The sequence below is a fragment of the Pempheris klunzingeri genome, chromosome 7 (assembly GCF_042242105.1).
Source record: "Pempheris klunzingeri isolate RE-2024b chromosome 7, fPemKlu1.hap1, whole genome shotgun sequence".
In the NCBI taxonomy this organism is placed as follows: Eukaryota; Metazoa; Chordata; class Actinopteri; order Acropomatiformes; family Pempheridae; genus Pempheris; species Pempheris klunzingeri.
Window position 1 is genome coordinate 3,769,815 of NC_092018.1, and position 126,165 is coordinate 3,895,979.

Genomic DNA, 126,165 nt, shown 5'->3' on the forward strand with positions numbered 1-126,165 from the left:
CCAAACTGCAATCGAAAAAAATACACTACTGACAAATTATTATTAGATTATTGACACTGGAATCAAAAATGTTTGTGATTTTTTTTAAATGTATTTATTTGGATCCTCACTAGTTGTCGCTAAGGTAGCAGCTACTCCTCCCAGGGTCCACACACATGGAGAAACATGCAAAAGAAGACATATAACACCTGTAAAAAATCTGAATAAGAATATGTTAGAAACAAGAACAAGTCCAGGAAAAAGAAAGACAGAAACATGTCAGATTGTGCTGCATCGTCGTGATAAAAGTTTTATATCTTTTTACGTCACCCCCATGAGACTCAGCTCAACAAGAAGAAAATAGACAGAATCAGCAAACACAACTTTTGGACTTCTGTTAATTACAATTTTAATCACAAATTAATTTTACTTGTAATAAAACTTAATTTTTTGATTTGCAGTGTGAAAAGTTTTCCTCTCAAATGTTAATATGATAACATAATAATATGGAAGTGATCCAAATGTAGATGATGTGTTGAAAATGCAAGTTAAGTGGAAAAAAAGTCGAGGGATAAAAATGGATGATGACACACTGGAGAGATGCCTCATCATTTTCCTCACAGTCACTCTTCACTGACGACACCAAATTTCCATTTATCATTTAAGGGAAGTGGCCTTGAGGTGGAGGGCATAGAATAACTGAAAGAAATGGAAGTGACTGTTCTGACTGTCAGCTGGACTGTTTACATCACTTCACCCCCCCACTGCTTTGATCAAATCAGCTTTAATTAAATTAATCAAATCACTTGATTGTTTTTCACTTCACATGCATTTTCACCACCTCCTTTTTTTTTTTTTTTAATAAAGTAATTGTTGTTGCTTCCACCATCCCTCATAAATAATTCAGTGCAATAAATCAGTACCGAATAAGCAACTTTAAATATTCCAACATGAAATAATATCAAGAAAAAGCTGCTATTTGTAGTTTTTAATAATAAGCCACAGACATGAGCAGCCCTCGGACACTGGCCTGTGAAGGGACCCCTCCTTGTTACCGAGGTGGACGACCAGCAGACTGAAAAAGACCTAAAACGACGGAAACTCACAGACGGATGTTATTGAGCCTTCTGTTAGGGAGGATAACGTATATTTTAAAGGCTGAACAGCAAGTGTAAAAATAACCTTTTGTTAAAAAGAGGAGCAGCAATCTGATACTGATGTTTTCTAGATTAGATAAAAATAAAATGCTGCATTTTATGTGGTTGGAAACTCAATGAAAATATTGTGGATTAATAAAAAAAAAAAAAAAAGAAGAAGGAGAAAAGACTCCTTCGCTTGTGGTCATTTTTCTGAGTAGCTCCGGTCACTCAGAGCCACATGGTGAACGACACAAGTCCAGTCAGAGCTCAGAGGGAGACAACAGCTGCCACATAACAAAAGAACGTTAAATAAATATGTAAATAATTATTTCTGGGGCCTTAATCGTGAAAACGATACTGACGAAAGTCTCGATACTGGAGACACTTGGCTGTTTCTATTGTTTTTAAAGCTGGTTGTGTGTGTAGTAATAAAACTAAGAATATATGTTACTGGCAAACATTGATTGTGCCCAGCAGATGTTACATCTTTATCTTAGTCCGGTCCTGCTGAAGCCAAATACTGTGTGTGTGTGTGTGTGTGTGTGTGTGTGCGTGTGTGTGTGTGTACACATATCTGCTTCTGAACAGCCTGCCTGAGGAGGTGAAGCTCGCAGAGTCACTGACTTCTTTTGAATCACTTCTTAAAACCCATTTTTGCAGACCGGCTTTTACGTGATGTCTTTTTTATGTCATTTTACTCAGTGCCAGTCTCTTTTAGTCACTTATTCATTCACTTATTTATTTATTTCATTTTGCTTTGTATTGTATTTATTATTGCTCTTATCCTGACATGTAGGTTTGTATATTCTGCACTTTTTAATGCTTCTGTCTCCTATTTCCTGTTTCCCTCTTGTTCTAAATGTATTGTAATCCTTGAAGCTTCTCACTCTGCAGCTCTCTGATGTTCTTGTGTCCTCGTCTGTCAAAACACTTTGCAATCTCTCTTTTTAAAGGTGCAATACAAATACAGCTATTGTTGTTATTGTATTATTGTTGTTATATAATGTTATGATCCTCACCCTTAAAGTGTAAAAGTTCTTCCAAACACACTCAGCACTGTTTACAAGCACACACTCAGGAAGTGTTTTGTGAGCTCCTCTGGGAGTGAAACAGGAAGTGTGTGTGGATCCCGTCACGTGTTTATCTTTCACTTCGTTTCACATTGTTTCAGTCAGCTGATCTCTCACAGAGTCACTGCAGACTGCTCTCTCTCAGGTCCTCAAATTACACTGACGTCATCTTGTCTTCTTTTCTTCTTCTTCACAAGCATGTAAACAGCCCACGGACACACCCAATTTACACACTTTATACATCCGGTGTGTTTTATATGTTCTTATATATTCAAATATACTTATTTCACTACTTTATATACTCATATATATATATATATACTCATGTATATATATATATATATATTCTTTTCTGTATTGCTGTACTACACTATATGGTGTGTTATACTTTATCAGTTTTACATAATGCAATACATAATATGCTATACTGTGTTTGTGTTATATTTCTATATTAATACAGATAAACTAAACATATAATTACTTCATAACATTATATATTTTAGGGCTGTTTGCAGTTATTGTAAATGCCACCTCGTATTATTCCTCCATAGTCCCATTTTTTACATATTTTGAGCTTAAAGTCACTGGTAGGTACAAAATGTTTTGACACTGGTCCATTAAATCACTTATTTAAGTTATTATATATTTGATTATATAGAAGACGTGTCTATATATTGTCATATGGTGTCATTTGTTCTCTTATAACTTTTCAATATTTGACATTTCATTTTCCTTGCTGCTTCTTTTTATCTCTTTCATCTGTTTTCCTCAATTTCCCCGACTTTAAATGTCAGACAGAGGTTACACTCGATGTTACTTCTGCCGACTACACAGTAAATAAAATATAACGGAGCACACCGGCCGAGCTGCTGTGAAGCTGATGTCTGCCTCCATCTGGTGCGTCTGGGACACTGCAGCCTGTATAATCTCTCTCTGTTCTGTCTGTTTCAGGACCACTGTCACTATCAGGGCTATGTTCAGGACATGGAGGGGTCTTCTGTTGCTATGAGCATCTGCAACGGCCTCAGGTGACACACACACACACACACACACACACACACACACACACACAAACTGTTTCCATCACTTCAGAGCAGGTGTGGAAGAAGTATTCAGAAAAGTGGTAATATAACAGTCTAGAAATACTCTTGAAAGTCCCAGCCTGACAATTTTACCTCAGTAAAAGTAGAGTCAGACTCAGAATTAAGACAATATTGTATCTAATCATTGATGCATTAATGTCTGGCTCACTTTAAAGGTATAATATCTAACATTTCAGCACAGAAATGTCTAAAAATGACTAGACCTTGTTATCATATAAATTGTTCCTTTGTGTATTTACTTCATCCCAAAACTTTCCAAGAACATTAAGACCCAGAGAAAGTTTATTCAAGGTTACAGTGTGTCTGTCAGTGGAGTCACATCCACATTACCCCCATGTAGCCGCACAGAAAACACCAGAAATTAAGTCAGAGAGTGAGGAAGGAAGTCGATGAGCTGGCCAATCTATCCTCTCTGTGTTTTTTGGTGCTTTTATTTTTTTAATTTTGTTGTTTGTGATCAGTCACGTGTCCCATTTGCTGCGTGTTCTGTCCCCATGAAGTGCAAACGCACAGGTGAAATATGACTGAATGTATTGTGAGTAAACCTTTTAATACATTACGTCGCCGTCATTTCTGTCCTGAGTGACGTCAGGTTGATTTTCACTGGCAGTTGTAGTGGTGAAAGACAACAACTCCCATGATCCCACGCTACCTTCAAACTACATCCTGTGTTACGGTGTTGATCAGGAGACGCCCAGCAGCAGAAATGACATGCTGTGCGTTTAGTGTTGCAGCTGGTCAAGGTGGAGCTCATTTTAATTACTTTATCTGCTGGGTGTGAATTTCCCCTCAGGGATCTTAATCCATCACACTTTTCAATGTGTTTATTGGTTATAAACAAGGCAGCTCTGATAGATATATGTATATTCTATTATTATACATATTTTAATTAATATTCACTATTTTTAACTTTATAATAATAATCGTTTATATTAATTCTCTGGTTCATAGATTTATAGTTTCATAGTGTCGACTTTAGAGAGAACTGACTGTAACATTCAGTCTGCTCTACCTCTGAAAACACACACACACACACAAACACACACTTTATACACACGGCACACACTCCCTTTTATCTCAAGGTCAAAGTTAGTTTCCTATTTATATTCTCCTCACAGATGGCTCACTGTGTGTATCTGTGTGTGTGTGTGTGTGTGTGTGTGTATCAGTGTGTGTGTGATGTCCACCCTGCTGTTTCAGTCTGTGTGATTCCTCAGTAATTACTGTGGTGGACTTGACACACACACGCAAACACACACACACACGCACACGCACACACACCCATGTGTGTACAAGCTCAGGCTTAATTAATAGTTTGATTTTAAAGTGCTTCTCCCAAATTACAAAGAGAACTCATCACTTATCCTTCGCCTCGTTTTTTGTCCCTCATGTATTCTCATCACATTCAGTCCCACGTGAACATCAGTTTTTCCGAAAGATAAATTGCTGCATCTTTGTTTAAAAACCCTTTAAAGGTCACTTTAAAACACCTCCTTTAATCCCTCTAACCAGCTGGATAAGAAAAATAGTCTGTGTGCTGCAGCATAGAAAAGGTTTTTAACCTGAGTCTTACATTGCACTGGTTTCTGTTTTCTAATCCTGTCGGCTGGAAATGACGTCAAATCAAAAGTGAATTCATTGGTCACATCTGCACAGATGTGGACAGCACAAACTTGGATAATATCAGAACCTTTAACACCTCATATGAGGAGTATAATCCAGACCATGATGTGCATGTAAATGTCTTAATGACATAATCCAGGTTTCTGAAACCAGGATGTTGTGTTGACATGTACAGCGCAGAAACATCCGAGCTCTCATCCAGGGTCGGGTCACATTGGCCTCTAGACCGCTCCCCCCCCCGTGTTCAAAGCATCAATCAAAACTCACCTCTTCAGAACTGCCTTTAATGTGTCATTAATGTTGCCTGTTCTATGTTTTTAATGGGTGTTTTTAACCTTTTGTAAAGCGCCCTATAAATAAGATATAACATCACTATTAACAGCTCTGTGTGGACTGTTTTGACCGTTACCGCCTGCTCCCGCTGACCCACATCAATGTAAAATCACATCATCCTCTGAATTTAATCCACAGATACTCTAATAGCCATATCCAAACACTTTGATCTGGTTTGTGTTGATCATTTGGCTAAACATTTATCAATTATTGGTCATTATGAGCCACCTTGTGTGTATGTGTATCCACGGCAACACCAGTGAACGTGTTCAGGTTCAGTCGGTCTCGTTCACAGTCTTGTAAGAGGACTTGTCCGATGTTCGCATCTTATTTTTCACAGACAGTCAGTCAAACGATGGGTCCGTCTCCAGATGGAGATCTCTAGTCCAGGCATCTTTTCCAGCTCCCCCTGTGGGATACTGAGGTCAGATGAGACATCTCACCCCCCCACTGTCTTCTGGCGTCCAGGAGGATCCTGGTCAGGTGTTGAACCACCGAGGCGCGCTGACGCCTGAATGTTTGTGGTGACACATAACCAGGATGCTCCAAAGATCTGATCAGAACAAGATGTTAACCTCCGTGTGGACACACTCACTGTTTCTGCAAAGAGTTTTTAAATAAGAGCAGCAGAAGTCTCAGGGACAAGTGGTTGAGACAAAACAAAAACGTTTCAAATTCAGAGAGACTGAAGAGAGGAAATAAAAAGATAGTGATTTTCAACCTTAACAGACACTTTGAAGCACTCACGCACACACTAACACACACTAACAAACACCGATGGAGGCGGAGCTGCCGGCATGTGGACAGGAGGAGCCGGGGATCGATCCACCAAATCCTCAGATTGATGGACGACCTGCTCTACATCCTCAGCCACGGCCAAAAAAAGCCGTCAAGCCAAAACGCCATAAAGCCGTGAAGTTTTAGAGTCTTAAACCTGCAGGTCGAACATGTGACCTGTGATGTTCAATGCGGTTGAAGATGTGATGTCTCACTCTGACTGGAAAAACAAAAACAATTTTAATGTATGATCGTTTTTCTCTCTTTGTTCAGAGGCGTGTTGCATCTCGCTGACGACAGTTACGGCATCGAGCCGTTTGACCCCGACCCCGACCAGCACCTAGTGTACCGCCTCCAGGATGTGACATCACAGCCCCGGGGGTGTGGAACGCCGCACGATGATGAGCATCACCACAGCAACGCCACGGAGCATGCTCAGTACAGAGAAGCAGAGGAAATCCATCACAGGCAGCACAACAGGGTGCGTCCTCACACACACACACACACACACACACACACACACACACACACACACACATTTTCACTATTGAATATAATCCGATGTTCTGAGGTTTCATGATTCACTGAATTTGTCCATAAAATCATGTTTTTTATGTGTTTCAGATGAAGCGAGCTATTCTCCATCAGACTTACTACGTGGAGCTGCTGCTCGTGGTCGACAACGACAGGGTAACACACACACACACACACACACAAGCACACACACTTCTCTGGTTTAATTCCTGTGTGTAGTCGGCTGCTGTAGGTCAGTATTTTCTTTAGGGAAGTAAGAAATGAAGAAATGTTATTATAGTATTTTTCTGGCCGTGGCCTTCAGTCTGGTCAACAAAGAACTCACATGTTAACTACTTCTAAAACCACAACTGCTAGTTACCGTATTGTTGTTAGCATAGAATAAAAAACTAGCTTTTGAGTTGTTTTAGGGTTTTTTTTTTTCTCTTTTGAAGCAGCTGGGCTAGCACTGTCACCCTGTGCTAAACTAGGCTAAACACATCCTGGATCTACATGTGTCACACAGATGAAACCGATTACTGCACTAAAGATGTCACAAAATTTTGGACTGTTCCTTTAATAACATAATCAATATTTGATGTTTGGTCTGAGGATTTTCTTTCTGTCTTTCTTTCTTTCTGTCTGCAGTATAATTATATGAACAGGAATGAGACAGCAGTGAGGGAGGAGATGGTTCATCTGGCAAACTTCATAGACAGCGTGAGTTAAAACACACACACACACACACACAGATTCAGATCCTTTACTTATCTAAAAGTACTAATACCACATTTTAAAAATACTCTGTCACAAGTAAGGGTGTTGTGTTAAACACTACTCAAGAAAAATAAATAGAAACATCATCAGGAAAATGTACTTTAAGTATTAAAGTATTAACAGTAAAAGTATCCCCTGTTGTACTTTTATATATTCTTAATACATGAGAAGAAGTCTTTTCAGTAGAAAGTATATTAATGTGTGTGTGTGTGTGTGTGTGTGTGTGTTGTGTGTGTGTTCAGATCTACATTCAGCTGAACGTTCGGGTGGTTCTGGTCGGTCTGGAGATCTGGACTCAGCAGAACCTGATCAGCACCGACGGAGGGGCCGGAGAGGTGCTGAGTCGCTTCACCCAGTGGAGGGAGAAAGAGCTGATTTCCCGACGCCGGCACGACTCGGCACAGCTCATCCTGTCAGTACACACACACACACACACACACACACACACACACTGAAACACACACACACTGAAACACACACACACACTGAAACAAACACAGCAAACCACTCAGCATAACTCATTTGTCAGTATGCACACACACACACACAGACATCTGCACACACATATGGTCAATAATGATGATGATGATGATGACAATGACGATGATGATGACGATGGCGTCGTTGCAGGAAGAAGAGTTTCGGGGGAACAGCAGGAATGGCCTTCGTCTCCACAGTCTGCTCCAGGAGCCACGGGGGCGGGATCAACGCGGTACGCTGCTCACTGCTCCTTCCTTATTGGCTGACTCACCTGTCCGTCTCTCCACAAACTAAAGCTGCATTCAAATCATATATTTAAAAATCGGTCAGTTTAAAAGGGGCCACTTTCTAAAAGCGCTGTTATTTATAAAAGGCCTTAAAAAGTATTAAACAGGCCTAAATTCTGTTGGTTAAAGTCTTATCTTTTCTTATCAACAGAAGTCGACTTCAGTTCGGCTACATTGAACACGTCTGTGACTCTCACTGTAAAACAACTGCACTGATTAATTAACATCATGAGGGACCAATGTATTTTCACATTAATAGACGTGTTGCAACAAATGTTCTTCATCTGAACCAGTTATTATCATTAAACATATTCTGAAATGACGGCATATGTATGCGTACGGCTATATTTTCACTTTTAATTTATCTTTATTGCAAAATTGGCCTTAAATTTTATTAAAAAGTGGATTAAAAAGTCATAAATTCAACTTGCTGACATATGTAGACACTCACTGTGCATCTTCTCTTTCCACTTCCTGTCCTCCACATAACATTTTGTTTAGACTGTATTTTTTATATCACTGTCACTAAAAGTATGCCGAATTAGCTATTAGCCTTTGCTGTTTGCAGTATACTCATGGACGTACAGACAACTATCACCAATTACTTTGATACTGAAGAAAACTTTAAAAATATGACAATTCTCAGGCAAGTTCTGCAAATATATGGAGCGTCTTTTTTTTGTGGACGTGTATTGAATAACCTTTATTAACACACACTCTGAATCTCCAGTTCACCAACAACAATATTCCCTCGTTCGCCTCCATCGTGGCTCATGAGCTCGGTCACAACCTCGGGATGAACCACGACGACGGGCGCTCCTGCACCTGCCCAGTCCTGGCCTGCATCATGAACTCTGGAGCCACGTAAGACACACACACACACACACACACACACACACACACACACACACACACACTCTCACACACACACACTCACACACTCACACTCACACACACAGACACACACACACACACTCTCACACACACACACTCTCTCACACACACACAGACACACACACAGGAGTAACAGGAGGGTTTTATTCACTCTCCCCCTCCTCATCTTCATCTGCTTCTTATCCTCCTTCACTTATTGCTTCCTCTCCTCTTCTTCTCCTCTTTCCTCACCTCCTCCTCTCTCCTTGTCTCTTCGTACCATCTCCTCTCCTCTCCTCTCCTCTCCTCCTTTACACTCCTTCACCTATCATCTCCTCTCCTCTTCTCCTCCTCTTCCTCTGCTTCCCTTGTCCCCTCTCCTCTCCTCTCCTCCTTTACACTCCTTCACCTATCATCTCCTCTCCTCTTCTCCTCTTTCTTCGCCTCCTCCCCTCCTCTCCCCTTGCCTCCTTTTATCCTCCTCTCTCTCTCCTCCTGTCTTCCTCCTCCTCTGCTTCCCTTGTCTCCTCTCATCTTCCTCTCCTCCTTATCCTCCTCCACCTTTCACCTCCTCTCCTCTTTCCTCTTGTCCTCCTCTCCCCTGTCTCCTCTTATCCTCTCTCTCTTTCCTCCTCTCCTCTCCTCCTCCTCTAATCCCCTTGTCTCCTCTTGTCCCCTCTCTCTCTCTCTTCCTCTTCTCCTTCTCTATTCTACTCTCCTTGTCTCTCCTCTCCTTGTTCCCTCTACTCTCCTCCTCTTTCTCTCTCCTCCTCTCTGCAGAGGATCCAGAAACTTCAGCAGCTGTAGTGCCGATGACTTTGAGAAGATGATTCTGCTGACGGGGGGGACGTGCCTGCTGAACGTCCCTCGGCCTGACGAGGCCTACAGCGCCCCCTACTGTGGAAACAGACTGGTGGATGTCGGAGAGGAGTGTGACTGTGGATCACAGAAGGTCTGTGCTGTGAAATTAAACTCAACCCTTTTACAGCCACAAAAGACCCAAGAAATAGCTTCCCATAATGCACTGGGAGATGTAAACAGGAAGTATAATATTGCTGTAAATAGCTGTAAGTTGAATCAAAGTTTTTTGCCAATATTTGTTCACTTTTTTCCCCCAAACTCTCCATTAAAAGTTGAGTTAGCTATTAGCTGTTCCTGTTAGCATTGATGTACAGACAGCAGCGAGTTCTGAGGCAAAAGAGAGCCTAAATGAAATGAAAGTAGATTTATGGACACTTATTTTAGGTAATCATATCATTGGAAAGTGTAAGTTTTAAAATATCTATATATGTGTATTATGTCTGCGTGTTCAGATTTGATTGAGTTATGACTGTGTATATAATAGAACCTGTACATAGTAATTACATATTTATTCCAGCTTCTTGTCACTCTGCATCATTGCAGATTATTATCTTTTCACACTCTTTGTCAAAGTTTTTTACACCTGTATTTACAGGCTTGCTCTCGTCTCCCTTTTTATCTGATTATGTGTCGGTACAGGGGAGCAGAGGAAAAGCCAAAGTCAGAATCCTTGTATGTGTTCACATACTTGGACAATAAAAGCTGATTCTGATTCTGATTATAAAATAGTTCCTATTTAAAACTCAAAATGTTCTCCACCAAACTGTAGTAGTGTGAGAAAAGATCAAATAAGAGCAGTGTTGGAAGCTCAGATACTCATTAAAAAGCTGTGTGTGTGTTTTATAGGAGTGTGAGGAGGACCCCTGCTGTGAGTACCAGACGTGTAAACTGAAGGCTGGAGCTCAGTGTGCTTATGGAGAGTGCTGCTCCAAGTGTCAGGTAAACACAACCAGATCTAAAGGCCTGAGAACAACAGACTTGGTGAAGTGGTGACTGCTCTTAAGGCTAGCTGGTGAACTACTCTCTCCTAACTGTGTCTCTGTCTCAGACTTTGAAAGAGGAGCTTCATTAAAACTGGATGTTAGCAACAAAGCTAATAAGCTACGATAGCCTCCTCCATGTTGGTCAGCGTGTTATTAGTCAACAAATTCACAAGTTAATTAAAGTGAAATTTGATCATTTTAAATGGTGGCATGACAAAATGGCAAAATGAGCTTAATGAAACCCTGTCAGATTAAAGGAATCACCCACCAAAACTGAACACCTTGACCTGTATGTGTCTGCAGGTAAGACCAGAGTAGAATTATTTTAAATGCTTGGTTTAGACAAACAACAGTGATGATCTGAGTCTGACACAGGCAACATTTCCAGCAGCAATAACTCAAAATTTGATCGCTTTTCCTGCACCTCAGGTAGCGCAGTTCATTAATTTCCCCTCCACTCAGCTGGAAGCATGGAAGAATTACGCTACACAGATCTATTATGGGCTGTAAGACAGACAAGGTTACCTGTGCGGCACCGTAATTCAGTTCAAAGTGCTTTACATGTGACAAAAAAGGGCATTTAGACAAGAGAAGAAGAGTTACTTATACTGTAGGATTTCTGTAATGATGACTGTAATACTGGATATTTGTTTGTGGGCTGAATAGTTGAAATTAAAACATGCAAATATGTTAATGAGTCTGTACAGATATTATAATGTCAGCAGCAGATGGAAATTATAACACTTACACAGAATGTACCAGGGATTAAACTAACAACAGAAACAGGAAATAAGAAGCAACTGAAGAAATAAAAACAATCAAAGATCATAGAAATGCTGACGATTCTGCTTATAATTCCATTTTACTGCTCTTCTACTTTGTAAATACGTCTCTGTAGAGTCCACTATGAAAAATGTATGTTAGAGATTTATAGATATAAGAATATATGTTATATCTCTAAATCTAAAAATATAAGAATATTAGAGATTTTAGTTATCTGTTCATTTTATCACTATATTTTGCACTTTGAGTACTGGCCAATGACGTGTGTGTGTGTGTGTGTGTGTGTGTGTGTGTGTGTGTGTGTGTGTGTGTGTGTGTGTGTGTGTGTGTGTGTGTGTGTGTGTGTGTGTGTGTGTGTGTGTGTGTGTGTGTGTGTGTGTGTGTGTAGTACCTACCAGGTGGAACGGTGTGTCGGTCCAGTACAGATCAGTGTGATCTACCAGAGTACTGCAACGGCTCCTCGTCCTTCTGTCAGAGCGACGTCTTCGTCCAGGTGAGACTTTTACCTGAGCCAGACCTGTCTCTCTGTCTGTCTATCAGTCGTCTTCCTGTCTGTCTGTCTGTCTGTCTGTCTGTCTGTCTATCAGTCGTCTTCCTGTCTGTCTGTCTGTCTCTCTGTCTGTCTATCAGTCGTCTTCCTGTCTGTCTGTCTGTCTCTCTGTCTGTCTATCAGTCGTCTTCCTGTCTGTCTGTCTGTCTGTCTCTGTCTGTCTATCAGTCGTCTTCCTGTCTGTCTGTCTGTCTGTCTGAACCCTGTGTTCCAGACCTCGTACCTTTTCTTGTTGCTGTAGTACGAACTGCAGCTGCCGTCACAAAGTTTGTACATCTGGATGCAGTTTGCAGACAGAACTACGTCGTCATAACACCTCACCTTGAACTTTGACCCTCTCAGCATCGGCCATCATTCATTCCTATGAAGCCAAAAAAGACTTCCCAGGGCATAAAAGTGTCCAGATCTCCCTCACTGTTGGACCCAGAGAGCGTGGCGTACTAGCGTGTCGGGCCTGTTGACTGGGATACTGGCTGTCAGAAGTCCACAAGTCACCACCCGATGCATCCTGGGTAAAATGGGCAGAACAAGAACACATCCTGGCATTTGGACCGTACTTGACTCGATGCGGACTTTGAATTGGAACAGTACTTGGACTGCGAATGATGGCGTTTCACAAGTCCACAAGAACACGAGTACGGACAAGCACGCAGACTGAGAAAGGCCCGAAATGACAGATCTTCAGAGGATTGTGGGTCAGAACGGCCAGAGCAGCGAGCTGAGCAGTGTTGTGTGTGTTGGAAGACATATTTAGCTCTTTTACTAAACTCTTTCTCTGTGTGTTTCAGAACGGGCAGCCCTGCAGGAACCAGCAGGCCTACTGTTACAACGGGAAGTGTCAGCACTACGACGGACAGTGTCAGGCCATATTTGGATCCAGTACGTCCCTCTGCCTGTTTATACTGTGAACTGTGTGGCTGTGAAGAGTGGAGGCTGAAATCTGTGTGTGTCTGAGTGTGATGCTGGACGCTGGTCACACTAATAATCTTTAAGTCTTTGATCAGATAGTTCCTGATTTAAATCATCATTTCTCCAGTTTTAAGTATCTTATTTAGACAGAGTTCTTCTACACCCTGTTGTTTTTAGCCATTTGACAACCGTGCCTTCTTTTGCTGATTTCTGGAAAGAGAGACAGCTGTTGGGTTTTTCAAATGTATATTTTTGCCGATCAGCTCCGTCGTATTTGAGAAAAAGGCAGAAACCTGCACAGATATTTCTGCACTCAATGATCTAGAGGAATAAATAGCACGAGAGGTAAGAGGAAAAACTGATCTTAGATCTTAATTTCGGGGTGAATGGTCCCTTTAAATGATTAAAGGTACAGTTCTCAAAGTGAGCTATCAGAAAAATCATTTTGACATCAGAGCTGAAACTCAGCTGCTCTGACAGTCGGAGTTTGTTAGTAGTTTGTCAGTTTGCTGCATTCCTGAAGCCTCTAAACTGTTTGTTCAGTATCACTTCATTTTTCTTCTTCTCCTCTTCGTCACGTGTCCTCTCTCCTCCTCCTCCTCTTCCTCAGAGGCGAAGGCGGCTCCTGAAATCTGTTTCAAAGATGTCAACAGTAAAGGAGATCGCTTCGGCAACTGTGGCTACCACAACTACGGCTACAAGAAGTGTGAGAGCAGGTAACACACACACACACACACACACATCCATGTTTTTATTTTAACAGTTTATCAGATATTTATCACATTTCAATACAAATCAATTAATATATGTAAATGTTTTTATGGTCATGTGACGCTCTATGTTGCCATAGAAACGCTATGTGCGGGAAGCTGCAGTGCTCCAACGTTCAGGCGGTGACGGTGTTCGGCATCGAACCGTCGATCATCAGCACGCCGATCGCCGGAGCCAAATGTTACGGAGTCGACTTCATGCTGGGATCAGACGTCCCGGATCCAGGCATGGTGAACGAAGGGACCAAGTGTGGAGACAACAAGGTGAGGAGGAGGGAGGAGGAGGAGGAGGAGGAGGGAGGAGGAGGAGGGAGGAGGAGGAGGGGAGGTTGATGTTTGTTTCTTCTTCTGTGGTGTTCAGGTCTGCATGAACTTTGAGTGTCGCAGCGCCGACATCCTGAACTACGACTGTGACGTGGAGAAGAAATGTCACGGACACGGGGTGAGACACCTTCACCTGTCTGTCTATCTACCTGTCTGCCCACCTGTCAGGTGTATCAGTCCCTCCCACACTAACCCGTCTGTCTGTCTGTCTGTCTGTCTGTCTGTCTGTCTGTCTATCAGGTGTGTAACAGCAACAAAAACTGTCACTGTGACAACGGCTGGGATGCTCCTTTCTGTGAGGTCAAAGGTTACGGCGGCAGCGTGGACAGCGGACCCACCTGGAACGGTACCTTCACCCCTCATCAATCGAATGTTAATGCTGACATATTGATGCTAACATATCGATGTAGCAACAGTATTAAGTCATTGTTGGCTGCATACTGAGTACTTGAAGCTGCATCTTTAGGCCCTTTTCCTTTTGTAGTTCACCTCTTTAGTTTGTTATTTCGGAATCTAAAGTTACCTGCGACGGATCGGTGCTCTGAATAACTTTATTTAACCAAATCCAACTGGTTTTATGTTGCTTCCTTTTCCCTTCCCTGATTTCAGTACTTGAACTTTAGATAACAAATTTAATACTTTCGTTTTAAATGTTCCAGTTGCAGATTTTCAGCATAAGACTCAACCATTTTCTTTTGTAGTTTCTAAAGTTTTAAAGTGTTCGATCATGTTTCCTGATCAGTTCCTGTTTCATTTCCTCTTCAGAAAATCTCAGCACGTAAACCTGTTGTTTTGGTAACTTCAGCACTCGTAGTAGCAGCCATGTCAGACTAAACACTGAAAACACTTTGTCTGGTTAACAGCTTGACTAATTATTTCCAGATGCTTCTACTTCAGCTCCTCCTGCACAAATGCTTCACTTTAAAAGCACTACATTTGGATTGTAGTAGGGAAGTAGGGGAACTGTACTAGGGGAAATTCAGGTAATAAAATAGGTATATATATTTAGAAAATCTTGAATCTCTTGAATCTTATTTGTGTTGGGGTTAATCCAGTCCAGTAGACATTGGTTGTGATGGAAATCTGTCTGTCTGTCGTCCTCAGATAAAGACACGTCTCTCAGAGACGGCCTGCTGGTCTTCTTCTTCCTTGTTCTTCCTCTGGTCGCTCTGGGTGCGTTTGTTTTCCTGCGCAGGAACGAGCTGCTGCGGCGACTCGGGCTGAGCCGCAGGAAGAGGTCGCAGGGATACCAGTGAGTGTGAATCTGTACATACGGCTCTGACCAATCAGCACTGAGAGTATATTAGATTAGCATATTCTCACATATCATAAAGACGGAGATCAGCATCATTTATTTATTTATTTATTTTTTAATCTTTTTTCATTAAATAGACTTATAGTTGGTGTCAGAAATATACAGTGTTAAGAATGAAATATCATCAGTCTGTCCAGTTCAGTAAAAACATAGTTTATGTAAATAATACGTAAATAAAAATTCTGACTGCTATGAGTGGAATATAATTTTAATATTCTGTCTATTTTATGATTTTATATAATGCTACTATTATAATACTATTTTATGTCAGAATTATGTCTGTAGTCGGCAGCAGCTGACGGAGGAGGACGACTCAGCTGCAGTTTTTCTATTAATAATCAGTTTAGAGTGACAGACAGCAGCTACATAACTCTCCTCTGTGCTGCGTTCAGGACACTCGTACTGCTGTGTTAAGAACAATCCTCTGTGCTGCGTTCAGGACACTCGTACTGCTGTGTTAAGAACAATCCTCTGTGCTGCGTTCAGGACACTCGTACTGCTGTGTTAAGAACAATCCTCTGTGCTGCGTTCAGGACACTCGTACTGCTGTGTTAAGAACAATCCTTTGTGCTGCGTTCAAGTAATCTTTGATCATTGCCCTGAAATGGTCCTCTGTGCTGTGTTCAAGGACACTCTAATAGGTGTTCTAAAAATTACTCTCTGCTGCTTTCAGTGACGGCCGACAATTGCTCTAAAATGGTCCTCCCTGCTGTGTTCAATGTCACTCTGACAACTGCTCTAAAATTGTCCTGTTTGTTGCATTCAGTGTCACCCTGACAGCTCCTTTAAAATGGTCCTCTGTGCTGTGTTCAAGGACACTCCGGCAGCTGCTTCGAGGACAGTCCTCTGTGCTGCCTTCTCTCTCTGCCCTCTCTCATATTTTCTTCTTTACACCGTTCCTTTCTGCTGTAAAATTCTTCATCATAACTTCTTCCTCCTGTCAGTGACAGAATCCAATTTAAATTGTGGCCAAAAACTTGGATTAAAATGAGCGTAGTGCTGACATTTGGTCAAAATGTACTTTTCTCTGGTGACTCCACTCACTGAGCTGTTGTCGCTCCCTGTCGTCACTTCCTGTCTTCAGGGCTGATGGCGCCGCTTCGGCCAATCCCAGCAGAGCACCGCCTCCCAGAGCGCAGCCTCCATCTGTTGTCCGGGGCAACACTAACAACATCGTCAGAGACGGGGTGAGTTTACTGCCGTCAGGGTGTAGTGTAGAAGCTGAGTGACGTGTGTGTGTGTGTGTGTGTGTTTCATCACTCGTTCTGATCAGTTAGTAACATCTCCCTAATTAATCACCATAGCAACACCCCCGTTAATTAGAGTGTGCAGTGATGAACCAGGTGCAGCAGCTCAATAAACAGACATAATAAACATGTTAATGTGACCCTGCTGATCAGGAGGCCCCTCGTGAGGATGATGATGATGATGATGTTGCTGCTGTGCTCCCGGTAAGCCTCAGCTTCAGATCAGCCTCGTAGGGCTTCGTCCAATATGTTGCTATGACGACCACAGCATCCCTCCTAATGAAGTTATTGACCCATCTGTAGACTAATTATTCTTTATCTATATATTTAGTCTTATTAGTTTGTAGGCTGGTCCGCTAAGTAAATTATAGTTAATTAGTTAACTGAACACTAGCTGGTTAATAACCAATCACCAATCAATAAACAACAATGTTAATCTGTAGAATAGTTAGTAGACTACATGTCTTAATCAACAGTCATTTATTTGACTCATCAGGCAGTGAAGTCGCTGTTTAGTCGATTGATGTTTTACTTGATTGACTGGTGATTGATTACCACATTGGGTAGTTAGTTGACAGGTGTGTGTGTGTGTGTGTGTGTGTGTGTGCTTGTTACTGACAGCACTAATTAAAATGAATGAGTCCTAACATCCTCTGCTCTCTCTCCATGTGAAGCATCACGCTCAGCTACTGCCACCGCAGGAGGTAAAATACTCTCCTCACTACTCACACTGTAATACTACAAGTGTACTACTATAACTACTACTGTCATCTGTAGTACTACTACTGTCATCTGTAATACTACTACTGTCATCTGTAATTACTACAGCTGTAGTGCTCTTAAGTCTCTGCTGCTGCTGCTGCTGCTGCTTTTAATGAATATTCTAGTTTGTTTTATATTCTGTCAGATATTTCTGGAGGTTTTTTATAACATTGACTCAATGACTTAATGAAGTAGTAATACCACAGTATAAAAATACTGGTTTACAAGTAAAAGGCCTGCAGTTAAGTAAAAGTACAAACGTTTTAGCATCAAAATATACTAGAAGTAAAGGTACTCGTTATGTAGAATGACCCATTACATAATAATAAATATACTGAAGCATTCATTTTAATCTTGCAGCTGGTAAAGCTAGAGCTGATTTAGATGACTGGATAGTTTGTGAATTTCTTCCAGTGACCAATAAAGTTTTATTTGAATATTACATATTATTTAATATTATAATATTACTTCATAATTTATTAGTTTATTGTATTTTGTATTAATACATAATAAAACTAAAGTTCTAAAATAGATGTAGTGGAGTATATAGTAGCAGAAAATGGAAATAATTATACTAGCAAGTGTCCAAGAATTGTACTGAAGTGCAGTGTAGTTCCCCGCTATTATCCATTATTACATAAAGGCCCATAAATGCTAAAAAACAAATGAAACCACTCTCTTTGGACATGAAGCTCGTGTCATCAGAGCTAGTTTAGTTATTACAGTGCGGCACATACACAGAGACACATAAAAAACTACACGGAAAAAGGGAAATACTTGAATTGCACCTCCAACAATTATTAACTGTAGCTACATCTGAATCATGTCATGCTTTATGAATGCAGAGGTTTTAATCACCTTTTTAGGGCCAAAAAGCTCAACAAAATGCAATTTAATACCAATTTTGTTTTTTATACACCCTGGCTTTGAAACAATACATCATGCAGGGTGATTGAATTTCCAGGACAATTAAAAAGGGAACAACAAATTTACACAAATCACAATGTTTTTTTGTTTTTTTCTGTCCCGTGTGTGTGCTCAGGTGGTGGAGACCAGCAGGACAGCGCCCCCCTACTCTCTGAGGCCTCCTCCTCCTCCTCTGTAAGAACAGTAACACTTCTGTATACCTGATTAACATTCGTCAGACAGAGTCTCAACACAAGGCCCTCTAGCTAACTTTTTACAAACATTTTAACTGAATCTTGCTCAGATTCATGTGGTGTAGTGACACCTGAGCAAACTCCATCCACTGATGAACACTGTGAAATGTACTTTAGAGTCCTGGAAAAAGCTAAAAAGTGGACATTGAGTTGAAATTTGTTTTGACAAACTATTTCCAAAGTCAAAAATGAACTGTTTGAAGTTGAAGTTAACTTTAACCTACTTTGACATAGAAGTTTATTAAGCTACCTGGACCTAAAAGTTGAGGCTAACTTTAAACAACTGGACTTAGAAGTTAAAGCTAACTTAAAGCTAACTAAGCTAACTGGACTTAGATAGAAGTTGAGGCAAACTTTAAGCAAATTCCGCCTAGAAACAGAAGCTACCATTAAGCTAACTGTGCCTAAAAGCTGAAGCTAACTTTAAGCTAACTGTGCCTAAAAGGTGAAGCTAACTTTAAGCTAACTGGACCTAAAAGGTGAAGCTACCATTAAGCTAACTGGATCTAAAAGGTGAAGCTAAGTTTAAGCTAACTGTGCCTAAAAGGTGAAGCTAACTTTAAGCTAACTGGGCCTAAGAGGTGAAGCTAACTTTAAGCTAACTGGGCCTAAAAGGTGAAGCTAACTTTAAGATAACTGGGCCTAAAGGTTGAAGCTAACTTTAAGCTAACTGGACCTAAAAGGTGAAGCTAACTTTAAGCTAACTGGGCCTAAAAGGTGAAGCTAACTTTAAGCTAACTGGGCCTAAAAGGTGAAGCTAACTTTAAGCTAACTGGGCCTAAAAGGTGAAGCTAACTTTAAGCTAACTGGGCCTAAAGGTTGAAGCTAGCTTTAAGCTAGTTGGACTCAAAGTTGTTTTTTGTTTCTCTGTCAGAAAACCGAAACCTCCTGCTGTGTCACAGCCTCTGGTGCCTCAAAGACCCGCCCCCGCTCCCCCTGTTTAACCAATCAGGGGGCCTCATCCACCACACCTGGATGAAGATCCCCCTCTGTTCTTCTCCTCCTCCTCTTCTTCCTCTTCACCCTCAGTCCCCGCTCACTCAGTGCTGATTACCTATCAACAGCCAGGAAACGATTCTGGAGCCAAGAGGGCAGACGGCTGCCCCAGATGCCTGTCGCGACTGGACTACGAACTGGACCGCTCCACCAGGAAACTGGAGCCAGTCAGACTGGACTGAGAACTTACCAGAACAAACAGGAACACACCAGGACTGATCTGAAGCAGCTACTGTCTTTCTTTCTTTCTGTCTTTCAAGTGCAGTCTGGAGACAACACTCAGCTCCACCAGGTGGCACATTGTCTGCTCTGTCACCAAACCAGCCAATCATATTACCACAAGCTACCTGTGACATCAAAAAGCCAAGTAGCAGATTACCCACCCAACAATATATTCATCATGTTATATTCCCACTATAACAAGCCGTTTTTTCTCCCTTGACCTCTGTTATCAATAATTTCATGTTAGTTATTGAGCACATTGGTTAGCTAACTACCATCTGCTAGCTAGCCCTAAGTTACAGGGTCATTGCTAATGCTAGTTAGCTGCACTGTCTCCCACATTTCATACAACAGTACTGCTAGCATTACAAAATATCCACTATGTAGTTAGCTAGCCAGTTTGTTAACTAATGTTTGATAGCTAAGTTAAACAAGCCTACATGTTCATGTTAGAAACAAAAAGTGATTCACTCCTAAATGTTTCTTACTAATAAGCCAATGTTAGATAATTAAAACTGGCTAGCTAATTAACTTTTGCTAGCTAACAGCACTAGCAGGGTTTCAAGGTTATGAGCTACTTAGCAACACTGTGGCCCAAAATGTTATACTAGTCTACTGCTAGCATTATAAAATATCCACTATATATTTAGCTTGTCAGTTTGATAATTAATGTTTAATTACACTAGCAAGCTTCAACTTCTGTTGTAAAAAGCAGTTTTAATTTACAACCAACCTTTGATGCTAATAAACTAAAGCAATTAGTGAGCTGGCTTTCTAACTGACATTTGCTTGCTTTGCTAAGTTAGCTAGAGTATGTTCCAAATTTCACCCTACATGCCAACATAATAAACTCTTTGCTATACAGTTAGCCAGCCAGCTTGCTAACAAACGTTTGCTGAATTAGGTTAGCACATGCTAGTACTATAAAGTATACGATCCTTTCATTATAACTATATTGGCAGAAGTCGATCACTAAGACTAAACACATGTAACAGTTATGAATTTCCCACCAATTCTGAAAGAAAGTTTTAGATAATGGGTCCTTGATTGCAGACAGAAGTAGACAAAAGCAGCTTCTTCTTTGTGAACTCACTAACACTGTTTTTGCTGAAATGGCTAGCTAGCTAATTAACATCAACTTAATGGCTGAGTCTGAAATAACCAATTATTTACTACACAGTGTACTATATTTACTGTCAACCATTCTATTTGAGTGTTGAGAATTCAAAGTGTGAAAATGTATCCACTATTAGAAAATTGCCGTTATTCTCTGTAAAACTTGAATTATTTAATTTGAATGTTTCAGACTTATCACATGAAAGTTAAAATCTAAATATTATTGCTAAATAATACATGACATCCTGATGAGATCGGAGAAGTGCAGCTCGTGGAGGAGTACTTCACTCTGATTGGCTGGTTTGAAGACACAGAGGTCACTGGAGGCAGGAGCTCGTACTCGGACACTTGTTCCTTTCTGTCTTGTCTTCTGTCTCTGAATGAAAGCACTGGTGCCGTCTGATTGCACCTCCCCTCTGCTCAGCACTGTCATAGGAATGTAACGCACCCCTGCTGCTGTGTATGTGGGTGCGCTTGGTCTCCAACAACCGGTTTGCCCGGCACTTTCTCTCCGAAATTGTAAAATCACAGTATGCAACACCATGTGAGTGCGGAGCTCCTCTGGATTTTAGTTCCTATCCTTTGGATCTGGATCTAGATCTGGATCTGGATCTGGATCTGGATCTGGATCTGCGTGGTATGTCGATGTTCGTGACCGTGCTGGCTGACGTTTCTGCAGGGAATGTACGACCACCTCATCTCCCCTGAAACACTTCAACACTCTTAAATCTGTGATGTTTGGTATCTGTGGAAAACTAAATGTTCATGAGGAGACGCCCTGATATCTCTCCACTGGCATCTGATCAGTCAGAGAGTTGTTGCTAAGGGGCCTTCTGGGAAATGTAGGCAGTCGCTGTCCACAACAGCAATAAACAGAAAAGTAAATTACAGCAGTTTGTGTTCTGTTAAATCTGCTGAACACCACAGATTAGAAGAGTAACATCGCTGAAGTGTCTGAAGGTGGAAATGAAGGCTTAAACATGTTAATCTCGCCACTGGAACACCTTTAAAGCCCTGAAAGCGTCCAGACTTCCTGTCGTCTTCACCACCAACGTCGCCTGAATGTGAGAAACTGAATGAGACATAATCAGACTCTGCAGACTGATTCTGAACATTTTAAAACATTCAGGACGTTTTCGTTCGTCTCTTGTTGTGTGAACGCTTGGCGGCCAGCATCACATCACTCAGCACTCACAGCTTTCATTCAAACCAGGGATTTTTACACCACCAGTAAACCAAATGTTTCTGTTTCCGTCTGGCTGGCTTCATCTGCTGTTAACAGACTGTTAGCATTGTTAGCCAGTTAGCTGAGCACTGCAATTAATGAACCTGGATGCACTGTGTGAGGAGAACATCGTGTCGGTATTATTATCTGCTTTAGTATATTTTTAATTTGCTGTCTTGAGTGTTTTTGCACAGAAATTGCTGTGAACACAAGGATTAAAATAAGCAACTCATAGGGCTAATTTTGTGCCATTTAATCGTTTTAATGCCAAAAAAAAAAAGATTAAGAGTATTCAGTGGTTCCCACAGAATTTTATTCCTGAGAAAAGAGAGAACAAACTGTTCTGACTGAGGTTATTTAGAGACGTGGGAGCAGCTGGAGCTGAAGCTCACAAGAGCATCAAATTACAGTCAGTAAACTGCTTCTGCTGCCACTGACTGCTGACTTTAAAGAGTGAATAAGTCTGGTGATGTTCCACATTTTTTGTTAAAGTCAACAAATCTCATGCACAGAGTCAAACCAACACTGAATGTATCTACTAGCACGGACTGTGTGCGAATCACAGCCTGATATATCTTCTTCCTCTGAGCCGTAGAGTTCCATTATTGCTCTGAAACTATTTAAAACTCATCAGTGAGCCCCGCTGTTGCTATGGGTGACGTGTTCCTTCATCACTATGAACACACACACTGTAGTTTATTATGACTCAGTCCCAAACACACCGATCTGCTGCCATAAATGCGCACTAGTGAATCAAATGTGGGTTAATCCGCCGCTGAAAATAGTCCCCACCAAATGCACCATTTCCTCCTGTTTCAGATTCGGTTAAGAAATAAACTGAAGTGTCTTTACAGTACAAATAAAACCTGCAGCATTCCCAGTGTGGGAATACTGTGTGTGACTCAATATATTATTGCCAATTCAACATCCATTTCACCAGCCATTTCCTCTAAGGGCTGCATCTTAATGATTACTGATTAACGTAGAACATCAGATAAGATATTAAATATAGAAAAGGAGCAGATCTTCGACAAAGAGACGATGGAACCGGAGAATTTTTGTCATTTCTGCTTTTAAAAAATAACTCTGTCTGAAATAAAACCCTCAGTATGTCACACACAGTCAAGCGTTACCATGACGGCACCATCAGCACTACAAACCAACCAATGACATATCCCATAATATTAATAACATACACTGTCTTATGGACGAGGCTAATATCTTACACTATTCATTCTTTTAGTGTTAAGCAGATGTTGCTACTTTATGTTTGTGTTGAACAGTTGCTAAAAACAAAACATGAGATTATATATATGTTTTTATATGATTCAATTTTCAGTAGGAACCAATGACAGGAAGTGAGACACTATTGAGAGACGCACTGACACGCTGTTGGTTTGAATCTTCACATGAGAATTGTGAGAGAAAATGCATATATATATGTTTTAAAAAGAATTTAAAAAGCCCACCAGACTGGTCCTTTAAATGGTGTTTTCTGATTGAGTAGTTTGGATTTTGTGTGATAAGAGACTCGACCCCAGAACTGATCTGACGTGTCGTCACCCTGAGTTTGGTCTTTCAGGCGGAGAGTCCTCCCAGCCTGAGCAGCGCTGTCGGCCCTCCTGCCCTACCACCTGCTGCTCACTAACTTTAATTCTTAAAGGTCTCATATTTTGGTTTAATGTTCAAAAAAAACACCTTATTGTTCTCTTCATCTGAGAAGAACAAAACATCTGCTGCTTCGCTCTTGTTTCGTCTTGTGTTACTGTGAGCTGGTGTCTGTGAGGAAAACACAATGGCGGACAGCGAGGTGGATCCAGGAGGTTTTCAGTGGGCCTGCTGAGGGGCTGAAGGGAGGTCACGTGATCAACAGATCCCCTTATGACATCATAAAGAGAGCCAAATCTTAGGGCGTGTTTCCATGGATGTATAAACAGACCTGGATACGGCGTCGGAGGCTCTGTTTATTCCTAGGGAAGTTGCTCAGTGGAAAGTACGTGGATCTTCCTGGCGTACTTCAGGCCTACAGAGACTTCCTGTTAGCCCGCTGCTAATTGAATAGGAATAAAATCGTGCAGCTCTTCTAGACTTTCCAAATGTTATCGGACTTGAATGGATCAAATTCGGAGTTATTTCGCAGGTTTTGACTCTCAGAATAAAATGTATCTGTTAATTTACAGACGTCTCTTTCACAATGTGAGTCGGTGGATAAAAGTCTCTTTGGGCCCAATGGGATCATGGGACGGACGCCATTGTTGTAATTACACAGTTTGGCCACCTTTTTAAAATTGGCTTCAAAGCCTGGCTCACCTCCTGAGGGGATGATGTTACACACACATTTACAGAAAGATGGAGCAGGAGAGAAAGAGAGTGACAACGGTCTTTTCTCATAATTTCGGGGACTCTGAACACACTTGGGACACTTATTTATGTTGAAAAGACATCAAAAAGTGTATTTTGCATCATATGGGACCTTTAAAAAGTGACTGCAAGTGTTCGGGGTGTGCTGGCAGCCTGTCAGGTTAAACCTTTCATTCATGCTAAACCTGTGTAAAGGAGGGCAGTGGGATTGGTCGACAGGTGTCACCTGACCTGCCCTGAAAACACTGATATCACCATGGCAACACAGAGAGTTTCATCACCGTTTTCTATTGTAATGAATGATTTTATATAGGATTTTGTTTTGTTTTCTTTTTTTTTTTGCAAATGTAAACCTGTTATCTGTGGTAATGCAACAACTTTCAAATGAGTTTTTATTTCAATATTAAATATTATTAAATATTGCTGTGTCATGTGGAAACCTTCTCAGGCTCATTGAGTTTTATGTTTTAAACACTTGATTTTAATCCCAGAAAAGAAAACTTTGCCTCTGATTTCTGTCCTTTTGGAGCTGAAAGCAAAGATGTTCCACTGTGGACATTTTGCTTTACGTAAGTACTAATTTGAGATACTTGTACATGAAATATCGTACTTTTTACTTCACAACAGCTTTAGTTACCTTAAACATTAAGATTTTAGCACAAAACATATGAAGAGTTTATAAAATAAGATGTTTTGTTATAAGTTAAACTACCAAACAGTTATAAGTACAACTAAAAACAATCACTTGAATGATGAGGAATAATTTAATGATAGAATATATAATAGTACAACAGTCACAGACACATTACTGCTCCAAGTACTTTTGATACTTTAAGTACATTTTGCTTATCAAACTTATAATAAACCACCACAGCCTCTTTTTGATGTGACTCAGATATATTTCAGCTGATGTATAAAAACATTCAGGTATGATATGCAGAAAATGACTCTGCTTGTTTCTGATGAAATTAGTTTTGAGATATTTCCAAAAAAAATATTGTTAATGAAAAGTATATCCAATTAAGTAATAAAATGCAGCAGCAACATTAAAATGACACATAGGTAATAATAACCAAATAACAGGCCTATAACGTTATAACACTGTGTTGGGGCCCTGCTGCATAATGAATACTTTTACTTTTAATACATACATTTATGTTAATTAATTAATTATTAATTTATTTTAGCAAAATGGCTTTCTTATACTTTATGATTAAGTATGTATAAAGTTGGTTTTACTACTTTTCTGAATACTTCTATACTACTATACTATAAACAGTGATAGCTAACTATACTATACTATACTATACTATACTATACTATACTATACTCTAATGATTTATACTGACAGTGTTTGTCTACATTTTGTTCCCTTTTTTCAGTTTAAGACATTTATTCTTGTTTAAATTCATTTTTTAGTAGATTTTTTTCAGCTTAATAAATAAACAAATGAAAATTATACCATAAATTATTATATAAGTTACACATAAAACAATTATTGTTTTTCTCTATATTTTACATTTGACTATTCATTATTATTATTATTATTGATATCCTATATTACATTTTAATCAGTATTATATTTGTTTTGTTAATTTTATTTAAGATAAATAAAGATTCATCTCGAGACCCTGACCCTTCACCCTCCGTGCGTCATGACGTCAGTGCTGAGTACGTCCACACGGGCCTCGCTCTCCGCTCCGCGCCCCGAGCTGTCATCATTCTACCGGGAGAGGCGAAGGGCATCCGGGATACCGGCCGAGAGAGGAGCCGCTGAAACTCGTTTCTCGAGGTCAGTAACTGGTTCTTCTGACTTCAACGACGCCTGAGCGTCTACGGGGACTTTGTCTGATCTCGTCTTGTAATAAAGACAGATCTTAATCTCAGTTTACTGATGACTGAAATCATCCGTCTCGAGGAATTTGAGACAGACAAAACCTGTTAGCATGTTAGCAGCGTGCTAGCTAACACACACACACACACACACATACACTCACACTCACACTCACACTGTCAGGGTAACCAACGTTACCGTGATGGCTAGGTCATCTGTCAAAATACTCGCCGAATCTGTCGATGTGGGTGAAAATTATGGCTCACTTAATAGAAGAAAAGTACCATTATTACTGTTGGAGTTAGCTTTCTAACACACGCTCAAGTTAACTCAGTTAGCACCCGCGTAGCTGCTAGCCAAACGTGCCAATGCCAATTAATAGAGTCGAAAGTAGAAGCTAACCCGGCTAATTACATAACCTGACACGTTAGCTCTCATGCTAATCGTGTTGCAAGTTTGGTAATAACATGCACTCTTTGGCGCTGTGGGTTTTGTTATGAACACGTTTAAACGTTAAATGGAGATAATTTTACAATGTTTTGATGAAGCAAGCAGTAATTTTCGGGAACTCATGACTCGTGAAAGGACAAAGTGATTTACAGATAGCGTAGCCAATAGGAGAGCAGAGAGATCCTCTTTCCGGGCGTGATTTATCGCAGGCAGCCAATCAGGAGGCCGAGGAGGCAGGTGGTGGGCGTGTCCACGGAGGGGTGAGGGAAAGAGAATGGAGGCAGGCAGGGAGTGGAGAGCACCCAACAAGGTCAAAACACAGACCAGGGAACTCCAGCTGAGGGAGCAGATGAAGACAGAGCAGAGGTTCCTCCGGTCGGTCAGACTGCAAATAACAAAAGCTACAAGTTTGTTGTTGTAATTGAAGGTTTGTCTAAACTTTTACTCCCTCTGGCTGCTTGTCATACAGCAGTGGTTGTGGGACACACACCAGGAGCGTAAAGCTGGCAGTACGCTACACACTGAATAACATTTGGCAGGTTCTCAGCCAGCAGGGAACCAGCCAATGTCCACACTGTGACCTCAGGTGTGTGTCTGTCTGTCTGTCTGTCTGTCGGAGTGACAGGTGTCTCAGCGTGTCCCGTTCGGGTCACAAGTGTAACTGCATGGTGGCTGCCTTCATGTGCCGCTGTGCTCCACCTGGGGTCTGCCACCTCCGACCTAATCCACAGTTGTTGGGACAAAGAAGGTCATGAGTGATCGAACAGTAATTCCAGCAGAAGTTGGTATTACCAATGCCAAAATAATACATGTACAGTTTTCTTTTTCCATTTAACAAAATATTCCAATGCAACAATGTTGTTTTATTTGTTAAAATAAGGAACTCTAAATGAGCCAATTCAGCTAAGAGGTTAATAAAAAGCCAAAAAATACAATAAAATAATATGTATAATTTGCCCAAACAGTACACATCCTCACAAAATGAATTGAATCGGCAGTCAAGAACCATCAAGCTTTTTTTTTTCCTTTTTATCAGCAGGTCAAGATATAAACTTTTACAAACAGTCTCGTATCAGAATCACCCAACTACAAAACTAACTGATGGAAATGGAGGACAACTGGACTCATTTCTTTTGGCTGCTCTCAGCTGTTGGTTAAGCTACTTTTGAATCAGACACTGGTACAACCTCCTCTACTGCTGTCCGGTGTGACCGACTGAGCAGCCAATCAGGAGAGAGGATGTCAGAACTCTTCTGTGACCTGGACACACACTTTTAATTTCTCCGACTGTGTGGAAATCAGATGTTTTCATATATATTTCACACAGATGAAGACATTAAAATGCGATTCCTGCAGGCTGTTACAGGATGTGAGGGTTGGGGGGGCAGGTTGCTGCTCTGTAGGTGAGCTAGATAAGAAAAAGCATAACGCAGAAGCACATCACAAATTAAAATAGCAAAGTCGCCCCCCTGAGCACTGAGGGGAAGCAGACTTTGCGGTGTAGCCTGCAAACATGTTTTAACAATTTGTTATTGTCATTTTCACTCTACACATCAGGCACTTTTTTGTCCTCTCTGCCTGTCCTCTTTCGCTCCTGTCCTTGTACATTAATGATGTGAAGCTTTTTCTCAAGTTGAAACATTTTTTACCTGAAGAAAAGTTCATGTCTGTGACGAGCTTGTTTAGTGTCAACATATTGTGAGTTTCATGTTCATGGTGATTTAAAAAGTGAACACACAAACCCTCATTCTCTCTCTCACTTAAACATTGTGTCTCTCTCTCCCTCTCAGTGGACTGACGGACTAGTGGACAGTGGACGCTTCATTCATCCCTCTCTGTTCTTGGACTGACCCCGGTGGAGTGAGTTGTTTTTTTATCCCCCTGAGGTTGAGGACGTTTGCCCATCGGACTGACCACCACCACCGTGTGCGTGTGATACTTTAAGGACTGCTCATGCATCGCTTAAGGACTTGTGCGGCGCGATTGCGTCCGCTCACCGCCTCGCAGGCGGCTCAGACTGTCGGCCAGCAGAGGCCACTCACAGTCACCTCCACAGGTGGCACAAGGACGTTTCAGCCAATCAGGTGCTACACGGCACCTGTGGCCTCGGAGCCGTTCCTGAATGGGACGAGCTCCAACTATGTGGAGGAGATGTACTACGCCTGGCTGGAGGATCCTAAGAGTGTTCACAAGGTAAGAAGGAGTGAAGCGCCTTCCCCCTGCTGGTCTGGAGGGGCAGTGCAAATTTGAAAGAACATAAAAGGGGTCTTTAATGGTGGTTTATGGCTGAAGGTCCAGTGAAACATGAAGGTAGCTAATGTGACTGTAAAGCAGAGGAATAAATGTCTAAATTACCGTTTTAATATCGTTCAAATATGCGATTATGCTGCATCCAACGTCGTCAGTTCTCACAAGACGTTTACCAGCACACGGACGTCAGCAGGGTCTGAATTTGTGTTTTTTCCTCATCTTCCACTACACTGAACATTTCTACCAGCCATTGAGACTTTCTGTCTCCCACTTCTGAACTCTACTGTAGAACGCTTTAGAAATGTCAACACTGAGTCAGTGATACCAGAGAGTAGAAATATGGGATATACCGCCCAACCAGAAGGCTAAAAAGGCTAAGAATTTCTTTTTAAAATCAATGTTTCTTAAAATAATAGGTGACCTGAAACGTTAACCTGCCACAGCCAACATCTACCCTGTTACTGGCAGGTGCTAATTTCATTCCCCGTCTGTCAGAGCAGTGATGAAAAGATTTGTTATTTTTAGACAGGTTAAAGTCCTCAGACTGTCTTTTTATTTTATTTCCTCGGGTAATATTTTCAGCTAGTATGACGTAATGCATGAAGGTGACACACTGCATGGCTGGTGGGAGGTAGCGCCCCCTGAGGGACCGAATGAAGCTGATGGTGTTACATCAACGCATTTTAACCGAGTTAAAGGACAAGCAGGCTAATAATAGCTGCTTGTAGCTCAGTCACATGACGGAGCTGATTTGCTGTCCATAGTGAAGACACAGGAGGCCGGACTGCTGCAAGGAGTCTGTTAGTTATGTCTTAATGAATAGTTCCTACAGGTCTACAGGTTGAGAATGAATATATGTTTACACACAGCTTAAATCCCATGGCTGAGTTGTCAGCTGTGTGTGTCATGTCACAGGTGTTATGTAAAGACTGGACACTGTGACCTTGCTTTTATCAGCTTAGCAAACCAGGTGGAAGCTACACAGCAGGACTGGACACTCTCTGTTATAACAGTGGTGGAAAGTAACACAGTGCATCCCCTCAAACATTAAGTCTGAAGTACTTGTGCTTTAACATCCATACTTTCATTTCCTGTTACTTTATGCTCAGTTATTGTCACTGTTTAAATCTCTAGTTCAGGGTGTGTGTAGACACAGTGTGGAGAGGAGTTCAGAGGCAACGAAAACACATCCGTGCATTCAGAAAGCGAGCAGATGTTACCGCCAACACCAGGGTTATTTCTCCTTCTGTTGTCTTAACAAGATGGCAGACATGCTACCATGTGTCACCATGGCAACCACGGTACCCATATGAGAGAAACAATACAGGGGTTGATTTTTATTGGTGTGGGAGATCCCTGAATGACGCACATCTTCACCAGCATTCAAAAAACCACACTGTAAACAACAAACGGTGAGAGATGAATGCGATCACTGCATGAAACACTTTGTCCTGTGACTTTAAATTTCTTCTTTTAGAAGTAAGGACCACTGCTGTTGTGTTTTGAATATATAGTAGCTAAAAGTGCAAATTAGGCTGAATTATAAACACAAATGTTCACAAAATTGTAGGACTTGGGGATAAAGGGGAAAAAAACTGTGAATATTTTGTTGTGCATATGCATAAAGTCTAAAACATTAAAGGCACGTTTTTTAGGCCTGGAAGAACAAACAACTGAGCAGGAATAATTTCTCTTACAAGACTGTAATTATCATGCTCACAATGTAAATATTTAACACATTATTTAGTCCTATCTGTACCATTTTACCAGCCCACAGATGACAGAGCAAATGTCCTCATATTCACTTAACAAAGGCACAGATTTAAATATCAATCTCAGGGTTTTAAGGATCAATATTGGACATCACAGAAAGCCGTGATTCATCGGAGAAAGCTATTTTTAACTGACTGTGGTTTCTGTGCAGCTCCTCAAAGACACAAACAGGTGAACAGAGTCGGTCTAGACTTTGTGCTGCTCCTTCACAGTAAAAGCCTGAGCTGTCAGTTGTGTTCACTGCTTCAGTTTGTGATCCTGTGACACCGGAGCAGCTGCAGGATGTGATGAGTCTGCATCACCTGTCCTCTCACAACAGAAACACACAGGTGTGCTCGCACCTGTTCTCTGTCTGCCTGTCTGTCTGCTTCCACACCAGTGTAGTCTCACTAAACTGACTGTGATAAGTCTTGTTAAGGCGGTTTGTTTTGACAGATATGTGAAGATAAGTCCAGTTATAACTATTATTATTTTTGATGAATTTTCTAATGCCAGTCACACCTCAGGGGTTCCAAAATCCAAATCGATTCTGAAAACTGGTTGAATCACATCTTTAAAGGAGAAGCTTTCCACACATCTTACAAGATTTGACAATTATATCATCGCTCACTACAGTATATAATTAAGGTTATCACCAGAAGGTTCAGTGGACCACTGCACATGATCTCACCTGATCTGATGGAGAAGCAGGTATAAACAGCAGAGAACTTTTACTGCGAGAACTGGTGGTGAGATTTTAACCTTCAGTTTTGATATTCGTCGACAGTAGTTGGCTAACCATCATTAGCCTGAACAGCTAACATGTGTAATACCGTGAGCTCCTCCTCCCGGTAGACTTGTCTCTCTCTTATTGGCTGCTGTGGTCCGACTGGAAAGAAGTGATGTAATCATCCACGTTTTGAATCCTAATTATCAGACATGTTTGAAATGATTTGGGCAGATCTGGAGGTTTAGTTTTGGATCTGTAAACACCTTTAATTACCAGATAATCTTGGCCAAACATCAGTACAGACCAAGGCAGAACTCTCCTCCAGTCATCGTGACGGGTGAATCATCAGATAAAGCTCCTCCTGAACGTGTGGGGGGACATTTAACAGCTTAAAACAGCAGTCGTGGAGTCTTGCTGTAGATCTTCGTGGGCCCTGCTTGAGTTGTGACGAGAAGGTCAAACAGAGCAGTGTGGTGAATTAATGAGTCAGACACTTCCTCTTTAGTCACTTCCTCTCTTTCTAAAATGTACAGCTCAGTCTGACCGGTGTGTCCGTCCTCCACTGTAATGGTGCGTTGTTGCTTTGTTGCTTGCTTGTTGTTTTTCTTCTTTCTGCATTTCCCTGGTTCAAACTTACACTGAGTTCCCAAAAAGCGTCCTCTGATCTGACAGCCCTACTTTCAAAAAGGGACAGATTAATGATTAAATACAGACCAAACTAGACTTTCTTACCATATCTCATTGTGTCTTTTCCACTTTCAGCTTTTCAACTTTTTTGAAATTTGTTTGCAGGGATGTGAAACATCAGACATCATCATCAGAAAAAACAGACTGGAACATGAGACACATGAAACATGATCAGTGTAAATAATAAGTAATCTACATGTAGTTGTTATTCATTCAAAAAAAGAATTTATTTTGAATAAATTGTCTGTTTCAGAGTTAATAATCTGAAACATTTGCAGAGTTTTTTCCCTTTAACATGAACGCGGCTGTGCAGAGCTGGAATGGTGTCTCACAGGTTTAATATCAGTGTCAGTTTACAGACAGGAGCTGTGTTGTGGTTATTTAACATGGGTGTAATTTTACACAACGCCCAAAACAATACAGCCTGAATAACCTCAGTAACACAGTACAACTACATTGGCCATTGCTTGCAATAGTTACAAATATGCTTCTAATAAAATATAAACTCTTATTTTCTTTGCTCTGATTGCGACAGGTTGAATTACAGTAGTTTAAAGCCTGAGAGCTTTGGTTTCCCTGGCAGGCAAAAGAGATCGAAAAAATCATATTAAAAGTTGTTTTTACATGAACGACAGCACTGACTTCACCACCCAAGAGCGCTAACCTTTATTACAGTCCTGCAACTACAAACCAGACATGAGCAATGAGCTGTTTTTGGACTCAATAAATGAACATGCGTGACTCTTTATGTCTCAGCTGAGAGACGATCGTCATTGTCTCAGTAGAAACGTTTAGATCTCTGATCATTATATCGCTGACTCTTTCCTTTGGCATGTCGTCTGTCGTCTGGCTGGATTTGTCTGGAACCAGTCTGTCTCGTCCCGCCGGTTAATTGAGAATTTTTACCAGAGAAAGGTGAAGGGAGTTTTTCTGGATGAGAAAAATTAGAAATATTACCAGTGCTGGAAGAATCAGAATCAGAATCAACTTTATTAGACAAGTTTGTACGAGCAAACAAGGAATTTGACTCCGGTGAAACTTGTCTCTCTATGTACAGTAAGAAAATTAGAAATAAACTACAACAATGAGAATAAGAACAGAACAATATAAGTACTCATAACAACAGTATGCACAGTGGAGGTAGGTGTGGTGCATTTATGTAGTGCAAAAGTAGTGCAAATATAGTGCAAATGTGCAGTATGGGACTATTGCACTGTGGTTCCTGAGTCTCTGAGACTAGTGAGAGTTCATCGGGGTGGCGGCCTGGGGGAAGAAACTGTCTCTGTGTCTGCTGGTTTTGGCGTACAGAGCTCTGTAGCGCCTACCAGACGGGAGGAGTTTAAAGAGTTTATGTGAGGGGGTCTGCAGAGATGTTACTACAGAGAAGTCCTCAGATCCATTTAATAATATACAAATAGTGTAGTTTAGAGATGTAATTACAGCGTGTAAAAACATTTGGTTATGCTCATATCAGAAAAACACAAAGTACTGAGTTTGTTTTCATGAAAATAAAATGATACTAAAAGTACGCAAGTGGAAAAGTTCTGTTACTTGAGTGAAAGTATAGAAGTAAAGAGTCAAATGTATGATGCCAGTGTTCTAGTATTATATGTTGTATTATTAGATTATGATTACTCACGTAGGAATATAAAGGCAGCATCTTATTGTGAAATCTGGTGGCGGTGGGACGAACTAAAACATTGTTTTTTTCTATATTTGTGTTTATTTCCCTGCATAACAACACGCTGTTGTTTCTAAAGTCATCATAGTTTTTTAAAACTGGTCATTTGAAAAGAAACGTGTCAGACAAATGTAGTTACTCTCACGTAACTTGTACTTGAGTACAGTACTACAGTCGTGGTGCGTTCAGGTGCAGTTTTCTTCTTCTTCTTCTCCGGGACTCTTGTTCATCGCTGCGAGCAGACAGAAATGTTTTAAGTGTATGCAGGGAGGATTTATTGGACTGTTATTGTTCACTTGTGAGACAAACGGGGGGTCAGGGTCGTGTCTGTGAGGGAGGAGTGTGTCAGTTATCACAGCTGTAACGTGACATCCAAGCTGATTCGACCGCCATCGTTTGCTTCAAGGTTGCAGTTTTATTATGAACATTCATTCTAGTCTTTGACCTGTCGGACCTTTTAGTATGAAATTGTTGATATTTGTACTCGAGCACTTCCATTTTATGCAACTTCATACTTCTACTTCAGTAACCTCAGAGGGAATATTTTGCTTTTACTGTGCTGACAGCTTTACTTTCAGATTACAGTTTTTCCTCTCCGATTAATATCACATATTTCCAGATGTTTTGATTTTGACTGTTTGTGATTAACTGAAGGATGAAGAGTTCTTTTCATGTGCTGAGAAACTTTCTCCTCCTCCTGAAGACAAATAAACAACTTAAAACTCGTCACAAAGCTGAAAACAGCCTGTTTTCCTGAAGTCATGAAACTTTTTGGGACTTTGTCGAGATCTGTGTTTCTCACAGGACAGCGATGCTCCAAACACATGACGACCTCGTGTCCCATGATGCACTGCTGCTGATTAAACTAACTTTAAGTAATTAAAATGAGCTCAGTCTTAATCAATAACACTCACACACTTTTACATAAGTAAGGTTTTGAATACAGGGGGTGTTTTCATAATGTGGTATCACTACTGTTACGGAATTAAATGATCAGAGGACTCCTTCCACCACTGCCTCTGGCTCCTGAGGAGGAGTGTGGTGAAGAGCAGGCAGTCACGGGAGGTTGTTGCGAGCAGCCGAGTCGTCAGATGTGTCGCCGTAGAGTGAGACGGCTGTTTTTAGCCAAGTCACAAACAGCCTTTTCTTTGTTGGTTGGTTAGAACCCAAAATACTTCCATGCTCTGCTTGTTAGGTGCCTCGCCGTCGAGATTATCCGATCCGCACGACTTTGCTCGGTACTGTCGTCCTCCATTTTGTGCCGATTACCTTATTTCACTGATGGTATGACAGACAACACTTAGAACAGGTCATTCCTGTTTCTTCCACCCTGTTAGAGATGTTTGTTTCATAGAACTGAGCGATAAATGAAACCAAATGAAACCAATTAACGAGTCCTGTAGGCACTGACTTGACACACTGATATCCAACGTCTGCAGAACAACTTCTTGGTTCCACTTTCAGCGTTGACTTACTGTATGTACTGAAACCATGTGGTATGTTTGCTTGAATATAGTCATAATCTTCCAGTGAATATTGATTTACATGATATTATTGCCTCCAGAGAGGGAAAAGACGTGTTGGTGCTGGACTGCAGTGAGAGCGTAAAATCTGGAGTGAGTTTGTCTTTGGTTGTGATGAGAGCAGAGCGTCTGTGACTCATGAGTCCAGAATGAGTTTTTGTCACCACAGAGCTAAAGGCCGATACTCTAACAGACGGAGAGAAAAGGCTGTACATATTTTCCCCGTGTGCTGGGAGGGCCGCTGCCTTTGAACTGGAACAGAAATGCTGTTTGTTTCTGTGGGGGGGGGACTGTTTTTCTCCTCCAGAGAGAGGTCGGCGTTACCTTCCCTGTTAAAGTCTCCGCTGGTTTTGGGCTAAAGCGTTGGTAGCTGCTCTGAGACTGTATGAAGAAGTGGACGTGGCCATTGTGACGCTTGTGAATGACCGTTTTGTAGCCAGAAGTGATCATAGTTCGGCGCAGGGGTGTAGCTGAGTCACCAGCTGACTAACCTGGTTAGCAAGACACACGTACACTTATCATGTACAAGTTCTTATCTATTATTACTAGATCAGAAAACCTAACACCCATTTCCACTGATTTGCCTTAAAGGGGCTGAAATGTGTGTATATATGTGGCTCATTTTTCTGTATTGTATTTTTCTATCTCTGCTCCCCTGTGAAGCACTTTGTAACTGTATTAAAAAGGTGCTATATTGATCGTTAATGTGATATTAATTGGGATGCTAATTTTGGCAGCTGAAGAAAACAAAATAGAAAAACGTTTTTTTGGCACCCAAGATGTTTCAGTGAACTTAAATGAAGTGAGAACAAACTGATGATAGATATTATTTAAATGTGCACAGTGCCATGAATACACGCAGGTATACTTCTGGCCGTGGTAGCAATTTATCAATCACAGGGTAGTCAGGCCCTAAATCATACCCTGATTTATCGTCTGTTTTTCCTCTAAATGGGATCATAGTTTACTAAACGAACAACCTGCTGTGTTGAAGAAGACTGTAAACTAGTGACTGAGACCACACACTCAAGTGAGAAGTCGGCTCATTTTCTCATTGACTTCCATCCAATCAGACTTCACTGGCTTCTGTTTTACAGGCCACAGATAGAAGTCACAGAGAGGAACGAGTCTGTAAAGGCAGAAGAACAGCTGTGTTCCTCTAATATCTTTTCATTAAAACTTTTCTCATTTTGTTTTCCTCTGTCTCTCTTCCCCCTCATCTCTCACCCCCTTTCTCCTCTTTACCTTCCTCTTCTCTCCCCCTCTTCCTCCTCTCGCCCAGTCGTGGGATGTATTTTTCAGGAACGCCAACGCCGGCGCTCCTCCCGGTGCCGCCTACCAGTCTCCTCTGAGTCTGTCTGCCGTTCCTCAGCTCTCCTCTCTGGTCGGAGCTCAGCCCAACGTGGAGAAGCTGGTGGAGGATCACCTGGCCGTCCAGTCCCTCATCAGGGCCTACCAGGTACGTGCACACACACACACACACGCACACACACACACACACACACACACACACACAAACTGAATTATACCCTCCGTATACAGCTTATTTGTATACCTACTTAAAGCGATCTGCAGGATGTTGATTTCACGTGTTACACATCTCAGACTGCAAATATGTCATAAAGGGTCAGTTCACCAAAATCACAAAAAAAGTTCCTAGTTCCCATAATGCTTTGGGGGATGTAAACAGAATGTATAATGTTGCCATAGAAACCGTGAGTAAGCTGTGAGGCTTCAACATGAGCCCTGTTTTTTTTTTTTTTATATATATTTTTGCTCACATTTTGTCAAAGGGTCCATTAAAAGTGTGCTGAACAGATTATCAGCAGCTCCTGTTTGCAGTAAACAAATGGACGTACAGCCAGCTGTGACTGGATTACTTTGACACTGAAGAAAACTGAAAAACACGGTGATTCTCAGGCAAGTTCTGCAGTTATAAGAGCATCTTTTTTTTCCTGTGACTTCTAAGCAGATTAATGGGCGATTAATGGTAGAATCAGTCAAGTACAGTAAATTCATGTTGTTTTTAGACCGTCTGAATCCGCATGTCCCTTTCACCTCTCATTTATCGTGTCTCTCCCTTCACACCCCCTTGAAATCTCCCTTTGAGAGGCTCCTCAGATTTTAAAACCTCTCCTGTTGTCATATCTGTCCAGGCTGATTGTTTCGGTTTGGATATATCCTGTAGACGTGGCAATTTTGGTGAACTGACCTTTTAAAGGGGACACATTGAAGGACAATATCAGCGTCTTATCATGATTTAGACCTGCAGCTGTAAATCGTGCAGAGCCTGTGGTTCCTACGTAGAAGGAGTTACAAGAGGATTAATAGAGGAGGAATCAGAAAATAACAGAATTATCTCTAATCTGTGCCATTTTCTTTGCGGTTTATTCTAAATGTTTCCTCTTTAGACCTTTTTAAAATACAGAAAATGTCACTCTTCGGTTGAATTGGTCACAACCGGTGATGAAAGTAACAAGTAAACTTTCTTTAGGACCATAAGACAAAACAGAAAGGGAGCCACAGACTCTAGGTTTAATCTAAAAGTGAGTTTGAGTGGCTGCTTCGTCCAATATTTAGGTTTTTGTTTTAAATCAAATAGAATTTTTTTTTTTTACAATGTTGAGTCTCCTAATTATAGACAAATACATAAATAAAAAGTGAAAACATGTTTTATTCTCGTATCTATATTTCTGGATCCGGACTGTCCCCTGATAGATGATCCATGGTTGTATTTTGTCATATTTAACTTGTCTTTTTTCCCCAGAACCTCATCATGTAACATGGAGCTCAGTAGAGCCAACACATACTGTCATTAAATAATTAATTTTAAATGCTTGTTTGTTCTTTTTATGACGTTTTATTGTTATTTGTTAAGGTGGGGTCTTTCAGTCATCATTAAATGGAATTATTATTATTAGAAGTTGTTGTATAGTCATTTCTTTTGATTAATTATTCTATTTAAATCATGATTAAATACAATCCTAGTGTGTGTAAGTCAGTAATAAACCCATAGGATATACTTGATGTAGTTCAGAGTTTCTCAACCTGAGAGCAGAAACTAATGTGAGATTTATGGTTTGTGTTTAGTTAACAGTTTGAAAAGTTAATTGGTTTCCAATTAAATAAAAGTGGAGCTTCTTTCATGAAATTACATTTACTTTGAATCTGAACATGTTTTTGATTGTTTTTTTCTGACTAGAAAAGGTTGAGAAACCCTGATTACTGACGTAGTTACTGGAGGTCTTCACAGGTCCACAATTGTCAGGAAACTTATTCGAACCTGATGTGTATTAATAGATTTTCACTAAAAGAAACCTGGTTTGAAAGGGACCTGAGCGATTGAGACGGACTTCTGGGCTCAGCTCTCAGTTTGGATTTAATTGACGTGAAATCTAATTCAAGCAGAAACCTGACATCAGTGTGTAACTCCAGAAGTGTAAGCAGCAGCTCTGGATCGACTCTGATAAACAACACAGCTCAAACGAACAGCTCTGTATTCATTTATCTGTATCTTTTTATTGTCATTAGCTTCTAAAATCTTAGTAGAGAAGAGAGTCTCTGTCAGATGTTTAATGGCACCAACAGTATGTTGTAGTTCTAAATGTAAACATGCAGGGTTACCAGAGCCGACTTTTTATCAGGCGATTCTGATGCAGCAACTCAGAGCATCTGCTACCTAAATATAGTCTTAATACCTCACTACACACCCTCCTCAAACACACACATGTTGTTATGAGCATTTTCAATATAAAAGAATAAAAAACAGAATGGAAATGCTGGATATAAATCACCAAAAAATACTTTTTGGTTTGTTATTGAGCAAAGTGTGAAGGGAACAGATTCAGTGACTTAAACATTCAAAGAAGAAATGAAACCACAGGAAAACATAAAATCCATGTGGAGCCATGAGCAGACTGTAACCTTCCTGCCTGCCTTGCTTCCTATATATGAATATATGCCGTCTTACTGTGTCTCCTCTGCAGTGACATAATGGCACCCTGCTGGAAAACCAGCTGTTTATCTCGATGAACCAGCTCCTAATAACTGCATAACGATAGTGGATGGAAACACATTATCTGACATTTTCTTTTACAGATGTCTCTAAATTCCCTTTAAACCAGCTCTACGTGTGAATGGAATCCTGCCTGCTGTGTGGCATCATTTTTATGTACGATCACATGAGCTCAGGGATCTGAGTCTGTCAACACATGACTCAGTTAAATTCTTAATCATACATTCTTAATCATAAATACATTTTGAACAAAAGCACTCAAACCTTTAGTCGTCAATAGTTGACATTGTTATCGAGCGGCAGCACCGTCACCATCAGTGTGTAACAGTCAGCCCGACGCAGACCAGAGGGTAAACAGACCCGGCTAGAAACACAGTTGACCCAAATAGAGACCAACACTGGCAGCAGCCAATACATCAGGACCCGACTGGACCTGATTAGACTGAATAAGCTGTAATCTGGAGCCGGCCAGACTCGGATCCTGGCTCGGCTCTCACTTATGTGGACCTGTGCGGACCTCCGGTAATGAGGCATGCCTGTCGGTGCTGTTTGTGTTGTGATAACCAGGTGTGTGTGTGTTTAGGTGATGGGGCATCACAATGCCCAGTTGGATCCTCTGGGAATCAGCTGTGTGAATTTTGATGATGCTCCGGTCAATACCGGCTTCCAGGACGTCGGTGAGAACGCCAGAACTGAAAAAACAAACTGCTTCCAGTCTGTTGTGTTAATGTTGCTCTTCCCTCCCACCCTCCCCCTCTTCTCTCTCTCTCTTATTTCCTTTCTCTCTCTCTGTCAAATCTTTTTCCTCTCTTATGCTCTCCCTCTTGTTGTCCGACCTCTTCCTTCTTTCCTCTGTCCTTGTTTTTGTCTCGAATCCTCTTTCGACGTCGACCTTTTTCTACTGCGGCGTTCCTCCTTTTCTATACCTTCCCTTAATTTTACCAAATTTTGCACTCCATCCTGCCTCCGATCCACTCGGCTCTCCTCACCCTCCCACCTCACCTTCGTCCACTACGTTGCATTTTATTTCCTCCTCCTCACCTTCTTCACCCTCTCGTCCTGTCCTCCTCCTCCTCCTCACTCCTCCACTACCTCCATGTCCTCCTCCTCCTGCTCTGGGTGGGCTCTTGTCACTCCCTGTAGATCCGAGGGCACCATGTGGCCCAGTTGGACCCCCTCGGCATCATGGACGCCGATCTGGACTCGTGTGTCCCCACTGACATTATCACTTCCTCCGACAAGCTGGGTGAGGAGCTAAACGCTTAGAAAGCCACCAGGTCTCCCCCGTCCCCCCTGTTTTCTCCCGGTCTGCCTCGCAGTGCGGCTGTTTCTAATCTTCACAGACAGTCGGGGGAGTTTGCTGAGCTGGGAATGTTTCTGTAATCTTGCCTTGAACTGAAACCTTGTCGTACTTTAGAAGAATTCCTCAAACCTTCTTGTGTACAATAAGCGTTTCTGAGATTTTGGCCTGAACTGGAAACTTCCTGAATGTTCTTGTGGATTAACTAAACCCAAAAAAATGACCCTTCGTTGATCACTCAAATGTTCCTGGAACGCTCTTGTATATGATGAATGTTTCTGCTGCTTGATAATTCATAAACCTTTAGTGTTTTGTTAATGGGAGACGTTTCTGAAATGTGTGTCACTTTCACTAACAGTTTCTGAAACCTTAATTGTATACAACAATTATCTCTAGATGCCCTCTTGTGTCCTTTAATATGACCTTTCTACAGTCACTGTTTCTGAAACTTTATTGTTTTGAACCTTAAAATTGGAACCAACATTAATTGACAGAGGAAAACAGTCAGTTAAAGACCTTAAGCCTCCTCAAAACGTCCTTACAACCTGGGTCACGTGGTTTCGTGAGAGATCTCAACTGGATTCACTTTGCAGGGATGGATTTGGGCCTCAGGTGTTGTGGATTTAATCCTTTTACACCTGGTTGCACAGGAGCAGCCACGAGATGTGGGCCAGGATAAAAAGGTCGGCTGTTCATTTGAGCAAAAAATGAAATGAGATATAAAATCTTTGAGAAATGATTTAGGGAAAAATAAGTCACTTTAAGACTTCAATCATTTAACAACAGATGTTCACGTTTCCAGTCTTTCTGAGCGACTTCTTGTTCATGTTTTCCTAAAACTCTCAGCCACAACTGGATAAACTCCACCTGCTGAGGAAGATCATGTGATACGATTGTAAGCTCTGGAACAGCTGGAAAATAGACACAGAGTTGAGATCGTTTGGTCATTGTAGACATTCAGAGGTTCTGAGATGTTTTCAGATCTGTTTGACCGTCCTTGTAAAGACGTGTGACCCCTGTTGGTTGTCTTTGTATCAGTTGGTGTTGACTTGTTAGCTAACCTTGTGGACGATGCATCAGTAGCTTGCTGCTGTGGAGTCTGTGGCATCTTTGGTTTGATCTGTCAGCAGAAACGTCCGGCTTTAGTCAGTGAATGTGTTTTTAGCTTCTTGCTGTTCGTTGTTTGGCTTCTGCTTTTGACCCGTTAGCTCTGGGCGGCGGCCTCGTTAGCTTGTTGCATCAGTAACGTCTGTCTTCTCTCCGTTGGCTGGTCGCTGTAGAGACGTTGAGGCTGTTGACCTGCTCGGCTCTTTGTCACCACCGTTTTAAATGAGAATCTTTATATTGATTTAGTGTCGTATACAATAGAAATGACTACTAACTCTTGTCAACTCATGCACAGCCCAATTCATCTCCAATTCATTCATTTCAGGTTGAAGCAAGTTAGAGAAGAGAAACCTCAGAGACTCTGCTCCATTATTGGCAAAACGTTTTGGTCACTAACTCTTCATCAGGTAAAATGGGAACAAAGCATTGGTCCGTTGTCATTGATGTGTCTTGTCTTTATGGTGGGAGGCACCCTCTGATTGGTTAACTGCAGACTGTGGGACTGACAGCTCTGACTGGCCTCACCTGAGCAGGTAGATCCACCTGGAACGCTTTGTTCCTTTGTTTTACCTGATGAAGGTGTAGGGACTGGAACGTTGTATTTTCACTAAAGGTTTTTACAAGTACTCGCGTGGGAGCTTTCTCTTCTCTTCTCTTGCTTTTGGATATTTTCTCCTACACACAAAACAAGTTAAATCTGAGGGGTCACAAGATGAAAAACTGGGAAGGAAAAAAAAGAAGAGATTTACCGCTAAATTCAAAAGAACTTTTAAAAGCTAATAAAACAAGTAAGAAAAGAAAAGTCTGAGACTAAATCAGGACCAAATCAGGTGTTTAGTCGTTTTGTATGTCGCTCTGACCAATCAGCAGTCTCCGTCCCATTCATGAAATCTTCACTTGACACAGAAGCAGAAGTGTCGACTGTTAAATGTTCAATTCAACGTTTGTCATGTTGATCACGGGCACATGTTGCCTTTAAAGTCGTTTCTATAAACTGTTGTCGACTTAGAGAAGTCTGTGCAGCTTCAAACATCTCAGAAACAGATGAACACGTGTGGAGAGATCATTCTTAATCCCAACCACTAATCTCTGAGTGGTTCTCATCCAAGCGAGGGAACATTTGAGCTGCTGAAAAAGATTAATAACCTTTGCCGGGAGTCAAACCTCTAAAACCAGACTGAATGAACTCTTAACATGTATTTTAGTATAATAGCTCAAATAGGAAGCTCTTGATTCTCTTTATTGTGTGGTCATATCAGACTGGATCATTCTGTAGTACTAAATTAGTTTGTAGGTCGGCCCATCATATCTTCATTATTTCATAAGAATCAAACTAAAATAAACATGTGAGCACCTGGTCTGTCTCTACTGTCTTATGTGGGCTCTCTTGGCTCGTATTACCACTAACCACTAGTCAGTGTTAGCGTTGCTTTACTGCTTTTACTGAACTGAAAATGAGACACCATGTGACACCAGCACTGTTCAGTACTTCATGACTCATCACAGCAACGTTTTACAGGTCCGTCACCATAATCTAATAGTACTCAAACTTCTAGTGTTGCATGGACAGATTGTGAGAGATGTTTTTGAGCTCAGACTCTCTGGTATGTTGACATATTTAACGTTTGTGGTGAAAACGGAGGACGTCAGTGTTGAGTTCTGTGTTCCTGCTGCTCAGGAATTAGTCCCCTCCCTGCTGGTGGTGTTGTTACCTGTGCAGAATGGCTTCCTGTTTGGGAAAACCTTCAGTGTGGGTTGGTTGTCGTGTGGCTTCTGTATTGAGGACTTTTTAACCTCCGCATGATGTTTATCGCGTCTCTCTTTCTCCACCGCTTCACTCTAAAATCACACCTTCTCTAAACCAAACCTCAGGACTTTTTTTTTTTTGCAAATTTGTGGGCTAATAAAAAGGCGGTGGAGACGTTGAGATGCCGGGGCCGGTGTTGTGCTCAGTTTTATCTCTAGGTGGTTGTGGCGGTGGTGTAAAATGGCAGTGGGTGTCGGGTTTGAGTCGGTTGTAGGTCACTAATGGTGTCCGGGTATCTCTCCCTTTGCTGCCCCCTGCTGGCGACCCAACCAGACGTGGCTGTGTTCAAGGAGAGGCTGAGAATCCTAACGGTAGGAGGTACGAGAAACGACAACGCTGGTGTGTCACTGCGCAGCGCTGTGAAGCCAGTACTTCATCTGTAGTAGAGTATTTTCACTGTAGTAGTCTGCACGTAACGTCTGCACGAGCTGCAGGACGTCAGAAACACGTCCTGCTGTCTGCTGGACTGACGGCAGATCAGTCCATCCAACACACAGCAGGATCTGCTTCTGACATCCTGCAGCTCGGGTAAACGTTACGTGCACTAGAGGGTGGGATAGAAAATAAAAAGATATTTGATTTGGTTCACTGTCTTTGTTTTTATCAAATTTGTCTTACAGGAGTTTTTACAGGCAACTTGGAGAACAGTAGTCACCACCACTAAAGTAGTGTTTCAGGTGCGAAACATAAAAATGAGGGGGAAGAAATAACATAAATCATAGACAGGACAAACTAAACTCTAAAGTCTGTGGTAAATACACAGAATAAACACATTTAAACCAGACAAAATGACAAACGTAGCCTGTTTGCTCATGTCAGAAGCACAAAAACCAAGAGAAAATGATCCAGTCAGAAAAATCTGAGCAAGTCAACTAACCAGTCAGGTAAAATGCAAAAATGATGTCCAGAATATGATCGAATGCACTAATGTGCATGTAAACATAGTCATTATTCATTCAACTTGTTTCTGCAAATACAAACATTGAAACGTGTTCCAGAGAGTTCGATACTAACTTGATTAATTCAAAATTAAAAAATAGTTTTATTGCTGCTTTTCCCCAAATAAGAGCAGCTGATTAGTTTTTCTTCTTACCACAGAGATCCACAGTTTCACCATGAAGAAGATTCAAAGCCAGTGTGGCTCTTTTACAGTAGACCAAACCACCTTGGCGTAGTGATTTGTGATTTTAAGTAACATGGCGGCGTTCTGAAAGCAGAAGAGACGTGAGGTGTAGCACAGCAGCGCCTGGTTTTATCCTGCACATTCACCCTTTTTACACCAACGTCGATTCGGCTCCGTTACTGCTTTCATATATTTTAACACAGCAAAGCAGAATAACGTCACATTATTCACATCTGGAAGAGGCAGCATAAAGGGGGCAACTGTCCCAATCAACAGATAACAGTATTTACTACATTTTCTCTGGTGGTGACTGCTGATATTTGCAGGCTCACTTTCCTTCACTCCTGTGGAAAGATTGCAGAGTTTATCTGGCATCAGACAGTGAACCAGAGTGAAATGTCTCTTTAAGATTTCAGAACACAGGAAACATTGTGAAGAGATTCAGAGAGACAAAAATATTCTGCTAAATGTACAAACTGCAGGATCTTTGCTCCAGTTTTGTTCTTTGTGAAGCAGCTGTTTTCTGTGTTTATTAGAAACGATGAAGTGCTGCTTCCTCCCCCTGATCTCTAAATGTCTCCTGTGTGTTCTGGTCGGTGAAGTTAGCTTAGCATTGTTAGCCTGTAGCTGCTGCTAGCGCCCTGCTCTGTCCAGTAAACAGTAGAACAGTTTGTAGAGACCTCTGATGGGTGATTTATCTCTCAGAGTTCACACAGAGGTGACGTCAGGAACTTATTTTTAACTGTGGCCACAAAGTGATTCAAAACCACTGTTCAGGTAACGTCTCGAACATTTTCTAGACGCGGAGGCGAGAGAAAGTACTAATACCTCAGTACTACTAAATAACCCAGAGGTATTTGAGTATTCTCTACCATATACTACTTTATACTTCTACTCCACGACAGTTCAGAGGCAAATATTGTTTCTACGGTACTAGTAAGTTACTTTGCAGGTTCAGATTAATAATACAAAATACAAGCATGTGAATTATAATGTGTTATCATATGTATGAAGGTATTACACTGCTTTGGTGAATACTCTAATCTGATTGGTCATTTATGGCAATCTACGGTTTGTTATTTCCTTATAGCAGACTGTTGCTATGGAGACAGTACTGATAGCAGAAGCAGTGAAATCATCTTTATGTCAGTATTGTGATGATAATGCCATTGTTACAAAACGAGCCCCGACAGGATGATGTAAGACCTCCGTACATTATCCCTTAGTTAAGATAAGACTGTGCTGATCACAGGGTCGAAACTCACAAGGTAACCAGCACTGAACAAGATGATAGATTTTAAAATATTATACAAAGTTTATTCATGTTTCAAAATGCAGAGTTACAAATTGCTTTAGGAAGGAATTAAAGAAAATAACTAAGGGAAAAGACGAAGAAAACAAGACTGTACTGCATCTAAAACCAGGAGGGGAAATGGTGCACATGGTACATATGAAGTTATAAAACCAAAAATAAAGACTTAATCATCACATATATTAGGTGACTTTGAATTACTTCATTAATAACAATGATCTGTTATTGCAGCTCATCAGTTTGTTTTAAACACATTTTAGTTTGTGGCCAACATTTAAATCTACACTTCCCCACGTCACCCTGTTTGTTTGACCTGCAACACTGGCTGAAATGTTCCTGTTGGTTTTCCACAGACATGAACTCACCACAGGTGTCCTTTATCCTAAAAGGACTCTAAGAAGAAAGAACACTTGTTTGTAGTGTTTGTGGTTTATAAAGGGAAAGAAAATGCTTTAATTTTTTTATTATTCTATAAAATTTGCCTAAATTTGGTGTTATTAAGAAGATTAGGAACACTTACAGAAAAGGTTCAGCCTGTATTATTTAGCCTTGCTAGCTTGTTTAATGTTTCTGGTGGCGCGAAGCTTCAAACTCCTTTTAGCTTTTAGTCGAAGCTTTTTTTATTCTTCTTTCTCCTCTGCACTCTTTTATTTTTGATCTCCTTTTCAGCTCTTCCTCTCTCGGTTTTCTGATTTTCTCTCATGTTTGGGGCTCTTCTACAGTTTTAGCCGTTAGCCATCTTCCTCGGTGTGTTCTTGAAATCCAGAGAGGACAGCAGACACCAGCAGTACTAACACTACTGTAGCTGTAACGTACTGAAAGACCCTGCGCTGCTTCTCTCTGATCTATAAATCACCTGCCGGCCTTGTAACAAGCGCTGCGGCAGCGTCAGTCGGACTTTACTGGACAGTTTGTCTCTTCTTTGATTGCAGAGAAATATGCATTTAAACCTTTTCCACATCTGACTAGGATTTATCTTAAACCTTCTCCTGAAGTGGTTTAGCTTCCGTCTCTAATGCACCTTGGTTGCGTTGACGACTCTCGGCCTCTGTGATTCAGGATAGCTGTTATAAAGGTGCAGTGAGGAGGATTTAGAGGGCTCTTCTGGCAGAAATGAAATAAAGTATTTATAATTCTGTTTTCAGGAGTTTATAATCACCTGACAGTAAGAATGGTTGTGTTATGGTAGCTTAGAATCAGCCCTTTACCTCTACGTAGGGGGCAGGTCCTCTTCCATGGAGTCTGCCATGTTAGACCACCATGTTTCTACCGTAGCCCAGAGTGGACAAACAACGGCCTTTCCTGTTTTTACGTTTACGCTGCAGCCCGAGTTTGGTGGCGTGAAAGCACCGATTGGAGGAAGAAGAAGGGGAGGAATGTCATTTAATGTCCTGACAAATGGAGTACCAGAATTATTATTTAGCACAAGAAAAAGCAAAGGGAGCGTGAATCCTCGTCAGCCACCGTAGGTTCTCCTACACGCAGGGGTTCTCACTTTTTTGCAGACTACTATCTCTCCTGTGTATGAGACTCTAGATTTAGGCAACAACATATGATTTTAACAAGTTTAAAGATTCAGTGTTAATGATCTAACATGAACAAAAACACAGGAGCAAATCAGATCAAATCAGTTTCACTTCTTTACAGATATGAACACCGTGTAAGTGGTAAAACAAGGAGGCCTGGATATGTGCTGAAGCCCTCACTAGCTCAGTGTGTGCGCTGAGGCAGAAGAGGGGCTGTGAATCCGTCCTCTTGTGAAAATGCAGTAAACGAAGTGTTTCGATTGTGTGTTTCAGAGTCAGAGTGCCAGTCACAGTTTAGTGTCGGCTGCAGACGAAGTGGTAAAGATCAGAAACCTGTCAGCTGCTGTTTGTGTCTGTGGAGCTGTTTGTGTGAAAACGCCTCGGCTGTGACATGTTTTTAGCAGAGAAGAAGACTTTAATGTGTCCTCCCCTCCCTCACCACCTCCCGTCTCTCAGGATGATGATTGAGGAAGTGAGGAAAGCGAATGAGAGGCTGAGCAGTGATCCGTCTGCCTGCTGTCTGTAGAGACTCCGCTTCTTGATTGGCCTGCTTGGCTGCGAGTCGTGTGATTGGTTTGCGACTGTGCTGCTTCCTCCTCGAGTTTTATAACCTCTGTCAGCTTTCTGATTGGCCGAATCAATTGTCAGTCCGCCCAGTTCGGCCCTCTGATTGGCAGGTTGTGTGTCGTCTGTTCACAGAGTGTAACAGGACACATTTAAGGTCGCAGGATTCAAGGACGCTGCAGGATCGTTTACAGTCCGCTGAGGGAGTTTAAACTGAAGTTAGACTGTTTTCCGGAACATTTTTGTGACATAAACACACACAAAAACACACTTCTACTCTCTCTCTCTCCATCTTTCCTCTCTCCTCCATAACACATCCTCCACTAACTGTCCCATAATCAGTTTGAAGTTGCAAATTAACTGAATAAACCCCCCCAACCTGCCCCTCATGTTTCCGCTCAGTCATCGCTGCTGTCATGAACACATCTCTGCTCTCTGTGTGGTGAAGTGGAGCTTCTTTTTTTAATCATTATTATCTTCTGTTTTATCACAAGTTAAAACAAGCGGTTTCCTCTCAGCTTGTGGACACTTCACCCTCTGTCTTGTCTTCCAGGCGGCCCGTGCTGATTATTCAGGGGTCAGCAGCGGACAACCAGCCAGGAAGTGGCTCATAAATCTAGATTGTTGATGCAGGTTTTGTTGACGTCAGTGCAGAGAAAACAGCTTATAAACACTTGTTCAGTCTGAAGTGAAGCATCGAGAAGCATTCACGTGTTTTTCCCCTACTTTGATTGCAGTACCTCCAAAAATACTCTAAACACTGTCAGCACTATCTTTTTTATTTTTCTTCTTACTGATCTAACAACTTTCACACATCGTTTTTCTGTCCAGAAACAAGATTTGATAGTTTGACCTGTTAATCCATAAATCCTGATTTTGTTCTTCACAGTCGGTAACAAAATCTGACCAGAGCGTTGCCAAGCTACGCATTATTTTCTATATTCTATTCTTCTATACAGATTTTTCTGACTCCTAAATTGTAATTTTTGCTGCTGATATGCCAAAAACAGCTTCTGTGGGTTTCTTCCTGACGTTTCTGGGAAAACCCCGACGTGCAGCAGTTATCTGAGGAGCTGCTTCAGTGTCTGCGTAGAAATGTGCTGCATCCTGCTGACAGGAACAGAAGGAGACAAGATAGAATAGAAATGTAGATGTATTGTGTTGGCTGTTTAGTGCTGATGAAAGAAAAGAGCTGAGTAGATCTGCAGCCAAAGAGATGAATAACTAACAGGACGCATGTGGACCTGCAGCTGTTGTATCATCGTGTTGTTCACTGAGCTCAAAGCGTTTAATTCTGATCAGGCAGAGTTTGAAATCCTAACGATCAATTAGAACAGTGGAAAAGAAATCAGTAACTTTACTCTCAAGCTGGTTAGAAACTATCAGGTGAAGATACCTGATTAGAAACTGAATGTAATGTTACTGTTATTGTGGCATCCTGGTTATCTTATTTTAATTATATGTTGCTCTTAATTCAGTGCTCTGCCTCACACAAACTGTTAGCTGTTGTGCTTTTAGTTTGAAACAGAAAAATCCTAAATAATTTGGCTCGGCTAACTCTTGAAGAGGATATTTTTGGCAAGTTGTTCATAATTTGTTGCAGTTAACAAAGAGATTATTAAACAAAATAATTAGGGATGTAACTATATGCTGCACAGCTTTCTAAACCTTTGTGGTAAACGTCCCACTACGTCTCACTAACACGTGTCGACTGGACGCCGGCCTTCAGAGGTTTGGTTTTTCAGCTCACAGCTCAGTTTGATGTCAAAAAACTAAATCAGCTGCAGGAAGAGGACGTTTCATTCAAACACAGGGCTAAATCCTGACCGGTGTCACCTGTTAAAGGATCAGTCTGGTGTTTCTTCTTGTCAAGAAATCCCAACAGAGTCTTAGTGTGTTTCTCGATACTCTCTGGCAAACAAAAAAAAACTCCCCATAAATATATAATTTTGTATTTTTAAAACTTTTCAGTAATTTCCTAAATCGGCCGCTCGCTGTATATAACGGCTATTTGTCAACAAATCAAAAGTCAAACTTAATCAAACTTGTCATGTGGTTTACGTAGGCACATGAAGTCTGTTGCTGAATAACAGTACAGAACAGTAATAATATTACTGATAATGATAATAATAAAATAGTGAAGTGGCTTCTATAACGCATTTGTCTGGGACTATTTTCAGTGGCGGATTAATCTACATTTAGTGCTGTAGTGAGTATTTGGAGCAGCGGGACGGTGTATGTGAATAAACCACAGTGTGTGTGTTCATGGCGATGAAGGACCATGTCGCCCATAGCAACAGTGAGGCTCCCTGATGTGTTTTGGAGATATTCAGATATTCACCCGCAGTGTTTAAGACGTATTGACAAGAAGAAAAGTGTCAGCAGACTGATCCTGAGCTCTGCCATGTCTGGTTTCATGTGTGAACCTGCTGATGGGCTCAGATTAATGATACTAACGATGTCTCTCCTTACTTTTGTTTGTTTTTTTTACCCTCACCCTGTCCTGCTTGTTGTAAAACCACTGCACCACAAACACCCCCCCCCCACCCCGCCCCCACCAACGCCACGAAAAACTAAAACCACCGTCTCTGCTGCTGCCGTCACTCCACTCTGTCCTCTCGTCTTTGTTCCTCTGTTCATCTGCTGCACGTTTATCGTCTTTCTGTGCTTTGAAAACATGTTTCTGCATGTTCTCCATATCGTGTTTATAATGCATATCCATCCATTTATTCATTCATTACTAACTCATACGTGCATCTGTTCATTTGTCCATGGCCTGTTTGTTTGTCTGTCCATCTCTTTTGTGTCCACTCCCTCCGTCCTTCGACCTTTTCTCACCTCCTTCCCTCTTTTTTTTTCCTCCTCGAACCCTTCCTCTCCCCTCCTCCTCCTCCTCCTCCTCCTCCTCCTCCCTTTCCTACCCTCCTGTCCTGTGGTGCATCATGGGACGTGTAGGCTTCTACGGTCTGGATGAGTCGGACCTGGACAAGGTGTTCCGGCTGCCCACCACCACCTTCATCGGAGGCTCGGAGAGCGCTTTGCCACTGAAGGAGATCATTCGCCGACTGGAGGTAAACACAGACACACAGAGCTCGATCTACACCAGCAGTAACGCTACTTGAACTAAGTGATGTTTTTTTGCCTTGGAGACGATCAAATATAAGACGTCTAATGTTTTGTTTACATTACTCAACATGTGACACGTCTTTAAATATAAAAAGTTCCATCTGATGTTGTACAAAGTGGACAGATGCACAGGTTCTAACAGGTCCTGCTTAATAGTTTTTCATAGTCTTAATTGATTACTAATTTGTTTGGGACGATATCCAATGACGTGTTGATTATTGGGATTATTGGGCTGCAACAATTAACAACAATTAGTTGCTATTATATTAATTGTCAATATTTTGATGATTGGTTTGAGTCATTTTTTGAGAAAAAATCTCTAATTTCAGTTTGGTAAATTTGGGCAAAATGAGACATTTGAGGACGTCTTATTGGGCTTTGGGAAGCATTTTTTCACAGTTTCTTACTTTTTATAGAAACAACTAATCAATTAATCAAGAAAATAACAAACAATGAAAAGAATTGATAGGTAAACCAGGTAGTGTTATTCCAGCGTCGGGGTACTTGTTGATTTCTGAGGCTTTGGGTGTCATTTTGCCCTGATGCCTCCAGCATGTTTCCTTCTGTCAGCATTTCTTTTCTGCAGTTTAAAACTCAAATCAAGTGAATATCACTTGACTCCTTTCATGATATCGAACCTCAGTCAGTGTCTGAAGGTGTGAATAGAAGATGTTACTCGTGTTCCCAACGCTCACCTGTGCTGTGTTTGTCGGTCAGATGGCGTACTGTCAGCACATCGGTGTGGAGTTCATGTTCATCAACGACCTGGAGCAGTGTCAGTGGATCAGGCAGAAGTTTGAGACCCCCGGAGTGATGCAGTTCACTCTGGAGGAGAAGAGGACGCTGCTGGCCCGTATGGTCCGCTCCACCAGGTATGGACGATGAGGTGTATTGGCACAGGTCTGTGAGAGGAAGCCTGCAGGGAAAATTGTCTGTTATGTTGTAAATGTGTGTGTGTTTGTGCAGGTTTGAGGAGTTCCTGCAGAAGAAGTGGTCTGCAGAAAAACGTTTTGGTCTGGAGGGCTGTGAGTCTCTGATCCCGGCTCTGAAAACCATCATTGATAAATCCTCTGAGAGCGGGGTGGAGTGTGTCATCATGGGCATGCCTCACAGGTAACACACACACACACACACACACACACAGTTTGTATCCCTTCCTTTCCCATTGTTTGTGCATCCACCACTTTTTCTTCTTTCAGGGGTCGTCTGAATGTTTTGGCCAACGTGATCCGTAAAGAGCTGGAACAGATTTTCTGTCAGTTTGACTCCAAACTGGAAGCTGCTGATGAGGTACATCAACTTCTCTTAGTACCGTTGCTGCTGTTATCACAACCACTGCCACGGGAGAGGGTGACACAGATAAAATCATACATGTCGTTTTATATTGTGATACAGTAAATGTTCTGGAAACATAACTTATAAAACTGTTTGCAGAGATAACCAGACCTGCCTTGTCAACACACACAGACGTTTCTCTCCACTGCTCCCTTTGCTCTCACATTAATCCCTCCCATCAACCCAAAGCCGGTCCTCCACTAGTGGTGAATTACAGTATCAGGGCATCATAAATGCACAAAAATAAAGGATTAAGATGGATTAAGCTTTTTTCCTTATGAAAGCAACACCGGCGATTGTCTGACCATTTCTAATTTGGTTGGACAAAAGTGTATCGATCAACCAAACAACCAGAAGGTGTCGACTTTAGTTACTTCTCATTCAGTAGATCAGTTTAATGGTGACTGACCAACCGGCTCAGTATCCTCACCACTGTTCACCAAAGTAGAGCTCTACACCAAAATGTGGAGGCATTCCAAAAAAGGTTCTCTGGTTCTCCTCCTCAGGGCTCTGGTGACGTGAAGTACCACCTGGGAATGTACCATCGCCGTATCAACCGTGTGACGGACAGGAACATCACCCTCTCCCTGATGGCGAACCCCTCTCACCTGGAGGCCGTGGACCCCGTGGTGCAGGGGAAGACCAAAGCTGAGCAGTTCTACTGCGGAGACAATGACGGCAACAGGGTGAGACTGACATACAGACTCAGACAGAGAGGTATTCTGACAGACCCTCCAGTTTACTTCTACAGCACTTTATCACAAGCTTTTCTTTTCTTTTTTTTAAATATCACCATAAACAAGGCACATCATTCAGTCGGCTTTGCCTTTTTACACTGAACCAATTAACGTAGCTTCATGGTATCGTACCAGCTGCAGGAGCTGATCGCACTCACTCTACTTAATGCCTTAATTCTCACCAAGAGGCCGCTTCAAGCAGCACAGAGCAGATGAGGTGGGCAGGAAGTGCTCCACGTCTGAAACACTTCTGAAACGCTCCCGGTGGGGTTTAAAGCCACGCTGAGGACAGAGCAAAACTGGACTGCAACCAGGCGAGCTTGGCGTGCTTTCAGGATAACACAACAATGTCAGTGTTTAGTGGCACCCACTGCTGCCGGTTCACCCTTTTAACACAAATGTCGATTTGGCTCCGTGACTACCTCCAGTCTAAAATATCCACTCACTGACGGGCTAATCATCAGCTTAGCACTTGAGAAAAAGAAGTGAGCCAAACCTAAAGGACGAGTCATCAGCTTTAAGTCATCAGAAGACTCAACGATGTGGAGTTTTACAGCAACAAATGTACCTTTTATAAATAACAATAACTTTATTTATATAGTAGCTTTCAAAACAAACCTTCACAGTAAAAAGAAAGAAAGATAATGGTGTCTTTTAAAAAAAAAAAAGTAGATAAAGTTCCCAGACTAGACGAGAGCGTTGATGCTGCTGAAGAGTCGAGACTTTATAATTCACTCCGATCTGGAGTCAATCAACTGCATGTTTTTGACAGTCCTTACTGTCAGAGATACAGGGCATCATGAAGGATACATCAGTGGTGTACGGCTTTATCGGGACACAGTATATATAAAGTAATGGATGGATGGTACTTTAATCAGCTGTGTCTGTGTCATTGCAGATTTTTCTAACCGATGCAGGATAAAATCTTCAATCTTCATGTTTACAACATTCATTGTTGATTAATCTTTTGATTATTTTCTCAATTAATTCATGTGTTGTTTGATCTATAAAACGTAAGAAAACAATAAAGAATGTCGATCTGGGTTGTCTGAAGCCCAAGATGACGTCGTCCTCAAATATTTTTTTTTTGTCCGCAACTTAAAATATTCAGTTTCAGAGAGAAACCAGAAAATATTCACATTTAAGAAGCTGGAATCAGAAAATTTGGACAATTTTTCCTTGTCTGAACGAGGCTTAAGAGACACTTTTCTGCGTGTGTGTTCAGGTGATGTCCATCCTGATCCATGGAGACGCAGCGTTTGCAGGCCAAGGTATCGTCTATGAAACCTTCCACTTGTCTGACCTGCCGTCCTACACCACACACGGAACGGTGCACGTCGTCGCCAACAACCAGGTAACAAACAGAATAAAAAGCACACACTCACAGTGATAAACAGACTAATGAGCCGTAACCTCTCTGATGTCTCCTCTCTCCAGATCGGTTTCACCACAGATCCTCGTATGGCTCGCTCGTCTCCATATCCAACTGACGTGGCTCGGGTCGTCAACGCCCCCATCTTCCACGTCAACGCCGACGACCCCGAGGCCGTCATCTACGTCTGCAAGGTGGCTGCTGAGTGGAGGGCCACTTTCCATAAAGACGTGGTGGTCGACCTGGTCAGTACACACACACACACACACTCACACACTGTGTAGGAGAGAAAATCAGGATGTTGCAGCTGATTTCACGCCGGCTGGATGCGTTTCTTCATGCTGTGTGTGTGTGCGTGCAGGTGTGTTACCGTCGGATGGGTCACAACGAGATGGACGAGCCGATGTTCACTCAGCCGCTGATGTACAAGCAGATCAAGAAGCAGAAGCCTGTTCTGCAGAAATATGCAGAGAAACTGATTGCAGAGGGAGCCGTCACCAGGCAGGAGTACGAGGTAAAAACACACACGGAGACACGACGTGAACAGAGAGACAGAACATGGTGACGAATTACTTTATTTACAGTTTGTGATGAAGAAATAAATGGGGCTTGATTTAAAGGAGAGCTCCAGTATTTGTATAGTCAGCAACTGTGAATCCTTTGGACCAACTGAAATCACTAAAGTAGGTCCACTAAATGTGTGTTTTTGTCACTGACGGGCTCAGATTGTTATTTTAAGTGTCTGACAACATTATGGAAAGGATCCCTGCAGAGAGAGACCCGGAAGATCCTTTTGGTTTGGTCGTAAACAGCCGTTATGTCGCTTTCTTCAAAGACACCAGAGTCCATTGACAAAAACAGTAATTTTACCTTGCAGAACACAGGAGTTGTTGGTCTATCACTGCCTTGATCGGTTGGTTTTTTTGCAATATTGTGTGTCAGATTAATATTTTGTTGGATCCAAACTAACTCTTCAAAACACCAAAGTCACACAATTAGACAAACAAACTATCTGATCGTGGCAGCGGTAGACCAGTAAGTCCTGTGTTCTCTGAGATAAAATTACTGTTTTTGTCAATAAAGTCTGGTGACTTTGAACCAAACAATGTAATGTAATGGATCTTCCAGGTCTGTCTCTGTAGGGATTCTTTCTGTAATGTTGTCAGACAGTGAGATTAACAATCTGAGCCTGTCTGTGTTTTCAGCTGTTTTTTAAACTGGTTTCACTGCAGGTGGACACAGTTTTTTTTTTTAGTGTGATGAAAGTGAGCACCAAAAGAGTTGGGAGGAGAACGTGGAAAAGTTTCCTGGACTGTAGGTTAATGTTACAGTTAGAAATGAGAGCACTGGACCTTTAGGACAAAAGGACCTTTCTGCTACTACGGAGCAACTGGAGCTAAACAGGAACTTAAAAGTCCTTTTTGTTGTTTTCTGCTATATCTGAAAACAATGAAGATTAAGCAAGTTAGACCTGAGCAGATTAAAAAAGTTTGTACTCACACTACATGATTAAAAATTATTTAAAGTGTCAATAAGCATTAGAAGAACTGTTTCCCATCTATCTATGTAGCCTTTGGGATAAATTAATCTAGATATTAATGTGAAGACTGATCTCACTGTCTCTGTGCCTGTTTGCAGGAGGAAATTGCCAAATATGATAAGATCTGTGAGGAGGCGCACGCTCGCTCTAAAGATGAGAAGATCCTCCACATCAAGCACTGGCTGGACTCCCCATGGCCTGGTGAGGGAGGGTGGATGTGTTTAATTTTAGCTCCATGGCAGGGTTTAGTCTCCTCTGGTGAATGTTGTAGTTTATTTAGAAAGGTCAGCAGCAGATAAAGTAACTACAGAGCTGATGAGGAAAGCTTTTATTAGACTGTGTCAGGATCCACAACAAATCTGCCTCATGAGATCATTTCTGATGAACATGGGTTGAATGTTTTAGAAAACAAACAGAACTTGTGATCCCTGCGTGAGCGCGGAGAACGCTGCAGGACGGACGACAATCCTTTGTGAATCGTAACAGCGTCATGATTCACCGCTGTGAAGCAGGTTCTGGTCTCAGGTCTGGGTCAGGATGTGGTTTCCCAATCAGGCTTTTTAACTGTTTTCGTCTTCAGGTTTTTTCACTCTGGACGGACAGCCAAAGTCCATGAGCTGCCCCTCCACCGGTCTGACTGAAGAAAACTTGAACCACATCGGACAGGTGGCCTCGTCTGTCCCCGTGGAGGACTTCACCATCCACGGAGGTCTGACACATTTTTAATACTTTATCCACCAATGAAGCCCGCTGCTTTTAGTATACAGAGGATTTATACAAAGACACAAAGTCTAAAACCTCACACATAAATAAAGTTTTGTTTCAACTCATGAACACAACATTGTTTTTTCTGATTGATAAGTCACATAAAATCTTCTAAACGTTCAGGCGACCATATTTGCTGTTTCAGGTCTGAGTCGTATCCTGAAGGGCCGAGCCGAGATGGTCCGTAACCGGATGGTGGACTGGGCTCTGGGAGAGTACATGGCCTTCGGATCGCTGCTGAAGGAGGGAACCCACATCAGACTGTCGGGACAGGACGTGGAGCGAGGCACATTCAGGTAAACGGCTCAGGAGCTGAACCGCCCAGAACTCCTCCTGGCTTTTGTCTCCTCTGTTCTGCCCACGCTTCAGGGGCAAGAAGTGGGTTGTATAAGGTACTTAGTACTCCATAGTCAGATGGCAGTCAGGACGCCCCCAGTTTGGAGGAGCAGGCAGGAATCACTGATCGATGTACTGCTGTGGAGGAATTTTAGCCACCAAAAGAAAAAAAAAATCAATATCACTTTAGGTGTATTCTATATTTAGAATATTTTCCCCCCTTGGACCAGAAAACCCTTTCTGACAGGGAGCTGAAGCTGTTATAACCACATATGTTCTCTTCCAAGCCACCAGACTCCATTGACCAAAACAGTAATTTTGCTTCACAGCACACAGGAGTTACTGGTCTACCTCTGCCTCCATCTGTTAGGGTGTTTGTGCTGTTATGTGACTTTGGTGGGTTTTTTTACATTTTAGTTCAGATCCAAACTAAAACGTTGAAACACAGAAGTCAATTCATCTAGTCTAGCAACTCCCATGTTCTGTGAGGTAAAATTACTGTATTTCTCAATGGAGTCTGGTGGCCTTGAAGAGAGCGACTGGAGTTCACCGTCAAAGGGCTTTATGGCGGCAAAGTAAAGCAGTGAAAAGATTTTTAGGCTGGCCAACAAACCCACGTCAAAAAATCAGAACTATTCCTTGAAGTTAAGAGCGAACTTAAAACTTCAGCTAAACATGAAAATCCTGAGAGTCCACTGACGCTTGTTTGTCCTGTTTCAGCCACCGTCATCACGTCCTCCACGACCAGAACGTGGATAAGAGGACCTGTATTCCCATGAACCACCTCTCTGCGGACCAGGCGCCGTACACCGTCTGCAACAGCTCGCTGTCCGAGTACGGAGTCCTGGGTCAGTCCGAACTCTGCAGCTGCACACGCACTTTGTTTTCAGCTGATAAACTATACATTTACGTTATATTATAATATTGATCAGGTGTTTAACCGTCTGTCCGTCTGTAGGCTTTGAGCTGGGTTTTGCGATGGCGAGTCCCAACGCTCTGATCCTGTGGGAGGCTCAGTTTGGAGACTTCCACAACACGGCTCAGTGCATCATCGACCAGTTCATCTGTCCCGGTCAGGCCAAGTGGGTCCGACAGAACGGCATTGTGCTGCTGCTGCCGCACGGCATGGAGGGCATGGTGAGGAGGCACACACACAGTTATTGATCCAGATATTTGGGAATGTAAAGGTATAAATGAACATGGTTGTTATTGGTCCTTTAGGTCTGTGGGTTTGTTTTCACTAAAGGTTCCTTATTCTGCTCTTGCAAGTGTGAGAGTGTTTTATGGAGAACAAAACTCTTGACTGTCATCTGTGTTTGTGTCTGCAGGGTCCAGAACATTCTTCAGCTCGTCCAGAGAGGTTCCTCCAGATGTGCAACGACGACCCCGACGTCATGCCGGTGAGAAACACACTCAGACCTTCAGGAAGAGTTTCAGCTTCACTTCAGTGAAACTTCATCATGAAATCATGAAAATTTCCTGTCTCTCCTTCCTCCCTCCTCCTCCTGTCTCTCCCCCCTCCTCCCCCTGTCTCTCCCCCTCTCAGACCCTAACCGACGACATTGCGGTGCGTCAGCTCTACGACTGTAACTGGATCGTGGTGAACTGTTCTTCTCCTGCAAACTACTTCCATGTTCTCAGACGACAGATTCTCCTCCCGTTCAGGAAGCCTGTGAGAGACACACACACACACACACACACACACACACACATAAACACACAAACACACACACACACATAAACACACAAACACACACACGCTTTAGCTTTAAGGAGCTAATTTATAATCAAGGAAATAAAATCAGTTATCTGAGGTCGTTGGTTTATCATCACAGCTTCTAAAGGTCCTCTTATGTAGATGAACTTCAGTTTTCTAGTTTAATGACTTTTATTTTGAAAGTCTGAATCATTTTACTAACTAAACTTCCTGTTTGTCCCTCCAGCTGATTGTTTTCACTCCGAAGTCTCTGCTGCGTCACCCGGAGGCTCGAGCCAGCTTTGACGAGATGCTGCCTGGTACGACTGCTGCTGCTGTTAATGTTGTTGTTGTCAGGAGGTTTAAAACGTGCTCAGCCTCACCTTCACTGTCCTCCTTTCCTCCTCCTCCTCCTCCTCTCTCTTGGTCTTCTCCTCCTCTTTCTGCTCCTCCTCCTCTCTGTTCTTCTCCTCCTCCCTCTTCTTGTTCTTCTCCGCCTTCTACTCCTTGTTCTCCACCTCTTTGTCCTCCTCCTCCTCCTTCTCGCACTCGTTCTTCCACTTTTTGTTCTCCACTTTCTCCTCCTTGTCCTCACCCACCCCCTTGTACTTCTCCTGCTTCTTGTTCTCCATCTTGTTCTCCTCCTCTCCCTCCCCCTGGTCTTCTCCTCCTTCTTCTTCTCCTCCTCCTGCTGCTTCTCCTCATTCTTCTCCTATCACTCCTTACTGCTACTCTTCTGCCTTCTCATTCTTCTCCTTCGTCTCTTCCTGCTCTTTCTTCTCTCTGTTCTCCTCCTGTTTCTTGTTCTTCTCCGTCTTCTACTCCTTGTTCTTTCCCTCCTTTTCTTCCTTCTCCCTCTCCCCCTTGTTCTTCTCCTCCTTCTTGCTCTTCTCTTCTTCTTCCTCCTCCTCCTCCTCCTCCTCCTCGCAGGAACCCACTTCCAGAGGTTGATCCCAGAGGCGGGCTTGGCGGCGGAGCGTCCGGAGGGAGTGAAGAGGTTGATCTTCTGCACAGGAAAGGTTTACTACGAGCTGACCAAAGAGAGGAAGACCAGAGGCATGGAGAGCGAAGTGGCCATCTCACGCATCGAGCAGGTACACACACACACACACACACACACACACACACACACACCGTCACTTTTTGGCGTTTGAACCGCAGCCACAGAGAATCCTGCACTCTGATTGGCCGGAGTCAGTTCTTTATTATCAGGTAACCACAAAGGACTCAGTCAGGCTGCGTCTCAGTTTAATGAAGAATCCAAGGAAAGTAAAATAAAACAAAACTATGAAACTACTAAAACTACTTTTCAGTCTGTATGTGTTCGTGTTGTACAAATATCTTAATGAAGTCTGATAAAAACAGCAACATTTAGACTGAAAATGTCTAATTTGGCGTCTTTTATTTTATATTAAACGTAAAAGAAAAAGGAAAGAAGAGAAAGGGGGGAAAAATGCAAATTCATACATACAAATATCAATGTTTTAATGATATAAACAGACATTTACATGATATATATCTAATATTTTTATGAGTCTTGACGTTTGCAGCACTTATTTAATTTTTCTTTTCTTTTACTGAGTTTATTGACACTGAAGCTGCTATAAACACTGATAGTGAATATGTCGTTACTAATGAAGACATTCATGTAAACAAATGAAGCAGCACACAAGCAGTTAAATAACATCCTCCCTCCCTTGCCTTCTCTGTCTCCCCCTTCTCTCTTTCTCTCCTCTTCTCTCCCCCTCTGTGTCCCCCTCTCTCTCTCTCTCTCTCTCCCTCCAGTTGTCTCCGTTCCCCTTCGACCAGGTGAAGGCCGAGTCGGAGCGCTTCGCCAACGCTGACCTGGTTTGGTGTCAGGAGGAGCACAAGAACCAGGGTTACTATGACTACGTGAAGCCTCGCATCAGGACCACCATCCAGAGAGCCAAGCCTGTCTGGTAACGATCCTCCTCCTCCTCCTCCTCATCATCATCATCATGTGTTAGATTAAGTGGCAGGTCAGGGCGATCTGACCTTTGACCCCTCTGTGTCTCAGGTATGCCGGTCGGGAGCCAGCGGCGGCTCCGGCTACAGGAAACAAAAACACTCACCTGATGGAGCTGCGGCGTTTCCTGGACAACGCCTTCGGCCTGGACGCGTTCAAAGATCAGCAGTAGACCTGTGACCTCTGATCCCTGACCTGCAACATCTGGAATAAACCCTCACCTGTCTGACCTTTGACCCCCGGCCCACCTGGATTCAGTTGTGACACTCAGACTGCATCAACACGCACACACACACACACACACACACACACACACACACACACACACTGTAATACTGCACACACTACTATTACACCAGAAATACTGAGGAAATACTGCACACTACTTACTGCACAGTCTCCAAATACTACTACAGTAGTATTACAGTTCCACAGTACACAAATACTGCAGACAACACAGCACACAGTGTGCATCCCACCTACAAACAATACTACATACAGATTATCACCAAGTTTACAGACTGTATTTATTTATGACGTTCAGGCAAAAACGGCAACATTTACACTGAAACTGCAGATTTTTACCATAAAACAAAAATACAAAATAATAATTAAAAGATTTTTAAATGTTCTAATTTGACAGCAGAATTAAGTGTTTGGCACCTTTTTTTTAGTTTTTAAAAAAAAAAAAAGCAGTGTACAGTTGACTGTGTACTAACCACTGCTGTGTGTCAGGGCGTTTTATTTTAACTGTCACTCAAACGTGAGAATAAATTAAAGGTTTAACCTGAAATTATTTGTCCGATCAGCCAGATGTTTTCTCACTAAGTTGATTCATCGTTTGATTTATAAAATGTCAGAAAACAGACATTGTGTGTAATTGAATGATGTCTTTACATATCTTGAACAAAGCAGTCCAAAATCAAAAAGATCCACTTTACTGAGATATAAAACAGAAAGTCTGAGACCCAGGAGGAAGTGGAAGTGATTTTAATGATTAATCGGTCATGAAAGTTGTTCTGACGTTTTTGTATCAAGACACTCGGCCCTTTGTTCTCTTAGTTGGCTTGAAATGGATGAAATTAAAAGAGTAGTTGTAAACACGACATCACCTGAGGAGAGAAAGGTGGATAAAGTTCAGGCTGTTCGTGTCCACATACCACGTGTGTCGTTCAGGAGCAGGTTACACAATTAACGTTACGTTCAGAAGAAGTGGCAGCCCTGCAGTGTGTACAGCGTGTACTTCCTGGTATCAGTATGTAGTATTAATGTGGGACACATACACACTGTGTGCTGATTACTACTTAGTGTACAATATGTGCATACTGGTTTGTTAGTAGTATACAAGTACACAGTGCTACTACACATCATCTCTCATAGGACTCAGTGTGCAGTATCAGTACTGTGTGTACGAGGGTCAGTAGTACAGCAGCAGCATCGGTCTCCACTCTTTAACCCAGAGTACATCAAATACACTCTACTGCTGATACAAATAAAACTATATTTTAGGAATACTGCTGATAATCTGACCCATGAAGGTGTTTTAATATAGACTGAACAAGTACTCAGACTATTGGCAGACCAGCCTCTAGTTAAAAAAGACCCAATTTAACAAATGTGCAAGACGAACAGAGTTTTGTTATGAAATGAAAGAAAAACAGGTGACGGCTGTCGGTCGTCTCTGACATGTGACGAAGCGTATCTCTCTGAAATTCACGATTAGTATAACAGGAGATATGTGATTTATGTTTTTAAAAACTTTGAGCAATTTAATTTGCACGTGAACTTATTAACTGATTAAAAATACATCAGATTTATATGTTGGTTTGTTTTTTGGTTGCTGAAGTTGAGCATGACAGAAAAACATTTAGAACCTCTGGTATAATGATATAATAATAATACATGGCAACATTTTGAATGAAGTCTGGTATAAAAATAAGAACTCTACCTGAATAAAATCTAGTCTAAAATTGGCAACATTTTGAATGAAGTCTGGTATAAAAATAAGAACTCTACCAGAATAAAATCTAGTCTAAAATTGGCAACATTTTGAATGAAGTCTGGTATAAAAATAAGAACTCTACCAGAATAAAATCTAGTCTAAAATTGGCAACATTTTGAATGAAGTCTTGTACTAGCTGATAAAACATTTGCAGGTTTCAGCACTCAACGTGTTTTTGACGCTCTGTGCCTCTGAATATTTGTCGAGACACAAGGCGACAAATTTGTGGCAGCGTGAAACTAACTGAGGGGTTGTTTGAAGGCAACGCCTGAGGCTCCTAAAAAAGACTGAATAAACCATCTGGTGGAGTGAAGCCTGACGCTGCGTTTAAGGGTCAGAAGCACTCACATATACACACACTCACTTTCCTCCGTCCACACACACATGCACACACACTTCCAGCTGTGTGATGTGACAGCAGGTCAGCAGTTATTACATCTTCATCATCACCATCATCATCATCATCATCACTCCAAACTGACACACAGGGTCATCACACTCCAAATACCACCTCCTCCTCACGTGACACGTTGCAGGAAACGTTTTACTTTTTAGTTTTTGAAATAAATGGCTCGTTAGCATCATTAGCATCGTTAGCGCTCCCCATTGAAAATGAATGGGTGGCCTGGCTAGCTGGGAAAAGTGAGAGTGTGATATTTGAGGAATGGAATCACTACAGCAGGTGGAGGTTGTTTTTTTCCTTTTCTTGTTTTTTTTTTTTTGCCTTTGAGCAGGTGTATTAGTCTGTTAGTAGTCACCACGGAAACGCTTAACTAGCACACTGAGATTTTATTCTTTATCTTTACTTTGAAGGGATATTTTGGGAATAAAATGGCCGAGGTCTGCGCTATCAGGCATCCCTACATGAACCAAAATGCACTGCTGATTCTAATTTAACCCCTCAAGCTTGTGTCTCTCTTTTCTTTTCTTCTTCTTCTTCTTCTCTCTCTCTTTCGAGCATTTATCCCGTGCCAAAATGGATCGGAGTCTCATGTTTTTATTATTATCATTATTTTTTTTTTTTTGTGTTGGCGAGCAGCTGAATGAACTCTGTCAGCAGGAAAAGAACATCTCCTGGTTCGAAACAGAAAATAAAACGACAGCAGAAGATGAAGTCAGCTGTAGGTGGTGTTTTTTTTTTGGGCTTCTGTGAGACAAAGAAAATGATTTATTTATTTTCATAAGAGGGGATTGAAATTCTCTTCATTATTTTGCTTCATTCAATAAAGAATCCTGTATGTACTGAAGAGCTGCTGCTTCTTTATTGTCGTGATTTTACACCTTTACAAAGTGTTTATTTTTCTAAACAAGCACCTGAAGTATCGCATGATCTGAACCTTTCAAACTAAAACCTCCTTTTTAATCTTAGTTAATAATAATAGTCGTCACTGACAACACAACGTGGTTTAACAAGTTTAAATTCCCCCAAACAAGAATTCAGCCTCACCAACCAGACTCTGTACAAATTTCTTAGAATTTAAGCAAAATGAAAAATGTATTGCTTTTATTCAGTGAAGAATGCTACAGGATACAGTAGAAACCTAGTAAGTGGTCATTAAGTGTTGAATATTCAATCACATTTTGTTTATATATTTAACTGGTCAAATATGATTTCGGTTCATTTTATTTCCCAAAGTTTTAAATGTTCTTTCCATTTCCAGTCATTTAATTCTATTAGAGAGAGTGTGGAAGAATTATTTGAATCATTTTCTTTAAAGTAACAAAACTTTTAAAATACTCTTTTACAAATTAACATCTTTTAAAAGTAATAATACTTCAGGACTTTTGCTTTTAATGGAGTGTTTTCAGAGTGTGTATTAGTACTTTTACTTGGGTGAAGGATCTGAATTGCCCGTGATGATGATGATGTTCAGGTCTCTTCATCATCAGAGATCCACATTTCAGATTTCATTCAGAATAATTCCTCTTCCTCCTCCTCTTCCTCCTCACAGAAGATTCTCTGTTTACTTTCCTTCAAATTAGTTAAAACCTGTGAATTAGTTTTAGGGGTTAAACTCTAATTTCTTCCTCTCCTCTTCCTCTCCTCCTCCTCTCCTTCATCCTTCATCCTTCTCGTCGTTTTTTATTTTTATTAAGTTTAGTTTAATTTGTTCCCTTGTCTCCTTTCCTTGTTTCCTTCCTCCCATTCGCTCCTTTTCTGATCTCTTGTTGGATTCCTTTGTTCTCATCTTTGTACTTTGATGCTCTCTCTCTCTCCTCCTCCTCTTCCTCCTCCTCCTCCTCCTCTCGTTTGCTGAAATCTTTTTTTTTTATTTGTCTTCTCTTTGATCTCACAGACTCACAAGGTCTGTGAGATGTCGAATCAAATCACTATCACAGGTGTGTGTGTGTGTGTGAGAGGGAGAGAGAGAGAGAGAGAGAGAGAGGGAGGGAGGGAGGGGATTAGTTGCCATGGAAACAGAGGCTGCAGCTCACAGCAGCATCACTTCAGGCGAGCAGACAGTCTGTCTACTGACTTGTGTGTGTGTGTGTGTGTGTGTGTGTGTGTGTGTGTGTGTGTGTGTGTGTGTGTGTGTGTGTGTGTGTGTGTGTGTGTGTGTGTGTGTGTGTGTGCTCCGTCAGGTCCCGAGAGAACAGCCCTGGTGGCGTCATCGTGACATCACCGTGATGTCAAAGTGACGCCATCAGGTCTAACATGCGGTCTGGAGGTGGGAGGTGAGGGGGGCGGGGGTTCTGATGAAGGAGACTCTGTCCAGGGGCATCGTGGGAAATGTAGGCTGCTGCAGTATTTTGTCAGGATGTCTCCACCTCTGCTGCTCAGACTGGTTTTAATCTCCCACAACTACAACTGCTGTGTGACGTCATGTCAGCTTTGGTATCGGCATGAACAGATGAAATTAGAATATAAAAGGTAAATATGTTGTTCTGTCCTATCGTCTTCTTTGGTTCAGGAAGTTTGGGACTTTCTGGGTGACTTTGAATATTTTTTCTCTGATTATTTGTATTTTGGACACTTGTAAGAAAATGAATCTCCATCAGTGTTTCCTGTTTACAGCAGGTTCAAACTCTCTTCGTTGTTTCTGTCTCAGAGTTTATGGTCACTGAGTCTGTGAGGGTTGGTCTTCTTCTACCATTCTTTATTTCACTTTAATAATTATCTCTCCCCCTGTCTGTGGGGGTGTCCCTCTCTCTCCCTCTGTCTGTGTGGGGGTGTCCCTCTCTCTCCCCCTGTCTGTGTGGGGGTGTCCCTCTCTCTCCCCCTGTCTGTGTGGGTGTCCCTCTCTCTCCCTCTGTCTGTGGGGGTGTCCCTCTCTCTCCCCCTGTCTGTGTGGGGGTGTCCCTCTCTCTCTCCCACTGTCTGTGTGGGTGTCTCCCTCTCCCCTTGTCTAAGTGAGTGTCTCTCTCTCTCCCTGTGTGAGTCTCTCTCTCCCTGTGTGGGTGTCTCTCTCTCTCTCTCTCCCTGTGTGGATGTCTCTCTCTCTCTCTCTCTCTCCCTGTGTGGGTGTCTCTCTCTCTCTCTCTCTCTCTCTCTCCTTCCCTGTGTGGGTGTCTCTCTCTCTCTCTCTCCCTGTGTGGGTGTCTCTCTCTCTCTCTCTCTCTCCCTGTGTGGGTGTCTCTCTCTCTCTCTCTCTCTCTCTCTCCCTGTGTGGGTGTCTCTCTCTCTCTCTCTCTCTCTCTCCCTGTGTGGGTGTCTCTCTCTCTCTCTCTCTCTCTCTCTCTCTCCCTGTGTGGGTGTCTCTCTCTCTCTCTCTCTCTCTCCCTGTGTGGGTGTCTCTCTCTCTCTCTCTCTCTCTCTCTCCCTGTGTGGGTGTCTCTCTCTCTCTCTCTCTCTCTCTCTCTCCCTGTGTGGGTGTCTCTCTCTCTCTCTCTCTCTCTCTCCCTGTGTGGGTGTCTCTCTCTCTCTCTCTCTCCCTGTGTGGGTGTCTCTCTCTCTCTCTCTCTCTCTCTCTCTCTCTCTCTCTCTCTCTCTCTAACCTGCTGGGTTTCTCCACCGGCAGTGATGCACACACACACTCACACACACACACCGGAGCTACTCTAACGTCAAACTGCACTTACTAGTTAACTGCAGTCATCACTGTATTTTATTTTTATCTCTTCTAATAATCCTGGAGCTGCGGGGGATGGTGTCTCCTCCTGAAGCCGGATAATCGGACGCAGAGGCCGGCGGCAGGGACGGCTAACTGGCCGGAGTTAACGCCGGGGCTGCTGGGTGAATCTCGGCCTCTGTGCAGGATTTTATCGGGACACTTTGGGGTATTTGGGGCGTCGCTGAACTGGTTCTCCCGGCTGTGCTGGTGGACTCTGCTGGCCTTGGGTGCGCTCGGTCCTTGATGCCCCGGAGGCCCGGAGGAGCTCAGACTGCGGAGCCCCGGAGCAGGGCTTGGACACCGGGGAAGTAGAGGAGGTAGGTCGGCTGTGGGGAAAAAACAACATTTCTACTCATAATGCCCGCGTGTGACACATAGAGTTGTGTGTTTTAATTAACCGGAATGTATCGATACTTGAAAGAGAGCGGGCTGCTCGGTGTGGATCCACATGTTGGCCAACATTAGGTGAGTGTTTTGTGTTGGAGGAAGAAGCTAGCTGGTGGCTAACCGTTAGCCTCATAGCATTCCATTGTCACAATCCGTTGGGCTAGCTAGGCTAACAGGCTAGCTTTGTAACAGCTGCGAAAGGGTCACGTATTTACATTAAATGCGGTAAATTCAACACCTCGTCGCTCGTTTGAAATCTCACTTTCGCGGGCGTGTGTGTAACCGTGTTGGGTGGTTTATTTCAGGCTGTTTAGGCGCAGTGGAGCGTTGTCGTCTCGCTAGCATGCTAACGCTAACAGCGGTGCTACCCACAGCAAGGAAAAGCCTCATTTCCCTACAGGGAGCTGCCTGTTAGCCTGTTAGCATTAGCCTCTACCTGATTGCAACACTACAAGGAATCTCAAAATGTCTCCTCTGACACTGTCATTTTGTCGGAGGGTTTCATTACACCGGCCAGGGAGAGGCACCGGGACCGGATCACCGGGACGACACCGCCCGGTTCATGTCGGTTATTTTTTAAAAACAAATATTAGCCAAAACATTATTAGCAGGCGCGTGCGTGTGTGTGTGTGTGTGTGGCTGAGGGTAGGACACAGGAACCACATTTAAACACCAAATGTAGTTTACACACTTAATACACAGTTTGGCACACTTGTCTTAAGGCCTGCTGGGTGCATTATACTTAAATAAGGCTTTGTTTAACATTCTGTATTGTCTAAAGTGTCTCAGGGCAGATAAACATTCAGGAGGAATTCAGGTAAAGGAGATAACAGCCTGCTTATGTTTGCAGACTGATAACAAACCTTCATATAGTTAATGTGCAGTGGATTCACTTCAGCTGAGTAAAGCTGTAGGATTAAATAGTTCAGCGGCCTTTCAGCTACCAGCACTCCTGTGCTGGAGCTACACTACCTGTCCCCAGGTGTTCTGTGGCGCTTTAGAGAAACTAAACTTTATTCATGAATCTGAGCTCCACTTACTATTAATCACACTTGCAGAAAACGTGCACTGAACCTGGGCTCCTTTCGGGACCCTGACCCCCACCAGGACCCCAGTAAGTGACCCACTCCACCCTGGTGGTGTTAATCTAATGTAACCTCTGTGAGGGTGTGGAGGAAGTGAAATTAGTTTAGGCTGTAAAATCAAATCCAGATGTTATAAAAATCATGTGCTGGTGTCTTCACCTGAAAGAGTCCACGACGGACTCCCTGCTCTTATTACTTCTCTTTATTTCACGCCAGAGAAGTTGTGACAGTGCTGATGTTTTCTGACACTGATGTCTTTCCCAGGCAGATCACATCTACTTATTCTGTCCTTCTTTCACATGTAACATCAACGTTTGTAATTTGGTTTTTATAGAGTCATAACCCAGATACAATATGAAGCTGTGTTGTCACAAACAAAACACTAACGGTAAATACAACAGTAGCGGGTAACAGTTCCAAATATTACATTTAAATTAGTGTCAGTATCAGTTATAAACTACACCAACAATACAATAGCATGCTTGTGTTTGTGTTGAGATACAAGTCAAATATTTTTGTATAACTTTATTACACAAAACCAGAACTACAATAACGGACGGACTAAACAAATGTGGTGGTGAGAGAGAACAGTTCCTTGGTACTCGCTGGCCAGCATACACACCGATACTGATGACACACTCAGTGGCCACTTTATTAGGTACACCTGTACGCTCGAACACAGAAGTTTCACCTCAGAGGAGCTCATAATGTCCATCACATGTTGACACCATCAGAGAGATGCTCATTCAGCTTACTGAGGCTGTAGTTTGTGGAGGTGTTGACCTGACCTGTGTCATATCTAGAAGTGTCTCTAATGTTTTTATCTCCGGTGTTGTTGGAGACGACTTATTTCTTTTGCTGTTTTCCGGCAAAAGAGCAAACCTTTATTTCATGTCCTCCTCTGATGAAGTTGTCAGACAGTCCATTGATGTTTGTAATGCAGTCTGACCAACATTTTTTAAGATAAACACATTCTTTTACATGACACATCAACATATTTTTCCTTTTAAGATGTCAAATCTTTACAAAATGTGCCGAAAATACTGAATATCGCTGAATATACTGAAATGTAAGGCGGCAGCCAGCGACTATTTTTGTGGCTGATTAGTAGTTTTATATAAAACATGAGAAAGCTGTGAAGAATAAGGTGATGTATTCAGGCCAGGCAATCATTGGAGGCTTTGATCTGATCTTCTCGATTTCATTGTTTGTTCTATACGGTGTCAAAAAAGTGAAAAGGTGTCTGTGTAAAAGCTGGAATGCTGCGAACGCTTTCCTTTTTTTGATTAAAATATTAAAAGAAACTGTTGATCAGTTGTCAAAAACAATTGCAGATAAATTTGCTGTTGATCAACAAGTCAGTTAATCAGCTAATCCTTTCCCCCTCACAGATACATACACACTTATTTACTTTATATGTTTAATTGTTTATTCATCCATCCACAGGGAGAAATTCACATCACAGCAGCACACGAACAAAGAATAATGCAAAAAACAAATAATCAAATACAAATATTAACTTTATTAATTTTATACATGCATGTGCATATACACATAATCTATTTATTCATTGTGTGCGTGCAAACTGTACAAAATGAATGTGATTATGAATAAAGGTCAAAGATGTACTGCACTGTATGAGAATTTGTTTTGTAAATTAGATTTTAGAAAATCTGCAGCTGTCACTGTGAACTACATTTACTGAGACGGTTCTTTCAATAGAAATATATATTGTACGTGGTTATTGTACATAAAGTTATTGATTGATAACCAGTTTGGACTGAAGTTAATGAAGTGAAGTATTATGTCGTCTAATTGGCTGCAGCGCTTCAAGACGTCTCCACTCTGTCGCGGCGAGCTGGTTAATAAGAGCGAGAGCTGGCAGCAGGTTTCGGTCGGTAGCGTTCAGCTGAGGGCAGTCACATGACTCAGGTGTCAGACTGCTGAGGGAGCGGCTGGAGGGTTCGTAAACCTGTTGTGGAGTTTATGCTTTGATTTGGCTGTTTGGAAGTGTGAGAGAAGAGAAGTTCACTGGATACACGCAGCAGATCCTGTAGGTTTAAATGTAGATGTTGAACATTATGCTGTAGATGGAGTTCACTGATGTGTTTCACAGCTTTCCTGATGTTTGTGCTTTATTTTCTCTTCTTCTCTTGTTGATTTCTTAGTTAGTTTTTTATGCTTTTTCAGTGCCTGTACAAAAAAATTCAGTTCTTTACGGTTGAACTGAGTTCTTGGTTACTTTTGGTTGACTCACAGAAAATTAATTACCAGGAATTCATTATTCAAGCAGAACTATTACGGTGCCTTTCCCTGGTGTCTCTCCGATGTCTCAGATTCTCTGTTTTCTGTCTCCGTAAACTGAATTTCTTTGAGTTTTGGACTGTTGGTTGAACAAATCTAGATATTTGGAGGCGTCACTCAGTCACACACAATGTCTATTTTATGACATTTATAGACCAAATGATTAATCAAATAACTGATAAAATATTTGGCTGAAGGCCTGTTTTATTGCTGTCCTCAAACCCACCAGACGCCACTGACAAAAAGACCCATTTAAACTCCTGAGTCGCTGCTCTACTGCGGCCTCATTATGTCACTTAGCTTGTGTTATTGTGTGTTATAAAAATACTGTTTTGCGTCCAAACTAACCTTTTAAAACTTACTTGCAAAGCTAACTGAATATTTCCTGTTTGTTCTCTCTGTCTGTGTTGTTGTCTCACAATGAATGTCATTGCAAACTAAATTCAGAAAACTGGCAATTAAGCGTGACCTTCATCGGCAGAGATACTCTAACTAAACTCCTTTAAAACACCAAAGTCACACAATAACACAAACAAACTACCGTACGGAGGCAGCAGTAGAGCAGCAACTCCTCTGTTCTGTGAGGTTAAATTACTGTTTTTGTCAATGGAGGCTGGTGGGTTTGCAGAGAGCGATATACCAACTGTTTCTGGTTAAACCAAAAGGATCTGGCAGGTCTGTCTCTGTAGGGATCCTTTCCATGATGTTGTTAGATACTTAGTCTTTTTTTGTTCCACATATTCTTCTTCTTGTTTAAAACCTGAGATTACTGAGACTAGTCCCTAGCTTTGGGACTTTTTTGTTTTCTTTCAAGTAATTTTCAGCCGTCCGGTTTCCAGTTTATTTCTCCAAATGACAAAATCAGATAACGTGTTGCCAAAATATTTAATACAATATATATACAATATATATTTAATAAAATATATAATACCAGTGTATTATACACTGGTATAGTGTTTTTCTGGTCACATCAAGTGAGTGTTTTTCTGGTCACATCAGGTCCTGGTATGTTTCACAATCTTTTAGTTATTCAGAAATCTGTACAGTGATGTTGTAACGTTGTAACGTTGTTATCAGACACAAGGTAGTTTTGGTGGTGACTCAAGTTCCATTCAGAGGAAATCAAAATGTCAGTGCAATGATGAAGCTGATGATGTGTTTAATGACACAGCCATGTCCAGGAAAGTTGAGTCATTTGATGAAGGAAATCTTTGTGACGCCGAGTGAGTCACTGAATTCTGCTGCTGCTAAAATCAATTACTGAATAGATTTAATCTATTTCATCTGTCAAAATATCCAAAACAATCTGTCAGCATGTTGAAATTCAGGTGGTCTGAGAGAAAACTAGACTTCTGCACCTTCTCTTGGCTGTTTTCAGGCTTTAGGAAGTCTTTGGCCAATCACAGGTCCTCTCGGGGAGAGAGCGTTCCTATTTGCCGTCCTTCAGATGTTGGTGAAAGTCTGATTCAGTGGAGAAAAATACTGCAGATAAAGTTTCTTTTCCAGCACTGAAACAACTGTTGACACTGCAGAGCGACTCAAACAGAGTTTAACAGCGAGGCGGACGCAATAAGACACAAGTCAATATCAGCAAAAAGGTTTCATAGACGAAGCGAATTTTAGGACAAAGCTGCTAACTTAATTTTCCTGCTGTGTCTAAACGTGTCATGGATGTAACGCTGTCTTAAAATCCATCCACATGTTGTGCACGTAGATTTACCATTAAAGATAATGACATCAGGATCAGTCATAATTGGGATGATTGAGGCTGCTAACTTTGTTTTCCTGTAATATCTACATGTGTTCAATCAATCAATCTTTATTTATATAGCACCAATCCATAACAGGGCGACTGTGGCTCAGGAAGAGTGTCGTCCATCAATCAGAAGGTCAGCGGTTTGATTTCTGGCTGCTCTAAGTCAGCACTGAACCCAAACTTGCAGTGTGTGAAAGAAAAGTGTGCAAATAGCCCGTGGAGGGAGGTTTTAGGACAGAGAGGGGAAGAGTTGCAGAGGGAGAGCTGTATTTTTTTTGGCTTTTTGTTTTGCCTTTTCCAGAGAATTGCCTCCCTCAACTTTAATAGATTTAATTCAGTGTGTTTTCTTCATTGTGCGAAAACCAGAAATCCAGTATGAGTCACACAAATGCAAATATTTGTTCCTGGAGTGACGGACAGGCTGTGGGAGGTTGGGAATTTCATCAAAAAGGTTTTTATTTCAGGTTTAAACAGAAAAACTAGTGACGAGCACTGACCTTGTAAGTTGATTTAGTTTTTAAGTTTCCTCATCCAGCAGTTAGTTCTTTATATTTTTAATGTAAAGAACTTTATGTTTATATACTGTATATAATATTTAGTTTTAGTTTTTAACTTTTGTTTTCAGTTCACTTTAGTTTCCAGAGTGGGTTTGTGCATTTCGGTTTGGTTTTCATTGTTTAAAAATGTTTAGTTTTAGTTTTTATTAGTGTAGTGACCCCTTTTCACCAATCGATCAGGGGCACCTGGTAGCTGATGGTGAGGATGTTTTGACGTGTGTAAATGACATGTCCACTCCACTGCTTTATCCACAATATGGTGCTGTTTATCGTTATGTTCTTCGGTTCCAGTTTCCAATAGCAGATTACCAATTCTGAATTAAACAAACAACCTGACACCACACCACACCACGCCACGGTCTAAAACTGTTTGCCCCTCTTCAGCCACACCTGGGTGCATCACCTGGCTGATTATATGCCCTCTCACAAGCAGGGATGCCCCAAGTGGTGGGAAGCTCACAGCAGAAATAACCAAAGGAATCTAATGCAATACAAATTAAACACATGCACAGAAATGGCTCTTACAATTAGTTTCAGTGGTAGTTTTTTTAATTATAATTTGGGGGTATTTGACGGGCAGATTTATTAAATCCAGAGTTGGTCTTTGTGAAGGCAGCTGACTAAAGATATTTGCTGTAGATGGCTTTAATGTTTTGTGCAAGACGATTTAATGTTAAACTATGATTCAATACTTGTTGGTGCAGCCCAGCCTGAATTACTTACTGTCTAAATCTAAGTTAGTCACACATCAGCCACGCTAGCAGCTCTGTGAGTCCGTCTGACTCTGGACACACCGGGAACACAATTATGTTGGCAAGACATTAAAAAGTGCATTTCGCACAATATTGGACGTTGTTGCACATTCTCACAGAGATGCTGTGGAACCTGTTAACGCTACAACCAGGCTGCCATTTTAATCAGGTTACCGGCGTTAATCAGGTTCATCTGTCAGATCTGAGCTGACCTCCCCGTCTGTCTGACTCTTCTGTTTCTGGGTCAGCTGACCTGCAGCTGGGACGTCATTATGTAAAAGCTTTTTTCATGGTTGAGCGGTGCGAGTCTATAAAACACCAACATATCCAGACCGAACAGGCTTCCTCTGTTCAGTTTTCTCTGTTGTTTTGGGCGACGCAATCAAACAATTTCCAGGATATTAGCAGATGAAAACATTTCCGCCCATAAATCTTTTTTTTTTGCTTTTATTTGTGACATAAGCTGTTAGTTCTGGCTGGAAAATTACAGTCAGAAATCAGTTTTTGTGCATGACGGCGTTCATCAGACAATCAGAGTCTGTTGGTCTTGTGTTTGTTTGGTCCAGGTCAGACAGAGTGTCACTGAACCGTAACACCACAGTCTACGTACAGTAATCTGTGTGTTAGCATGTGATACTGTGTGTGTGTGTGTCTGTGTGTCTGTGTGTGTTTGTGTGTGTGTGTGTCTGTGTGTCTGTCTGTGTGTGTGTGTGTGTGTGTGTCTGTGTCTGTCTGTGTGTGTGTGTGTGTTAGCGTTGATGTCCTGCTGCCTCTCAGGTGACTGATCCCAGCGAAGTCAAACACTAAAGCTTTTGATTTACAGAACATCCAGAATTTCTGATATGTGATTTAAAATGTTGATTTTATTGATCACATCCCAGATTTTGCTCATGTTCTCAAGGTTTGGAAAAGGCTTGAATTTAAATATAGTCCTTGAAAAGTGCTTGATTTTCAGCACAATCTGGTGTTTCATCTACACGATCAGTTGTGTGAACCTCAGCAGGTATTAGATATTAATGATAGAAGTCTGGAAACTGTTGGTCTTTGATAAAGCAGTGACACTGGTTAGTAAACTAAACTAAACTCAAACTGACTTATAAACCAATTAGTTCAAGTGATGAACCAGTGCAAGTGGAGAAATCATACAAAATGACCAGTTAACTAGTCAGAGAATCTGATCAGCAAGTCAAAGTGGATCATAAACTAGTTAATAGACTAGTCAGAGTGGTTAATAAACTAGTCAAAGTGGTTGATAAGCAAACTGGTGAATAAACTAGTCAACATGGTTAATAAACCAGCCAAAGTGGTAAATAAACTAGTCGAGTTGATCAATAAAATAGTCAAAATGGTTAATAAACTAGTCAAACTGCTTCATGAACTAGTCAGAGTGTTTAATAAACTAGTCAATGTGTTTATCAACTTGGAAAAAGTAGCTGACAAACTAGTAATGTTGCCAGTGATTCTAATGAACTAGTCAAAGTGTTTACTAGATCGTTTTGTTCTTCTTTTTCTCTTTAAATCTCGAATTCAGTGAAGAGCCACGAGGCAGATGGGAAATGTAGTTTGTAACTGTCCGTCTGTCTGTCTCTCCAGGTGGTCGTCTGTCTCTCTGTCTGTCTGTCTGATTGGACCCTGGCGAGCCGGCCCCTCCCACCATGAACCCTCTGAACCAGATGAAGGCTGGACTGGCCAACAACCCACACAGGTACACACCACCTCACTCACACACACACACACACACACACCACCTCACACACACAATGACACACACCACCACACACCTCGCATGTCTTAATCGGAAAATTAGAAATATTAGAATTATATAAATAAGGCCTAAGTACAGCAACCGTCACTAAGAGTTAAAAGTACCATAGTGCGTTTTAACATTAATTAACCAAAGATTAACAAATGCTTTCATTGGACTTTGAAGCTGTTTCTAATAGAGAGACATCTTTCTACACCTGCTCCACCAGCTAGTTAGCATATAAGCTAACTACAGCAACAGACAGTCAGTACCAGACAGTCAATCAACCTGTTATTGAACAACAATTAGCAGGAGCTGCAGTAGTATTAGTATTAATTAGTAGTAGTATTAGCAGTAGTGTTATCTGTGGGAACTGACACACACACTGATTCCCTCTGTGTGTGTGTGTGTGTGTGTGTGTGTGTGTGTGTGTCTGCAGTGACGGTTCGTACCCCTACGACCCCTCCAGCTGGCAGCAGCCAACCAATCAGCCCACAGGATCGCTCTCCGTGGTAACCACCGTCTGGGGAGTGACCAATCCCTCGGCCAGCCAGGTATGACATCACCAAACAGGAAGTGGAATGATTAATTATTAATCATTTGGACAAGTTGAGAAAAAAACATAGACTCGTCAGAAGGCATCAGTCCTGCTGTTTGTTTGTATTTTTGTACTTTATTTTAATGTTATAACGCATTAAAACCATATTTGATTAATTTTAATCTCTCAAGTGCTGTGTAAGTATCGAAGAAGAGGACGTGTGATGTGAAGTGTTTCTGTGTCTTTCAGGGTCTGGGTGGAGGGGTGATGGGGCCCGGGGCCAACCCAGGTGGGGGGCCCATGATGCAGGGCCCTGGTGGTCCGGGCATGACTGGAGGGCCCGGAGGCTACATGGGTCAGCAGGGCTACGGAGAGCCCAGCAAAGGCTACATGAACCAGGGCATGTACGGCCGGACGACTGGGGGCTATGCTGGAGGACACGGGGGATACACAGGGAGGTGTGTGTTTGTTTTATTTTGAAGAAGATACAGAACACAGTATTTATAGATTTTAGTTTCCTAATAACGTCCTGAATAGTAATTGATGTAACTTCTTAAAGGATAATTTTGGTACTTTTAAACCTGGGGCCTAGTTTGACATATTTTGGTGTCTAAAGTGTTTGTTTGGTGTCAAATCATCAAAGTACGTCCACTAAGAGTTGACAGGCCCAGGTTATTATTCTCAGTGTCGGACAACATTATGGAAAGGAGCGCTACAGAGATAGACCTGGAAGATCCTTTTTATTTAACCAGAAACAGCCTTTATATAGCTCAATTCAATGCCACCAGACTCCATTGACAAAAACAGTATTTTTTGCCTGGCAGAACACAGGAGACACTAGTCAAGTTGCAGTGACTTTTGTGTTTTAACACATTAGTTCAGATCCAAAGTAAGTCTTTAAAACACCAAAGTCACACATTAACACAAATAAACAAGCTAATTGAGGCAACAGTAGACCAACAACGCCTGTGTTCTGTTAGTTACAATTGCTGTTTTTGTCAATGGAGTCTGGTGGCTTTGAACTGTGTAATATAGCAACTGTTTCTGATTAAACTAAAAGGATCTTCCAGGTCCATCTCTGTAGGGATCCTTTATAAAAATGTTGTCAGACACTTGAAATAACAATCTGAGCCTGTCAGTGGCAAAAACAAGACCTTTTTTTTTTAGTGGGTGTTCTCTGACGGGCACAGTTGCTCCATATGATGCTGGTGGTGATGTACCTACCAGTGATTTCAAAACTCATCTACATTAAAATAGGGTCCAGGGTTAAAAATATCAGTTATCCTTTAAAGAAGATTCCTGGAAAATACTGTGTCATAAAATACAAAGTATGAGCTTCATGTCTGTGTCTGTCTTCAGTTATCCTTCAAACCCCGGAGCCTCCAGAGGTTCTGCTGACTTCACTCAGGCTGCAGCTGCCGCCGCCGTCGCTGCTGCTGCCGCCACGGCAACGGCCACCGCCACGGCAACTGTCGCTGCCATCCAGGAGAAACAAAACCAGGAAATGAACTATGGACAGGTGAGGAGAGGACAGGGATCGCCTCCTGTTAGGGCACAGGTGCTGAGTTAGTGCTCCCCCTGCTGGAGACTAAAGGTGTCCCTGTGGGGTTGCTTTAAATCATGCAGGTTGATCATTTATTCATGTTCCCACCCGTCAGCGGCCTCCTGAGAGCTGAAGGTCATGTTCAAGCGTCTCAGTTGTTCCAAGAAAACTGACTGTGATGATACAGAATGTCTACATAACCAACTTTTCAAAAGGTTGAACTTGTTTTTCTAGTCTTATGATGTGGTGTCACTCCGCTATTATTAAACCTGTTTTTGCACATTTTGATGTCTAAAGAGGTTTTTAAAAAACGGTAAATAATAGGTTAAAAAAATTTTTTGGAATTGGTCTTGTAAATCACACTGACAGGCGTAAAATAGGCTGTAATCTAATGGGAGTTAAAATGACTGTTTTTGTCAATGGAGTCTGGTGGATTTGTCAGTGGCATAAAGAAGCACTTTTATTGGACCGACTTTGATTGGGCACAGCTGCCCTTAAGGATTAAAAAATATTAAAAGTATTGTTAATGTTTTGTGTGTGTCAGATGGGAGGTCCAGCCTATAACAACCAGTTCATGGCCCACTCCGGCCCCCGTGGCCCCCCTGGCATGGCTCCTGGAGGAATGGGCCCCGGACCTGGACCCACCAGAGGCCCTCCCTCGATGGGTCCCATGTATGGACCTGGAGGCGGCCCCCAGAGGGTCCCTCAGCACCCTAACTATGGCCCTGGACCACAGCAGGGCCACCTCAGGCCCCCACAGGGCCTGAAACGGCCCTACAGCTCTGAGGTGAGAGTCAGGAGGTTTAATCAGACGATCTACGCTAATCAGATTAAATCCAGATTAAACCCGATTTAATCTGATTGTATTTAATGCGGTTACAGTTTATTTTCATCAGTGTTTATCAGATGAATCGTGTCAGAATTTGTCACTCCAGTATTTTATAATCACAATTTATCACCTGAAAATAAATTATCAGAATATACATTGAATATAGAAACAATACAAACTGTATAATAAAGCTTTATTATTTGAACATAATTAAATATGACGGAATCACATGAATTAATGTACAAAATGAACAATATTTCCTTTTTTTGGTCTCCTTCGCCCCTCAGTCTTTCCCAGGTATGTCTCAGCAGTACGGCGTTCCTGTTGGGTCCAATGTGAACGTGATGTCGGGTCCCGTTGGTGCCGGCGGTTCGATTCCAGGCTCAGGTGGAGGCGGTCACGCCGGACCCGGCCCGTACTCCAACCCCAACATGCAGTACCATCCAGGTGAGACGTCTGCGGGTGGTGTTAATACTGCCGGCCAGGAGCTCACGACAAAACATCTGCTGCATTTTGTAGATTTAGTATTAATATTTTTGGATGATGTTGTTTTGGGGCTCATTTTTGAGGCCTTTCATAGAAGGTGGACAGTAGTGAAGTGACAGGAAATGAGGGGAGAGTGACATCCAGTAAGTGTCACCCACCAGACTCGATCCAGGGACGCTACAATTTACTGGTTGAGCCCATTTTTATTTATATAGCTGGGACTCCACTGACTAAAATGGTCATTTTTAGGAGCTGGTCTACTGCTGCGTCGATTAGTTTGTGTTGTTGTGTGTTACACAAATATCATGTTGGATTTGAACAAACCCCCAAAAGTCACACGGTAAAATATACTGGATTCATCATTTAAACCAATAAATAAGAACGAGTTAAACAAGTAAACGAACCTGGTAAATCAAACTTGACTACATGATAACACTTTAAAAGCCAGTTTTATCTCTGTGTCCAGTACAGACACTTGCACACACACTGGAAGCAGCTGTTCTAAACTCCTGTTTAAAAGCTTTTCTGTGGTTTCTGTCCCTATAACGCAGGATATTTTCCTTCAGGTCACACACAGGTCTGTTCGTCGGTGTTAAAGGATCTTTTCTGTCCGTTTCCCTGCAGGTCCTGGTGGTCCAGGTCCCACCCCACAGCGATCCGGCTCCTCCCCCTCCTACCAGAGCCATAAGATGTCCCTCCCACAGTACCCCCCCTCCGGACCCCCCAACTCACAGTACTACAAGGTGAGGAGAGATGACCAGAGCTGAGGATCGAACCTGTTACAGGATGGTCTGAACACTGTGTGTGTGTGTGTGTGTGTGTGTGTGTGTGTGTGTGTGTGTGTGTGTGTGTGTGTGTGTGTGTGTGTGTGTGTGTGTGTGTGTGTGTGTGTGTGTGTGTGTGTGTGTGTGTGTGTGTGTGTGTGTGTGTGTTGTAAAGTTACACATATGGTAAAACAATAAGTATCGTTCAGCGAAACATTAATAGTTGTTGTTCATGTGTTTGTGCAGCAGGAGCAGTTTAACGGTCAGGGTGGAGGTTTAAACCCTCTGACAACAGGGGGCGCTGCTGGTGTGTACAACTCCTTCAACCAACCTTCTGGGGTAAGACAAACTGTGTGTGTGTGTGTGTCTGTCTGTGTGTGTTTATTACCACACCACCACATGTCTGAGGGAAATTCATTCATCCGATGCACCATTAACAGGCTTTAACTCACTGATTACAACTTCACTCGCTCAGCGTGAAATTTGAAAATCGCACTTTCAAAAGAAGCGTGAACAATTTGTGCTTCTTTGAAACTGAGCGTAACTTCCCCCCTCCAGTGACGTGACGATACGTTACAAGCAGCCGAGTGTGAAAAACTGTTCACATTCTCCTCCAAGCTGTAATATTTTGAGTTTTTGACGGCTGTGATAATTTGGTGAAAAGTAAAGCCACCTTTGTACGTGGTTACACTTTTTAATGAACTACAACTAACGTAACATGATAAAAATGGATAATTCAGGCTTAAATTTACGCTATGATTTGACGCAACAAATTGCCGATGCTGATACTGATTAAGTCTTGCATTTCAGTTGTCGGCCATGATGTGACCGAGGCCAAATTAATCATCTTTGGGTGATTTTCAGGCCCATCGATGCAGCAGTACACAGCTGCACTAAACCCAAGTTATGTAGTGCAAGAACAGACGTTTGGGGCACAGTGGGAATCACAGAAGCATCATTCTCCCTGTTATAAGTCAGTGTAGCGTCAAACTGATTTTGAAGCTGTTATTTTAAGGTGAATAGTTGCTTTAATTTAACTGTAAAATGCAGAATGTTAGATGGACATTCAGTCACAGCTAAGTACACGGAATCAGAGTCGAGGTTTTGCAAAAAGTTGCATCAGTGCTTAGTTGCTTTTTTTATTTGCTGAAATGTGAACGCTGACAAATCAGAACAAATGGAGGGTTTCCTGTTGTTTTCCCGTCGGTTAGGTAACAAGCACGAATGTGTGTAGCTGTTGTCACAGTGACTGCGATTGTTATTCGGTCTGTGACAAGTAACAAATAAAGTTTCCTGCTCAAAACATCATTGTTTGGTACAGTTTGTCCTTAAAGGAAGCATCTAAATCTCTCCCTCTCCGCCTCTCACTCTCCCTCAGCCGGGTCGAGGGTTGCCAGGTTACCCATCGTCCCCGGTTCCTGGAAACCCGACCCCCCCCATCACCCCCAGCAGCTCCATGGCCCCACCTTACATGTCGCCCGGCAACAGTGACGTCAAGCCGACGCCTTCTTCCTTCCTGCCTGACATCAAACCCAACATGGCCGGCCTGCCCCCTCCTCCTCCTACAGGTACACACACACACACACACACACACACACACACACACACACACACACACACACACACACACACACACACACACACACAGACACACACACACACACGTCATCAATAAAACAAGTCACAGCCTCCACAGTGACTAATAATCAAAGTGAAGCATTGCCCTTCATGAAAACACAGACACTCAGTTACTCACGTCCCTGGTGATGTCACAGGAAGTGTGCAGGCATCTGACTGTGTTTACTTCCTGCTAACAGGTAACCCTAGCGACGACCTGCGGCTGACCTTCCCGGTGCGTGACGGTGTGGTCCTAGAGCCCTTCAGATTAGAGCACAACCTCGCTGTCAGCAACCACGTCTTCCAGCTGCGAGACTCCGTCTACAAAACACTCATCATGAGGTGAACACACACACACACACACACACACACACACACACACACACACACACACACACACACACTCTTACTTAAGTACCTCTTGGGGACATCACACAGGAGTCTAATCCTAACTATAACCACTTCTTGCCAAACACTTAATCACTTCCCTAGAAATCTGCTTTTGTCCCCAGTAGGACAATCTGTCCCAAATCAACTGGTGTTTAGGCTGAAATGTGTCCCCACAAAGGTGCCTAAGTCAGAAACCGTGTGTTGTATGTGCGTGTCGTCTGATCCCTAACCCTAACCTGATCAGGTGAAGGAAAGACGTCTGTCCACAGCCGGATTCATTTCTATTTTGAAAGTTGAGTAAAAGTCTGTCTTCTGTGTGTGTGTGTCAGACCGGACCTGGAGCTCCAGTTTAAGTGTTACCACCACGAGGATCGACAGATGAACACCAACTGGCCCGCCTCCGTCCAGGTCCGACCTTTGAAATTTCCCCATTGTGGGATAAATAAAGGAATATCTATCTATCTATCTGTCTATCTATCCTTCATCCTCCTCCTTTTATCTCAACGCTTTTTTTTTTTTGTTTGTTTCTCTGCTCTATGTTGTGTTTTTTTTATTCACCTGTCCCTCTTCTCTTCCTCCTCCTCTTCCTCCTCCTCCTCCTCCTCAGGTGAGTGTGAACGCGACTCCTCTCACCATCGAGCGAGGCGACAACAAAACTTCCCACAAGCCTTTGTACCTGAAGCAAGTCTGTCAACCAGGCAGGAACACCATTCAGATCACGGTCACCGCCTGCTGCTGCGTAAGAGCACACACACACACACACACACACACACACACACACACACATGCAAATAACACATGAACCAAATTAAGTTTCTCAGTGTGTCTTTAGTCTGGACTGTTTGGTTGATTTAACGTGCTTGTTTGTCTCTCTGCAGTCTCACCTGTTTGTCCTCCAGCTGGTTCATCGTCCGTCGGTTCGTTCGGTGCTGCAGGGTCTGATGAAGAAGAGGCTGCTGTCTGCAGAGCACTGTGTCGCCAAGAGTGAGTTACTCAGACTAACGCCTCAATAAAGGTGTCGCCGCTTGGTCGGTGATCAGTAATAACGACACACACACTCGCAGAGTTAACATCGGAGAAACACGCAGGTCAGAACCAGGAGCAGACGGATGACCAACAGATAGAAAAGATGGTCACAGCCACCAGAATGTTTGGAATCATCCTTTAAATGACTGCAGGAGCTGATTTAATTTGATTAATGACACATTGATCTCTAAACCACTAATAAATATTAAATGAATGAATTTTCTTTTCTTTTTCTTTTTTTGTTTTGTTGTGGTTTGTTTTTTATTAAGATTTGGTTAGACATTTATATTCTTTTATAACTAAAACTTAACAGAGCCAGACTTAATTAGAGGTCTGAACATAGAGGACATAAAGGAACAAACAAATTCACACTTTACGTCAGAATGTAAATGAACTGTTTTGTCTTTATGTTCGTATATTTAAATCATATTTAAATCTCTCTCTCTCAGTAAAGAGGAACTTCAGCAGCGGTTCGATCCCTGGGACTCCCGGGCTAAACGGAGAGGACGGTGTGGAGCAGACCGCCATCAGAGTCTCGTTAAAATGTCCGATCACTTTCCGGCGCATCCAGTTGCCCGCCAGAGGTCACGACTGCAGACACATACAGGTCAGAGCCGCAGCCAATCAGAACACAGGACGCACTGTGATGTCACAACATCCGGCCCCAGTTTACACTGGGAGCTGACCTCACCTCATACTTTTAATAATATCTCTGTAACAGATGTGTTTAGCGACTTACTGTAAAAACCAATGGCGCCGTTCGGCCGCTAAAACGAGCCAACACTAATCCATCAAGGAGAAATTAGACGTTTGTGTACTTATTTATCTAAAGCCGACAATTCAAAAACTATTCATTGTTTAAATGAATGAAATCTCATGTTGACTCTCGTCTCCAAACACAAACAAGCCGTGTTGTTAGTTAGTTATTAATTATTAGTTATCAGGTGGTGATCTGTGCACAAAGCACGGCAACACGCCAAAAACACACATCGCTGAATTACAAACACGATTAACAACATCTGTGCTGCATCCTGAGAATTTAGAAATCTACAGCAACACGGAAACGAGCTTCAGAGAGTAAATGTGTCAAGATAGTTATCTGAAGTGTGAGCGAGCTAAGTAGAGACGTGCTCCTACTTGGCTGTACTGGCCACAGAATACACATACGAGGGAAAATGTTTTTATTCTGTTTGGTGTTTTATTCCATTTGCAGACGTTTTGTTACTAAACAGAAATGGCTAAATCTGTAGATCTGCTTGGCCGAAGTGTCGCAGCCACCAAAAAATTTGCTGGTTTCCATGTATGTGATGAGAATGTAAATATTTCTGAGTGTGTAATAGTCTTTGTTTTTTTGTTATTTACCTGAAGACAGTAACCTTACACACAGTTATTTGTTGTGGAAAAGGAATATATTGTTGTAATATTTAATTTTCGTTTTACTTTTTCTTTTGACTCCTTGGTCTTATAACTTTTCATAATATAATGTGATATCACTGCAGCATAGATACTCAAACAGGCAAAGGTGTGCTGAAAAAAAAAGTCTATCAATTACCTGCGTTTGCCTCACAGAACTGAACCTATTCATGTTTGTACATTAAGAACGTCGAGGCCCAAAGTGAAAAGAACATGATAAAGACTCCAGAGGATCAATCGCATCAAAAGTCTAAAATATGTGATAAAAACACACTTAACTGTACTGATTGTCTGTCTCTCTGTCTCTCTGTCTGTCTGTCTGTCTCTCTGTCTGTCTCTCTGTCTGTCTGTCTGTCTGTCTGTCTGCAGTGTTTTGATCTGGAGTCGTACCTGCAGCTCAACTGTGAGAGAGGAACGTGGAGGTGCCCTGTGTGCAAGTATGTAACACACACTCACACACACTCAAACTATTCATACACTTTCCCTTGCTTCTCTGTAACCCTTTGTGTGTGTGTGTGTGTGTGTGCAGTAAAACGGCTCTGTTGGAGGGTCTGGAGGTGGATCAGTACATGCTGGGAATCCTCATCTATGTCCAGAAGTAAGAAACTTCACTTCTACCGTTTTATTTCCTTCTGTTGGTTTGTTGAGCCTCCAGCAGCTTTACACTGAAGTGTGGTGAAGTAATTTAGATCATTCTGAAGCACAGTTTCCTACATGAATACACGTTGTTATTCTTAATGCATTTGATTGCTGATGGTTTCTCCTTTTCTTGCCGCCTCAGCTCGGAGTACGAGGAGATCACCATCGACCCGGTGTGCAGCTGGAAGCCGGTTCCCGTGAAGCCGGACATCCACGTGAAGGAGGAGTCCGACGGTCCGGTGCTGAAGCGCTGCCGAACGCTCAGCCCCAGTCACATGGTCCTGCCCAGTGTCATGGAGATGATCGCGTCGCTAGGCCCCTCCTCCACCTCCACCTCTGCTGCCTCCGCCTCCTCCCCGATGCCCTACCCCTCCCTGCCTGCAGGGGGCAGCAATAACAGCAACACACCATATTCCCCTGGACCAGGTACGCAGGGCAGAAGGATCTGGATACATACAGACTGCAGCTGAACATGAGATCTTTTGTTTGTTTTTTTTATTTAAGCCACCGACAGGCTCAGATTGTTATTGTAAGTGTCTGACAACATTATGAAAAGGATCCCTACAGAGAGAGACCTGGAAGATCCTTTTGGTTTAACCAGAAATGGCCTATATGTCGCTCTCTTTAAAAGCACCAGACTGCATTTACAAAAACAGTGATTTTTACCTCACAGAACACAGGAGTTCTGTCGTGGTTGGTTAATTTGTTTATGTTATTCTGTGTTGCACAAATATTGTGGTGGAGCTGAACTAAGTCTTTAAAACACCGAAGTCACACAATAACACAAACGAACTAACCGACCGGCCGAGGCCTCCCAGTAGCAACTCCCTTTTTCTATGAGGTAAAAATAATGTTTTTGTCAATGGAGCCTGGTGGCTTTGAAGAGAGTGATAGAACAGCTGTTTCTGGTTAAACAGAAGTGATGCTACAGATCTACCTCTGTGTTCAAACCTGAGAAAACGGCGGTTTGGTCCTTTAAAGCAATAAATCAGATGAACAGTAGACGTGACTGTGGGTGATCAGTTAACACTGACTGTAGACGATCGGGTGTATTGATCGGTGTTGGTGTCTCCTCCTCAGCTCCGTCCTATCCCAGTCAGTCTGCTGGTTTCTCAGACTTCAGCGGTCCCGGGACTCCGGGGGTCGGGGGGGACTTCTCCTCCCCCGGCCCCCCCCCTCTGTCCTACCAGTCTGAGCTGTCCAGTGCCCTCCTCACCCCCGACAAACCTCCCCCACACCCACTGGCTGGGCAGGTACAGTGACTCTTCCTCATTGTCATCATCTTCATGATCACCAGTGTGTCCGTGAACTAAAGAACCCAAACTTCACCTCCTCTCCTCTCCTACTCAACCATCCTTCCTTCCTTTTCCTCTTTCCTCTCCTTCCTTCCTCTCCTCTCTACTGTCTTTCCTCCCTCCTCTCCCTTTCTCCCTCCATCCTTCTTTCCTCTCCTCCTTTTACCATAATTCCTCTCCTCTCCTTTCTCTTCTCTGTTCTGTCTTCCCCTGCTCCTCCTCCTCCTCCTCCTCGTCCTCCTCTCCTTTCTTTGTTATTCTCTTCACCTCCTTCCACCCTGTCTTTGTTTCCCCTCCTTTTTACCTCCCTATCATCCTCTCTTCTCTCTCCTTCCTTTATTTGTGCCGTTTTTGACCTTCATTTTCCTCCTTCCTCTCCCCCTTTTTACCTTCCTGTCCTCCTCTCTCAGATGTCAGTCTCGGGCCGTCTGGACCCCACTTCCCATGGTGCTCCTCTCTCCCAGCAGCAGCAGCAGGGTCTCCACGGCAACCCCCAACTTGGGGGCGGCAATCAGATGATGCAGCAGCGTAGCAACCAGAATCCCCGTCTCCAAGGCGACAGCTCCTTCGGGCTCGGGGGGTCTGGGGACGTCCCAGAACCGTCTCTGGATGTGAGTAGAAACCAGACTGTAAGCGTCGCCATGCCAACGATGTGATGCTCGGCCCGCTGAGTCAAATAGGATCCAAAGATGATTAGAGGCGTTCAGATTAAAACACTTAGCATGGCAAATTAAGAAAATAAATGTAGTGTAGCTTGAAAATACTATAGCTTTATATATCTTTAGAAAACTGATGAAAAAGTGAACGTACTGTACTTTGTGTTGAACTTTGTGTTTAATTCAGCAGGTTAAAAACGTCTCACCTGTTTTTCTGCAGCTGCTTCCTGAGTTGACCAACCCAGACGAGCTGCTGTCGTACCTCGGACCTCCAGACCTCCCGAACAACAACAACGATGACCTGCTGTCCCTGTTCGAGAACAACTGAACACTCATACACACACACACACTCTCTCATACACACACACACTCTCTCACACACACATCCTGAATTAAAACAGGACATTTTACTGTAAAATATGAACTCTTTCTCTCCTCGCCCGCCAACATGACAGCCGGTCCAACATGGCCGCCGTCTGCACAGGATGGAGCGGACGATAAGAAGGAAACAAACAAAAAAAAAAACACCTTTTAAATATGAAAACTCTTTGTGTGACTATGAACTTGATGGTAACTTTATTTTATTGTTTTTTTTTTTTATCCTCTGAAACTGTATTTTGATGCTTCATCCTTCATTCCCTGTCGACAGCCTCACTGCTCACAGGCAGCGATTACAACTATTTAAAGTGACTGTTGGCGACGACCGCATCGCTGCTTTTAACTACACATCACACACACACACACACACACACACACACACACACACACACACACACACACTGTCACTGCTGAGTGTTTCCCAAATCATCCAACAGTTTTTGGACGCCCACTGGTTCGGTCCAGTGTTTGCTTTGTTCAGCAGTGGAAAGACGTAAATGTGATTTGTAGTTATAGAGCGGCGTGGTCCTTTACAGCCAGAATATTTCTGGGCTATATGAGTTTTAAACGTGACGGTATAAACAGTAGATGATGAGCTTTAAAGGAGATACCTGAGACATGTGGAGGCACTGAGGAGGACACTGATGAGTCCTTAAAATGTCCTGAAAAGACACGAAGGTGAACAGATGCAGCGTTTACACTCAGCCACTGTGAGTTTTCCTTTAAATGATCACCTGCCCAGGTTTTTCTCGCTGTTTTCTCACCATAGATTATAGGTTTGATTTTAGCTGCCGAGAGCTAATCGGAAAATGTTTGTTCTAAGTTTCTGATGTTCCTTATTTAGGTATGTTTTTAGTAGCGCAACAATTCATCTTAAAAGCAAGTAAAACACACATGAAGACAACCTGATCCTGTTTTTCACCTCTGATCAGCTTCAGTCCGTTAAAACCCAAATATCCAGTTAACTGAAAGAAAACAGGCAAAAACACAAAATCTGAGACGTTGGAGACTCTGGAAGCAGGAAAATCAGACTTTTTTTCACTATTTTTCCTTGAAAACGCGACTGAACCGACTTGTAGTTTGTTAGTTTCTCCACAACAGAGACAAAGAAAGATGGTTAAAAACCGTGGTGCTCATCAGGAAAACTCACTGCTGCTTCTTCTTCTGGTATTTTTTAGCTGTACAGCCCTCTGGCCAGCAGCACGGCCGACACTGTGTGGGGAAAATCAAGAGGTCATCAGCTGAAAGTAAATCTGAAAAGTGTGTTCAGGACGTTCCTCACTGACCGGTTTAATGACCTTCACAGATCAGCTGAATGAACAACACAAACACACAACAAATGAAGGAACTTTATGAGGTTCAATAAATCCTTTTAAGCCGGACAGACGCTTAAAACATCAGATCCTGGTCTCAGAAACCTGAACAGTTCACCTGGAGGACTCCGATAGAAACACCAGATCCTGGTTTCATGTGGCTGAGAGGAATCCAGATACTGTTCATGTATCATGTGAATAACCAGGTTTTTCACGCTGTGGAAACATCATGTCCTGAATATGATAAACAGGATTATACACCAGCGCGCATGTAAACACACTCCTGATTCACATCCATCTTCATCGGTTAATCTCTGGTTTGATTTCTGGCCATTCAGCAGGGCCGATTATTGCTGATTCATTTGTTGGTTAATTTTTTATTAGTTTGGTCGATAAAATGCCAGAAAACGTTGGAAAATGTGAATCTGTGTTTCCCAAAGCCCAAGATGGCGTCTTCAAATGTCTCATTTCATCCACAACTTCAGTTTACCGTCATAAAAGAGTAAAGAAACTGGAAAATATTAAAATATTCACATTTAAGACAATTACTCAAACCGATAAATCGATTATTAAAATAGTTGATGACTAACTGATGAATTGTTGCAGCTCTACCGGCCGGTCAGTCTGTAGAGTTTTAGCGTGCGAGGTCAGGTTGTGCAGAAAGGAAGATTAAAACGTGATGCGAGTCAAAAAGACGACACACATGATCGATAAAACGGTGTCCGCTCGGCTTTAGAGGCTCTGAGGTCCTGCAGGTGATTCTCATGGTCTTTAAGGAAGTCGTAGAGGTCTTGTGTCTGGTTTAACCGGTGAAGGAGATTTAGTGTTAGACAGCGCTCTCCATCGGCCTTAAACTAAACACCAGATGAGTGAATCTGTTTTGGGAGACAGATAATTGTGTCCTTTAGAGACTGAAGCTGATCTGGAGGCTCGTGGTGGAACGACGTCTCACTGAAGTTGTCTTACAGACGACGAAAAGGCTTTAAGATGATATAAAACATCCCATAAATGACATTTAAGTGGATTAAAACAAAGTAAAACAGGATGACAAAACAGAAACCACTTTAACCGTCACCTACATGTGGCTGAGTGTAAACGCATTGAATCACATCTGGATTTTATCAGATGCAAGACGTTTATATGCTGATGTGAAAAGTGTAAATGGGGCCAAAGCTGCTGGACTGGTGAAACGTGTCGCCGTCGGTGTCTTCGCTCCTGCAGTCGAGCCTTTTAGTGGGGTTTTAACTCACTCCCCCCACACACACACACACACACACACACACACACACACACACACACACACACCCCGAGGACAACGCCAGACTTCAGGGCAGCTGGTTTGGACACATTTCCTGCAACAAAGACAGAAAATTTAAAAAGAAAACAATTGAGTTGCTCGGAAAGTTGCCCTTATTGCCTCAAATGGTTGCCCAGAGTTCATAGTTTGGCTGTGAGCTCTGCAGCACCAGTCTGTGTTTGTAATGATTACTGATGGCCCTTCTTCTTCATCCTCCTCCTCCTCATCATTACTCTGTATGTTGTAAAGTGACTAGAGTCCAGACAGTTGTGGTGTCTCCATGTCCCAGAGAGTCCGCGGGCCTCTGGAAAAAATAAAACTGTACATGATCACACTGTATGATTCAGTAATGATGCTAATAATAATAATAACAATAATAATAATAACCTTTGTAATTTAATAAACACACACTGGAAAGACACACAGAGGAGAGCCTGTGGTGCTTTTAATAGAGTCCGACACGCACACGCTCAGTGGTGGATGACATGTTTGGTATGAGTCTGGAAAAAGTGCGTCAGATGAGACGACTGCAGGACAAAACATTAAGAATTAACCAGAATAAACAGTAAAGGATTAGAAGAATAAACGAAGTGTGAGATGAATTTTATCGAGCGATGCTGGGAAAATTAATCAGCAACTATTCTGATCATTGGTTAGTTTAAATGATTAAAAAGTCATTTTTAAAGCAAATATTCTTCAGTTCCAGCTTCTCTGTTCTTAAGAGGCAGTGAACTGGATTTTTGAACTGATTGTTGACAAAACAAATTTTCTGCTCTGTTGTGTTTTTTTTCTTTTCTTCATTATATAGATCAAGTGAATAATAATAGTAATAATAAACACAGAATTAGCAAAGATTAGCAACTAATTACAATACAGTGAAAATCTTGAGCTTCTAATATAAACACAATGAAGCTTGAATATAAAGAGAAATTCGCTTGACATCAATATATTAGAGTGATTTAATAGTCCAGGTTTTAATCACAGTATTACATTTGAAACACAAAACAAATGAGGTAAGAAAAAAAGCATTCATAAAAAAAACAATAACCTAGAAAAACATGAAACCTCTGCAGTGTGCTGATGTTTCGGCCTCAGAAGAGAAAGTAATTTAGGCCATTTTAAACCTGATTAAATCAGAGTTTAACTTTAAAGTATGCTGCACTAAACTATCTTGACATTAAGATTGAATTTATACTTATTATTATACTAAAAGCACTTTTTAATGTCTTTTGAACATAAATATCAATCAATTAAATGTGTGTGAAAACACGATGCTCCTGTTATGATGTCATAAGGGGATCTGTTGTTCATGTGACCTCCTTCAGCTCTCGTCCACTGAAAACCTCCTGAATCCACCCACAGATGTATAAACAAACCTGGATACAGTGTTGGAGGCTTCCTGGGTATAAAAACAAGTGTTATTTTTAACATTAAACCACGTAAACCTGTTCTAGCAGGACCTTTAGATACATGTATGAACTTAAAAAATAGCTTAAAAGGGGAGCTTTAAACTTCTTTAAACACCACTTGAGTTTTTACTCTAAACCTAAATTAAATTTAGGTGTATGCTTCTTGCAGCCGGGTGCAAATAAACTCTGTTAACTGAAACTTAATGTGATTCGGTACTAACGTTAAAATTATTTTTCGTGGAGGTTTGAAAGTTATAAAGTGGCTGCATTTTCCAGTCACCAGGTTGGGACCCGCTGCACCAGACTGCAGAGAGAAAATGTCATTTAAATTAGGTGAACTGACCCTTTAGTTGGCTGCTCCAGCTGCCCGGTCTGTCCGTCTGAATCTGTTTGTGCTGGAAACGTTTCTTTCATCCTGACAAGTTGACAACATTACAGGAGAGATGTTCAGTTTTATTTTTTCCCTCGGAGGGTGGGGGTGTTGGGTTGCCCTTCATGGTGACAGCGTGCACCTCCGCCTCTCAGCGAGCATCAACCAGAGGTCATCAAAGGTCAATAAAGGTCACTGATCGATACCAACCACCTCCGTCACCCACCGCCATCTCAATAGCTCACCTCCCAAAAGGCCACAAGAGCAGTCCTGAACATCCTACAGGAGGAAAAAAGTGAGAATGACCAGACTCCATTGACAGAAACAGTGATTTTACCTCACAGAACACAGGAGTTGCTGGTCTACCGCTGCCTTTATCGGTTGGTTTGTTTGTCTTATTGTATGTTACACAAATATCGTGCTGCAACTGAACTAACCCCTTAAAACATCAAAGTCACACAATAACACAAACAGACCGATTGATCGAGGCAGCAGTGGACCAGTAACTCTAGTGGAAAATTATTCTTTTTGTCAATGGAGTCTGGTGGGTTTCAACCAAGCGATATAACGGCTGTTTCTGGTTAAACCAAAAGGATCTTCCAGGTTTCTGTCTGCAGGGATCCTTTTCCATAATGGTGTCAGACATTTAGAATAACACTCTGAGCCTGTCAGTGATGGAAACAAGCACTTTTAGTGGACCTACTTTGATCAGACATACTTCCCCCAAAGGATTAGATTACAGCCTGTTTGCTGCCTGTTCTCAGCTGCTGGTGGAGGTGATCTACTGAACCAGTTCCAAAACCTTTGGCACGTACGAGTCAATTCAAACTCACTATATATAAACATAGGAACCAGGATTAAAAATACCCTTTAAGAGGTTTCATTTTCTTAAGAAGGTTTTGTGAATCCAGCCCAGGTTAGTCTTAATCCTACCAGGTTAAAGAGAGGAAGAGTGTGTGTCAGTAAACATGGATGCTGGATTTGAAACACTCAAATGATTTATGAAGAAAGAAATGCTCTCGGTTAGTTAGTACGATGTGATTTGTTCAGTGTAAACAGAACTTAAATATAAACTTCTATCAAACGTTGTGCTTCTTTGTGACAAGCTGACAGTAAAGAAGAAGAAGAAGAAGAAGAAGATAGTTTAGCTCCAGATAACTTAGTGCTCTAAAACATCAGACTCTCAATCTGGATTCTTGTCTGTGGTGAGAAATGAACCATTTACATTTGGATTTTTTGGGGGGTTTTATTTATCAAAATAATGAAAATCACAATCCGACTGGCGCTGAGATGTTGCCACAGTTCACTGAGTGACGTGTATGATGACCAGCTGGGTTTTATTATGAATATACAGTAGATCTGAGTGAGGATAACCGCTGAATAAACCCTGAGGACTCTGTAGATACACTGACGGACCTGTGATTAGATATTTGTGCACCATGATGGTAGCAAACGCAGATATACAATATAAGTATAATAAAATAATATAATACAGAAGCTCCCACTGTGATCTGCCTCATCTGAATGAAGTTAAAAATAAATAAATAAATAAACTGATTATTAAACACAGTTAATAAACTTCATAATAAACTTAAACTGAGTCTGAAACTTTTAAATCTCAGATAATTCAGTTTACAGACTCTAATAAACTTCGCTCTGCCGCTAAAAGTGACTTTAATGTGATTTTTAACACCAAACTCAAACTTCAGCCTGAACTTTCCGGTAACTTTTATTCTTCTTTCAGCGCAGATCAGGACGGACCGCACCCTGACCGCGTGACCGCGCACTCACATTTTCCCCTGTCAGCGTGAACGCGCGCTGACTGCAGCGTTCGCTCCCTGCGCGCGCTGCCCGTATTGGACGCTCGCGCTGTCAATGACTCGTGGCGCGCGCTGCTCCGTGGTTTGTGTGTTTGAGTTTTGGCGGCCGGGACAACGAAGCGGGGCGGTGTTTCCCGCCTCTCGGTGTCTCACACAGCCTGAAAACACGCTAACCCCGCCTTTACGGTCTACTGTGACACACAGATCAAACACGCCGTGAAACGAGCCTGACCATTTACAGACCAATAGGAAGGGAGGGGTCGGCTGTTCTGGCTGCTGATTGGCCAAGACAGCTGCCAATCTAATCGCCCGGCGTTGCCAATTGGCTCGCTGTGATTTCACACCGCCCACCGGCTTCTTATATAAAACTAATCCCCTCTTTTCCGTCTTTTTCGGTTCCTTGTGGCCACCCGCGTCCTCTCGCCGGAAAACCGCTCAGTCCACCGTCTCCAGCGCAGCTTGCTGAAATGGCCAAGCCCAGAGTCTTCTTCGACATCAGCTCCGATGGAGCCCCCCTCGGCCGGATCGTGATGGAGGTAAAACCGGTCTCTGTTACCCAAAGTGGAGCCGCTCACTCACCCACCGCCGGACCCCAGCTAACCGCATCTGCTGTGCGGCTCCACGGGCGTTAAGTCTCTCTGGGCTGCAGGAAGTTAAAACCCGGTTTTTAGCTGCACGGTTTTAGTTTGGGTTTAGCACAGCCGGGCTAACGTTACCGTCAGCCCGGCTGTCACGAGCACGCTTGTCTTGACGGGACCATGTGCACGTGTATGTGGCGTCTAGCCAGTGCTGCTCTTCGCTAGTTAACAGGAACAAGGCGAGAAACTGGAGGAATTAGTCCAGATGTAGGTTTTTAGTCGGTCCTAGCAGCTGTTGATGATCTTTAAAATAGATTTTTAGTAAATATATAAACTCAAGCCGAATCTGTAATGTGACGTTAATGAGGTCTCCGCATGTCAGACGTGTTTAACATCAGCTCTGAGTGAATTAAATCGCCAAAAAAAATCTCCTTTAATGCTCCAGTAAGGCGCTAAACTGCAACCACCGTTTGCTTCCGTCACCCTGAGGCCCCTGAGCGGCCCGCGGACCTTGTCGGAGCCGCGGGGAGGCAGCAGTCCCCGGCTAAGCTAATGCTAACTGAGCGCGTCGCTCCGCAGAAACGCAGCGTGCAGCTCGCGATGTTCTTTGTTGCGGCGTCTCGCGGCCTTCACGCGAACCTCCTGCCCTCGATGAAAACCACGCCGCCGTCCGGCTACACTCTCGTAGTGAAATCACTAAGGCGTGGCGGCTAACTGGCCTTGGCCAGAGTCCAGTTTAATAGTAGGAAATGTGCTGCTTTGCGGCGGTTAGCATGTTAGCCACCGAAGCTAACTGCGCCGGTTCCTGTGCTCGCGGACGGAGGAGCAGTTCTGGAAAGTTCCACGGTGCTGGCGCGGTCTGGGGGGAGGGGAGGGGGTGTCTGCACGATTAAAAAAAAAATGCGGATGTAGGCAGATGGAAGCCGCAACTGCGATACATTTATGTATATATTTAATGATTAATGCTTAAAATGAATGAACACGATGTTGTGTAACAGACAACATGTTTCACAGCGGCCTCATTGTCACACAGTCTGTTCATACCCGCTCTTTTTATGGCAGCAAACTGCAAGCTAAAGGCTGCTAGCATGCTAGCTAACACGTCCAGCCATTTTGTGCACATAGTAGTAGCTTTGCCCCCATAATGGGCGTTCCCGATTATATGGCACGAGTTCTAGGCTAAATCTGAACCCAAAGACCTCCATCTTAAATGGTGCACAGTCCAAATCTGAGCCGGTGCTGCAGTGTTTTAATCTCCGGCCACGCTGCTGCATGTCAAGGGTGATAGGACTTTCCTGGCATCTCCAGCAGACAGCTCTTAAATAATGCAGGTTGGGTGTCTGTTACTGCTGAGCAGGTGGAAGGCTGTGCTGGGCTGCTCTGAGATCAGCTGCAGCTCTCAGCCGGTCTGCTGCAGCCCCCACCTGCGGCCCCCCACCCCCCCCTGAACATACTTGCATGGTAGCTTCACTGCTGTGCAGGGCATGCAGATATCCCAGTGTGGTGCAATGCTGCATTCCTGTTTCACCACGACGGCTGGAGCACAGTTGCCCAACACCAACCACATAACCTGATCCCTCTTTAATGGGACAGAACTGCGGCCCCTGGGTAACACCAGGTGCTGTTGAACTTGATTTGACTTTTAATGTTGAACTTGCCAAGCAGACTTTAATGTATTTTGCAAACTAGAAGCTAATTTTAGCTTTTCTGCAGAGATGATTGTTGCACTTCTGACTTTTTTCCCCCCATTTTCTTTAGAATGATGTATTAAGGATGTAATTTGGTTTTTTTTTTTTGCAGAGAGGCTCCATTTTTCTTATAGTTGGACTATAAGCAACCAATGTGCTCATTCTTCAGTGTAGATGTTGAGTCATACAGTTGCCTGCCACTCTGAACAAAGTGCACCGTATCTATAAACCTGCCTTGGCTCAGCGCCTGGATGGCAACAAGCCAAATGTTCACTGACTGGTTACGGATTTCACAACTGTTGCCCTCACCCTGTTTGCTCATATCACTCGATTGACTTTAGGTGTGATGGCTTTTTTGTCTTTTTGCAGCTCGATGCCGACGTGGTGCCCAAGACTGCTGAAAACTTCCGTGCCCTCTGCACCGGTGAGAAGGGCTTCGGCTACAAGGGCTCCATCTTCCACCGCATCATCCCCCAGTTCATGTGCCAGGTGATGCAGCCGTGAAACAAAGTTTGGCTTATCTCTCTCTCGCTAGGATCAATTGATAAATGACAGTTGCAATCACGTTCAGGCTATAATGTTTGGGTTCTTGGAAAATTATTTTATTCATAAGGGCAAAAAATTAAAACAGAAATGAGGTTTTCAAGTGTGTGAACACCAGTAAAGTGACTAACAGTTTTCACAGTTGGAGTAAGATGGCTAAATTCCCACTTTTCATCAAGTGTCAGAATAGCATCTGTCTCACCGTATTAAGCCTGTAGAGTTTGGCTGATAACCGACAATCACTCACCACAGACCAAATACCGTCCATCACAATGTTTTTTTTTTTTTTTTTTTACTGTGGACGTCTACATATGCCAGTTAGTTGATGGATATCCCACAATCCTAATGGCCAGTGACATTGTCATGCCGTCACAAGTGGCTCATAAGGTTTCCGACCTGACTGCTGTTCTGGTTTTAATGAGTTTTTAATGTAACTCGCAGGGTGGTGACTTCACCAACCACAACGGAACTGGTGGAAAGTCCATCTATGGCAACAAGTTTGCTGATGAGAACTTCTCTCTGACGCACACCGGCGCCGGCATCCTGTCCATGGCCAACGCTGGACCAAACACCAACGGGTCCCAGTTCTTCATCTGCACAGCCAAAACAGCATGGTAAGCACACACCCAAATGTTACCAATGGTTTCAAATAGCAAGCAGATAAAGTCTGCTCAGTTACTTTAACATTAGGTCACATGTTGACTTGCTTATTTATAAAAGTGTTTAAAACATGTGTTTAAAAAAGATTAAACGTGATCAACTGTGTATTGGGTTCATTTTTAGAAAAGTAGACTGGATGAACTGACATGTTTACGGCTCATTCACATTTCTGTTTGGTGGGACTGAACCTGCTGGTGCTCTCCTCCACTCACCAAACGGTTAATTCACAACTTCAAGCGTTCTCCATCATAGTAAAGAGATACTGAGATGATCAATTGCGTATTTGTTTGTAGGATTTCATGAAGACCGAAGCTTGATATACTTCCACCATCATCACACTGGAGCTCGTTTGCTATTCCTCCCCCACATGTTGTCTCTTAAATCACTGCAGGTCGTGGATACACGTGTTTTGGTCGCATTTGGATGCGACAGAAGTGAATCTCTTAACCAGACTTTGGTCTTAAAAATAGAAGCAGCAAGACTCGACAAAATTCCACTGATTAATTTACAGCATGCAGGGTTGAAGAAGTACTGTGTGCACAAACCCATCTGGTGCGTTAAAGCCTCTTGGACCGTAGAACTACTGCCCAGTGACTGAATTGGCTTGGGATGGTTTGTAGCATAGATATCCAGACGGGTATTTTAAAGTAGGAGGGAGGGGGGGCACCTTCTTTAAAAGATGGAGACCCAGCTGTAGAACAGCAGTGTGGTTGGTTCAGCTCAGACTCAGCAGCTGTGAAATGTCCACAAACAGGTTGGCTGCATCCTTGAAGATGTCTTAAATGCTCATTTACTAATAAAAGGCCATCAAGTCTTAATTTTATTCTGTTCTCGGAGGTGTTAAATGGAGAAATCAGTTCAGAGATAAATTCGAGGACATGTAACATATGCAGATGTGCTGCAGAATGTGTGCTTTGTAGGTTTTTGTCATTTGTGTTGCCACATTTTTGTCCCCTGGCGACTACCGTAGAATCTGTCTGGGTGACCAGATCAGTAACCAGAAAACACTTAATTTCCTGCTTTACTTCCTACAGAACTTTTAACAGTCTCTCCAGTGCATTTTCAGAACGAGTCTGAACTTGCTGAACTGGTGGTTTCACATCGCACGGTCCCATTCACAGTAAATACAAGGGATGATATTGGTTAGCAAATAATACTTCAACTGCAGTCTGACCTACACAAGGAAGTAAACTGGGTTCAGTCTGACTTTCTGTAGGCTGAAGGAGACGGGAGGGATTCACCTGTTTCATAAAGTCCTGATGATGATGATGATAACAATAATTCAGGGCTCTAATTTCTTTCTTCCTTGATGTTGCCTCATGTCAGACCAGCAGCTGTAGGGATTAATTTCACTCAGCCAGTTGTCATTTTGCATTAATCAACATTTTGATGGCAAAAACATTTATTTATTATTGCTAAATTGTCCCCATGTTAAACCGTATTTAAGTCTTAAAGCCTTAAACACACAGACGCCCTGATATCGCTACAGAAACACAAATACTTTGTCTATCAGCGTATCAACCTTTCATACATGCCTTCATCAGGACACCTGATTGATTAGTGGTTGAATCCTTTTAGTCTTCATCAGAAGCAGTATGAGCTGTTATGTCATTACAAGATGAGACAAACTTTCTCTCTTCCTTGCCTTGGATGTGATTCTCTCATTCAGCATGTTTTTAATCTAAATTTCCACCAAACCTAATCACTTTAATTTTGTCTGCAGGCTTGATGGGAAGCACGTGGTGTTCGGGAAGGTGGTTGAGGGTATGAACGTGGTACAGCAGATGGAGTCCAAAGGCAGCCAGAGCGGCAAAACCGCATCCAAGGTCGCCATTGCCGACTGCGGGCAGCTGTCTTGAGCACTTAACCCTTTCTGCTCGCCCTGTAGCCTCACCCCTGTAGGCTCCAACCCTCCCCCCCTCCAAATCCTCGCCATTCAACATTCCTATTGATGGAGATTCAACTGATTTCCCCTTCCCTGCCCCCCTCCCCCCTTTTTTATTCTGTTCTTGGTGAAATCATGTTGCTGCATTTGTGACTTTGCCTTTGAAAGTTTCTTTTGCATTAACGTTTGTTTCCACTCGGCCCCAATGGTTTTTTGTTAAGTCAAAAAATGAATAAGAAAATAAACTGAAAAGTTGCCTTGTCAATTCAAACGTGTGCTTTTTGGTTTGTTTGTTTTTTAAAACCACAGAACATTTTACAACCTATTCACAAAGTTGATCCTCTGCATGTTTAGAAGCTCGAACCTTTGCTCGTCTGTTCAGCATCATAGAAGCAACATGGTGGAAACGTCTAAACTTGTGTGAACACGTCGGGATATTTTACCAGTGAGTTTACACCCAACAGGCCACACTGGCTGCTGCATGCTGAAGACTTAAGGATAAAGACACTTGACTTATTACAAACTGGCAGCAGCTCGACAAGAACATGAGTATTAATAACCAGTGGATAGAAAATGTGGTCTTATGACTCCTCCAGCTCACACAACACCCCTTTTTTCTCCCCAAGCACAATATCTGTACATAACATCAATACTTGAATGGTAAAACAGAGCAGCTTGACTTCCTAACAATGTTTTTCTCATCCAAACCCCTTCAGGTGAAACCAGGTTTACTACAACAGACAAAACTTCACAGCATAGATGTGATCGACACTAAAGTCGTCTAAATAAAACTAGGTGTGAAAAAACATCTGAAATAAAAGCAAAAACTAGACTTTAGGACAATCATCAGTGTGCTTACTAAAGTAGTTAAAATTAAGTTTATACAGGGAATTTCTTTAGTTTTCATCTTTAATTTGGGCAAATTAAACAGCCTGAGGAGGAGCTGGTGAATCTGTTTGGACGTCTTCATCACTTTGTACTGTGACTCCCATTTTACCTTAAAAATGTTAAACTAATTAAAATGAAACAATCAAACCGTCTGTAAACCACAGCAAATATGAACCGAAAATACAAAACTATAATTTGTTGAAACATCATTTAGGGAGTTTGTGGACTGACTTTGTTTTGTCTTTCATACACTCCCATTATTTGTGTTAAATTGAATACGTTCTCAGAGCGGGACAAGATGAAGGTCTTCATCTTGCAGAGGAATTAATCAGCGATTTAGATGGTTGGTGACAAAACCCATTAAAGGCAGTGGAATATGTTTAAATGTGCCCGTGTTGAGTAGGTGTGAAGCTTCTCTTTAAAATCCACAGGTGATGCACAGGTGGACAAATGAGCCCAAAACAAACGCGGTTTAAAGTTCAGACTGTGTTTGTTTCAGGTGTCCAGTAGAGGGAAGCCTTTAGCTCTGCATCACTCCACACTGTTCATTTGAATAGAACAAACTGGATGTTAAACATTAATGATATAACAGTGGACTTTATTTCAAAACTATATTACATATTAACTATATTATAGCTGAGCTGTCGGTGTCAGAACAGTCTGAACTCACAGTAACAGTAAGCTGGACGTTTCAACCATTTATCCATTACTTTTAGTGACTACAATACCCATGAGCCTCGGGTGTGATGAACCCAGAAGACTGTCATATAATCTGTGGTTGCTAAATTCATCCAAAACTGAGCCAGAATCTGAAGGTGAATTAATTTAAGCTGCAGAATGTAAATCAGTGAAGCTCTGTGATTGGACGTTTCTTTTTTTGAAGTGCATCCTGGGAGTTGTATTTGACTTTGTCCCTTCAGGTTTTATGTCCACAGCCTTCTTGCACTTTTGGCTTTTTATCAAAGAAGCAGATATTTTCTGTCACCACTGAAGAATTTTATATCCAAACTGTGAGTCACTTAAAGGGTAGTTCTGATGTTTTTAACCCTGGCCCTTATTTTCACATGTATTGAGTTTTAAATGACTGGTAGGTACAAAAGGTTTTGGCATTGGTCCACTAGAGCAGCTCACGGCTGCAAAATGGGCTACAATATTTATACATGTTTGGTGCAAAAGGTTTTCTTCTATATCTTGTCTTTATTTATTGGCTTAAAGGACAACTCCGGCATTTTTTTTACTGTGTGAAATGGGTGCTTTAAAGTGTTAGTTCGCATCCAACACAATATTTATGTAACAACAACTAATGCAAACAAACAAACCGATCGAGGCAGCAGCAGACCAGCAACTCCTGTGTTGTGTGAGTTAAAATTGCTGTTTTTGTGAGTGGAGTTTGGTGGCTTTGAATAACGTGATACACTGGCAGATTCTGCTCAAACCAAAAGGATTAAATTACGGCTTTTGTAGCTCATTTGCAGCTTTTCATGGCTTCCAGCTGAGGCGACCTACCGGACAAATTCCCACACTTTTTGTACCTACCAGTCAAAGCCAAAATATGGCAAAATAAGGCCCAGCTTTGAAAAAATGAGTTAGTCTTTAACATTTTCGATGAGAAAAATGAATGCGACCTTTAATTCTGGGATCTGGAGCGTCTAAAGTATCTCATTATTCATAATTCGTGATTGGAAAATAAAATCACTAGATCAGTGCAGTGTCAAAGCAAACATCTGGCATCTGATCACCTTCTCATAAATAATAAGACACATGATCACAGGTAAGATTTGTTGAGTGTCTTAATGTAAAAGCGCTTTTGTTTTTCTTGCCAATCTTCCATTTTGTGGCTCCTCTTTAATATGACTTCAAACAGAAAGAGATGACAGCAGTCAGAGCACGCTCACTCTTTATTTTCATATACTATAGTAACTTTTACTGACTAAAACAACAAGGATATGTGTGAGCTTGTGACTGAAGGGCCCCGTACCTCAGTATGGGAACCACTGATGTGTGTCTGTGACTCCACGTGGAGAAAATAGTTCATCTCTCAGAAGCTCGAGAGGGTTCACGTCAAAACATCAAACGAGCTGAATGTTTAAATTAAATGTGTACAAGTGCAGCAGAGTTTATAATGGCAGCTTCTTCAGCAGCTTCTCTCTGCCGTCCTCCTCTTCTTCCCAGAATGCCTTGTTTTCCTCTGAGCCTGTCTCGGGCGGGGCAGGCACACTCCCTGGCCCTTAGGTTTTCCCGACTCATCCCGGCTCACAGCGGTGCAGGACAGCCCCGCGTCGCAGTCGCAGCGTCCCAGCTTCCTCCTCAGTTTGCTGGACCCCCGCAGCAGACAGGCCTCGCCCTCCACCGGGATCCTCTGGCACCGTTTCCCGGTCAGATACCGGACGCAGCACAGGCCGGCCGCACAGTCACCGGACCGCACGCAGCTCGCCATCTCTGGAGCTGGAAGACACACATAGGAACATCACCAGGGGTCCTGAACTGAGAAAACACACAAGTCCAACATCCTACATTCAAACTTAAAGGGAAATTTCGCCATGTTTTATGCAGATGCCCAATCAGAGCTGATGGGAATAGAATAGAATAGAATAGAGTTTATTGTCAGTAAAAACAGGAATACTTTGTGTGTTTCTTCAGAGTCAGCTTGGTAAAAAAAAAAAAAAAAGGAAGCTATAAACAAATGTACATATGAGAATAAAATAAAATCACATATAATAAATAAGAAAACACTCTAAATATATATATGTATATACATAAAGATGTGAAAATGCCCTGAGTAGGTATTGCACATGTTATGTGGTGTAAACTGAACAACAAAGTTCTGCTGTTCTTCTGGCGCCAACGCTGTCATGTGATGTGTGACGGTGACGTAGTTGGTGTCCTCGAAGGCCTACAGGCTTTTCCGCTTGGATTTTTAGTGTCCGCCTCTGGACGCCGCTCAGAAACCAAACCGTTCTTGTTTTGGAAACTGGCTTCCAAAATATAAGAGCAGAGGATGTGTTTGGACGAGGAGACACTTCCTTGTGTCCTGATTTAATGGGATATTTTGAGTCCTGGGCGCCAGAAGCTTGTGTGCAATGCATCCTGGTACATGTAGGAATGTGCCGGGAGAGCTCAGCCTTTTTCAGACATTAAAGCAGCACTGAAGTATCAAAAATACTCATGTTGCAGTAAATGTTTCCTGTCACTGACTTCCTGTTTAATCCGAGCTGTGACTAAAGCTGTCAGACCCTCTGAGATGTGGTGGAGTAAAACTAGAAACTTTTCTTAACTAGCAGCAGTGCACTCTGGGACTTGTAGTTGACTCGTGCTCACCTTTGGTCCTGTTGAAGCCGTCCATGTCGCTCTGTCTGTCCGTCTCTCTGTCCTGGTGTCCGTCCTCCGGTCTGGCCTGCGAGGACGGCCTCCTCTGGGCTCTGTTACTGCATCCCCCCCTCTGACAGACAGACAGACAGACAGACAGACAGATAAAATAAAAGGATTAGAATAAAAGTAAAAATAATAAATACCTGCTGTGTGTGTGTGTGTGTGTGTGTGTCTACCTGAGGTACGTGGCAGTCAGGTGTTGAACATGAAGGTGTTTCTCCACGATGGGAGTTGGCATTCGTGTCCGTCCGGCGCCGTAAAGGACGCTCCACCTGGTCGCCATGGGAACGATCGTGACGGACAGGTCAGAGTGATGTCACAACAAGCCACAAACACACCACACGTGTCCCAACAATTCACGTCATATTACAGCGACGTTACAGTGATAAAGGTAAATAACGTGCACGCTGCATGTTTAAAGCTGATGTTGCTGATGAACAAATAAATTAATAAACCACAGAGAGAAAGTTTCACACACAAAACAGAATAAAATCAGAATAAAAATGGCTCCTAGTGTGTCGAGCACTGTAAAAACTCACAGCTTATACGCAGCTGATTGATTTGAAGTTTCTAAACTGAACATCAATGAAAATTTAGACCTGTTTTCATGCAGTTTACAGAAATATGTTAAATATTATGGGCTCACGTGGACTTTACAAGCTGTAAAGTATAACTAGTCCACTGTGTGAGCACATGCATGAATCTAATTCTAATCCAACATAAACTCACTACTGATTTAAGGGCTGAACCTTTATTTCACCATTAAAGTGTCCTAGAAAGGAACTGATATGAAACATCAACATTTTGTGTTGATTTTAGGGATTTAATTCTAAAATAAGCTGTTAACTGGAGTCTTTTTAGTCAGCAGGTTCACTGAACATGTAATAATGTAAAGTTTGTGTCCTGGAAGCTTCAAATTTAACATATTTGGGGAACAATAATTAACAATGAACCCAAACTGGAGATCAGGAGCCCCGAAAATCTAATTTGAGATAATTAAAGGAAAAAACATGTCTGTTGTGTCAAATCATGTTGATTTTTCCCTCATTGTTTTTGCCTTATTGCCTTTTTTTCATTAAAATACTGGATACTTTCATGGCAGATGCTATTTACATCTGGGTTTATGTTAGAAAGAGTATATTTTGTGTTTAATGTACTCTGCCTTTTATATTTATTATCATCTTTTCCTAAACTTAACCATGTAGTTTTGGTGCCTAAACCAAACTGCAACTGAAAACTGATAATAATAATAAGAGAAAACTGGAATATATATATTAACTAAGTTTACAAATAAATTAAAACGTAACTCCAACAGGATTTGAACTCAACTCTACTTGTAATCTGTCATTTTCTAAACTGCAGAACTGAGCTGCAAACTGACACTCGTACTTTTGTTTTAATGTTGTTTTAATGTTGTTGTTTTAAAGTTGAATTAATTCCTCCAGTGCCTCACATTTCTCAGTAAACTGAATCTCTCTCTGCTGACGTCACGCTGAACTCCCAGCTTCCCTTTAGTCGTGTGTGTGTGTTAGTTTTTCCAGAGATCCCTGATAAATATGTGTATTTTTTGATGTATGATATATTAATTTATTTAGCAGTTACAGTTGAAATACACTGAACATTAAGGGTCCATCTCACCTGTGGTCCTACGCTGACTTTGTATGAATGCAATTAAGAGAAGAAAGAGAAAAAAAACAATAAAATAAGGACATAAATAATAAATAACCATCCTTTGCTTCTTAACACATGAGTCAAATCAATCGTAAAATCAGCAGCAATATCTCATTTGTCCTGTAGCGCCTTTGATTTACATTATTCTAATTAATCTATGTGATTAATGTAATGAAGGAAGTCATATTTAATTTTCTCCAGGTTTAGAAATCATTCATATTTTGATTCATACTTAATTTGTTCACATTTTTATAGCTACAAGCTTTTGATCTTTTAGCTTGTAAGAGATAAAAGTCTTTTAATACGTAGTACTGATAGTAACGACACTACAGGAAACTGTTCTGAGGTTTAAAACAAAGTAAAATAAAGTGTCCAGTATTTCTGCTGTAAACCTGAATATTACAGAAATGTGTTCAAACAAGGTGATAGATCACATCCTCCCATTAAGCTTTAAAAAAATCATCCTTGAACAAAAGAAAATCTGAACTCATGGTCTGTCTTTTCCTGGATGATGACCACAACAGGCAGCTGAAAGCTCCAGAAGGAGATGTTAAAAGTCTAAAAGTCCATCATCTCACCCTGAAAGTAGAAATGCTTTTCGTCCTCTTACCGGCAGCTCGGAGCTCTGCTGCGTCGACTCTTTGGAGGATCTGATGGTGTTGGAGTCCAGAGCCAGACCGCAGACCAGAGACACACACAGGACGCTCCGCCACATCCACATCCTCATCATCCTCATCCTCCGATCGATCGATCAGTCAGTCAGTCACTCCTCTATCAAATATCAATCACTGGATCCTCCTTTTATCTCCCTCTGTCTCTCTGATGGGAGGAAACCTGCACAAATCCACCGTTTTAACCTCAGACCTCATCAAACTCAACAAACATTAAACTCTCTTAACCTTTTTTATTATATATATATAAAATAGTTGATCTGATTATTAGTGGAATTAGTTTAAATCTTTTCAGGATCTTTTAAAGCCGATAAAATATCTCCCTGCTGCTTTTAAGTTGTTTGACAGAATAGAATATTTTAATTCTGTCCTGAATCCAAAGAGACTTCTGTCCTTTTTTGTCTTAACATGAATCCAGTTACTGAAGAAAACCTGTAAAATCAGCTCCTGCTCAGTTTATTGTGTTAAAGTCTAATCCTCTCTGCTCTGTCTCTTTCCTCCTGGCCGCTGCCTTCAGGTGCGGTCGTTTTTTATAGCTCTCCCTTCCCCCTCTGATCCGTCCCCCCCCCCCTCGGCTGCCTGACCCTCAGAAGTCTCGAAGGTGCGTTTGAAGCCCGACCGCATCAGTCGGAGGAGGCAGCACCGCCTTCGCTTCCTTCCTGGCAGCCCCGTGGCCTCAGGTGAGGCGGGACGTTTGATACCTGACACCGCAGAGACCACAGGGAGACTAAAACACACCTGGAGACATGAGACAGGTAGAGCTGTCTGAGGAGCAGCAGTGTGTGTGTGTGGTTTTACTTTATGTGGTTTAAATGCTACCATAAAGACCCATTAGAGCTGAACCTGTCTCTGGCAGGCGGGCGGATGTCTGAGTGTTTACAGGTGATTAAAGCTGATTAACAGACAGAAGTGAATCCGTTTCATGACGACGACACCAAACAGGTGAACAGTTATCTCAGCTCAGCGTCTCTGAACGCACAAATCCAACACAATCTCTCCTCTTCCCATGAGGAGATGTCAGGGGTTTGAAAAGAGAGGAATGTGTCCAGGTGTGTTTGTTCGACTGACAGGTGTCCCGGCCAATCGGTGCAGAGCTGTTCAGGAGCAGTGATGTCTAACATCCTCAGGATCAAGAAGAAGGCGGTAAAACAAAACCTTTGGAAGTAATTCGGGGCCTTGACATTTTAAATACAGGAAGTATTGAAAGTATTCAAGGGATTTTACCATCTAGTCCTTTAAGCTTTATTATATTATATTTAGCTTCGTATTATTTATAAAACTAAAATTAAATGGCTCAACTTAATGAGTTTGCTCTTTTTATAGCAGAAAAAATATCCTCCTGCTGCTTTGAAATTATTAAAGTTATTATTAAAGAGTAAAAAACTGTTAATTCTGTCCGATGCTTCCTAATTTTAACTAAAGGTGTGAAAAACATTCATAGGATTTTTTTTTTTTGGCTTTGAAGATATTTTTCGTTGAGCTCAACTCTATTTCTAAAACTAAAATTTAAAAAAGATGCTTGGCTCATCTTGCTGAGTTTGCTCTCTACGTGTGTGCAGCTGTTTTCTCTAAAGTTTAAAGGGAAAGTTCTGATTTTTTTTTTTAAGTGAGGTTGTATGAGGTTCTTATTACAGCTTGTAACAGAAAAACAACATTTTTAACCACCAACAAACTGAAGCTGTTCTCTTGCTCTCTTTGCCACCAGACTCCATTGACAAAAACAGCAATTTTACCTGGCATAAAACAGGAGTTGCTGGTCTGCCACTGGCCCAGTTAACGAACTAACACGTTACTAGAGATATGAACTAACCATTTAAAACACCAAAGTCCCACAACAACATGAATAAACTAACCAATCCAGGCGGCGGCAGACCAGAAACTCCTGTGTTCTTGCAAGGTAAAATTACTGATTTTTTCAATGAAGTCTGGTGGCTTCGAAGAGAGCAAAGAGAAGGGCTTCAGTCCCCCGTCAGAAAGGGCTGTGTGACATCAGTGTGAAAAAAGATATTTTTTACATATTCTAACACAGACCACAGGACACAATAGAGAATATTATAGGAAGCTTTTTGCTTGCAGTGAATACAGAAGGTGACAGAGAGTCCAGGAGAAGTGTGGTGTAACGTGACAGAAAAAAAGAATGGTGGATGGTTTTACTTGAAGATGTAGAAAAACAGACACTGGCTGATTGTTTTAAACAAGAGGGTTCATTAAAGCTGGGGTAGGCAGGTTATTTTTCAGGGTAATTAGGCAAAAAATCCATAATAACCTTTCAGCATGTTGTAATTTAAGTGACGGGAGACTTTGGCCAATCACAGGTCTTCTCCGGAGAGAGAGCCTCATTTTTCAACCCATATTTTCCCAAAGTAAATAACGACATGTACTCACAGACTGTTACTTTAGTATTTCCATTTACTAGTATTTACATTTCAGAAGGAGATATCGTACGTTTTACTGAGGTACATTTATCTGATAGCTTTAGTCACTTTATAGATTCAGATTACTAATAGAAACAAACCTAATACTAATAAATAACTAATAAAGGATGATGTGTTATTATAGATTAAACTACCCAGCAGTATATATAAGACTCACACACACACACACACAGATAAATATATAGGACTATAAATATAAATATATGTATATAAATCAGCTCCACATTTACCAGCTGCAATGTGAAGCTGATGAACATGTTAATGCATCAATAATTATAATTTCACAATATAATATATGTATCATACTTTATATTATATTATACTTTCGATACTCTTTGTATGTCTCAATGCGAATACTTCAGTATTAGTAGTACTGTTACTACAGAGTATTTCTCTACCTTAGTATTACTACTGTTCTCCCACCTCTGTACATGTGTGTGAAGTGACTGCATGTATGAGTGGACAAACATACATGAAACACGTCATACAGAGAGAACAGCAGTGTAAACAGACCTGCTGTGTGTGTGTGTGTGTGTGTGTGTGTGTGTGTGTGTGTGTGTGTGTGTGTGTGTGTGTGTGTGTGTGTGTGTGTGTGTGTAGATGTGTGTGTGTGATAAGGTCTCCAGCCTGCAGGTTGTTCCAGGGCTCCAATAAAAGGACAGCAGATGCTCACAATTACTGACACACACACACACACAGACACACAGACACACACACACACACACACACACACACACACACACACAGACAGGTCAGAGGGTGTATCATTTGCGTTGCTGGTGTGTAGATGTGTGTGTGTGTGTGTGTGTGTGTCTCCATATTGTCTGTTTTTATCAGAATAACAGAGAGGAAACATCCACCTCCTCCCTCCTTCCTGCAGCCTTTCCTCCCCTCCTTGCTTCCTCTCCTCTTCACCTCCTCACCTCCCCTCTGTCCTCCCGTCTCTCCATCCCTCCTCCCCTTCAGGTCATATATATATATATATATATATTTCTATATCGTCGGTCCGTCAGCAGCTGAAAGAACCAGAACAAGAGCATCCGTCGTCCAGGTAGGAGCCACCTGTCGGTTCATTTAACACAGAAACCAGCTGCCTGTCAGTCATTTTCATTCAGATTCTGCTTTAAAAACCAAAAAAGTAAGTTGATGTTTTGTTTTTTCTGTGTTTTAAAGTTAGTTTCAGTCACAATTAATTCATTATTTCATCTGTTAATTAATTCTTCTTAATTATTCATATTTTACTTTTTATTTTATTTTACTTTTTACTTTGGTTTATTTATTTTTATTTTTTCTAAATTCAAGATTTATTTTATTTGATTATAATTTTCCTTTAATTTATCATTTTATAGATTTATTGTGCTTTTATTTAGATTAATGAATGATTACTCAATGTTTCTTTCAGCTGAGATGAGTTTTTATTATTTTATCACTTTCATTTGTTCATTTTGTTTTAGTTTAGGTTTCTTCATTTACTGTGTTCAGTTTAACTGGAGTCTCTGTTCATGTTTCAGTCTGGATGAAATGTGTGTCTGCAGATGTTGGACACATCCGGACGTGTATTGATTATGTATTGATCGTTGATTACACCTGTTGCTCCATCTTACTTTACTTTTGTTTTTTTATTAACACATAATAGAGAGACCAGAAAAGGAAACTGTCACCAAAACAATCATTTGATAATCAGGAATATGAACTGGAAGCCGTTTTAAAGAAAGATGTTTTGAGTTTCTCTTTGCTTCGTCAAACTAAAGATTCAAAGACAAAATTACATTTCAGATCAATTTTCCATCAAACAGGAGAGAGAAAGAGAGACAGAGAGGTTGGGCTGAAGCAAACGAGATGGACAAAGATAAGAGGATAAAAGGAGGTGTGCATGTGTGTGTATTTGTGTGTGTGTGTTTGTGTGTGTGTGTGTGTGAGATAACTGTGTTAGCGAGGGAGGAAAGAGCCTCTAAAACAATCAGCAGTCCGAACAGACAGACATTAAACAGTCATATTCACGCTAACGAGGAAAAATCTAAAGACGCTGACGACATGTTGAAAAGTTTTGCGCTTTCATGTCCTCGCTGAATTAGTGTCTCCATGATATCAGATCCATATCTTGTCCCAACCAGCGCTCATTTATGATCACATCCTAAAACCTGTGTTGAGTCACTGAAAACAACAAAATAATGACGTGAGAAAATGGTTAAAACCGGGCTGAGAGCCTCCAGCCGTGCTAACAGATGCTAAGCTAAATGCTAACATCAGCATGCTAACATGCTGGTGTGTATAACGCTCACCTTAGCTTAGCACGTTAGCACGCTAACCTTTTACTGCTCAGCCGTAAACACAAAGAGCTGAGGCTGATGGGATTCAGTATAAACTGAGTTATTGACCACGTTAACATGGCGACCTGATGATGGCGCTATAGTCAGGATCACTAAGGTTATTTCTCAAACCACCTGTTAATCAGCAGCTAATCTTTCAGTCAAAATCCACAGAATGACTCGTTTCACCATCAGAATTAATCCATTTAGTATAATAACATCTGGAAAGTCTAGAAGAGACAATTCAGTGCAATTCAATCATTTCTTCCCCATTCAAGTTAGCGGAGTGCTAACAGGAAGTTAGCCGGCTCAGCAGGCCCTAGATGCTAGTACGCCACACTCTGTTGGCCCAACAATGCATAAGATCCGGGTTCTTTCATTTCATTCAGTTGATCTTTTTTTATTCTTGTGCCTCTGACCAACTTTCATAAGGATGAACGGAGCCTCCGCTGCTGAATCCAGGACTGTTTATGCTGCTACGAACAGACTGTGAATTAAAATAGATGATAAAGTAGAGGAGGCTTTAGGGTGGAATAAACGTCGCTTCTGGCTCCAAAAAAACAAGATGGCGACGGCCATATGGCCAAACTCAAGGCTTCAAATCTGTGGTCCGATAAACCAAAGAGTGACGTCATGATGGCGACGTCCATTTGTTTTAAACAGTCTATGCTGCTGCCATGTTTGAAACTGGTGAAATCAGTTCTGTTCCTTTTCTTTTGGTTGACTAACAATCAAAAGCCTCTCTGTTTTGATACAGCTTATGGTTAGCTTAGCTTAGCGTAAAGACTGAAAGCAGGTGGGAAGGGTTAGCCTGTGTCTGTCCAAAAATATGGTCACTGACATCTCCAGATCAGACGCCAGACCTTGTGTTAAAAGCAGTGGAGGGTTTGAGTCTGCGGGCTCAGACTAATATCTGGATCCTCTGATAATAACAAGCCGGCCTGTTGTTTTATTAAAGATCAGATGTGATATGAAGGAGCTCTCAGTCTCACTGCAGCTGCTCCGCTGTCTCTTTATTACAACACAGAAACATTATGAGGCCAAATAACAAACGTACAGATGTAGGTATTGATATTTACTTTTTCCTTTATGTAGCTTTTATGTGTTTGATCTTAACCAGGACTGTCTGGAAGAAGAGCTCCCGTATCTCAAAAGGGCTCTCCTGGCTAAATAAAGGATAAAAATAAAAATGAAATAAGTACTAACTTTAAAACTTAGACTTTTAAACCCAAAGTTAGTTAGTTGTTGTGACTGATGCTTCCTGCTCTGTGTGCAGACATGGCGTGGCTCCGTCAGAGTCGAGGCTCTCCCAGACTCGTCCTGGTGGTCGTGTGTGTTGCTCTACTGCTCGACAACATGCTGCTGACTGTGGTCGGTGAGTACACACTCACACACACACACTCACACTCACACACACACTCACACACTCACACACTCACACACACACACTCACACTCACACACACACACACACTCACACTCACACTCACACACACACACTTTTGACCACTTGTTGTGGAGCGTATACTCTGATGGAGTCTCAGCTGCTGGAACAAATCTGTGACGCAACCAAAAACCTGGAGGTCGAAGCTGTCGTCAGCGGTTTGAGTCAGAGCTGGATGTAAAGGCTGCAGAGGTCACACACACACACACACACACACACACACACACACACACACACACACACACGCACACACACACACACGACCTCCTGACCTCGAACTTTAAAGCCTGTAGTCACAGTTCACAGTTGTCTCCTTCAGTCTCTTCTTGGATTAAATATTTTCCGGTTTTCTCTGCTCTTTTATCCTCAGATTGGTTTTATTTTCCCATCATAGATTTTTGCAGGTTCAAATAGACGTTTTTCGCCTCTGAAAGAATTAATCAATCAATCTCAGTGCACTAATCAGCTTCCTTTGGATGGAAATCAAGTATTTTGATGTTGTTTGAGTTCCTGAATAATTTCCAAAGAGAGTTCCTGGACAGAAATCTGTACTTTGGTACATAATAAAACAAAATATTAAGACAGTGTTCAGGTGGCACACTTTGAATTAATCAGTTCTAATTAACTGATGAACAGTTGAACTAAATTGATATTTGATAATGTTTAAATGTTAAAGGTTTTTCCCCAGAGTTCAGAATTACTATTAAATTATAAACTAGTAAAATGAAGCATTAAACCATCATCAAATCTCATTTTCTGCCTTTAAGTATTAGAGGAAATTCTGTCAATGAAGTGAGATATTAGACACTTTTATTGATAACTGCACTAGTATAAAAAAAAAAAAAACCTTTAAACACACCGATTTGTACTGAGAATAATTTTTTGTACTAGTCCAGACTGTGACACTGTGAATCAGCCACCTCACAACGTTCAGACAGTTCAGTCACTCAGCAGCAATAATTCTTTATTTATTTATTCCTTTTTTTTTACGGGGGGAGCTGGAAATTTGAAAAGGAAGAAAATCTTTTCAGTGGCTTTTAAGGTGGCAAAAAAACTAAAGTAGGTGGGTGTGAAGAGGTGAAATAATCACAGGTAGGGCGTGAATGGACTTTATTGTGATCAAGCAACCAGTGAATGGATCAATCGATCAATCAGTCAATCAGTCTTCCTCCTCCAGTGCCAATCATCCCAACATTCCTGTATGCCATGGAGCATCCCAGTCCAGAACCGCAGACCGCCCAGCCCTCCTTGCTCCCGCTGCCCAGCCTCGGTGCTCCACACTCGGGCACAGTGCCCTCACAGCCCCCCTCTGCCAGCTCAAACCTCCAGACCTCCAGCAGGACCTCCCAGCCCTCCCAGCTCCCTCGGCCCAGCGACGGTGCACCGACCCTGGGTACACAGTCAGAGCAGAGCCCCCGGTCGTCTCCTCCCTCCTCTCATCTGGTGTCCCTGTTCGACAACACGACCTTCAGACTGCAGGAGATCCGGACTGAACCGACCCCCGACACCAAGCCGACAGACCAGACCAGCCCGACCTCAGACCTGCAGATCAATGACACCACAGACGCTACAGTAGGTGGAGGAAGATGTTTATCTGACACTGACAGCTGAGTGTTTACAGGTGAGTTTATACTTTTCCCTCTCCCCTCTCCTGCAGGAGTCCTCCTGCCTTCAGGACAGTTTATTTCTGGAGGAGGAAAACGTTCGTGTGGGTTTGTTGTTCGCCTCTAAAGCTCTCGTCCAGCTGCTGGTCAACCCCTTCGTCGGTCCGCTCACTAACAGGTGATTTAGTCTGAGCCGCCCTCGTCTAACTGAGAAAGCACACGTGGACCAACAGACCAAAATGCTCTGGACGCAACTTGATAGAGCTACAACCAATCACAGCAACGAAATGTGTGACCTAGTGCTTAACGGCGCATTGAATCACATCCAACCCGCCAAATATTAGATAAACGGTTGTGTTTGGCTCAAGTCGCCTGGAAATCTGTGTGAACAGGAGGAGGACCAGACGCTTCTGCCAGAGCAAATAAAACATGAGCTCACAGATTCAAAGACAAGATGGTCGAAAACTTTTTTGGTCCCTTGTGCAGTCAGTGTAGTTGTGATGGATGCTTTTAGTCTTATTTTAGCAAAATGATGACAGACAGGATGAACACTGGCTTTGATAATCCTCTGACGCACCACCATGACGGGGACATTTGTGTTTTTGGTTAAATATCTTAAAAACTGTTGGATGATTGTGATGAAACGTAGTTCAGATGTTTTTATAACTGACAATGATGTTGCATAACTTCACTGACCGTGTCTCTTCTGTATCTTCTGTAGGGTCGGGTATCACATCCCCATGTTCGCTGGCTTCATCATCATGTTTGTGTCAACCATCTGTAAGTCACACACACACACACACACACACACACACAGTAATGACAGTGTGTTTTCTATAAAGAAATGTTATCTAATCATGTGTGTGTGTCAGTGTTTGCCTTCTCAGGGACCTACGCTCTGCTGTTCTTCGCTCGCTCTCTGCAGGGAATCGGCTCGTCCTTCTCCTCTGTGGCAGGTCGGCGCTTTAACACAGTTTACTTCTCTCTGTTACATCCAAAACCACAGAAGAAGAATTCAGAAATCAGCCTGTAAGCACTCGTTATGATGACTGTGCCCTCATGTATGTGTGTGTGTGTGTGTGTGTGTGTGTGTGTGTGTGTGTGTGTAGGTCTAGGTATGTTGGCGAGTGTGTACACAGATGATGAAGAGAGAGGCATCGCCATGGGTATCGCACTGGGAGGACTGGCCATGGGAGTCCTGAGTGAGACACACACACACACACACACACACACACACACAGTGTAACTCGTCTACTGTACTTAAGTACATGTTTTGAGGTACTTGAATACTTTCTACTCCAGATGTTGTACTTTTTTGCTCCGCTACATTCATTTGACAGCTGGAGTTATAAGTTGCTTTTCAGTTAAAGATTTGACATTAAGAAAATATTCGTTAAGCTTATGAAGTTCAACACGTCGTTAAAGATTAAACCAGGTGCTTCCAACCTTTTCGGTTTGTGACCTCTTACAAAAAAAGTCTTTGAAAATATCTTGTTATCAGTTCGACCAAAGAAGCATCTCACCTGTAGACTTCTCAGATGTTTTCAACTTTTACTTTTTTACGTGTTTCTGATAATACTTTTCACAGTTTACCACACTATTGGTACTTTTAAGGATCTGGAAACTTCTTCCACGACTTTTAATTTGTTAAAACTTTTACAGCAGCTGTTTGTGTCATCTGTGCTCCACTCGTGTTGTTTTCTATTTTTTCCTCGTTCTTCACGTCTTTTATAAATAATAATAAACAAATACATCTACTATGTGGTTGCTGGTGCGTTTTGAAAGGAGGCGGAAAAGGAAGTGATTGGTTTGAGGGTAATCATCAATTAGACGTCCAATTAAGTGAACTGTGTCACCTCCAGGTAACAGTTCAGTTATTTGAGCTTCAGTCTCCACATTTCCTGTATATCTCTAACCGCCGGCTCTCCCATGATGCCCTCACAGAGTCACTCAAACGCACCAGTTGCGTTTATGTCACTGCAAAGGTCTGCAGATGTTGCGTGAGGATGGAAAGACGGATAAATGAACCATCCAAACTAAGCCTGAACATGGCTGTAATGTGTGGATCATATGTATGTTGGTGTGTGTTTGTGTTTCAGTTGGAGCTCCATTCGGCAGTGTGATGTACGAGTTTGTGGGGAAGAGCGCCCCCTTCCTGATCCTGGCCTTCCTGGCGGTGTTTGATGGAGGTAAAAAATAAAAAGCTGTAAAATCCTCTCTGTGAGTTTAGGTGTCTAACAAACCGTAACACCTTCACCTGTTACTCCAACTGGACTTCCTGGGTCCATATTTACATATTTCGATGTGTTACCGGACTGTTTTCGGTCTGAACACCCGCTAAGACTCATGGGAGCTGGAGTTCTTTAATGCTAACAGAATAATCATAGTTTTATCTTGATTAAACAGATGAAGTGTTCAGGTTTTACTGCCCAGCTCAGCGTAGATATTCATCAATCTTACAACAAGTAGCTCTACAGAATAAAATGTGATTAACTTAACTTTTATAAATGATGTTACTGCTGATGAGATTTTGAACCTGTGACCTTCTGTGTGTTGCAGTGTTACAGCTGTGCATCCTGCAGCCGTCAAAGATCTGTCCTGGGGTGAGTCCACTTCAAAACCACCACTGATCTGATCCCGTCTGGTTTGATCTGGACCAGAGTGACCAGTTTGAGTGTTTGTGTGTTTCAGAGTGTGGAGGGGACTCCGTTACTGACGCTGCTAAAAGACCCGTACATCCTCATCAGCGCAGGTAAGAGGACGTCTCCTCACACTCACCTGTGTGACATCATGTGTGGAGTCTGTGACAGAACACATTTCACAAGGGATCTGTGTCAAGTGTAGGGTTTACCCATTCACTTCAATGTGAGTGGGCTCTTCTGTGAGGGCGTCAGGGCAGAGAGACCGTTGTCTTTTCATCTGCCCGTCTGTCTGTCTGTCTGTCTGTCTGTCTGCAGGTTCTCTGTGTTTCGCCAACATGGGTGTAGCCATCCTGGAGCCGACTCTGCCAATCTGGATGATGCAGACCATGTGCTCCCCTAAATGGCAACTTGGTACGATCCACCGTCAGAGTCCGTCACGTGATGCCTTTGGGCCCAAAAATACTTTTTTCCATAAACTTATAGACTTATAAAGAGTCACAGCCCACAAAATGACTCATATCACCATGAGAAATCGATCCATTCAGTCTGATAATATTTGGAAAGTCTAGAAGATAAAAATAAGTAAAATAAAATTATTTAATTCCCATTCAAGTCAGCAGGCCTGAGGTGCTACTGCGTCATGCTCTATGGGCCCGCGGGTACTTCTTTAAACTTTTGTGGCTTCATCTGCTATTGAGCAACTTTCATTTTCTCCTTCCTGTTCTCTTTATGCATCCATTGTCTTACTTCCTCCTTACGTCCTCTTTGACCCAGCCACACTGTCCCTCCTCACACACACTCGTGTCACTTTTCCACTGCATCGAGCGGCTTGACTCGACTCGGTTCTCTTGGAACTGTTCTTTCTTTGGTTTTTCCATCAGCATAACAAGTATCAGAGGTTCCAAGCGAGCTGAGCCGATACTAAAAACACCACAGACCACTGATTGGTCAAAGAGAATCATCACACGACGCGGGACATCCTGCACAAACCCCTACTTCTTGAAGAGCCAAGCTACCTTCAATAGCAGCCATTTTATTACTAACTTGACCCAGATTTAGAAAAAAAATGGCAGCCGTCAAAACCACATCACGGTCAAACAGTCACATACAGAGAACCACCAACCCTTTGCTCCATTGTTTACGTGTGTTTGTGTTGCGTTGAAGGTGATGTCATGGCAGTTTCATGCGGCGTTGCTATGACGATAAGCTAAGAATGCGCCTCCATTGAGGGTCTCTGATACCTGCTCATTTCTGCCCCACTAACCCTTCCCCTACGTTACAAATCCCACTCTAACGACTGGCTGTGTTCACTTTTATATTAAGAAATGACTTGTTGTCACTTGTGATGAGGAACCCACAGATAATTATCACAAACTCCGTGGTTCCCCTCAGCTCTGCAGAGTGTTTTAGTGTCTTTGAGGTCATTATTTTGGTGTCATGCCCCACAGCTTTGTTTTGGTTTCAGACTCAGTGTCTTCATCAAACAAGCTGCGATGAACTCACTGCACACCAAACAGCAAAGGGCAGACAGACACAGTTAGAGACGAGCTGGTGAACACAGCGCAGCCTTTAGCAGCTAAAGAGCCAGATATTTCCCTCAGGAGTTGGTGGAGACCAAAAACAGAGCTAAAAAAGAGTGGAGTGACATTCATTAAGTTGCATCGCCCCCGTCCCTCTTCCTCCACTTCCTCTAACAGGTGTGTGTTGTGTTGCAGGTATGGCCTTCCTCCCTGCCAGTATCTCCTACCTGATAGGAACAAACCTGTTTGGCGTTCTGGCCAACAAGATGGGACGGTCAGTGTGTGTGAGCGTGCACGAGTGTGTTAGTGTGTGTGTGTCCTCATAGTTGCTACGTATTATTAACCAACAGTGAGGACATTGTGGCTGGTCCTCACAACTTCAAAGGACTGTTTTAAGGTTAAGACTTGGTGTTAAAGTTCAGGTTAGAATTAGGTTTAGGTTTAAGGGTTAGGGTTAGGGTTAAAAGTATTTAATACTCTTAAATTCTGTTTATGGTGGTCTTAAAAATGTATGTATTGAATGTTGTAACATGGTCTATGATATATTATTTTCATATAATTATCATTATATTGCAACAAATGTTCTTTAACTGAACCAGTTGTTGTCATTTTGCCGTATTTAAACTGACAGCATGTGAGTTTGTACATTTGATTTTCATTGCAAAAATTGGCCTTAAATGTAAAAACACAGTGGGTTAAAAAGTCTTAAATTGATTCATGTAGACACCCTTATTGTATCAGTGAAGGCCCTCATAAATATGCATGTACAGTATATATATATGTGTGTGTGTGTGTGTGTGTGTGTGTGTGTGTGTGTGAGGACTGTCTGGCACTTTTAGTTCAGTTTCAGTGTAAAAATATTCACACAGACGCTCATTCAGTTCATACGAGCGTCACAGAGAAGGAAGTTTAATCAGCAGATTAACAGAAGAACTTTCCTGGAAAGTCTGAGTCCTGTTCAGGCCTGATCCTGAAGATTTCTGGGAAACCTGACAGACAGACAGACAGACAGACAGACAGACAGACAGACAGACAGACAGGTGGCTGATGGGTATTTCCGTGTCTCCAGGTGGCTCTGCTCCATGTTAGGGATGTTTATCGTCGGCATCAGTCTGCTGTGTGTGAGTACTCACTCCATCCGCACATCAAATCAATCAATCTACTCATCATTGAATAATGTGTCCATCTATCCATCCATCTATCCATCCACCCATCCATCCTTCCATCCATCCTTCCATCCATCCATCCATGCATCCATCCATCCATCCGTCCATCATCCATTTATGTGGTGATCGATGTACAGAAAGTGTTGTTAGACGTTCACCAACACGTCATCTTCTCATAGATTTACAGTCTGTTTTTGCCTCCATGAACCAAACTTCATGTTAAAAACACCAAATTTAAACAACTAATAACTGAGTGTGTGTGTGTGTGTGTTTGTGTGTGTGTGTGTGTGTGTGTGTGTGTCAGGTTCCTTTTGCCACCAGTATCTACGGCCTGATTGGACCAAATGGAGGTCTGGGCTTCGCCATAGGTGACTAAGTTCATTGCTCACAGATACTCAGATATTGCAGCAAGCAAATTATTTGATATTTTCTTTTGTTAACTATGGAAACAAGAAATCTGATCGTTTTTACAGTTTTTATGAGACTGAACTGAATGACTTCTGTCCCTCAGGTATGGTGGACTCTTCCATGATGGCCATCATGGGCTACCTGGTCGACATCCGCCATGCTTCTGTCTACGGCAGCGTGTACGCTATCGCTGATGTGGCGCTGTGTATGGGGTTCGCTATCGGTAACATATCCACACACACACACACACACACACACACACACATATATATATATATATAGAAAATTATATATGTTTACCATGTTCACAATGAGAGTCTACTAATCATTTCATGTGCACGACCTCTCATGTTGTAACCACAAGCAAACGAGGCAGCATATGATATGAATAATTATCCCAGATAGTGGATAGATGGGAAATGTAGTCCTCATTTTAAAAAAATGCTAGCACTAAAAATGCTTCCCATGAATGAGACACAAATATGATAATATATGTTAATAATAATATATGATAATGATATTTAAACGTCACTATCTGTTGTTCCAGGACCGTCCACGGGGGGCGCTCTGGTGCAGGCGGTGGGTTTCCCCTGTCTCATGGTGTTTATCGGGGTGATCAACATCCTGTACGCTCCACTCTGCTTCCTGTTACGTAACCCTGCTGTCAGAGAGGAGAAAATGGTAAATACAGATACAGATGTGTCAGTGGGCTTCGTAATCTGAACAACAGACAACAAACACAGTCTGTCCTTCGTGGCTTTTTACATCCAGGTGTAACTTGGAAAGAAGATATTTTGTGTTTAATGTACATTACCTTTTATATTTCTACTTGACTGGGTTGATTTTTCACTGAATCTAATCAAGTAGTTTTGGTGCCTAAACCTAAATCAGACTATGACTGAAAACTGATAATAATAATAAAAGAAAACTGGATTATATAAGTTCACAAATAAGTTAATAATATTTACTGGGATTTAAACCATATAAGTCCTGTAACTAAACCAGTAAATTCTATTATTATTCTATTCTATTATTTTTTGCCCTAGTTCCTAGTTAGTTTTGGAACTACACTTCCCATCACTTTGGTGGCTGTAAACAGGAAGTATAATGCTGCCATGGAATCAGTGAGTTAGCTGTGGGGCTACAACTTGATTACTTTACTTCCATAGTAAAGAAATCTGAAAAACATGATGATTCTCAGGCAAGTTCTGCTGCTATGCAGAGTGTCTTTTCTTTCATTGATTAGAAAGCGATTTATGGATGTTTATTTGTGATCGGCATCAGAGATAATGATGTATCAGTGGGAAGTGTAGTCACACTGAACCTAAAGATAAGTGGATCATATCTGCGTGTTCAGAGTTATGACTCAGAGAAGGCCTGTGATTTTTGATGCTAATAGCAGCAATCAGTCTTTAAGTGTTTCTAAGTATCATAATCAGCTTTTTACAACACCTGCATGCACCTGTCTCTCAACTGCCCCCCCCCCCACCCCCGTCTCTCTCTCATCTTCAGATGATGTCACTTGTTTGAGCCAAAACAGTTGCGGGGGTTTAATCTGGCTGCATCCTGAACACCCTCCTCCCCCGTTCACACAGTTTTATGGGGAAAATTACACTGGTTATTAAAATCTATTCACACACACACACGGAGTGAAGCTGCAGGTCCTGACAGATCAGCAGGAAGTGGTGTGTGTGTGTGTGTGTGTGTGTGTGTGTGTGTGTGTGAAGTCATTACACAGTGATTAGACTGATCACAGATCAGAGGCTGCTAACTTCAAAGCTGCTGGAAACATTTCTACCCAATAAACTTCCAATTACACACAGATTACACAGACATACAGGTAGAGTTATTGATCTAACTGTGTGTGTGTGTGTGTGTGTGTGTGTGTGTGTGTGTGTTGCAGGCGATCATCGACCAGGAGTGTGTGATGCACAGGAAAAGCTACAACACACAGAAGGAAAGTCGTGAGTTTCCTCTGAGCGACTACAGCGAAGAAGAAGAGACGGAGGAGTGACACACACACACACACACACACACACACACACACACACACACACACACACACCTGAAGATGTCCATGTTGTGATGTTGTCTCCAAACACGTTTTACCTTCATCATCATCCTGTCGTCACACACACGTCAGAACAGAACAGCTATCGAACACTTTAAAGTGACAGAATAAGAGTCTGTGGGAAACACCTCATGTTTTTAATTTCCACCTTAAGTATTGATCGGCTCATTACTGTAAAACGCCACAGTTTACAAAGTGAGGGGCGTGTCTCCGTCAGAAAGGTCATTATTAATTAGTCCAGACTGTTTGATGATCATTTTCCAGGCTTTTTTATTGGTTTACAAAGTTACTGATGTCTCAAGATTTATGCAAATGTCATTAAAAGGTGTCTGATTCCCTCCAACTGATCATTCAGCAAGGTTTCAGACAAAAGTAGCTTCTCAGTTTTAGCTGGTGAGGCTCAGTTTTACAGAAATAACAAATTCACAATTAACTGATCAAACTATTGGCAGAAAAATCAATAAATCAGTCAGTTGTTCAAGCAAAATCTTATCAAATATGAATATTTGAAAACATTTTTGTAATTTCCTTTAGTGGAAAGTCCAAGAGCCTCTTAATTTTCTTATTTCAGCTACAGTAAAATACTAAAACTACCAGGCCAAGATCAAGAGGTTGTTTAATACAAAAATAATTTGCTCTTCTCCACTCTTAATAAATCCCTTAATTATTTTAAGGGGTTTTGGCATAAATTAACAAAATGTCCATGTAAATGAATCATTAATCTGCCTTTTTTTCTTCAAAGTGATGAGATGTGAAACTGTACCTGAGTCTGACCTCTCACCTGTGTCAACATTAAAACCTGCTGTTACCTGGACAACACCTGTTTACCTGTGTGTGTTTCACTGGTCACACGTTAAACTGAGGAGTGTGAGATTGACAGAAGCATCCAGATAAAAATCAGTTTGTGTGTGTGTGTGTGTGTGTGTGTGTGTGTGTGTGTGTGTGTGTGTGTGTGTGTGTGTGTGTGTGTGTGTGTGTTCACCTGTCTCTTATCTGCTCTCTAATTTCCTGTGGCGGCTCGTTTGTTCGTCAGAGAAAAATTACAGCAGGACAGACAGAAGCTCCTTCAGATGGAAAAGTAAACAGGAAGTGGATGAAAAGCTCAGAGAGGCGACGTTTTTCTTTCATAAAGAATCATTTCACTGTAACCACAAACACTGATATTATTAGCGTTAGCTCTGATACGAGCTGTCAGATTACAATAGAAAGCTTGTGACATCGTACAGGATGAATCATGTGAACTTTCAGTAAATCAGCTGACGTCTGTTCTTCAGGCAGGAGAAGAAGAAGCTCAGCTCAGGCTTCATTCATCGTTTTTACAATGAAATGACTCAGTGTGCTGGTTGAAATGCTTTGGAAAGAAACACAACACCTCTTAGCTAGCAGGCTAACGATAGGTTAAACCATGACCCTAACCCATGTGCTAACTCTTTATTCAGTCTAAACCCAGAGATAATCTAAACCCAGAGCTAATCTAAACCCAGAGCTAATCTAAACCCAGAGCTAAACTAAACCCAGAGATAATCTAAACCCAGAGCTAAACTAAACCCAGAGCTAATCTAAACCCAGAGCTAATCTAAACCCAGAGCTAAACTAAACCCAGAGATAATCTAAACCCAGAGCTAAACTAAACCCAGAGCTAATCTAAACCCAGAGCTAATCTAAACCCAGAGCTAAACTAAACCCAGAGATAATCTAAACCCAGAGCTAAACTAAACCCAGAGCTAATCTAAACCCAGAGCTAATCTAAACCCAGAGCTAAACTAAACTCAGAGATAATCTAAACCCAGAGCTAATCTAAACCCAGAGCTAATCTAAACCCAGAGATAATCTAAACCCAGAGCTAAACTAAACCCAGAGCTAATCTAAACCCAGAGCTAATCTAAACCCAGAGCTAAACTAAACCCAGAGATAATCTAAACCCAGAGATAATCTAAACCCAGAGATAATCTAAACCCAGAGCTAAACTAAACCCAGAGCTAATCTAAACCCAGAGCTAATCTAAATCCAGAGCTAATCTAAACCCAGAGATAATCTAAACCCAGAGCTAAACTAAACCCAGAGATAATCTAAACCCAGAGCTAAACTAAACCCAGAGATAATCTAAACCCAGAGATAATCTAAACCCAGAGCTAAACTAAACCCAGAGATAATCTAAACCCAGAGATAATCTAAACCCAGAGCTAAACTAAACCCAGAGCTAAACTAAACCCAGAGCTAATCTAGATCCAGAGATAATCTAAATCCAGAGCTAAACTAAACCCAGAGATAATCTAAACCCAGAGCTAAACTAAACCCAGAGATAATCTAAATCCAGAGCTAATCTAAACCCACAGCTAAACTAAACCCAGAGCTAATCTAAACCCAGAGCTAAACTAAACCCAGAGATAATCTAAACCCAGAGATAATCTAAACCCAGAGCTAAACTAAACCCAGAGATAATCTAAACCCAGAGATAATCTAAACCCAGAGCTAAACTAAACCCAGAGATAATCTAAACCCAGAGATAATCTAAACCCAGAGCTAAACTAAACCCAGAGCTAAACTAAACCCAGAGCTAATCTAGATCCAGAGATAATCTAAATCCAGAGCTAAACTAAACCCAGAGATAATCTAAATCCAGAGCTAAACTAAACCCAGAGATAAACTAAACCCAGAGATAAACTAAACCCTGAGCTAATCTACACACCAGCAGTAATGAAGCATTTTGTCCTAATAAACTAAAAAAAATAAATAAAACAGACTTAAAATAGGAAAATGACTTTAATCTGATCAAATAATTTTTGTGTGAGCAGTTTGTGTGTGTGTGTGTGTGTGTGTGTGTGTGTGTGTGTGTGTGTTAATCACATCCTCTGACAACAGATCACAGCAGCTTCAGCCCACACAAACACACAAACAGCTTCAAAACGTTTCCTCCTGCTTTGAAATATGAATAAACACAGTTAATCTGTGTGTGTGTGTGTGTGTGTGTGTGTGTGTGTGTGTGTGTGTGTGTGTTCATCAAAGGTGTGTTAACCCTGTGTGTCTCAGCTCTGATGTGGTCGTGTCTGTGTAAACATGTAGGAAACACTTGAGTCTTTAACTGTGAATCTCTGGTGCAGATTTATGGTGAACATCAGTTTTTAAATGTGAATATTGTCTTTTAATCTGCTACTAATTTCACCACAACCACCACTTCAGTCTGTCTGATGTCCGTCGGTCACGTTTTCTCTCTTTGATATCAGAGTCTCTGATCGTCCAACGTGTGCGAGCAGGTCGGTGATGAACGCCGACTGTATTCAAGCCTCTAAACTGGTGACCTCATCGTGTTTCTAATCACACTATTTCTGACATAATTGTGTTTTTGTCTTTTAGTTTAATTTCTTTTTTGCCGCCTTGTTTTGTCTCTTGGAGTCTTCAAGAAGCCGTCATTGCTTTGATGAAACAATCCCACTTAACCCTTTGAGGGTCTTCAGCACTTTCTAGTGTGTTATGATTTTTATTTTTAGCATATTTTATCAGTTTTTCATGCATATTGCTTATAATTTTGCAAGATGGTGAATTTTTCAGAGTTCTCAATTTTTTTCATGTATTTTTTGTGTATTTTAGACCATAAAATGATGCGCATCATGACAAAAACATGGCAATTTAAGGGTTAATTTTTTAAAAAACTAATTAAAATTTGATATGTATGATTAGGGCTGATGCTGGTCTAAAAAACTATTAAAAAAAAATTTTAAAAAAAGAAAGATTTTTAACATTTTTATGGCTTGTTTTTATGCATACACATTTATGTGTGTAAGGATCTTTAACGTGATTATTTCTGAGGACCTTCAAGGGGTTAAAGGTCCTCTTACAGAAATGTTATGAAGCTTTCAACCACAGCGCACAACTGCAATTTGTCTTGTCCTGTCAAAATAATATTTCCAAGTTGAATAAATAACTTTGTGTTACTGTCTTATACACAGAATCCAGTTGTGGGATGTAACCAAGTACATTTACTCCAATACTGTACTTCAGTACAAATCTGAAGTACTTCAGTACAAATCTGAAGTACTTCAGTCGACCACATTCTATCTGACAGCTTTAGTTACTTTGAAGATTCAGATTATTAATAGAAAATATAATCAAATAATAAACACTGATTATAGATTTAACCACCCAGCAGGATATGAAGTGATTAAACTTATTTACCAATAAAGTGATGAATACATTAATGCATCAATAATTATAATCTCATGATATAATAAATGTATTTAACTGAAACGGGTCAGTCTGCATGATTAATAGTTTTACTTTTGGTACTTAAAGTTTAGTTTGATCTTAATACTTTTGTACTTTTATATTACAAATGCAGGACTTTTACTTGTTCCTGTTTACTTTTACTTATGTGCACCACATATTTGTACGGTGGCCGGGAGGTGCAAAACAATTTTACAATACGAGAAACACTTTTACAAAGCTGGAGACAAATTTACATTTTAGAAAACATTTTTACAAATCAGAAAAAAAAATTACATTTAACAACACATTTACAAGTCCTGAGACAAATTTACATTTGAGAAGACAAATTTACAAGATGTGAAACAAATTTACAAGTAACTTCTTCAACCGGAAAGGGAATGTACCGCGTTAATCGGCTCATATGTTTGCCACAAAACAGGCAAAAGACCGCTTGACTGCCGTCCATCGTGGGTCACCATGAACTCCTTATCACTTCCGGTTCTACTCGACAGTTGGTACATTCCCTTTCCGGTTGAAAAAGTTACTTGTAAATTTGTCTCGGCGTTTGTATAAGTGTTTCACGTCTTGTAAATTTGTTTTCTCAAATGTAAATTTGTCTCAGGACTTGTAAATGTGTTATGGCAATGTAATTTTGTTTTCTGATTTGTAAAAATGTTTTCTAAAATGTAAATTTGTCTCCAGCTTTGTAAAAGTGTTTCTTGTATTGTAAAATTGTTTTGCACCTCCCGGCCACCGTATGTTTGTTACAAACTCCCAGAAAACTGCAGGTTTGCTGCAGCTCTCAGTTCTTTTAAATCCAGGCTGAAGACTTTTCTGTTTGTTGTTGACTTTCATTAAATCAAATACTTTGATTAATATCTTTTTTATTCATTATC

At 41.9% G+C, this 126,165-nt stretch overlaps 5 protein-coding genes across 9 annotated transcripts in view; all 5 read left to right on the forward strand.

Annotated features, from left to right (window-relative positions):
- Positions 1 to 19,987, forward strand: part of adam9a (ADAM metallopeptidase domain 9a) — a 42,434-nt gene extending 22,447 nt beyond the window's left edge. Inside the window, exons 5-24 of one of the 2 annotated variants that reach the window (XM_070833684.1) lie at positions 3,140 to 3,216; positions 6,298 to 6,505; positions 6,649 to 6,714; positions 7,186 to 7,257; positions 7,557 to 7,726; positions 7,945 to 8,026; positions 8,812 to 8,945; positions 9,735 to 9,906; positions 10,662 to 10,754; positions 11,970 to 12,074; positions 12,920 to 13,010; positions 13,651 to 13,756; positions 13,891 to 14,074; positions 14,172 to 14,252; positions 14,375 to 14,480; positions 15,239 to 15,386; positions 16,534 to 16,636; positions 17,371 to 17,400; positions 18,501 to 18,559; positions 19,493 to 19,987. In XM_070833684.1, the coding sequence (XP_070689785.1) occupies positions 3,140 to 3,216; positions 6,298 to 6,505; positions 6,649 to 6,714; positions 7,186 to 7,257; positions 7,557 to 7,726; positions 7,945 to 8,026; positions 8,812 to 8,945; positions 9,735 to 9,906; positions 10,662 to 10,754; positions 11,970 to 12,074; positions 12,920 to 13,010; positions 13,651 to 13,756; positions 13,891 to 14,074; positions 14,172 to 14,252; positions 14,375 to 14,480; positions 15,239 to 15,386; positions 16,534 to 16,636; positions 17,371 to 17,400; positions 18,501 to 18,559; positions 19,493 to 19,562 (2,157 nt within the window). In that variant the 3' untranslated portion in view covers positions 19,563 to 19,987. The remainder of the gene's footprint in view (positions 1 to 3,139; positions 3,217 to 6,297; positions 6,506 to 6,648; positions 6,715 to 7,185; positions 7,258 to 7,556; positions 7,727 to 7,944; positions 8,027 to 8,811; positions 8,946 to 9,734; positions 9,907 to 10,661; positions 10,755 to 11,969; positions 12,075 to 12,919; positions 13,011 to 13,650; positions 13,757 to 13,890; positions 14,075 to 14,171; positions 14,253 to 14,374; positions 14,481 to 15,238; positions 15,387 to 16,533; positions 16,637 to 17,370; positions 17,401 to 18,500; positions 18,560 to 19,492) is intronic. The other variant, XM_070833685.1, reaches the window with a different exon arrangement.
- Positions 19,988 to 26,252: 6,265 nt separating this feature from the next.
- Positions 26,253 to 61,476, forward strand: ogdha (oxoglutarate dehydrogenase a). Of its 3 annotated transcripts, XM_070833154.1 has the most exons (25): positions 26,253 to 26,330; positions 28,613 to 29,015; positions 36,728 to 36,904; positions 40,604 to 40,706; positions 43,948 to 43,992; positions 47,909 to 47,953; positions 51,155 to 51,270; positions 52,043 to 52,197; positions 52,292 to 52,438; positions 52,525 to 52,615; positions 53,167 to 53,346; positions 54,623 to 54,751; positions 54,835 to 55,014; positions 55,131 to 55,283; positions 56,408 to 56,510; positions 56,890 to 57,018; positions 57,220 to 57,370; positions 58,131 to 58,258; positions 58,369 to 58,547; positions 58,739 to 58,810; positions 58,957 to 59,082; positions 59,354 to 59,426; positions 60,037 to 60,200; positions 60,892 to 61,046; positions 61,145 to 61,476. In XM_070833154.1, exons 2-25 carry the CDS (start codon positions 28,776 to 28,778, stop codon positions 61,263 to 61,265), a joined length of 3,162 nt encoding a protein of 1,053 aa, XP_070689255.1. In that variant the 5' UTR covers positions 26,253 to 26,330; positions 28,613 to 28,775; the 3' UTR covers positions 61,266 to 61,476. The 3 variants fall into 3 exon arrangements, with proteins under 3 accessions (XP_070689255.1, XP_070689256.1, XP_070689257.1); XM_070833155.1 differs by lacking the exon at positions 47,909 to 47,953; XM_070833156.1 differs by lacking the exons at positions 43,948 to 43,992; positions 47,909 to 47,953.
- A 5,697-nt stretch (positions 61,477 to 67,173) lies between these two features.
- Positions 67,174 to 88,083, forward strand: LOC139204176 (zinc finger MIZ domain-containing protein 2-like). 2 transcript variants are annotated; one of them, XM_070834151.1, is made up of 21 exons: positions 67,174 to 67,464; positions 75,582 to 75,693; positions 76,172 to 76,286; positions 76,520 to 76,728; positions 77,630 to 77,789; positions 78,358 to 78,600; positions 78,930 to 79,089; positions 79,753 to 79,871; positions 80,139 to 80,231; positions 81,271 to 81,460; positions 81,710 to 81,851; positions 82,229 to 82,307; positions 82,507 to 82,638; positions 82,778 to 82,883; positions 83,375 to 83,532; positions 84,708 to 84,775; positions 84,868 to 84,936; positions 85,120 to 85,403; positions 86,058 to 86,230; positions 86,683 to 86,883; positions 87,149 to 88,083. In XM_070834151.1, the coding sequence occupies exons 2-21, from the start codon at positions 75,644 to 75,646 to the stop codon at positions 87,254 to 87,256; spliced, it is 2,859 nt and encodes a 952-aa protein (XP_070690252.1). In that variant the 5' UTR covers positions 67,174 to 67,464; positions 75,582 to 75,643; the 3' UTR covers positions 87,257 to 88,083. The 2 variants fall into 2 exon arrangements, with proteins under 2 accessions (XP_070690252.1, XP_070690253.1); XM_070834152.1 differs by lacking the exon at positions 67,174 to 67,464 and adding an exon at positions 70,529 to 70,749.
- A 5,808-nt stretch (positions 88,084 to 93,891) lies between these two features.
- Positions 93,892 to 99,140, forward strand: ppiaa (peptidylprolyl isomerase Aa (cyclophilin A)). The gene is made up of 4 exons (XM_070834154.1): positions 93,892 to 94,051; positions 96,151 to 96,270; positions 96,766 to 96,938; positions 98,708 to 99,140. The coding sequence occupies exons 1-4, from the start codon at positions 93,983 to 93,985 to the stop codon at positions 98,841 to 98,843; spliced, it is 498 nt and encodes a 165-aa protein (XP_070690255.1). The 5' UTR covers positions 93,892 to 93,982; the 3' UTR covers positions 98,844 to 99,140.
- Positions 99,141 to 111,490: 12,350 nt separating this feature from the next.
- On the forward strand, positions 111,491 to 121,009 carry LOC139204147 (chromaffin granule amine transporter). Its single transcript, XM_070834119.1, has 16 exons — positions 111,491 to 111,587; positions 112,833 to 113,227; positions 113,313 to 113,437; positions 113,981 to 114,039; positions 114,132 to 114,215; positions 114,369 to 114,461; positions 115,359 to 115,448; positions 115,819 to 115,862; positions 115,951 to 116,011; positions 116,217 to 116,312; positions 117,617 to 117,695; positions 118,491 to 118,542; positions 118,892 to 118,955; positions 119,099 to 119,218; positions 119,543 to 119,676; positions 120,899 to 121,009. Exons 1-16 carry the CDS (start codon positions 111,491 to 111,493, stop codon positions 121,007 to 121,009), a joined length of 1,704 nt encoding a protein of 567 aa, XP_070690220.1.
- Positions 121,010 to 126,165: the final 5,156 nt, after the last annotated feature.

Coding starts and splice junctions, on each gene's coding strand:
- LOC139204147 (XM_070834119.1), top strand. CDS start 111,491: ATGGCGTGGCTCCGTCAGAGTCGAGGCTCTCCCAGACTCGTCCTGGTG. Junction 116,313..117,616: donor CTCCCCTAAATGGCAACTTG/GTACGATCCACC, acceptor GTTGTGTTGCAG/GTATGGCCTTCCTCCCTGCC. Junction 118,543..118,891: donor TCGGCATCAGTCTGCTGTGT/GTGAGTACTCAC, acceptor TGTGTGTGTCAG/GTTCCTTTTGCCACCAGTAT.
- ogdha (XM_070833154.1), top strand. CDS start 28,776: ATGCATCGCTTAAGGACTTGTGCGGCGCGATTGCGTCCGCTCACCGCC. Junction 54,752..54,834: donor ACGTCGTCGCCAACAACCAG/GTAACAAACAGA, acceptor TCCTCTCTCCAG/ATCGGTTTCACCACAGATCC. Junction 60,201..60,891: donor CCATCTCACGCATCGAGCAG/GTACACACACAC, acceptor CTCTCCCTCCAG/TTGTCTCCGTTCCCCTTCGA.
- LOC139204176 (XM_070834151.1), top strand. CDS start 75,644: ATGAACCCTCTGAACCAGATGAAGGCTGGACTGGCCAACAACCCACAC. Junction 84,937..85,119: donor ATCCTCATCTATGTCCAGAA/GTAAGAAACTTC, acceptor TTGCCGCCTCAG/CTCGGAGTACGAGGAGATCA. Junction 86,231..86,682: donor CACACCCACTGGCTGGGCAG/GTACAGTGACTC, acceptor CTCCTCTCTCAG/ATGTCAGTCTCGGGCCGTCT.
- ppiaa (XM_070834154.1), top strand. CDS start 93,983: ATGGCCAAGCCCAGAGTCTTCTTCGACATCAGCTCCGATGGAGCCCCC. Junction 94,052..96,150: donor TCGGCCGGATCGTGATGGAG/GTAAAACCGGTC, acceptor GTCTTTTTGCAG/CTCGATGCCGACGTGGTGCC. Junction 96,939..98,707: donor TGCACAGCCAAAACAGCATG/GTAAGCACACAC, acceptor TTTTGTCTGCAG/GCTTGATGGGAAGCACGTGG.